General features: G+C 34.8%; 14 protein-coding genes and 1 pseudogene across 26 annotated transcripts; 10 read left to right on the top strand and 5 right to left on the bottom strand.

Moving 5' to 3' along the window:
- Positions 1-3,415: 3,415 nt before the first annotated feature.
- Positions 3,416-6,781, top strand: LOC142611870 (uncharacterized). Its single transcript, XM_075784011.1, has 9 exons — positions 3,416-3,530; positions 3,714-3,777; positions 3,926-4,013; positions 4,472-4,651; positions 4,736-4,918; positions 5,043-5,219; positions 5,313-5,467; positions 5,601-5,724; positions 6,553-6,781. The coding sequence occupies exons 2-9, from the start codon at positions 3,728-3,730 to the stop codon at positions 6,562-6,564; spliced, it is 969 nt and encodes a 322-aa protein (XP_075640126.1). The 5' UTR covers positions 3,416-3,530; positions 3,714-3,727; the 3' UTR covers positions 6,565-6,781.
- Positions 6,782-8,058: 1,277 nt separating this feature from the next.
- Positions 8,059-11,109, bottom strand: LOC142611763 (early nodulin-93-like). Its single transcript, XM_075783891.1, has 4 exons — positions 10,785-11,109; positions 9,942-10,003; positions 8,853-8,928; positions 8,059-8,378 (listed from the first exon to the last, which is right to left on the bottom strand). Exons 1-4 carry the CDS (start codon positions 10,900-10,902, stop codon positions 8,281-8,283), a joined length of 354 nt encoding a protein of 117 aa, XP_075640006.1. The 5' UTR covers positions 10,903-11,109; the 3' UTR covers positions 8,059-8,280.
- A 12,966-nt stretch (positions 11,110-24,075) lies between these two features.
- LOC142612723 (ATP-dependent 6-phosphofructokinase 6-like) lies at positions 24,076-31,952 on the top strand. Its single transcript, XM_075784859.1, has 13 exons — positions 24,076-24,408; positions 24,731-24,777; positions 24,874-24,913; positions 25,009-25,071; positions 25,201-25,338; positions 26,615-26,773; positions 26,930-26,983; positions 28,174-28,242; positions 28,350-28,479; positions 28,604-28,869; positions 30,739-30,787; positions 30,909-31,063; positions 31,560-31,952. The coding sequence occupies exons 1-13, from the start codon at positions 24,289-24,291 to the stop codon at positions 31,722-31,724; spliced, it is 1,455 nt and encodes a 484-aa protein (XP_075640974.1). The 5' UTR covers positions 24,076-24,288; the 3' UTR covers positions 31,725-31,952.
- A 951-nt stretch (positions 31,953-32,903) lies between these two features.
- LOC142612838 (serine/threonine-protein kinase Aurora-1) lies at positions 32,904-36,173 on the bottom strand. The gene is made up of 9 exons (XM_075785004.1): positions 36,021-36,173; positions 35,235-35,351; positions 34,682-34,828; positions 34,487-34,582; positions 34,083-34,178; positions 33,892-33,988; positions 33,576-33,693; positions 33,298-33,370; positions 32,904-33,193 (listed from the first exon to the last, which is right to left on the bottom strand). Exons 1-9 carry the CDS (start codon positions 36,054-36,056, stop codon positions 33,092-33,094), a joined length of 882 nt encoding a protein of 293 aa, XP_075641119.1. The 5' UTR covers positions 36,057-36,173; the 3' UTR covers positions 32,904-33,091.
- Positions 36,174-43,877: 7,704 nt separating this feature from the next.
- LOC142612529 (L10-interacting MYB domain-containing protein-like) lies at positions 43,878-44,930 on the top strand (annotated as a pseudogene).
- Positions 44,931-47,812: 2,882 nt separating this feature from the next.
- Positions 47,813-49,201, top strand: LOC142612999 (uncharacterized). The gene is made up of 3 exons (XM_075785179.1): positions 47,813-48,355; positions 48,439-48,670; positions 48,750-49,201. The coding sequence occupies exons 1-3, from the start codon at positions 47,813-47,815 to the stop codon at positions 49,199-49,201; spliced, it is 1,227 nt and encodes a 408-aa protein (XP_075641294.1).
- A 2,616-nt stretch (positions 49,202-51,817) lies between these two features.
- LOC142611578 (oleosin Ara h 15.0101) lies at positions 51,818-52,680 on the top strand. The gene has a single exon (XM_075783649.1). The coding sequence runs from the start codon at positions 51,984-51,986 to the stop codon at positions 52,428-52,430; it is 447 nt and encodes a 148-aa protein (XP_075639764.1). The 5' UTR covers positions 51,818-51,983; the 3' UTR covers positions 52,431-52,680.
- Positions 52,681-54,134: 1,454 nt separating this feature from the next.
- LOC142612786 (uncharacterized) lies at positions 54,135-58,034 on the bottom strand. The gene is made up of 6 exons (XM_075784941.1): positions 57,882-58,034; positions 56,999-57,232; positions 56,751-56,889; positions 56,543-56,671; positions 56,376-56,466; positions 54,135-54,562 (listed from the first exon to the last, which is right to left on the bottom strand). The coding sequence occupies exons 2-6, from the start codon at positions 57,085-57,087 to the stop codon at positions 54,393-54,395; spliced, it is 618 nt and encodes a 205-aa protein (XP_075641056.1). The 5' UTR covers positions 57,088-57,232; positions 57,882-58,034; the 3' UTR covers positions 54,135-54,392.
- Positions 58,035-59,856: 1,822 nt separating this feature from the next.
- On the top strand, positions 59,857-73,096 carry LOC142613342 (calcineurin-binding protein 1). Its single transcript, XM_075785653.1, has 19 exons — positions 59,857-59,993; positions 60,093-60,167; positions 60,446-60,565; positions 60,666-60,706; positions 61,085-61,296; positions 61,494-63,373; positions 65,613-65,819; positions 65,927-66,595; positions 66,786-67,021; positions 67,108-67,318; positions 67,443-67,598; positions 68,145-68,302; positions 68,400-68,592; positions 68,904-69,295; positions 69,833-70,013; positions 70,714-70,940; positions 71,217-71,880; positions 72,239-72,311; positions 72,528-73,096. Exons 1-19 carry the CDS (start codon positions 59,991-59,993, stop codon positions 72,764-72,766), a joined length of 5,937 nt encoding a protein of 1,978 aa, XP_075641768.1. The 5' UTR covers positions 59,857-59,990; the 3' UTR covers positions 72,767-73,096.
- Positions 73,097-76,507: 3,411 nt separating this feature from the next.
- On the top strand, positions 76,508-87,162 carry LOC142613980 (glutamyl-tRNA(Gln) amidotransferase subunit C, chloroplastic/mitochondrial). 3 transcript variants are annotated; one of them, XR_012840337.1, is made up of 8 exons: positions 76,508-76,757; positions 77,653-77,958; positions 78,047-78,087; positions 78,188-78,243; positions 79,219-79,270; positions 79,357-79,442; positions 86,784-86,856; positions 87,031-87,162. XR_012840337.1 is itself a non-coding variant. In XM_075786506.1 (7 exons), exons 2-6 carry the CDS (start codon positions 77,710-77,712, stop codon positions 79,430-79,432), a joined length of 474 nt encoding a protein of 157 aa, XP_075642621.1. In that variant the 5' UTR covers positions 76,508-76,757; positions 77,653-77,709; the 3' UTR covers positions 79,433-79,442; positions 86,784-87,162. The 3 variants fall into 3 exon arrangements, 2 of the variants coding, with proteins under 2 accessions (XP_075642621.1, XP_075642622.1); XM_075786506.1 differs by having other exon boundaries at positions 86,784-87,162; XM_075786507.1 differs by lacking the exons at positions 86,784-86,856; positions 87,031-87,162 and adding an exon at positions 84,805-86,525 and having other exon boundaries at positions 77,649-77,958.
- LOC142612472 (uncharacterized) lies at positions 82,719-83,585 on the top strand. The gene has a single exon (XM_075784560.1). The coding sequence runs from the start codon at positions 82,719-82,721 to the stop codon at positions 83,583-83,585; it is 867 nt and encodes a 288-aa protein (XP_075640675.1).
- Positions 87,163-88,516: 1,354 nt separating the features above from the next.
- LOC142613134 (uncharacterized) lies at positions 88,517-105,714 on the bottom strand. Of its 6 annotated transcripts, none has more exons than XM_075785343.1 (23): positions 104,712-105,712; positions 103,557-103,746; positions 102,331-102,446; positions 100,528-100,736; positions 99,301-99,420; positions 99,049-99,177; positions 98,835-98,960; positions 97,198-97,253; positions 97,009-97,108; positions 96,803-96,920; positions 96,335-96,541; positions 94,202-94,538; positions 93,856-93,949; positions 93,342-93,450; positions 92,835-93,106; positions 92,559-92,686; positions 92,192-92,426; positions 91,053-91,241; positions 90,544-90,833; positions 89,752-89,968; positions 89,398-89,640; positions 89,042-89,118; positions 88,517-88,936 (listed from the first exon to the last, which is right to left on the bottom strand). In XM_075785343.1, the coding sequence occupies exons 2-23, from the start codon at positions 103,619-103,621 to the stop codon at positions 88,789-88,791; spliced, it is 3,585 nt and encodes a 1,194-aa protein (XP_075641458.1). In that variant the 5' UTR covers positions 103,622-103,746; positions 104,712-105,712; the 3' UTR covers positions 88,517-88,788. The 6 variants fall into 6 exon arrangements, with proteins under 6 accessions (XP_075641458.1, XP_075641459.1, XP_075641457.1 ...); XM_075785344.1 differs by having other exon boundaries at positions 103,557-103,678; positions 104,712-104,842; XM_075785342.1 differs by lacking the exon at positions 103,557-103,746 and having other exon boundaries at positions 104,712-105,714.
- Positions 105,715-109,608: 3,894 nt separating this feature from the next.
- Positions 109,609-115,182, bottom strand: LOC142612542 (RNA polymerase sigma factor sigC-like). Of its 3 annotated transcripts, none has more exons than XM_075784623.1 (7): positions 114,942-115,182; positions 112,977-113,140; positions 112,254-112,859; positions 111,936-112,166; positions 111,194-111,334; positions 110,889-111,089; positions 109,609-110,132 (listed from the first exon to the last, which is right to left on the bottom strand). In XM_075784623.1, the coding sequence occupies exons 1-7, from the start codon at positions 115,033-115,035 to the stop codon at positions 109,851-109,853; spliced, it is 1,719 nt and encodes a 572-aa protein (XP_075640738.1). In that variant the 5' UTR covers positions 115,036-115,182; the 3' UTR covers positions 109,609-109,850. The 3 variants fall into 3 exon arrangements, with proteins under 3 accessions (XP_075640738.1, XP_075640739.1, XP_075640740.1); XM_075784624.1 differs by having other exon boundaries at positions 112,254-112,802; XM_075784625.1 differs by lacking the exon at positions 114,942-115,182 and having other exon boundaries at positions 112,254-112,873; positions 112,977-113,104.
- A 4,007-nt stretch (positions 115,183-119,189) lies between these two features.
- On the top strand, positions 119,190-125,645 carry LOC142611540 (uncharacterized). Of its 4 annotated transcripts, none has more exons than XM_075783601.1 (11): positions 119,192-119,392; positions 119,665-119,965; positions 120,146-120,213; positions 121,026-121,096; positions 121,351-121,620; positions 122,042-122,202; positions 122,284-122,339; positions 122,541-122,593; positions 122,661-122,790; positions 123,281-123,378; positions 125,146-125,645. In XM_075783601.1, exons 2-11 carry the CDS (start codon positions 119,670-119,672, stop codon positions 125,215-125,217), a joined length of 1,275 nt encoding a protein of 424 aa, XP_075639716.1. In that variant the 5' UTR covers positions 119,192-119,392; positions 119,665-119,669; the 3' UTR covers positions 125,218-125,645. The 4 variants fall into 4 exon arrangements, with proteins under 4 accessions (XP_075639717.1, XP_075639716.1, XP_075639715.1 ...); XM_075783600.1 differs by having other exon boundaries at positions 119,192-119,463; XM_075783602.1 differs by lacking the exon at positions 125,146-125,645 and adding an exon at positions 123,726-124,315 and having other exon boundaries at positions 119,190-119,965.
- Positions 125,646-130,439: 4,794 nt separating this feature from the next.
- LOC142611590 (uncharacterized) lies at positions 130,440-136,164 on the top strand. Its single transcript, XM_075783664.1, has 10 exons — positions 130,440-130,933; positions 131,264-131,331; positions 132,121-132,191; positions 132,441-132,710; positions 133,133-133,293; positions 133,375-133,430; positions 133,629-133,681; positions 133,749-133,878; positions 135,217-135,314; positions 135,667-136,164. The coding sequence occupies exons 1-10, from the start codon at positions 130,641-130,643 to the stop codon at positions 135,736-135,738; spliced, it is 1,272 nt and encodes a 423-aa protein (XP_075639779.1). The 5' UTR covers positions 130,440-130,640; the 3' UTR covers positions 135,739-136,164.
- The last annotated feature ends 5,388 nt before the right edge of the window (positions 136,165-141,552 follow it).

The raw sequence follows: 141,552 nt of genomic DNA, 5'->3' as shown, positions 1-141,552 counted from the left end.
ATGAACCGGGAACTCCGTACATTCAAGTCCGTATTTTGGGCGTTTCGTCCATGTATTATTGGGTTCAAGAATCTGTAGGCTTGTGATTAGTATTGATGCAACCCACCTCTATGGAAAATATAAAGGGAAATTGATGATTGCAATGGCGACGATGCTAATAATAAGATTTATCCACTAGCCTTCGCCGTTGTGGAGAGCGAGAAAGCACGAGACTTGGGGTTGGTTCTTGGCTTGTATAAGAAGGTATGTTGCGACCGGGAGACACACATTGTGTCATATCGACGGACACCACTGGGATACAAGCTATCTTCGAGACACTAATCGAGACTATTTGCGGCCTCCCATGACGACATACATCGTTCCTGCCTTCGTCATCTATGCGGTAACGTGAACACTAGATGGAACAATGAAACTTTAAAGAACCTAGTATGGAGGGCGGCAAGTGCAACCCGGGAGCGAAAGTTCAATGCCACCTTCGATTTAATTGAGAATGTGAACCGGGATGCGCACCAATATCGAAGGATGTGCCCAAAGAGAAATGGGCTCTAACTTTTGACGAGGGTTACCGTTATGGGACGATGACTACAAACGTCTCCGAGTGCTTCAATGGTGTTCTAAAGGGTGCTCGTAGCACACCCATTACAGCAATGGTGAAATACACATGGTTCAAATGAATGCTTATTTCGATGATCGTCGCAATAAGAGCATAGAAGCGGATTGAATTCGGGGGAAAAAATGGTGTAAATATGCCTTGGATATCTTCATGAGAAATAAGGAGAAGGCGGAGCATCACATGGTGACAAGATTGAGTGCGCAACAACGGTCATATCAAGTAGATACACCGCATAATCCGGGGGTACAGTGGACAATGGGGATCACACACATGGAGTTAATTTGTTGCAAAGAACTTGCACATGTCAAAAATGGAAATTGTATAAGATACCATGTTCACATGTCATTGCAGATTTGTATTAGGTATCGACATGATGCGAAGCGGTACATTGACCAATGCTATAGCGTGGACGCATTGTTTCGGAGCTATGCTCCCGTTTTCCCCTGTCTTGAAAGATAGATTATCATGGACGGATCCTAAAGAAACTCGAAGGGTCCTCCCTAACCCCCAATTGATTCGAGAGAAAGGTCGCCTGTCTCAACACGAATCGGGAATGAGATGGACGAGGGCGGGAATCGGCCTAGAACCACACCATGGAAGGAGGGGGAGGAAGGTGCAATGCGGGTTGTGTGACCAAGAGGGGCATAACAGAAGAACATGCCCTAAGCGGAACGAGGCCTCGGCGAGTGGTGGTCTCGCAGACTAGGTACGCTAAGTTTGAACTGTGGCATCCTTCTATATTATGTCATTAACTGATAGCATTATAACCATGTTGTGAAGGTTTCAAGGAAGGGAATATTGCATGTTGTGGAATTGGTCCATACAAAGGAATAAATAGTTGTGGAGGGAAGAGATCAGTTAAAGAGTATGAATTATGTGAGAATGCTAGTGAATATTTGTTAGTTGACACTGGTCATCTTTCCGAAAAGGCCTACCAGCAATTCGCAGAGCAAATGTGGAGTGGAACTCTCAATGTCACAGGACCTTACAACCTTAAAGAATTGTTTGAATCTTGTGTAAGAGTGGTTACTTATTATGAGTGTTGTGTAATTATGTTATTGTTTGAATGGGCTCATTCCTTTTGTAATGTAATTGCCGTGAAATTTCTCTCTTTTGTTTGGACATGGCATTCAAATGCCTGCACTTGTTGAGAAGTTTAAATTTTAGTTTTTTCATTTGTGATAGATATCAAATCGGTTGTTCATAGTTACATTCCTTACTGGTGCCAAACGCAGAAAATGCCAGGTGCAAATAATGAGAATATAAAGGAGCAGGAGCTTACTGGGCAAATTTGGGAAAATCCAGATTAGTACTCGAGTTTCAAGGACTCGGGTACTCTTCAAGTTACTCGAGTTTAACAAACTCGAGTACCAGTCTGGATATGCAATTTTGAACCAGTCTGGATTGTGTGGAATCCAGATTAGTACTCGCGTTTAAAAAACTCGGGCACCATTCAAAGTACTCGAGTCTCTTGAGCTCGAGTATTAGTCTGGATTATCCCATCCCATGGCGGTGTACAATCCAGATTGGTACCCGAGTTCCCTAAACTCGGGTAACATATCGTACAATACTCGAGTCTACTGAACTCGAGTACTAGGTGAATTTTTTTTTTTAAAAAAAAAATAGATATTCCACGCTGGCATGCCACGGTGGAGGTGTAACATCCAGTACTCGAGTTTGGAGAACTCGAGTACTTGAAAAAGTGGTACTTTCCCAATTAGTTCCGAAACAGTGTTTTCTGCCTAAATATTTTTAAAAATGGTGGTATTGGGCCGATTTGGCCCAAGTGAATTTACGCTTCTTCCAAAGATAGTTAAAAATCAATATATATGAAATAGAAAAGGAAAAAATGACTGTGATCAAGAGCACTATAAGAGAGAGAAACAAGTAATTTAGAGATGGTATAAATTAGAATATGTATATGTGGGAGGGGCAAGATTTGAATACAGAATAATGTCATGTGGGCCTGACTTAAGAGGATGAAATGACCCATACTCTCATTAGTCCTGACCCAATACATTAATAAGAGCTTAAGTATTGAAATCGAAGAAGTAGATCGCCTAAGGAACCCAAAGAGCAAACATTGCTCAGAAGGCTTTAAGCAAGCCACTTGGACCAAAAAACAAAATATTGAGGAAGGAGATAGAAACGTGCAAGTAAAGAAGAAAGGAAATATCTAGGTAAAGTACCCATCACATATGCATTTAATGCACTGCACTAGCACTAGCTCAGCTGGCCGCATTAATGACAAAATGACCCCTAAATAGTACATTCATAGCTTACAACACATTCTACCACCTCTAGTAAAACCTTAATAGGACAAGTATCCAAAGGAAGATTAATGATTGTACAAATACAAGTGGAGGGTTAGAATGCATTTTAAAAAGCTATGTAAAGAAAGGGAACTCCTCCAAAATGGGGGACGGAGAATCCAATAAAAATACACCATGTGCATCTATACTTTGTAATTGAGACTTAAACATTATATAAATTAGAGATCCTCGAACTAACTTGAGAAAGAATTAATATTGAAATCTTCTTCTTTCTTTTAGATAGCTTGTTGTTTTTTCATTAACTTGAAACTAAACCATTAAAGCATACAAAGGTTGATCACAGAAACTCATTCTCTACAAATTAATTGGTAACAGATTTTAGCCCGCATACAATATAAATTATAAATGTATGATAAAAATTTAGGTTATTATTAAATAAGAAAAACATATAGTGCAGGGCAAGTTGGGGCATTTTTGTCATTTCCCATTGTTTGGCATAGGGATGAGTATGTAGTGCTGGTAGGAAACTTAGAAAACCACGTCGTTTTATACATCAAATTAAAACAAAAACAAAATACACTACTTTCACGCCGCTCCTCGCCGCCTCTCTATGCCTCCCTCATTCATCAGCTCTCTCTCTTAGGGTATGTTCTCTTCAATCTCTCTCTCTCTCTCTCTCTCTCTCTCTCTCTTTTTGGTTTAAACCGACCGATTACTTTGTGTATTTAAAAATTGAATTTTCTTTAAGGGTCATCTCTTGTAATTTTTCTTGATTGTCAAATTAATTGTGTACGGGTCTATTTGTGTTTGATAAAATGATTGCACAGTTTTGAATTCAAGTATGGAATTGGAAGGGACTACCAGCTCAAATTCCAATGACACAGTTAAAAAGTAAGTTTTTTTTTTTACCTAACTATCTGTATATTTGCTGCTGGTACTTGGCACTTGTTTATATTGTAGAAAACTCAATGCTTTACCCACTCAAGTTCATGAATTTTATGATTTTTTTTTTTTTTTGGTAACCCTGTTGTGATTGCAGACAAGCCCCCCAATTAGCTACATTGTTGAAAGAGATGAAGGAAGGGTTAGATACTGTAAGGACCAAAGTACAAGCTTTAACTTCTAAGGTAGGGGTGGTTTTGAGTCCCAATTATGTTACTGCTGCAAAATTGTTTATCGGATATATGCATGCTCCCTCTTGCAAATAGGCGGAACTATAATTTTAAGAGTGAGAGGGGCCAAAGTAATAACAAACATAAAATTTATCCAATTTAAGAGTTCTACATGAGAATTATATGAAAAGTTTAACTAAATTTACGGGTACTTTTTTAATTATTGAAAAGTTTTGGGGGCCATGGCCCCAACAACTCATTGAGTGGTTCCGCCCCTCGTAGAGGATGCAAATATCCAATGCATGGGATTATTATATTACATGCTCTACTGTAAACTCTTCAGCATTAAGCAACTATTGCAAGTATGTTTGAATTATTCATGACTGCTATTTTTCACCTTACAAGTTACCAAATTTATCATATCGGTCATCATTGTTACGATTAGTGATTCACTTTTTTGACTTATACATTAGGTGAAAGCAAGTCAGTTCCTGACAGCAGATGGGATAAGTTATCTTGAAACCAAACATTTGCTTCTCCTAAACTATTGCCAGTCACTGGTCTATTATCTACTTCGCAAAGCAAAGGGATTCTCAATTGAGGGGCATCCTGTTGTTCGGAGCCTAATAGAGACAAGGTTGTTTTTGGAGAAGGTCTGGATTTGTTTCTATTTATCCTTATCTTCTAATAACCCTGTGTTATGCCTATTACAGAATTGTTCTCTCTATTTATGACAGATACGACCAATTGACAAAAAACTCCAATACCAAATCCATAAGCTTACAAGGGTTACCACAGATACAACAGAAGTTGTAGGTCCAAGTAAAAAGGAATCAGATACCTCCAAGAGGATAGAGGATCCATTGATGTATCATCCAAACCCCGACATGCTTGTTCCCCAATATGATATAGTACCTCCGGTGAGTCAAGATATTGAAGTATCAAGTTCAGATATTAAGTTCCTCTCTTTTAAACCATCTTTTACCAAAATTAGAAACAAACTTGTGATATTTTTTTTTCTAAGATTATGTTTATATGTTTTAGGAAGGTGGTGGTGGTGTGTATCGACCCCCCAAACTTGTCCCTGTTGTTATGGATGAAGATAAAATCTCAAAGAAGGAAAGGAATGCCTTGAGAAAGGAGAAACAGATGCTTCGACAATCTAGGCAGAGTGATTTTATGCGTGAGATGATGGATAATATGGAGGGGAAACCTGAAGAGGTTAGTTGTGGACTGCTCTTATGGGGTTACTAGACATGAATGTCTTCCATGTATGATAATCATGATCTATTGTTGTTGATGGTCAAAATGCAGGTCAGAGAAATTATTGGAGCTGAAAGTGTTGAGGTTTCTAGGTATAAGGCAAAAATGGAGAAGCGTGCCCGGCAGGAAGAGGAGCTTTTTACTCGTGCTCCTATGACAAAGATGGAAAAGAAGAAGGAGAAACATTTGAAGAAATCAAGAAATGGGTATGCAGAATAAAAATAATATTGGTTGCAGTGGTTTTCTTATCTCATTTATTGATTTGTATTTGTTAAAATACAAAATGTTTGGTGGTTTATACTGTTTTCAGCCTGACTGTTTTCTCATTTTTTATACCAGGTTGCTAGGTCTGACGGAAAGTTTCTATGATGAAATCAAAGCTTTACCGTTAGAGGATGATAACAGCGAACAAGCAACAGGCTTTGGTTATGGTAGTGGAAAGGGGAAACTTAAGAAACGCAAGGTACGTCCTATCTAATATTTGATTTTTATATTAAGTGTCTTGCATCTATGAATTCACATTTCCCTTGGAAAGTGGTATGTTTGGTAAATGTTATGATGTATGATAAAAAGTAGTTTGTAAACTAATGCCCTTAGGGCGTCCATTAACTTTTCCCAAATATAAATTCAAAATTTATAAACTTTGTCTAATATTAGGGTCACTACTTTTTTGCTTCTATTCTACCTCTTATGTTTTCTGGTCTCATGGTGGCTCTTCATGGGTCCACATGATAGGGCTTGTAGAATGGAAAAAGCAGGTACACTTTTGGGGGGCATGAACAGTGAAATATAAATCCCTGTAGGCAAGGGTTTTAGTAGTGACAATATCATGTTGAGCAAAATATTGGTGTTGAGTCACAAATTCTTCTTGCACTCTTCTTCCCAACACTCATATGGAACTGACTATGCCCTCTTTTTTAGCCTATAGCACAGAGTCTTTAGATTAAAAGTTGTAAAATAATTGGTATTGACTACCATAACTGATTTAGGTCAGTATTAACTTTTTTTTCTTTATTGATAAGTTACACACGTGTTAAGTAGGTCTCAAATCCACAATCTCACCCTTCACCTTGTTCTTACAAAAGGAGTAGATGCCATTGAGCTGGAGCTCATTGGCATTCATATTCACTTGCTAAACATGTATAAAATCTTTTAGGAGCATTGAACTACACTTTTTCATCGGATTTTCCATGTTCATGTAGTATATATGCTTTTTCTTTTCTTTTGCATTTTGTTCAAAAAGTTTCTGGTCTGCATTTGAACTAGGTCCTAACATTTGGCCCATTTGCAGAGGAGGTATTGAGGAACTAGAAGTTGAAATTTTGTTTTGTTGAGCAATTGGGATTTAGAGCTGGATGACAGTTTGCGCTGGTTGAGGTAGTAATTGAGGTATAAATGGCTGTGTATGGAGCAATTTTGTTCACTCCCTGTGAGACGCATTAGTTTGCATAGATTTTTTTTCTTTGCTTGCTTAGATGAAAATCATTCAATATTTAAGTAAGTTTCAAGTTTGATCTCAATTTTCTTGCTCTCTTAATTTACGTGTGCCATGGCTAAGGCATTGTTGCTGGCTGATTAATTGTACACGTTCCCTAATCCTCAAGAGTGTGTGTGGCGTTCTCTTCTTCAATACAGAGCTCACAAACAAACCTCACCCTTATAGGCAAAGCCATGTGAAGGCGAAGGTCTACTCAATAACCAGTTTCCGCCACACAGTTTAGTTGATTGTGCCTTAAATAGTTGCTGAAGGCATGTGATGGTTGCAAATAAACCCTTAAATAAAATGAAATGCATATATTTCAGAGTCAAACCAGCATGGAATGTTCAAATGCACCCATCAGTCATAATAAGTTTTAAAAAAAAAAAAAAAAAAACCGAATTATACCATTGATATACACTGGTGCCAGTGAATTGTGGTAAATCCAATGCTGTACAAGTATATTACAATCTCACCTTAAGGAGCTAGTTTTTAAATGTTATATCACCTCGTTGAAAACTCAGATTTCATCAGCCGACAAGGAAAGTGGTTTATGAGCATGGGTGTGCATGTGCATGGGTCAAGTCGAGGGGATTTTTTGACTCAACCTACCATGATGGGTTAGGTAAAAAAAAAATTCAACCCAACCCATCCCATAACATAAGTCCAACCCATATGGGTTGGGTTGGACCAATTTTTTATTATTATTATTATTAAATTGAGTAGAAAAAAAAATATAAATATAAATATATTATAAAAATCCAAAAATTAGTATTAATGTAACTTCTTAAAGGCAAACAACACTGATGACTAAACAACAATAGTAATTTACTAGGGTTTGTGCGAATTAATTGGCTTTTATATAAGATAGGAAAAGTTAGTTATTTTTAAAAAATTATTAATTATATAATATATTTTAAATATAAATAAATATATATATATTAAATATATAAGTGAGTCGGGTTGAGTTTGCCATGTTTGAAATTTTATTACCTAAACCCAACTCAATCCACTATCAAAAAATTTTTTGTAACCCAACTCAACCCATCAAGGCTTAAAAACCGACTCAACCCAGCGGGTTGGGTTGGGTCAGTTTTGACGGGTTGGCTGCACATCCCTAATAGCATCCTTTGCATCCAAACTGATGGACCCTTTAGCTTGCACTGGCTATTCCATTGAGGCTGAATTGGAACTGGAACTCCTTGAATTTTAAGTGGATGACCAAAGTGATGATGTTGAAGAGAATCAAATCAGGGTGCATCAACCAGTAACAGTACAAGTTGATCAAGGAAAGCTTAGCCAACTGAAATACAATGGATGTTGGAGAATGGTTTTCTTGCATTTTATTTTAGTTGTAATCCCACATTAAACTCAGTTAAAATGAGTCTTAAACCTGATTAGTCATAGACCGCTATTTGATAGGAGTAAACATTAACCATCATGCTTAGCAAAGAGAAACCAGAAAAAAGGTACATCTTAACAAGCCCAAGCTTGACATGCATTTGCAAAGCTTCAAGTTGTACACATTACAGTTCCAATGCATCATCTCTGACGTCTCAAGGCATCTTCAAGCAGGGCATTTCTTCTTGCACACTCTAATGTCGTTTTATCAGCAGTGATGAAGAATGCTGCAATTGATGCTGTTGACCAATCACAAATTTAAACAGTTAAAACTGGTATAGTTAATCAATTTTATATTAGATAAGAAGAAATAGGTTTGGCACATTGAATTACGTGTATATTAGCACAAAGTGTGATATAAACACGGTCTTTACTTCCAAAAATTTGGGTGGGAAGGGGGCAGTACAAATCAACAAATGAAGCTTATTTCAAGATTTCTTTTGTAATATTTGTCTTATAACTTATAAGATGATGCTTTTTCTTTAAACTTGTTTGGAATATTGATAATGGCTGCATATAAACAAGGAAACAAAAACTTGATTTCATCTGTGGAACTTGAATTTTTAAACTGTGGTTGTGGAATATCCTATAACTAGAATGCAATGTTCCAAATCCAGAATAATAACAACAAAGTTCACTCATCAAAAAAAAAAAAAAAAAACAACAACAACAACAACAAAGTTCATAACAAAATTTGAATGTTATGAACGTACCAGCAGATATAATAAGTGCCTGAGCAGTATAATTGAGGTTTGCCTTTGCCCAAGGAATCTTACGAACTGCAACCAACTAAAGACATGAACAAGAAACATTAGAAAAAGATATAAAGATCTACATGTATGGGACAGAACAGAATAGAAATATGTGTGAACTAAACAGGAACCAACAACATAATTCATTAGAATGAGATTTCTCAGCATACACACATCTTTATCATAATCACCACAGATAATGAATTATTATTAAACTAATTTATTCTTGCCTACAATTTTGGTAAATTATTACTCTAAAATGCTCCAAATGTAGGTAAAAGTAACAGTTAACTGGCAGCAGCTTTTTCATGTGCTTCAATTAGTTCCCACACCACATTAACCCATAATCCACAGGTAAAGTAGCCACAAGTCAAAGAGTTTTAATGATTGCAAGATAACTTGTTCACAACAAGAGCTAAAAAAGATATAAAAACTTAAGGCCTTTGTTCAAGAATTACTAGATGAACTATAATCAAAAAACATGTCCCCAATGCAATATTTAAACGCAAAACACTTGTCATTGGTCCTCCTTCATGGAGTTCATAGAAACGTATCAAATGGAACTTCAATCTAACTAAGTCCAACAAATATATGGCCTGTTTACTTTATGAAGCAGCTAGTTTGTGCAATTGAAATGAGGTTAGAACATGCTTTATATTTTGAAATCTATGAAATATCAACACCTCAACCCAGGCCATGTTGGGTCCTCAGATTATAAGTAGAAGTAAATTCCCAACTGATAAGATGAGCGCCTTTGAGAGAGGCTTGCAGGAAATTGTATAATTGTCCAGCTCAATGCATATGAAAGCTTATGAAAACTATAAAATAGCACTTGACCACTGATAAAACATAAAAATCTCAGGTTGTTGTCATTTCCTAAATGCTAAGATGTCTGATTCATTCCACCCAAGTGCTAAAGGAGTCTCTATAACCTCATTTTCCAACCAATATGACCTCCAAAAACAAGATAGATAAGAAATTCGAAACCAATAAAAGGTCCAGCACTTTTTTTTTTTTTTAGTAAAAGATGACCATCACAATTTCACATACTGTTGGCACGGCACTGACAACGGCTGCGATGGTAGCATTCTTGAATCCTTCACGAATACTTTCTGCAAATCACACATACATGCCTGTGTAAGTCAATCTGATGATGATATTCAGTAAACCCTTAGTTGCATAAATAATCAAATGTAAATGAACAAATAATTAAATAAACACTGGCTCTGTACAATTTTAAAATTTTAATAGCATCCAAGAAAAAAGACACTCCACCCAACCAAAATTAGATCATACAGCTGATAGATGATTGACCTTATTTTTTACACGCGCCCGCACACAAACCCTCTAACCGGGTCTCATGAAAGCTAAGGAAAAATATTAAAATTACCATTTTAATTTTTCATATATACCTCAAACTAACCAAGAAATTGTATCAAACTCTTTGATTATACATTTTTCTCCAATTCTCAGTTCCCAATCGACAAAATCCAATATTAATCGAAACCCTTTAATGAATTTTCTGTTTCCTACCTTTTCCCAGGTTAGCAACCAAACAGGTCATAAAGACAACTCAACGCATCTAATTTTAGAATCTCAAAAGAGATAACCCAACAAGCTGATACCGAGTTTTTATACATTTAATTGTACCGTTTCTCAGCAACCAAACAGTGCATCAGGACAGTTAAAAAAAAGACCCAAAGTGAGAATCTTAATCAATAATAAAAACAACTAATCAGCCCATCAGTGGAACAACCACATAGAGCATAAATGATCCAAAAAAAAAAAAAACTGACCCCAAATAATATCTCTAAATTTCAGCCCCAAAAATAGCCAAAAAATGCATTAAATTAATAATTAAAAAAAAAAAAAAAAGTAGAGATTGAAGCTTACCTTGATTGCAGATTTTTCTTCTAGCGTTCAAGGCATTCTGATCATCGAGCGGAGAAGCAATGATGAAGCCGTTTCTTTTGTTCACCCATATGTCTCTCATTTCCGATGGGATTCCCATTTTTCTGCTACTTCCAATTCTCTATTCTCTATTTCTCAGATTTCAGAGGCAAATATAGACGTGTTGGATTTTTATTTTTATTTTTTATGTATATAATTTTTTTACTCGGTTCTGTTTCTTACTCGCCGCCTCCTATTAACGGCTTTTCTTTTTTCTTTTTTTATGTCTTTTTTTTTAATGTAAAATTTTCAAATTTTAAGACCCAACAAAAATTTAAAAATAATAATAATGAGACATTATAATGGGACTAGATGTTCCTAAAACCTCGTGAATCATGACATTGACAAGCAGTTTGATGTATTTAAGGGTCTTTTATATTTTTAAGTGAAAATTGAATTAAAACCTTTTACATATTTAAATATGATTTAAAAAAAATTTATATTGCTTAAAATCTATTATCTTGTTTTAGGTGCAAAAAAACTAATTATCCATGTAGATTTTTATTTTTAGAGAACTTATAGATACAAAAAATATGATAAACTTTTGACACCAGTGTCAGTTTGATAATGATAAGTAAAAAAGTAATATTAGTGGTGAAACAAGATGAGAATTATAAAAGTTTTCCATAGTAAAAGTTTATTGATTTAACTATTATGAAAATTTTTGTGTATTGCTCTTTTGTTGTGAAAAATGTTGTGAACGTAGCATTTCTTTTTCTCTTTTTTCTTGTTTTTCATTTGATAAAAAAAATATTATTTTATATTAGCTAATATATGTGTTTAATTAATATTATTACAATGAAAGAAATAAGTATATTGGTTAAAAATTGAGAGTCTTAGGCAACTACCTCATTCGTCTATAGCATAGAGTCGGCCATAATGATATTCATGAGATCTTAGATTCAAAACTTCTCGCTAACATCTTAAGACCACCTCTATAGGATTCCTCCATATAATAGCTTGGTACATTTGCAACGATAGAACTACATACACCTGAGGCTCACCCCCATGGGATTCCTCCCTATAATAGCTTTGTGCATTTGGGATGTCCGAGAAAATAGTTATATATTAAAATATATATTCCTCATTTGTAAAATAAATATAAAAAAAAGTGGGTAATAATAATGTTAATCATCATTGTCGGATTCGTGTTTGGAATAATTGATTTTTATTGATTTGTTTTATTCAAAGTTACTAGATTCATCACACATGTTTTGCACCTGCAATAAAACTCTTTTTTATTTTTTATTTTAGGTTTAATGAAATAATATTTAAAAGTAAGATAGAGATATTGTCCTATTTTTAGGATTTTGATAAAAGCTTGAAAGCCTTAAAGTTATGAATTCTTTTAAAAATAGTAAATTACTCTTTTAACCAGTTTGTGTTTTTAAATTTAAAATTATTCAACTAAAATATATGGGTACTTCAGAGAGTTTACGAATTTGTATAAGGATATTTTAGTATGTCAAAAAATGAAAATGAAACAGGGAATCTTTTTATTAATAGTATAGATAGATACAACTACAACAAACATGGTTTGCAAAAAGCGTTAAAATATAATGATATTATCTAATTATCTTTATGTGTAGAATCTTTTTTTTTTAAATGATTTAAAATTAAAAGTTAAAAATCCAGATAATACAATCAAAACATCTTGTGCATGGTGGGCTTGTTAGGATGTGTGCCCTTAAATCCTATTGTATGATGCTATGTATGTTATTATGTATGACTTAATGTTGTGTTTAATAAAGTTGTTTTGTTATTATCTAAAATAATGGTAACATGAATATTGGGACATTATCATATAGTCCATGAGATGCATAGTATGTGATTTATGTGAAAAGTCACAGAATATATAAATCACAAGTTCTTTGTAAACTCAGAATTTTAGTTCGTAGTAATTGATAAAATTGGGCATTTCATCTGCGAAGACTATAATATATCAACTAAGATGATTTGTCTTGATCATGGAAATTGAGATTTCTATTTGATATGTTTTAAGAGTTAAAACATATTGAACTGGACCAGTGTGAGATTTATTATTCTCCTAACGACTGTCAAATGAATAATAAACTCACGACTTATATTTGCGTGAACTCTTAATCCTGAGAGAATAATGGACTTGATCATGAGGTGTAGGTTGCTTTCATATATTAGGAGTGAGATCTAGAGTTACGGTCAAAACTTCCGTATGTTGGGCAACCATATTTAATGTTGATGGAACATATATTCTAAAGATGGAATTCATAGTCTTTTAACGGAGATACAAAATATTCCCTTGAGATAAGTTTAATGGATTTGTTATTCAGAATATTAGGCCTAACTACTTTAGTAAATAGTTACTAGAGTATATATTTATGAGATTAGATTTCATAAATATATGATGAATAAGTTAAAGGATTAAACTGGGTACTCAATGATAAGATGTAGTAATTTACAAAGTAGCAGTCTACATTTATGATTCTGTGTTACTACAAATATTTTATGAAGGGGTTGCATGTATAATAAAGTATTGGGATATAATTTATAGATAAGGCCTAGAGTGCAACTATATTTATGTAGTAATATCAAATATAGTTAATGGTAATTTTGGATTTGTCAAGAGTTGACAGAAAAGCCCAAAGCCCATTGGAGTTAGTGTCTTAGTAGTCCTTTTTTGTCCCACTCCAAGCCACACATTTAAGCCCAATTGGAAAGGCCCAAAAGGCCAGCCCAATTAGATAATCGGTTAGACACAAAAGGATAAATATACAGAATTTTCTATAGAGAATTTTGTAAGAACACTATAGCGAAGTGGTGCATGTTAGTGTTAGACACTTTGACATTCTCCCTTTAGAACTGATTGAGAGACCACAAATCTTGGGCATTAGTGGAATTGGAGTGAAGATTGAAAGTGTTTCCAAGCGATTTTGATCTTCAGTTTTGAAATTCACTGCTCCAAGGTACACTCTCTTGTTCTTAAGTTCTGAAACTTATTCAGTACATGTTAATTTTTATGAATGAAGTAGATCCGTTTGTTTTCCGCTGCGCACATGCATTTATTTATTTTTTATTTTTTCCATCGGGGCTAACAAAGTGGACCTTAAATAACCACTACTAGGCTACTAGATATATGAACAAAATGCTAACTACAACATCCTACCAACAAGGACTAGACTTCATCTACCAAATGAGTAAAGGGAGCAATTATGGATGGGACAACTAGAGTAGCTTCTTTATCAAGGTGTGAGTAAGATGGCCATGAACAAAGTTTAGGTCGAGTATACCCAAACCCGACCTGAAACTTGTATCTATGGATACCCTAATCTTAATACCCATTAAGCATTTGTACTCGATTAATATTCAGATTTTCTACCCATAGATACCCAACTTGACCCAAACCCATGTTTGTTTTAATCACTCTTAAGTTAACAACATTATTTTTCAAGTATTATATTCAAATTGGGCCTAAAAGGGTTTGAAATTAACTTGGGTTTAGTGTTGCAAGTGTAAGAGATGAGTTCAGAAATCTGGGCTTGTGTGCAAGAGGAGTGGGCTAGACTTAAGATCCATTTGGTTGGAGGGGTAGAAAAGTGAGAGGATAGAAAATAAAAAAATGATAGAAAATATTTAGTTTTTTCTCATTTGTGTTTGTTTGGGAGGATGGAAAAGTAGAAAGATAGAAAACTCATTTGTTTAGTTGATAAGAAAAATGAGAGGATGAAAAATAAAGTTGGTAAAGATTTACAATTATATCCCTATTGATAAAACAAAAAGTAACATATTATTTTTATTAAAAAGAAAATTGTATGGACACTTCACTTTATAATCATAAAAAATGTCAATAAACTGTGATGACAAAGAGTAAAATACATTGCAAAGAAGATTAAATAGAAGATAAGAATAGTGGTTGACGTTCCTCAACAAAAAAATATTTTAAAAAAATGAGAAGTGATTGGCTCAAATTAAACCACAACCACGTATAATAAAATCAAAACACATCTTCAATTAATATATATCAAAACACATCAAAATCTAGATTCAATGACTAGCACTCTTTTGTTTTGGGCTAGAAACTGAAGGAGAACAAAAGGCAAAGAAAGAAGAACGAAAAAAAAGAAGAAGCAAAGGCGAAGAAAGAAAAAGCTCAGGCACAGAATGAATGAAGAAGAAGAAGATTCTGTTCTGATGAGGGAAAAAATAAGCATACGAAGCAAGTGTTGGTAAGTAAGGACGAAATGGTAACTTTTGGTTCATTCTCAGTTTTCTCTCCTATTTTCTTTTCGATTTGGAGTGATCTTGTTTTGGTGGGCTTGGGTGGAAAATACTTGGGCCCCACCAAATTAATTTCCTCTCCTCATTCAAACCAAATATCCACTAAAATATTTTCTCTTTACTTTTCTCTCATTTCTTTTGCATCCTCCATATTTCACCTCAAATCAAAAACACCCTTAGTGTTGGGTTGGGCATAGATCTATCTTGGATTGGACGTAACAAACTAGGTGGGGTCTAGATCCTTACCTAATTAGGCTGGGTCAATTGACCCACATATCTCACTTAGGCTGTGTTTGGTTCGACGGTAAACCAATTCCGGACGGAAAATCATTTCCGGAAAAAATATTTTCCCGTAAAGAAAATGTACTCATGCTGTTTGGTTGCACCATGGAAAATAAGGGCAGCAAACAAATTCCACTGTTTGGCATTTTCTGAAATTCGTTTTACTGAATTCATTTTCCCATGTTTGGTTTGTTCACACATTTTACGGAAAATTGGGAAGAAAATTTACAAATAAAAACCTGCATTGCCTAGATGAACCTGTAATAGCACAAAAATAATCATCCACTTCAACAGTTACAAAAAGCATCACAAAATTAATCATCGACTTCAACATCAACAAAGAGCATCCGAATATCACGTGGTAATATTTATATCAAAACGCACATAATGTTCTTTCACCATTACAAGTCCATGGTATGCAAAATTGATACCTACACGTGGTATACGAACGATACACATGTGCCCTACATGCTTAAAGTCACCACACATAACTTGGGCAATTGTATCGTCCCAATAATACAAAAGAGTTCACATCCTACAGGTTATAAATACATACATAGGCTGCTTACCGATAATACAATTGTCACATATATCATACAATGTTAGGATCATACTAGTACTACATCACACACAACTTCGCCATCACAATCAGCACTAACCAGACAAGTCAGAGTCGAGTGAACAAATAACTATCCATCCAAAGTTTCCTCAACTTAGCAGTCTTGGCCAGGAATCCCCTAGCTACCTTCTTATTTTCACACAGATGGTCAAAGGCAGTTGCAAGCATATCTTCACTATACCCATCCGCCGCCATAGCCATCACCTCAGAGTAAAGACTATTAAAATCAACAGACCCCCGACTGATTCTTTCAAGGCCACAGCAATTTCCTTAAGCTGATCAGACAAATCAGTCAGAGCGCTATCATCAGAGGGAGGTGCACGGCTTCTTTTGCGGGACTTTAAAAGTGTGGACCCAGTGGTGGACGATTCGACCACATTCTTCCCCTTATCCACCACACCCTCCTCCCCATTATCAGCCACCATCTCAGTGCTCTCTGCATTGTCATGCTCTGTGTCAATATCAACATATGACTTAGCAAAGCTTCCTGTGGCCAAATCCTTACCCACTACAATGGCCAACTCATCATACAACTTTATCTTCTTGTTCAAAAAATCAGCATGCTTCCGATGCGCCTGTAACGGAGACAGGAACATACAATAACAATGCAATGATCACTTCACTCATAAATTCAATATTCAATTCAATATTGATGTCATTAGATGATTTATGTGAATGATAAACAAGTATAAGCTATTATTACCACAAGAGACATAATCCATGATTTATGGGATAAAAACAATAGAAAATATAATGCACAAATATAGTTGAAAGCCATACCATAACTTCCTCTTGGTACGTCTTCGCATCGCACGTGATCATTTTTAAGCTATCATCCCAACCGAACCCACTCTTCTTTTGAAGAGTTTGAATGGTAGTCCACATTGTCCTCAAAGTACGCATTCGATTCTCAACATACCCAGCATGGCACTCGACCCCAAACTTGTTCGGTTATCGCCTTGGCGACGATAGCGAAGGAACCGGGCTTAAAAGTGTTCGAGGGCTTGTTGCCCTTCGTGGCCTCTTCGGCAAGTACAGTTAGCATCGTCGTGTGCATTGGTGGCAACCATCGAAATTGCTTACTACCCACCTTTTCTTTCCCTTTCGACATTACTACATATGATAATTGCATAGTGAGACTAGCATTTAAACAATCCAAGTAACATTCACAAATTACCTGCATATGAACAACAAATCAAACACACATACAACCATGATTATCGATGTGAACAACAGAACGAAACAACTACTGGAAATAATGATCCTTACACCACCAGAAGTCTACAGTAAATAGATTAAACATATATAAAACAAGAATATAGTACATATGACAAGCACATAAATCTAAATAAAGTTCTACTCTCCACTCCTGGTATAATCAGACCACATAGCTTTGCATATCTCATCTCTCTTAGCATTCCACACTCTACTGTCTTCAAGGGACTCCCGACGTGACTGTGTTTCTTGTTGAGAGCCACTACCCTCTACTTGGTTCATTGCAGCTTCCATAATATAGTCAGCAGGATCAACCCCCATAATGTGATTATGAATCACACAACATGCTAACACTACTTTCACTTGTGTTTCAAAAGACCAAAATGGTTCTGCATCCAACACTCGAAAACGTTTCTTCAACACTCCAAATCCTCGCTCAATGGTAGTTCTCAAGGAAGAGTGTCGGAGGTTGAACAATTCTTGTTCATTCTCAGGAGGACGATCACTAAACTCTTTCAAGTGATATCGCACACTCCGATAGGGTGACAGAATTCCAATTTTATTACCATACCCAGCATCACCAAGATAATACTTACCTACATATGTTAAAAAATAAAACCAAATCACTACTATGCTTCGAAAAATGCACAAAATTTATTAAACTAATAAACTCAAAAGGTGAAGTCATCCTATAATACCTGAGGGAATTGAAAATCCCCGTGGCCTAGCAAATGCATCATTTAACACACGTGAATCATGTGCACTGCCTTCCCATCCAGCCAATACATAAGTGAACTTCAAGTCAAAACTAATGGCAGCTAACACATTTTGTGTGGTTCCACCTTTGCGACCACGAAACCTTCCTTTTATCTCAGGTGGCACAGATGCACGAACATGTGTACCATCTATCGCTCCAACACAATCCTAATTTTCGACAAACATAATGATTTAGAATTACACAAACTTTCACAATTTACACATATACACAAGTCTTAATATTTACCTTGAAATAGGGGTAGAACCTTCTGCTATCCCTTATCTCTGGGGGTGTATCTTCGCTAGGCAGTCTTATTAGAGCTTTAAATAATTTCAGGACCCCCCTAAGGACGACGTTGAAGTATCTATGGACAGTTTCAGTTGATCTATGGAACCGACTACCAATTACACGAAACCTCACATTATGACCAATAATGTGTAAAAAAATTAGCACTTGCTCCGTAACGGACATGTGCGTAGTAGGGCGTATGTGCTCCCCCTCAGTGAGGATGTGACATAAGTGGTGAAAAGCTATAGGTTTCATCCTAATTTGACTAACACAAAGTCTCTCACTTCCATGCAGAATACTATTTATGTAATGCTCTCTTTCGGCTGCATGATTAACATAAGGCGCCCTAGGCGATCGTCTACGTCGCAATTTCCTTACCAACGCAACCCCCACAAGGAGGACGGATGCAACCGAGGCAAGAACCGCTGCTTTGATTTTTTTCTTCATCTAAAACATCACAAACATTGTGGTCTAAGAGGTATGCAAACAAGCATGATATTGAGTACACAGTATATAGAAACAACCACAACAGTAAAACAATCCAAATTCAAGCAATCTATAGTATTTTTTTTTTCTTGAACAAGTGAGATCAAAACCATTATGAGCAGCCATAAAATGTTTAATTCCCCTCTAAATAATAATCTAAACATTTTCTACGTAAACAGTAGGGTACCCATCAACAAAAACACCAAGAGCAGAAAATCCCCAACAAATCACATTGCATTTAATTAAATAATTGTAAGAGCAGCAAAATTGATATTTCTGTATAATTGTAAGAGTAGCAAAATTGAATTTCTGATATCAATAATTTAATAAATAACTAGATAATTATAAAAAACAAAAAAGTAAATCAATAATTAAATAGGTATTTAATTAAATAATTATATATATATATATATATATATATAAAAGCCAGAATGATGCCAACCCAGAGCACCATTTGCAGAAGGTGGTCGGAGGTTTGGTCGGGTTTTGTAGAGGGGTGGGTCGGAGGTTTGTGGGTCGGAGGTAGGTGGATTGGGGGTGTGGGTTTGTCCAGTGGGCCGGAGCTTTGTGGGGATCGGAGGAGTGTGGGTTGGGTTCTGTGGGTGTGGGCCGGAGGTGTGGGTCGGAGCTGGGTGGATCGGGATGGGTCAAGTTCGTCGGCGGTGTGGGGCTGTGGGTTTGTCCAGTGGGCCGGAGCTGTGTGGGGATCGGAGGAGTGTGGGTGGGGTTGTGTGGGTGTGGGCCGGAGGTGTGGGTCGGAGGTTGTGGGTCGGAGCTGGGTGGATCGGGATGGGTCAAGTTCGTCGGTGGTGTGGGGCTGTGGGTTTGTCCAGTGGGCCGGAGCTGTGTGGGGTTCGGAGGAGTGGGTGAGGTTGTGTGGGTGTGGGCCGGAGGTGTGGGTCGTTTGGTGTGTGAAGGGGACTGCGAGAACCGGTGGAGAAAACTCACCGTGGGAGTGGCGGTGCTCGTCGGACGGGGGTGAAGATCGGACCGGCTTGAGGCAGGGAGTGGAGCTTGACTGGAGCTATGTTTCTGGAGCTTGACTTGAGGCAGCGAGAAGGCGAGGGGAAAATGAGGGCTGAATTCAATTGAAGGTAAAATACAAGTGGAAAAGGATTTCCGAGTCAGACAAAGGCATTTACGGTCAACTGTTTCCTATTTTCCATTTGACTAAATTTTCAGCCCGTGCCAAACATCCGAAAACGCGGAAAATCATTTCCTGAAACCGTTTACCGTCGAAACAAACGGACCCTTAAACTAGTTCTCTTATTTCAAATTCTAGCCAATTCTATCCACCCACCCTTTCCCTTTATGGTATGTTTGGTTGGGATGATTTTGGGGAGGATGGAAAAATTAGGGGGGGGGGTAGGAGAGAAAATGGTTGGGAGGGGAGGGAGGAGAGAAAATTGGTTGGGTCGAGTGTTTTCTCTCCGGCCCCACCAAAACTCAATCTCCCCAAATTAGGGAGATTTAATAGAAGTGAAAACATGGAAAAAGCTCCTTGGTGCTTTGGGACAAAATTATCCCAGTGGCAACATTTAGCTGAACGTTATGGTGTTTAGAATCATCGTTTCCTTCTCTCTCTCTCTCTCTCTCTCTCTCTCTCTCTCTCTCTCTCTCTCTCTCTCTCTCTCTCTCTCGGTGCTCATATGTTTCTTTTCTCATCAATTTTGGTTGGTTTTTATTTTTTTAGAAACAGTTTTGGGTTAATTTCTTGTGCTTTTTTTTATTTTTATTTTTATTTTAAAATTAAGTGATCGTTCACACGCACTTATTTAAAAGTATATTGCATTACCTTTTGTTTTATTTAAGAGGGACATGATAAAAAATTTATACAAAATCTATTTTCAATCGTCTCATTTTTTTTTCTTAACCAAAAAAAAAAAAAAAATTTCATCCCTCAATGTTTCCACCATCCCAATAAAATACAAATAAGAGAAACTAAAATATTTCATATCCTTCCACTTTTCTATCTCCTCCCACTTTTCTATCCCATAATCAAACGGACCCTTAAACTCAGACTATGTTAATGTGGAGAGATCATATTGTATGTGTGTGTGATTTTGTGGTCGTGTGTAATGTGTATAAGAAAAAATATATGTACAAAAAGTATTAAGTGCATGCTGCCGTGTTTTAGTTTATGAGTATGAAAATGATTTTGTGTGTGTCAATGTAAACTCACATGTACTGAGAAACATCACAGTAAAGATGAGCAAGGGAAATAGATAATAGTTGATGATGCCGAAAAAATCACCAGTAAGCACAAGCACTCCTCAAACCAAAGTAACACCTGCAAAAAGAAAATAGAGAACCTAAAAGAGAGCATCGGTGTGGTGCTGGCCAAAAACCCTCCGAATGTCAAGTTAGAGACTGATTTTTTACAACCCTAGAATGCCAGAGTTGAGTTAATTACGTGTACCTTGCTTTGTGAGGGTTTTGGGGTATTTATAGTAGCGTAGGGCCTAAATTCACGCCTTGGTCAAGAAGTTCTTTCCTTCTAGGAGAGTGACTCGTGGATTTTGCGTATCTCTTAGAATTCTTTTCCATATAGGAGTCTTTTATTACGATCAAACATGTAACGCAAGAACATCCTGTGTTCACGCTTGTGTGGAGATAAAACAAAGCCATATCAAACATATCGTGTGACGTACAATTAATAATTTATGACAACCAATCATACCGGACGGATACCAAATGTTGGAACCGTCCTATATGTATCCTTGCAGTATCAATCCGTCGACCACACTCCGTCGTTCTTCTTAAAGAAAGATCCGTCTCATACTTTTATCCTCTTCAATAGTATAATACCTTTTTTTAATATTCTACTAGAATTTTCTTTTGGTTTGTTATGCTTGTCCTCATTGCTTTGAATCTGTTTGTTTTATTGCTCTGTGGAGAGGTTGATGAAACAAGCTAGAGGGAGAAGGACTAAAATGGTTTGTTTTAGGGTTTCCTTTTTCTCTTTTTTTAATAGTATGGATCAGGTTCAGGTAATATCTAAACGCTTGACCCTAGAATATTGGGTTTAGGCGAAAATCCAACTTGATTATCTTTACCCATGATGAACTGGGTAATACAGGCACTTCCGAGTCAGGTTGGGTACTCGTTTCTTACTGGGTTTGGTCATTCCTAAGTGTTCTATGATAACAACCTTATTAGTTGAGATTGGATGGGCAAGCAAATGAACCAATAAATACCCAATCCCATAAAGGCTTAAAGTTGTGATGGGAATCTCAGAGTGAGAGTATGATTCCTTTGGCTTGATAGTTTAATTCAATATGCTTATTTTGATGGAAAACATTTTTCTTTTCTTTTTTCTTAGGAAAAAAATATATTTCAAAGAAAAATTATTTTTAGTCAACAAAAAATCATTAGAATATAACTTATTTTTAGAGATTTGTTTGCTAAAATTTATATAAAAGCAATTATATTTTATGTCATGGTAAATAAAGGAAGTTAAAGAGATAATATGGAACTATTAAAAACAACCCTGTCTCATCTTTAAGGACGTTATCAACTATAGAAAAATAAGATTTTTTTTTTCAAATTCAACCAAACCTAAACAAAAATGAAATATTTTTTAAAAAAATTAAATAAAAAATACATTTTAAAAATAACTTATTTTTGGAAAACATTAAGGGCACATTTGGTACACTATAATGATTATTGCATGGGAATAAGAATAAGTATTACAAGGAATACATTAAATTGGAATATAATAAGTATTATTATTCATTAGTTTGGTGGCCATTTAGAAATATAATCCTGAATATGCATCTACAATTTAGTAGAATATAAAAAGAATGTGTACTTAAATCATTTTTAAGTCAAATTTCCTAAAATACGCTTATCTTAGGGTGTTCAAAATAGAGTAATTCTTAGGTACTCCCGGAGCACAGAGAATGGTGCTCCCTCCTCTCACATTCATGGTGGGGTCCGCTCATTAAATTTATGGTGGGGTCTACCATGAATGTGAGAGGATGAAGCACCATTTCACTATACTCCGGGACTACCTAAGAATTTTCCGTTCAAAAGAGTAATTCTTAGGTACTCCCGGAGCACGGAGAATTGTGCTCCCTCCTCTCACATTCATGGTGGGGGTCCGCTCATTAAATTTACGGTGGGGTCTACCATGAATGTGAGAGAATGGAGCACCATTTCACTATACTCCGAGACTACCTAAGAATTTTCCGTTCAAAAGAGTAATTCTTAGGTACTCCCGGAGCACGGAGAATGGTGCTCCCTCCTCTAACATTATAGCTAATAATTAACAACAAGAAAATTTTATTTTCTTTCCTTTTGAAGATGTGGTAACTAATGGTTTTTTAGGAGATTTAAAAAAAAAAAGTTATTATATAAGGTGAAGAAATAGATATTCAGTACTTTTGATAATGAATAATTATTACTTATTTTGAAAAATAGCTATTCATAAGAAATAACTATTCATTGTAATAAAAACATTACTAAACAACCAAATAATTATATTATAAAAATATTTAATACAATATCTATTACAGTCTATCAAACATGTTCTAATTTCAAAATAAACCAACGTGACCACTCAAAAATTAAAACCAAACACAAAAAAAAGTCATTGGACCTATTCCAGTCCAAAAAATACACCAAGAGATGCGCTAAAATCCCTATAGAAAAAAAGAGATGCCCTAAAATCTATAAAAATTAAAGTTGACAAAACAAGAGAAGAGATGCCGTAAAATCTCGCCACCTGTTTTGCACACAGAACCTCGGACTATTCAACCAAAACCTCAATACGACATCCTTTCTTCACTCCTTTTTTTAAACAGTAGCCAGAAAAGTAAAAAACTACTGCTTTTAAAAAACCAAACCCAAAGCCGCTACCTGTTTTCCCCAAAACCAGGACACTGGTCATAATGTCACAAAATGTCGAATCTAACAATCATTCATCTCACGCACAATTATTTTTTTATTTTTTTTTTCTTTTTAAAAAGGAAGATTAATGCCACACAATACCAATTATTTTACAAATTTTTTTTATAAATTATTAATATAATGTGTAATTATTATTAAATAAAAAAATGAGATTAACAATAAATTTAAATAAAAACTAATAAAAAATAAGCTATAATTCAAATTTACATAAATTCTATAAAATAATTTATATTTGTATGTGTGAATGATTATTGTTAAATAAAAAAAATGATGTTAACAATAAATATAAATAAAAACTAATAAAAAATTAACTACAATTTGAATTTATATAAATACTGTAAAATAATTTGTATCTTACACTGCTTTAATTGGGTGTAAAATATTTTCCACCGACCATGTTAGCGCTGTCTAATTATATTTTATAGCAACAATTGCCGACGAATTCACAGTCAAAACTCAAACCGACGTCGCTTCTCTCTCCTCACTCACAAATTGCGAGTCACATCCCGTCAACACTAGCATCGCTCTTTATAAATAGTAAACACTTAAAATTCTCTAAAGTCTGAGGTTGATAAAGTAGGAAAGAAAAAAAACAAACACAAAAAAATCTCGGGGTTTTCTTTGGTTTTCTTTGGATGGGGAAGGGAATGGAGTGCTCTGAAAATTCGCAAACGAATATGAAACTGACTTGTGGCGAAGCTGGTTACGTTCTCGAAGATGTTCCTCACCTCACCGATTATCTTCCTGATCTTCCTGTATATTCACTCTCTCTCTCTCTCTCTCTCTCTCGCTCCTTTTTTTTTCTCTGAATTCTACTTTTTATTTATTTATATATATATTAATTCCTTAGGTTTTGATCTGGTCCTACCAAGTAGTAACTAACAGTGATTGTTGTTGGATCAATGTCCTTTTCGCTGATTAATTTAATCTTATAAAAAGAAAAAAAAGAAAAAACTAACAAATTTTACTATTGCACATTGCTCATTGAAACATTGGAGTTTATATGTTTTTTTATAAAAAAAAAAAAAAATTGTGATCAATATATTTTATTCTGATGGATGCTGTGTTGTATGGCAGACTTCTGCAAATCCATTGCAATTCAATCCTGCTTATTCAGTCGTTAGGTAAGTAATAGCTTTTTTTTTTTTTTTTTAATAATTTAATTTAATTTTTTTTTTTTTTATATATATTTTTTACTGGTTTTGATTCATTGATTTCAGGCAGTATTTTGTTAATGTGGATGATTCAGTTGCTCAGAAGGTAATTCTGATCTCTGCTACATTTGATTCGAATGCCCCTTTTTATAGATTGTGATTAGTGCACATTTAAATTTGTGGGTTTTGCTCATAATACAGATTGTTGTTCACAAGGATAGCCCAAGAGGGGTCCACTTTCGGCGTGCTGGACCTCGCCAAAGGGTATTAAACTTCTTGATTCTTGTCATATCTGAATGCTGATGGTTTTTAATTTTAATTTTTTTTTTCAATTATCTTTATGCTTTGTTTGGTTGGATTTTATGTTAGTGACATGTTTATTGTGCTGCGCAGATCTATTTTGAGTCGGATGAAGTTCATGCCTGTGTTGTGACGTGCGGTGGTCTGTGCCCCGGGCTCAATACTGTGATTAGGGAAATTGTGTGTGGCCTTTATCACATGTATGGTGTCAATAAAATCCTTGGGATAGATGTGAGTAATCACATTAACTGACGCTTTGCTAAGTTATGATTTTTTTTATGCTTTACATGTTTATGTTGCTTATTGTTTTCCTAAAAAGAATCACATAGCTGAAAAGCTTTAGTTAATCCAATCCCTCTCCCCATTATTGCCAACAAAGGAAAAACAAGGGTAAATGTGAGACGAGAGTCAATTTCTATGAATTACAATGAGCATATAAATCTTTACATTTCATATTCAAAAATAGACTGTATGTGAATTTAAGATGATCAGTCATATGCATGTCATGTATATAACCTAGCAATAATGCTAGCTGGAAGGCATAACAACATAGGAGCCGGTGGTTCCAATTAATTTAAGACTGAATGCAGCAAAAACTATGTCCATGAGGAGGACCATTTATGAACATGTCTTTATTAGAATTTAGAGCTACTAGTATTGGTTTTAGTGTTGGCATTGGCTTTCGGGTAACACAGGCAGTACATGCTTAAGGCTTGTAGAAATTTAGAAGATTCTACTATTACTGAATAAAGAAAAAATATTATAAGTGTCATATCAATATGTTTTTTCAAAAAAAAAAATTTTCCTGAAATTTTCTATATTCTGTGCAAGTTGGTGTGACCTTGGTTTGTGCTGCGGCTGCCGTTTTTTCAGTTGTCCTATGGCTTTTAAGTTTTAACATGCTGACCTTCAACTAAATGTCATGAGGATGCAGGATAGGGCCATATCAAGAAAATTAATTAGAAAATAATCAATTCTGGATAATCCAAGAACCAAAAGCATAAAATTTATGTCCCTATGTTATCTACCTTCACAGAGGCTTGTCTAGGTTGGGCAACACAATTTTGTAATTAGGTTTTGATTATCATCAGCACCTTGCCATTGAAACCTTTGCTTCACCCTAGAGTACAATGTTGATGGTGCATGATATAATTTTGAGTTATTGGATTTTTGATGCATCTAAATTTATGGAAACTATAAAACATATGGAAAGCAGACAAGTACAGCACCTGGACATATATTTGCGCATAACACCATATCTGAATAAAAGTTACATCGTGGATTAACACACTTGAGGTCAAGGTTTTGAACATGGACGAACCTTGTTATTAGAACATGTCTTAGCAATACAGGATTGGCTGATAAAGTTTTGATATGACTTTTAAAAAGAAGGGGAAAAGGAGAGGAAGTGTTGATATTTCTCATAGCTTAATGTTTCACTCTCATAATTTGGGATTCACTTTGTGGTTCAGTGGCTGACAGAAGATTATGTTTGATGTGTATCTAGGGAGGATACAGGGGTTTCTATGCCAAAAATACCGTTCCTTTAACACCCAAGGTTGTTGATGATATCCACAAACGTGGCGGTACCATCCTTGGGACATCACGAGGAGGCCATGATACCTCAAAGATAGTTGACAGCATTCAGGATCGTGGGATTAATCAGGTGTGGAAAGTGTTTTATTTATTTATTTATTTCAATTAATAATTTTGCAATGATTTTTGTATAGTCAATAAACTTAAAGTACATTTTATATATTTGTTTGAGCCAGGTACACAGTTCTTTAGGTTTAAGTATTTATTATTTCTTACAAATTTCCAGGTTTATATAATTGGAGGAGATGGAACTCAGAAAGGAGCATCTGTCATATTTGAGGTAATTAAAGTTAGCAAATTAGAGGCAGTAAGAGATCGTGGATAGAATGGACCTAATAATGTAATCTTTTCTTCTCAATTTTTGGGGATGTTGAATGTGATACTTCAGGCCACTCGATAGAGGATGTGGCTAGCAACTTAGTATCAGATTTCTGCAAAATGTTAGATCTGTGTCAACCACAATTTATCACCAACTTCACCTGATCTTGATCATTAGCAGCAAAATCTCTCTCTCTCTCTCCCCCATGTCTACATATAAATGGATAGATAAATACACTATTCTTCTTCAATATTAGCTTTTAACCTAACTTTTACTTTGCAAGTCCAGCCGATAAAATACATAGTCAAGAAACAGTTTCCTAAGGCTTTTCGCACACACATGCACAACAATTAAGAGTCACTAACTTGAATGGTCTGCCAGAGTTCTGTGATTATTTCAGGTTTTAGTCATTTGATGTCTACTGATGTTCCTGGGCTGTGCATAGACATCATCAAATGCTCTTAGACTCTTCCTCCGTATTTCTTACATCTTTTATTCTATTTATTTCTGCACCCTTGTCCTTGTGTCTTTCTCAGTTACCAGAAGAAAAAAAAAAGTATGCATCTCTGTTACTGCATAACACTGCTGTTCTCTGTATCTGTATGTGTGTGTGTGTGTGTGTGATTGTTCTACTCTGAATGTAAAACATAGGGCTTTAGATTTTTGACAATCTATGAACCTTCCCTTGTTTTTGAGGGATTGACCTGCACTCTCTTGGCCCATTTATAAGTGTTTGGTTTGGCTGACCATCCCTTCCTTTACCTGACAGGTCACCGTACTCTGCCTAGAAACTGTAATTTATATAATGAATATAAAATATTTTCAATTCATTATTATACTTTACGTAACTTCTTCTGTAGAGTTTATCAAAGCATCAATTATAACATAAACAATGATCAGAAATTGCTATTATCAACCTTTCCTTTCATAGAAATCTTTGATTCTTTAATTAATATGTTATGAAATATAAAATAATAATGAAGATAATGGGTTATATGTGTTGGATCCATATTACTGGTATCTTAAATGGGTTGAGCTTCATTCATGTTATCATAAGTGCTTAACCTACCTGACCTGACATATAGCCAACATTTAGCCCACCATTGTACTTGTGGCTTAGATATTAAAATATATTAGCTCTGATGGTGCAGGAAATTAGACGGCGTGGCCTCAAAGTTGCAGTTGCTGGAATTCCTAAAACCATAGATAACGACATTCCGGTTCTTATTCACTCCACTTAACCATACTAAATCTAATTTTTCACATCTTTTTTTTTTATGTACATTAATTCTGGAAATAACTTAGGTGGGACCTTCCATTAATTCAGGTTATCGACAAGTCCTTTGGTTTTGATACTGCGGTTGAAGAAGCTCAACGTGCCATTAATGCTGCTCATGTTGAAGCTGGAAGCATTGAAAATGGTCTTGGTGTTGTAAAATTAATGGGACGCTACAGTGGTAAGCTCTGTGTTTGTCTTTAATATTCTTGTGAATTTTAAAGCTTTGCATTTATGATTTTAATTTATTTATACAGTATTTACATATTTGTAATCAATATAATTTCTCTCTTTTATTGATGCAGGTTTCATTGCTATGTATGCTACTCTTGCCAGCCGGGATGTGGATTGTTGTCTGATTCCTGAGTCTCCCTTCTATCTTGAAGGAAAAGGTGGACTTTTTGAATATATCGAAAAACGACTTAAAGAAAATGGGCATATGGTAATTGTGGTAGCTGAGGGAGCAGGGCAGGATCTTCTTTCAGAGAGCGTGCAAAATTCGGACTTGAAGGATGCCTCAGGAAACAAGCTACTACCAGATGTTGGGCAATGGCTATCTCAGAAGATCAAGGTATCTCTTGTGAAATGAAAAATATCTTAAAATTTTTATCAATTTTGGATTTAAATCTCTTTTATCTAATTGGTTTATAATTGAAGCATGCACATGTTATCTATGTCCACATTATGGATGTATAAAAATATAACCTTGGGGTTTTCACAATGAAGTTATCATGTCATCATCTACAGAATACATGGCTTATTTATAAGTGTACAGGATTTGAGGTTTTAAGGCCAAAACTTTAATTGGACTTTTAAAAATATTTTAATATTAATGAAATAATATTTATTTAAATTTGTATATTATAAATTTGTATTGAAAATAATACTTTTTGCCTTTGAGATACAAAATACAAAATAACTTTTTGTATTTGGATTTTATTAACATATCTTTTACAATCGATCATAGATACTCTACTGAAGCTTGTGATATAATTGATATTAAGTAATTTTGTCAATTTTAATTTTCAAAAAAAATTTCTCCAAAAACAAAAATAATAAGTATTATGAGAAATTTTGTAGCATGCATGTATTGAAAAGAAAAAAAAAAGCCTAATCTTTTATATAATCAATAATTTTCATATTACATTGGGGCCTTGGAGATGGGGAAAGAATGCAAAACCTACCTGTATTTTCTTTTGAGAAAAAATAATTATTATCCTAAAGTTTTTGGCATATTTTTGTACAATTTGTGGGCCTCTGTGTAACGGGGAACTTGGAACCTTTTTTGTAATTTGGGTTGGGGAGGGGGGGGGGGGGAGGGGTTGTTTCTGGAATCTTCTTGTAAATTTTTGGGGCAAGGGGCTGCCCTTATAGATTCATTAAAGAAAAAGGAGAACACTCGGCTCAACTACAAGTGTTTTCCTTGCTGAAACTGCCTACATTATATTTGAACACACACACACAGAGTTGGGTTCACGTTGCATTGACGAAACTTTTGGCAATGGTATACCATTCAATAATTTTCTATTGGATGCATGTTTTGACAAAGCCACTGTTAGATTACATTTTCTCCTAATACCCTTCATATTGGCAAAATTTCAAGATGATCAAAGAACAATAATTATCTCATCTATAAAAAGTTAAAATTACAATGTTTGTTTGTCTGTTTGTTTTTTATTTTTTTTAAGTTGTAGGCAAAACATGAGTTTGTGGATCAAACAGTAAATAACATCCAGTTAATATGAAATTTGGTGTGCATGTTAAGAAGAATGAAAACTTATAACCTAATGGGTTAATTGTTAATATATTAATTAAATAAGAAGTTATTGAGCGGTGTAACATTAATAAAGAGTTGTACTAGGTGTAACTTGGTCTTGTCACACACACACACACACACATGTATGTATACACAGACATGTGTGTGTGTGTATATATATATATATATATATAATATCATATTTATCTCATATCCAGCTATGTTTGTATTCTACCATTTGAAGAATTATATCATCAGCTTATCCATATTGTAGTTTCTGTATGCCATAACATGCTTCATCTTCTGTACAATATCATGCAATGTTTCATAAAGTTTTGCTTTGGATTAGATCTTAGTAAGATTAGTAACCTTAGCTGCTGTGTAGTATGGTGCTAGATTCATTGAAGAATTCTTAAAGAAGTGGTTAATATTTTACTCATTTTCTTTACTCCTTTGATGTAGCAAGTAATTGGCACAAGTTTCTGCTGCCAGATCTGTTTGTTCAATCATCTGGTTGCAACAAGACTGCTAATTATATTGTTAGTGAAGAGATCCTAATATTATCCTCAGTTTTGAGATATCGTTTTTTTATTGGAGGCAAACAGATGGAGATATTTAAATTTTTCAGAGGTTCAATATAGATTTCTTTTGGTCTATTAACAGTCTTAGCTTTTCTTGTTGTAGGATCATTTTTCAGGACACCAGAAGATGGTCATTAATCTTAAACATATAGGTCGGTGGCCTCAGATTTTGTGTCTTTTTGTGTGTATTTGTGTTTTCTTTATTTTCAAATCAGTCTCTAATTTGATCTCGCTATTTTACAACTATTTTATTCTAACAAGTTAATCTTGCAGATCCTACTTACATGATCCGAGCAATTCCAGGTAATGCTTCCGACAATGTCTACAGCACGCTTCTTTCTCACAGTGCAGTTCATGGTGCAATGGCTGGTTATACAGGCTTCATAGTTGGGCCAGTCAATGGCAGACATGCTATGATTCCTTTCAATGTATGTAATTCTGCCACCCTAGATGAACACTGTATTATTTTGTTTTTTAACATCAACGGTCTCATTTGACTCTAATTCATGTTGTTAGTTACTAATTATCTGTTTGAATCTGAGCATAAAAGGAAGTGGTGTTTGAAACCAAGGAAATGACTTTTAAAAAGAAAATATAAAGAAAAAGGTTAAATGGTGAATGTAATAAACTCTTTTATGTGTTGTATTTCTTATCTTTACAAATTAACTTGATCTCTGGAGGTAACATTCAAGATACCTCTTCATGCACTTTATTTCCTGCATGAGTGGTTATTCCATTTCCATTGAACAAAAATAAATAAAATAAAATATTATATTGTTTTGGATAAATTTTTATTTTTGATTGCTCTTTTTCTTCAGTTACATTTTCTTACTTGCTTTTCACTCTTTTAATGAATATCTTCTGTTTGACCAAAGTCCAAAAGACTTACTAGAGAGATCTTTTGTCTGAATTTTTTATATACAGCGGATCACTGAGAGGCAGAACAAGGTTGTGATTACTGACAGGATGTGGGCAAGAGTCCTTGCATCAACCAACCAGCCAAGCTTTCTGAGTCCTAAAGATGTCGCTGAATTTAAAAACGAAGAACCTCAAACTCAAACCCAGTTGTTGGATGGAGGGAAATTCTAAAGATGACGAGTCATTGACTAAAGATATCCGGAGTTTGACATAAAAGAGCACTTGACACTGTGTTGTTCAACACCTTCGAGCCTATTTAGGTTGAGATTCCTGGCAGTACAATTGTCCTTACCCTTTGTAAAATCATATGGTGCAATATGATATGTGTTTTTGCCATTTTGCAGTTATGGATAAGTATTCCGCTGAAGAAAATAAGATTACTTCATAAGATTTCCGCTCTCTTTTAGCCTGGAATAGGCCAAAAATAGCACAAGGCTCAAAATTTGCCTAATCAACCCTAAAACAAGTACACCAGGCAAAATAGGATTTTGTTGCAATTCTTTAGGGTACATCAGTTTATGCATATCCATCAGACAAAAAAGAATTTTGTTACAATTCTTGTCCAAATTTGGGAGACACTATAGCTTTGCCAAATAATTAGGTTATGTTTAGTATTTAGTAACAGTTTCTGTTTTCTATTTTCAAAATTTTGTTTTTGGGAATATAAATCAAAAACATGTTTAATTAGTTGAAATTAAAATAAAAAAAAAGTTTTTTGAAGAAAAAAAAAATAGAAAATATTATAATATGTTGAGAATAGTTTTGCATGTTTTAAGTTTCCTTCACCAATACCACCGCACACCCTTGGTGTAATAGTCACTTCATAAGTATAAATGCTTATGGGATGTGGGGTTCAAGTCTCCAGGAGGGAACTTCATACACATATATACATAGATTAGGTTAGTGTATAATTTCTATCTTGTATCAAAAAAAAAAAAAAAGTTTCCTTCACAAATTCATAAACAGCATTTTGAAAACAGCAATTTTATTTTCTGTCCATTTTGAGTTGTCAAACAATTTTTTTTTTTTTTGTCTCAAAAGTATAAAATTGTTTTTGAAAACAAAAAATAAGGGGAAAAAACAATTACCAAAACCCTTATTTTCTTATTCCTCTCTCACTGTACCCAGCCCCAAATAAGTATTTTCTTATTTTCTTAGACGGACAGTTATCTCTTAACAAGTCCAGCTTGGGATTCAGATAAATGCTATTATTATCTTGTCACCGTTCATTCTTTCATAAAAAACCAAGCAATTGTTTGGAATATGCACGGGAGTCATATGAAACAGTAGTCATAATAAATTAGTAATGGTTTTTATTTGTTAATGCGAATGATCAAATAATTCAAATTCTTTTCTTTAGCTAATATATAATGGAAATATATATATATGGGCAAATCAAATCATCTTCAAAGAATTGTTTACAGGACAAATTCATAATATATATGAATGACACAAATGCACTGGATAAGACTGAATCACTTGTACAAACATGCTACAGTGACCCTTGAATTGGAAAATACCAACATCTGGCAAGCTGATTAACCCCTATATATACCAGAGGGCTCAGCATTCTGAACAATCCATGGATGTTCAAGAAGCTTGTGCAGTGGCAGGCGCTGAGAAGAATCCTTGACAAGCATCTGGTTATGGAAAAAGGGAGGAAAATCAGGCATAGCATACCTTTTAAAAGAAAATTAAAAAATCTTTAGCTAAGTGGAATAAGCGCAAAGCAAAAATGTGAAACCTGACTAATAAGGTCCTTTGCAACAGAAGAGACAATTGGTTTAGGAGGGAACTTAAGATCCACCTGCACAATCCTGTACAATATAGTATAACAAGCATTATAGGCAACGTGAAAATCCATTTAGGAGAAACTTAGATTTTACAAGGGGAAGGATTTTCTTTAAACATCACCAATTTTTTAGCATTCCACACCTCTCTCAACAAAAAGCATTAATAGTGGGTGAACAAGTGAAGACACTGATTTTGATCATGTTGACGCATTCTACAAGTCATGCTTACCTTCTATATGTGTCTGAGTGTTCCTTAGCCTCAAAAGGAGGGACCCCATAGAGGAACTCATAGCAAAGGACACCAAGACTCCAAATATCCACACTTGCGTCATGCTCAACACTCTCCACTGTTAGGCAAGTATTATATGAGAGAAATTAGTTATCATATAAGCTGCCATGTAAGGTAATTCTCAAACATTTAAAACAAATTAACTTTTTGACAAACAGAATCAATTTGAACCCAGAACTGCATCATAAAGATAAAACCAAACATATAATATAATAGAAGTTGGAACTCAATGAAGAAAAGTCCCTTGTGTACATACCCATCTCAGGAGGGAGGTAATCAAGTGTACCACACATGGTTCGCCTGCGATTAAATGTATGCACTGACCACCCAAAATCTGCAATTTTGAGTTCACCCTGACAAAGAAAACCCACAATGACTTGATTAATACAAGAGTACATCCAATAAGGATGAAGAGGAACAAATAGTGGCTAGGAGGTTGGTCATCACCTGTGCACCGATTAAAAGGTTTTCTGGTTTAATGTCTCTGTGTATCACGTGCTTTCCATGGCAATATATAAGGGCACGGGCTAGTGATGCAACATACTGTCTCATGCGCCATAGGCACACACAATAACTTCAAATTAGCCATGCATAAAAGATGAGCTGAAAACATGAAGCCCCTGCCCCCTACTATACGTTATAGAATAAGATGTGACAAGTAACAATACACCACAACAATTCTTCAACAGTTTTATACCACTATTTAAGGAACTTCGCCTTGGGAATGTAAACAAGGCAGAGGAACCAAAAATTAGGTAGTAGCTAGCAAAAACCTTAAAATATACTTTAAGAATTAATGGGAGGGGAAACTAATAGAAGTAAAATGAGAGCATGGCAAAAAAATAACTTACAGTAGCAGAACGTCTTTCACTGAAGTATTTACACTTCTGTAGTTCCTTATAAAGTTCACCTTTGGCTGCATATTCTAATATCAAATAAACTCTTTTCTGCAAATAACCGCATTGCAATGGTTAATCAGCATCATATTTTTCCACTACAAAATTCATGCTTCACACAGAACAAAGGAGCTTAAGATTACTATTTACCTGATCATAGAAGTATCCATAGAGGCGTAAAATATTGGGATGTCGCAGATGACTTTGTATTTCAACTTCCCGGCGTAGCTGATGCTCAACCTGAGACTGTTGCAGCTGGCTCTTGAAGAGGACTTTTAGTGCCACAATATGATTGCTCTGTTTCAGAAATACATAGAGATCAATTAGGTAACATATTTGCAAAGAAGTAAACCAACAAGTACCAATAAGTGATGTAGATATTAATCAATACAAGATATAGACACACTGACATGACCACACATTCACCAATCTTCTTGATAGAGATTTTAGAAACAAAAACAAAAATCCAACTGACCATCATTCTTGGCACACTTAGAACAACTTAAAAATTGAACAATAAGTTAAATGCATTATTCATTTCCTCAAGTTCCTAAGTAAATTTTCCCTAGCAATGGCACAAAGACAAAAGCAAGAACATAAAGCGTGTTCGGATTTGATAAAACACAGACTACTACTTTAAAAGATTTTAAATTCCACAATAAACAAATCACATAGAGAATTATCAAAGCACATGAAAACTAACCCTCTTTTCTCTTGCCAAATAGACGTGACCGAACTTTCCCCTTCCGAGGGGCTTTCCAATGTCGAAGTCATTGAGTGTCCATCTTCTTTTCTCCACTGGTGAGACATCTGAAGAGGCCTATATAAATGAAGCACAGAATTAAAATTCCTAGTAATCACCCATTACCAAAAGATTTAACAAAAAGTAGCAGATATATTATAACAGACAAATACTAGATTTTAAAAAAAAAAAGTATAAACCAACATCCCAGAACCTCAAATCTGCGAACCCTAACCCTAATAGTTTAAATTTGTGGTGCTCAAATTTTACATATTGAGCCAAATCAACCCACAGCCCCCCAAAAAATCCATAACTCCATGTGCTTAAATCAACCAAAAAAAATAAAAACAGAGAGAATCTGCGCTCTGTTTATTTCTCGGGAAAGAATGAGAGGGTGTGATGAAGGGACCTCGCGATTTTAGGGGTTTTCCTCCATTCATTCCCGAAAACCAAAAAGAGGAAAAAGGACAACAAGAAGAGACCCTCGCGAAGAAACCCTAGCTTCCAAACCCAGAGAGGTTGGGTTTCAAAAGCCCCAAAGATTGAAAAATGGGATTTCTCCCCAATTAGACCATGAAATTTCCTTGCATTTCGCTAAAGAAACAAAGAAAAGCCATTAATTTTGACAAATCGAGCAAATGGGTAAAGGGAATTCAGATCTGAGAAACAAAGAAACCCAACCCAGCGATTGCAAATCAAAACCCTAACAACACAACTTAGAACCATTTTCCTCCCTAATTGAATTACCTTCTCTTGCTGTGGGGATTCTGTAGCGATCGCCATTAGAGAGAGGAAGAGAGAGAGAGAGAGAGAGAGAGAGAGAGATTGAGATGAAGAAGATGGCGAACGAGGAAAGAGAGAGTGGTGGATGGGAGGGTTTTGAATAAGCTGTAATTACAAGTTACAACGGTCGAGTTCTTAGGAGCCGCCACGTGGTCCAATCCCGCTCGCGATGTTTTTTCAAAAACTTTTTGGCATTTTCTGTCTTCCTTCTTTTTTTTTTTTTAATCACATGGGGTAGGAGCGTCCTTGAGGTTGAGCAGCAGTGGATCCTAGAAGGAGAATAGAATAGGGACAAGAATTTGCTCCATAGAGATCAACGGTGCGGGGCATGGGGATTGTGGTGGGTGTCCAAATGGTCAAAGACGGCCATGATTAAATATTTTAGGTGAACCCACCGAGTCTTTTGGGTAAATATTACTAAAAATGAAGTTTTTTGTGGTTATAGTTACTATTTTAAGTTATTTAGGAAAATAAGGAGAGAGAGTGAATTTTGGCAACAATGTTGCCAAAATTCTAAGAAAAGTAGGAGAGAGAAAATGGAAAATGAGGAGAGAGAAATTTTGGAATTTCGGCAACAGTATTGTCGAAATTCCTTCTGCCCGCCCCTGCCCAAATTAGTGAGTGTCTAATGCCCGTGTGCGAGTGCCCAAAAGCAAAAAAAAAAAAAAAAATGGTTTGTGGCAATCCCATTGCCGAAAATGGAGGGAAAAAGGTTTAAAAAAATTATTATTATGGCAATGGGATTGCCGAAATAGGGGGGAAAGAAAGAAAAAAAAAGAAAAAGAATTGTGGCAATGTAGTGCCGACATAGGGAAGGAAAAAAAAAAAAGAATTGTGGCAATGGTATTGTTGAAATAGGGGGAAAGAGAAAAAAAAAAACAAAAAAAAAAGAATTGTGGCCGTGTAGTGCCGAAATAGGGAGAAAAAAAAAATTGTGGCAATGATATTGCCGAAATAGGGGGAAAGAGAAAAAAAAAATTGTGGCCATGTAGTGCCGAAATAGGGAAGAAAAAAAAAATTGTGGCAATGGTATTGCCGAAATAGGGGGAAAGAAAAAAATTTTATGGCAATAGTATTGCCGAAATAGGGGGAAAGATAAAAATAAATAAATAAATAAATAAAATTGTGGCAATGATATTGCCGAAAAAAAAAAAAAAAAAGAAGAGAATTATAGTAATGGTATTGCTGAAATAGGGGGGAAAGAAAGAAAAAAAAAAGAATTGTGGGTATTGTGGCAATGCTATTGCCGAAAATGTGAAAAAAAATTTTAAAAAAAAGGAAAATCAATTGTGGCAATGACATTGCCAAAATAGAATGATTCTTATCTGCCTCAGACAAATTCAAGTAGTACATAGATTCTAACACGTGAAAGTTATAGAAAAAAATATATATATTGATGTGCCTCAAACGGTACTTGAATAAAACTTTGCTAAGATTCTTTACTAATAATCAAACTTTGCTAAGAATCAAACAGTACTTGAATAAAAATCTCTGCAAAAAAAATGATTGATGTAACAAAGAGAACCTATCTCATTTTGCCTCCGTGACAAATGAATTTTTTTAGTCTTTTATTTCACATCTTTGTAATAAAAGGCAAGCCCTTCCTGAAATTTCTCACAAAACACTTCTACTTTTCATCTCTACCTGAAGTTTTCTCACAAAACACTTCTACTTTTCATCTCTCCGATTGTTCAGTTTTTCTTCAGTTTTGCTTCAGCATACACAACTAAAGATTGTAAGTTTTGGGTTAATGTAAATTTTTTTGCTTTTTGCTTCAGCGATTATGATTATTGTTGTTGTTGTTGTTGTTTTTATTCAAATTTTAAATTCATGAATTTTTTATGGTTAGGACTACAAACATTTTTAGTATTGTTGTTATTTTATGTTTATTTATTATTATCTAATTGTGTTTTTCTTTTTCTTTTTTGCAAGTATCACTCTATAATTCTCACTCTTTCAGTTGGTATCACAATTATCGTAAGTATCTCAACTCTCTATCTAATTAAATTTACGTATATGTTTTGTTAATTTTGAAATTATTTAATATTATTTATTGTTATCATTAGTACATGACCACAAAAATTGTAATAAATTGTATTATTGTGATATTTTTATAATCAATTTTATTTTGTTATTATCAGTTATTACATCATTACTTGGAAAAAAATATATTGCATAATATGTTTGTTGATTTATAATAAAGATATGTATGTGTATTTTTTTTTTTTAGTACAATAAATCGTACATTTGTATTTCTTTTTCTTTAAAGTTTAGTTGACATAAAAATTAATTATATGCTTTATGTATGGTTATATTAATGTTATTATATTTTATTGTTGTTCTTTTGTTCTTAGAAGATATTTATGATTATCTGATTATGTTTTTTTTTTTTTTCTTTCTTTTTTTTCTTGCAAGCATCACTCTATAATTCTTACATTCCTTCACTTCGTATCACAATTGTAGTAAGCTTCTCAGCCCCTAATTTAATTGGAAATTATTTGCTTAGTTTGTAATTTTTTATATAGATGATTTGTAAAAAATGTACCTTCAGATATTGTAATTTTTTAATCTCAGTATTTATATATTAAAGATACTGTGAAAACGCATCTTCAGATATGGTTTAACTCATTGTAGCATTTAATATAGGATATATTTGAAATGGAGCCTGGGTCATTCGATCATTCTCTGCCAACCCAACAACAATATCACATCTCTAATGATGCAATGGAAGGCAATGTACCCCTGCTCGCCTAACTGCTGGGGGGTGCAAACCGTTGGGGTCGCACTCGTAACGTGAAAACCTGAATTTTAAAAAAAAATGTACAATGTTATATTGCTAATGTTGAAATTATTTTCATGTAAATTGAATAATTGTAGATATTATTAGGATATTAATAAATTTGGATTTCGCAACATACATTGCCTTCCCTTGCATCATTAGAAATGTGATATTGTTGTTGGGTTGGCAGAGAATGATCGAATGACCCAGGCTCCATTTCAAATATATCCTACATTAAATGCTACAATGAGTTAAACCATATCTGAATATGCGTTTTCACAGTATCTTTAATATATAAATACTGAGATTAAAAAATTACAATATCTGAAGGTACATTTTTTACAAATCATCTATATAAAAAATTACAAACTAAGCAAATAATTTCCAATTAAATTAGGGGCTGAGAAGCTTACTACAATTGTGATACGAAGTGAAGGAATGTAAGAATTATAGAGTGATGCTTGCAAGAAAAGAAAGAAAGAAAAAAAAAAAACATAATCAGATAATCATAAATATCTTCTAAGAACAAAAGAACAACAATAAAATATAATAACATTAGTATAACCATACATAAAGCATATAATTAATTTTTATGTCAACTAAACTTTAAAGAAAAAGAAACACAAATGTACGATTTATTGTACTAAAAAAAAAAATACACATACATATCTTTATTATAAATCAACAAACATATTATGCAATATTTTTTTTCCAAGTAATGATGTAATAATTGATAATAACAGAGTAAAATTGATTATAAAAATATCACAATAATACAATTTATTACAATTTTTGTGGTCATGTATTAATAATAACAATAAATAATATTAAATAATTTCAAAATTAACAAAACATATACGTAAATTTAATTAGATAGAGAGTTGAGATGCTTACGATAATTGTGATACCAACTGAAAGAGTGAGAATTATAGAGTGATACTTGCAAAAAAGAAAAAGAAAAACACAATTAGATAATAATAAATAAACACAAAATAACAACAAAATTAAAAATGTTTGTAGTCCTAACCATAAAAAATTCATTAATCTAAAATTTGAATAAAAACAACAACAACAACAACAACAATCATAATCGCTGAAGCAAGAAGCAAAAAACAAAAAAACTTACATTAACCAAAAACTTACAATCTTTAGTTGTGTACGTTGAAGCAAAACTGAAGAAAAATTGAACAATCGGAGAGATGAAAAGTAGAAGTGTTTTGTGAGAAAGCTTCAGGCAGAGATGAAAAGTAGAAATGTTTTGTGAGAAAATTTCAGGAAGGGCTTGCCTTTTATTACAAAGATGTGAAATAAAAGACTAAATAAATTCATTTGTCACGGAGGCAAACTGAGATAGGTTCTCTTTGTTACATCAATCATTTTTTTTGCAGAGATTCTTATTCAAGTACCGTTTGATTCTTAGCAAAGAATCTTAGCAAAGTTTTATTCAAGTACCGTTTGAGTCACATCAATATATATATATATATATATATTTTTTTTTTCTATAACTTTCACGTGTTAGAATATATGTACTACTTGAATTTGTCTGAGGCAGATAAGAATCCTTCTATTTCGGCAATGTCATTGTCACGATTGATTTTCCTTTTTTTTTTTAATTTTTTTCACATTTTCGGCAATAGCATTGCCACAATACCCACAATTCTTTTTTTTTTCTTTCCCCCCTATTTCGGCAATACCATTACCATAATTCTTTTTTTTCCCCCCTATTTCGACAATACCATTGCCACAAATTTTTTTTTTTAATCTTTCCCCCTATTTCGGCAATACTATTGCCACAATTTTTTTTTTCTTACCCCCTATTTCGGCAATACCATTACCACAATTTTTTTTTCTTCCCTATTTCGGCACTACATGGCCACAATTCTTTTTTTTTTTCTCTTTCCCCCTATTTCGGCAATATTGTTGCCACAATTTTTTTTTTTTCCTTCCTTATTTCGGCACTACATGGCTACAATTCTTTTTTTTTTTTTCTCTTTCCCCCTATTTCGGCAATACCATTGCCACAATTCTTCTTTTTTTTTCCTCCCTATTTCGGCACTACATGGCCACAATTCTCTTTTCTTTTCTTTTTTTCTTTTTTTCTCTTTCCCCCTATTTCGGCAATACCATTGCCTCAATTCTTTTTTTTTTCCCTATTTCGGCACTACATGGCCATAATTCTCTTTTTTTCTTTTCTTTTTTTCTCTTTCCCCTATTTTGACAATACCATTGCCACAAATTTTTTTTTTCTTTCCCCCCTATTTCGGCAATACCATTGCCAGAATTTTTTTTTCCTTCCCTATTTCGGCACTGCCACAATTCTTTTTTTTTTTTTTTCTTTCCCCCCTATTTCGGCAATCCTATTGCCATAATTCTTTTTTTTTTTTTACCTTTTTCCCTCCATTTTCGGCAATGGGATTACCACAAACCAATTTTTTTTTTTTTGTTGCTTTTGGGCATTGGGCACTCACTGATTCGGGTAGGGGCTGGGCAGAAGGAATTTCGACAACACTGTTGCTGAAATTCCAAGATTTCTCTCTCCTCATTTTCCATTTTCTTTCTCCTACTTTTTTAGAATTTCAGCAACACTGTTGCTGAAATTCACTCTCTCTCCTCATTTTCCCAAATAACTTGGAACAGTGACTATAACCACAAAAAACTTCATTTTTAGCAATATTTACCCAAAAGACTCTGAACCCACCTAATAAAAATCCCCATAGTAAGTATTGTATGAAGAGTAATATTACCTTAGCAAAAAATAAAAAATAAAACTAATATATTGTCGCAAATTATTTTATAAAATTTTAACAAAACATTAATTTCACAAATTTTTTTTTTGTTTTCATCCGAACTTATCATCGACATAGTTTTTTTACTTAATAATAAACAACTAAAAACTCACCACATTCGTAGTTTATAAATTTTTCTTGAAAAATAGTTTATGCTTTTGGCATTTTCCTTTTATGTATATCAATCAATTACCTTAAACCTCAATAGGTTTGGATATAAAAAATCTTCAAAGGTTGGATTAGTTGCTCCCAAGATCTCATTAGATCCTAGGTTTAAACTCCCTCATTTTGGGGCCTTCTTGGGTGTGCTAGAAGATCTCAAAACTTGGGTTTGGGGGTAAAAATAAAGATTGACCCAATTCTATCGAGTTTCATGAAGTTGGAACTACTGTTGACCCTTGATATACAAGTCGTTGTCTAATTCGATGAGCATAAATCATTGCTCAGATCGGTTGAAACCGCGAGACAAATCTTGTGAGCAATCTTGCTATGATCGACTAGGATTTTTTGGGCTTGAGCATTGTGATTTAGTGAAGATCTTGAGATCTCTGTCAAAGGATAGGATAGAGGAGTAGACATTTGTTAGACTGAGTGATAGAGAAAGAGAGAAAATTAGGTAGTGAGAAACATCAAGAGAGAGAGGAGGGGTAGACATTTGTCAGACTGAGTGATTGAGAAAGAGATATAATTAGGTAACGAGAAACATCCAAAGAAAGCATATTAGATTTGTCGACCAGTTCACCTTTGATGAGTAGGGAGAAAACCCAAACTGATGTTCGAACCAAGAATGTCAAATTTGCTTGGCACATAACCACCATCAACTACCCCATTGATCGGATTGGTTGGCTTTCAATTCAGATTCATTCAGGTCAAATGGTTCTCTTGGGTATGAGTCAAGTATGGACAGTCCTAGACCATTGTTATAAAAAAAAAAAGGACCTTGGAGCCTAGTATTACTTAGAGCCCGTTTGTTTAGGCGTATTGAGAAAGCTAAACGCCCGTTTAGCAAATCGCAGAAATCACGATATGTTTGGCTGGGCGAAATTGGTGGGATTGCGTTTTTGAAACAGCAGATTTTCACGTTTCAGGAAAGGCAATTTTCCATTGCGATTTCGATACCGCGCGATTTGCAAATCGTGATTCCGCTCATATTTTTTGCTAAAAATCCAAAAATAGCCTCTGGCTTTACCGTTGTGTCTACAGTCCTCTCCCTTCACCATATATAAATCCTTAACCCTCTGCCTTAACGCATCAGTTTCACAAGGATTGGTTCACGATTTGCAGTTTTTGCTCTGCTCCGTGTATCGCCGTTCTTCATCGCAATTCCAGGTAACTATTCTCCATTACCCATCTTTGAATTTATGATATATATTTGGGCTTTTGGCATGTTGGTTTACACCATTTTAACTCAAAATATTAGAAATTATAGATTTGTTGTTTGTTGTTGCTGCCGATAAGAGCTCTCTCTGTTTCACAGATAGCCCTCCATGGTTTTGCTGCTGTACAATGTGATTCTTACAGTTGTAGTTTTTTTTTTTTGTGGTTCTATGTATGTTGCCGTGATCTTGTTTGATTCTTTTATTGAATATGTTTGATTCTTTGTGGTTGTAGAACTTACCTAGGAAACTTAGGGAGCTTTTGTTTAATAAATATGAGAAAGTGCCCAGAAAATGTAGTCAAGGTTGCTGCTTGGTCTTAACCAGGCCTGCGCAGATGTCAGTGTACTCCAAGTAAAGGATATCAAAAGCTGCCCAGAAAATGTAGCATCCTAATGACAACTATGGATTGCATGTAAAGTCCTATGTTGATTGGTTCAATTTCCTTAGTAGACAGAGCACGTGCACTACTTTATTCATCACAATTAATTAGTTTTGGACTAACAATATGTGAAATTACGAATATTGCAGTGAAAGCAACCAACCAATTGCATGATTAATTTGTGAACACAACATAAAACCTTTACGCTGGGTTTGTGACTAAAGGTGCAAAGCTGGGACATCAGCCTACCTAAGGAATTTCAATTCTTCTATTTTCCCAAGAATATCTGTGAAAGAGAGAAAGTACCAAGAAAATATGTGAATTATTCTATCATTCTATGGGAGGGGCCCCCTTTCCAAATTCATTAAATTATGCTTTTGTTTTTTGTGGTAGAAATGTTATGAAATTACTCCTACTATTCAATTTTCTCATGGGTTTGGTTGTAAAACTTGCTGTATTTGGCTGAACATTGATATTAACAAACTTATGATTTTTTAGATGGGTAAGCCATCACAAAATAGCTCAAATGTTAGAGCTCAATGGCCATCAAGAGTAACAACTATCTTTTGTGAAGCTTGTGTGGATGAAGTATTTAAGGGTAATCGACCTAATACCCACTTTAGTAAGAAGGGTTGGACAAATATTATAGCAACTTTTGAAAAGAAAACTGGAAAGGAATATCCTAGGGAGAAGTATAAGCATAAATGGGATAGTTTGAAGAAAGATTGGGTACTTTGGAATAAGTTGAAGGGAAGTGAAACTGGATTGGGATGGGATGCAGCCAAAGGAACAATAGTTGCAACTGATGAGTGGTGGGAGAGGAAACTAATGGTATGTTTTGTATAACTCATTTTACATATTTTGTATTAGTAGATAAACCATGTTATTTGAGTTATTAATGAAATTATTCAAAAGTGTAGGAGGTTCCTGAAGCTGCAAAATTTCGAGAGAAAGGTTTGGAGAATGTTGACTTATTAGACATTATGTTTAAGGACATTGCGGCCACAGGAGATTTAGCATGGGCCCCCACTTCAGGTGTGTTACCTGATGATCTTGAGACACCTAAGGAGGGGTTAAGTGATACTTCTGCTGACTCATCTTCTCCAAATGATGATGATGACGTTCATGAAGATGAAACTCCTAACCTCACACAACCACCTAACCCAACACAAAAGAAAGGAAAGAAGTGAGTTTTACCATCATCCGCACAGAGCAAAGGGAAGAAAGGAGGAACAGCATTACAGTTGACACAACAGCTTAGTCGTATCTGTGATGTTGTGGAGTTAAGGAACTCAGCTTTTTCAGTGGAGCCAAGTAGTACTATTCGTAATGTCATGGAACGCGTGTGCACCTTAGATGGCATTGAGAAGGGTTCCGAACTCTACCTCATGGCAGCACGTATTTTTCAGAAACGAGAGAAGAGAGAGATGTTTGTCGTGATGGAAGAACCATATTTACAACTTAAGTTTCTTCAAGAGGAGGCAAGATTGTTAGGAGGGCACTACTTTGGCACTTAGGGTGTTTTATGTTTTATCCTATGAATAATGTTTTATGGAAGAGAAATGTTTAGTGTTTTATTGTTTTATCCTTTGAATAATGTGGTTGTTAGGGAGGTCACTACTTTGGCACTTAGGGTATTTTATGTTTTATCCTTTGAATAATGTTTTATGGAAGAGAGGGATGTTTTTAATAATTTATTGTTTTATCCTTTGAATAATTTATTGTTTTATTCTAGATGGCATTGTTTTGGGTAAAATCTTTATAGTGGTCCAATTGACCTTTTTTCTTATAATTGTTAACACATAGCAACTTCAGCTTTGCAGGCAGTATTGAAAAAATGATATCGTTGGTTGTTTCTAGTGGAAATCAAGAAAGAAGAAGGTTATGAAAAAAAGGTTAAGTTGGACCCAGTTGTTACTGGTATATCTTGTTTTAGTTGTAGCTAGTAAATTTATTGTACTAAACTTGAACCTCTAGTCTCTAACTGACTGATGCCAATGTTTCTGGAAGTGTGAATTATTGGTGTTGGTTTTAATTTTGAATATAAAGCTAGAAGTTAATTTTTTTGTCTTTTCCTTTTTTCAATTAGTTGTTCTTTACAGGGGTGATTGATTGTGACTAGCACAACATATATTTTGGTCACCTAAAGCTGATCAAATTTTTAATGGAGAGTTGCTTTGCAGTTCTGTAGCTTTGTCCTCTTTGCTTTTTGATTATTACAAATGACTATCTGCTGCAAACTTACTGATGATTTGTTGGTTCTTATTGTGGATCATGGAGGTCTTCTAGTAGTTCTCAAATTTGGGGCTCTTTTGCAGTCCATTGATCTTTATCTCATTACTTTTTCCTTACTTGCTACAAAAATTTTATGCATTGGAACAATTAAGAAAAAAATCTGGTATTGTTGTTGGAATGCCACTTCATAAATCCATATTCATCACAATTGGTGTAACGTGTTTCTTCTGTTTTAGTTGTACCTCTTAAATTTATTGTACTAAACTTGAACCTCTAGTCTCTAACTGACTGATGCCAATGTTTCTGGAAGTGTGAATTATTGGTGTTGATTTTAATTTTGAATATAAAGCTAGAAGTTAATTTTTTTGTCTTTTCCTTTTTTCAATTAGTTGTTCTTAACAGGGGTGATTGATTGTGACTAGCACAACATATTTTTTGGTCACCTAAAGCTGATCAAATTTTTAATGGAGAGTTGCTTTGCAGTTCTGCAGCTTTGTCCTCTTTGCTTTTTGATTATTACAAATGACTATCTGCTGCAAACTTGCTGATGATTTGTTGGTTCTTATTGTGGATCATGGAGGGCTTCTAGTAGTTCTCAAATTTGGGACTCTTTTGCAGTCCACTGATCTTTATCTCATTACTTTTTCCTTACCTGCTACAAAAATTTTATGCATTGGAACAAAGGAGAAAAAAATCTGGTATTGTTGTTGGAATGCCACTTCATAAATCCATTTTCATCACAAGTGGTGTAACGTGTTTCTTCTGTTTGGTCAAAGCAGTACAATCCTGTATTGCAGCAATATAAGCACCACCTGTGCACACCCTCACACCTACCCTGGTATTGTTGTTGCTACATTACTGCTGTAATGCGGTGATGGTGGTTTTTTCTTTGCTTGACATACAAAATGGCTTTGCACTTTAAAAAGTCTGTTAGTGTGTTCTTTTTAATAACAAATACAAACTAACAGTCTTGCCTTAATTTTGTAGAAAGCCTAGTAGCTTTAGCTGCATCTTTTTTTTTTTTTTTCAATTTTATGGTATAATTTTGTTGTTTACAGTGAAAGTACAAAAAGCTAGAGCATATGTCCAATTGATGCTTGGACTCATGCTTAGTAGTACTCTTTGTGTTAACATAATGAAAATTCGGGTTTTCCATGTGACAATCTTTGGCTTGAATTATTTTGCTTTCTATATCAGTGCATGATTAGGTTGCATTCCAAGATAACTGAACAACTTGCTCCCAGCTTTGTCTTGGGCCACGACACTCTTTTTTTTTTTTTTTTTTAAACACTATTCAGAGTTGATTTTAGTGCATAAATTAAGCTACTTTCCAACCGATCAAAATGTTGTGTTTGGTGTCAATGTGCTTAGAAAAATCTGTGCATTTTGTCAAAGTGAACATAAAGATTGCCTTCTTGTTACAAATAATGTTTTTTTTAATGGTATTTTAGTTGATCTTTCTTCAATTTTTTCATGTGTTTGAGGTAGTACTGGTGCAGGTCTCACCTGCTTGAAGGAGAGAATAAAATGAGGATACTAAACTTCTTGTCATACTGGTTACAAATATGCTTTGGCTAGCATCACACTTGCTTTTTAACTCATATTATGTCAAACCTTTGACCTTGGGTCACTTCTTAATTGCAAGTGAATGCTGCAGCAGAGGTTATAGATCAATCACTAAGCGGCCAGGTAAGTTTGGAAGGGTTGGAAATATATATATATATATATATATATATATATATATATATATATATCTCTAGATTGTCACCTCATTGGTTCTGAAATCTGAATGTACTTGTTGGTGGACTTCTAGCAGGTCCATTGAAAAATTAGACATCCTTAGATGAAGTTATATGCTGACATGACTAATATAAAAAAAGAAATCCAATTTTCGTGAATCTTCTAGAACTTGATAAATTTAGTAGGATCCATAGTTGTTGGATTGAGAGGCTCAAACAGAGGCCCATACAATAAATTCCTACTTTCTTGCATTGATGATGATCCTTGCAATTTGTTGTTTGGTTGTGAAATTAGTTGTAATTAGCATGAGTTGACAGGCTGCTTGATGGATGAAAATTAGAGAATGGTCAAGTCACTGGCTATCTGTCACACTACAATACCTATCATTTAAATGTTTACTCATTTTCTTTATTGTGATTTATCTAATTTATTGCTATAATATTTTAGGTGATATTCCTATGGATTATAATGATCATATTGATAATAGTGATGAAGATCTTTCTTATGATGTGGAAAGCGATGAATATGATGATGAGGAATTATATGATCTTGCTGTTGCTGGATGTCATGTTGCAGTGACATATTATATGAAATATATTGATAAACAACCTTGTAGAGATTCTGAACAAACTGGCTATATGTGGTTGATGGATTGTTTGACGGGTAATGAAACGAAATGTTACGAAATATTTAGAATGAAGCCACACGTTTTCCTTCAATTGTGTAATGTTTTACAACATACATATGGGCTTCAGCACACAAGACATATTAGGCTTGAAGAGTCAATAGGTATATGTTTAATGATATTTGGACAAGGAGCTTGTTATAGGATGGTTCAAGAAAGATTCCAGCATTCTGGTGAGACTATACATAGACATTTTCATAGAGTTCTGAAACGCCTTAACATAATGTCAATGGATATCCTCAAGCCTTCTGACCCTACATTTAGTGTAGTTCCAAGACATATACAGAAGAATCCATTGTATATGCCACACTTTCAGGTATTCATTTCATACATTCTAATTTGTTTCTAATATTTGTTAGGATTATTTCCTAAGTATCTAAACTTTATATTCTATTTTAGGACTGCATTGGTGCCATTGACGGTACACATATCCAAGTTGTTGTTGGAGACGACAAGAAAGCTTCATATTATAATAGAAAGGGTGTGACATCTTTTAATGTGATGGCAGCATGCGATTTTGATTTACTTTTCACATTTGTTATGGCTGGATGGGAGGGTGCAGCACATGATACACGTATTTTCTTAGATGCTATCCGTCGACAATCTGTCAACTTCCCAAAACCACCACCAGGTATATAAAATTTTTATATATTAAATATGTATGAAGGATATTATTTATGTACATCTTACATTTTTTTTTCTTTTACTAGGAAAATATTATTTAGTTGATGCTGGATACCCCTTAAGGAAAGGATATTTGCCACCTTATAAGGGACAGAGGTATCATCTTTCAGATTTTCGACGAGCTGGTCGAGGGAATCACATAGAAGAGAGGTTTAATTATGTTCACTCATCACTCAGAAGTGCAATTGAGCGAACTTTTGGAGTGTGGAAGAATAAATGGAAAATTTTGAAGCAAATGCCACCTTATGACATTAAGCACCAAAGAAACATTATAGTTGCTACTTGTGTTTTGCATAATTTTATTAGAAAACATGATAGGGAAGATGAGGGATTCAATTGGGATGAACATGGCTTGGACAGACCAAGAAGCAATAGTAGTGGAGAAGGTAGTAGCAGACAAGCAAACATTGAAAATATACAAGATGAGGAAATGAAATTTGTTCGTAACAAAATAGCTCGATCCATTTGCGGGTTGTAAACAATATTTTTATTATTTCTGTTTTGGTGTTTTGTTATTTAATTTTTCGGATAAGAACTTTTTTATTATTATAATGGATTGTCTAGTATTGATATTGTTGGCAATTAAAATTTTAATATCATTATTTTCTTAATCAGTTTAATATCTTTTCTTTGATGAGTTATTTTTAATATTTTAAATTTGATAAACTTCTCTCCATGAATTTCAACAACGAAACCATCATTATTGTTGTTATTGTTAATGTAATTGTTAAGCTTAATTGCATATTTTCAATAAATAAAAAAACACTGATCACAAGAAAAATGACAATATAACCTTCAAAAAAAAGTTAAGTCCTTTTTGGGAATTTACACTCAAAACAGCTATTTTTAAAACAACTTATCCAAACGCTTAATATGGCTTTAAAAATAGAAAACGCATATTTTCACATTTTTACCAAACACTTATCTGTGGCTTTTAAAATGGAGTTTTCAAAACGCACATTTTAAAAACGCTAGTTTTTAAAACGCACCTCTTGAAACAGCTTATCCAAACAGGCCCTTAGCTTTATTTTAAAGGATTATCATCTAAATTATTGCGGTCAAAAGATAGATATAACATAAAATTGATTAAAAAAAAACTAAAATCAAAGTGGATATAACTTGTTATAATACCCTTGTTGTGAATTTTTCTTTTTTGGACATTTAAAGATAGGCCTTTATTGTTGATTTACTTGGCTTAGATTATACAAGTATGTATTACGTAGACACGTGTTCAATCTTGTATCAAGGTGTTTCCTACATAGATTTTAGAATAGGACAAAATGTAGCAACAAAATTAGTTGTAACCTAAAGTTACAACCTTACTCAATAAAATAAACATTACTAAATGTTTTGAAAATCTAACCGTTGAATTATATGTTATTTACACTCTTAATAAACATGTTAAATTTTGTGTCAATTGGATGTTATTTACTATATAATCTATAAGTTTATATTTTATGCATAATTTTAAACTACAAAAACTTGTAATTTAAATAATTTATTGGTGATATAGCTATTGATCTTTAATTTTCTATAAATTTTGCAAGGATGGAGAATATAAGAAGAATATGTCATCCAATGGTGAATTTGTCAAAATTCAAATTCAATAAAAAGATATTGAGTAAGGTTATAGCCAAAAATTACAACTAATTTTGTAACTACATTTTGTCCTTTAGGATATATAAGCAATTATAACAAGCCATAGTTATAGAGATTAGATGTGATAAAAGACAAATAACGACAAGATAAAAGAGTTTCGTATTTGAAAATATTTGGCATTATAAATAGGCAAATATTCAAAGCATACCCTTTAACTTAACTTTGGGTGTGTTGTCATTATAAAACAAAATTTAGTTACAAAATTAGTTATAGTCTTAAGTTACAATTTTACACAATATCTTTTTATTAGAGGTCAATTTTGACAAATTCACCATTAGATTACATCTTCTTCTTATATTCTCTATGCTTGCAAAATTTCAAGAAAATTAAAGATTAATAGATATGTCATCAATAATTTTTTTTTTTTTAAGTAACAAATTAAACATCAACCCATTTAAATGAACCTGCACTTTTGTGTGTGTTTAATATAGGATTAATTTACGGATATTTATTTGTTACTTTTAAAGCTATACACGGTTTAATCTGTTATAACCCTATGGGTTTAAAGTGTTTTTACTCCCTAAAAATTTGTATATATTGTTAGAAATCCTATTAATAGCATGTTTGAGTTGAAAATTTCTTTTTCTTTTTCTTTTTTTTGAGGGGAGAATTTTGTTACCCTAAACATATTCCTATCAACACTCATAAGAACCAATTGAAATGTTAGATTGGGTTGAGTCAATTTGAGTTTATCGAATGGAGTGTTTATTACACACTCTTGTACATATAGTATGCGTTTGGATTGGCGTTTGCGTCTCCACGTCCAGTGTTTCAAATTTTTTTTTTTGAAGCGCGTTTCTCAGTTTCTGTGGCTTTAGGTCACACCAGTGGGTCTCATACACTGTTCATAGGACCCACAAACCTCTTTTTTTAGCAACTTTTGTATTAAAAATAGTTCACACGGCACTATTCATATATTTAAAAATTATTTTGTTACGTTTTCACTTTTCAGCAAAATAAGCTATATCCAAACACAACTACAGTACACACAAACTGCAAAATAATAAATTCAAAACCGTGATTTGAAGTTACCATTTTTCTTATTTTTGGAAAATGGGTTGAATGCAGGGTTGAATGCAGGGCTGAATGCACACCCTTCATCAATCTGGCAGCATTTTACACAACCGGACCTTTACTTAACTATGCTTTTAACCTATGGTTAGAAAAAAATGTCTTGCGGTGAAAACGGATGGGAGTTATTGTAAGAGGAGAGTAGTGGAAAACTCGAAGACACACGCTCGGATCTGTCAAGTGTGAACACACCATCTTTTGGCCTGGTTAGACACTCGACTCTGCCGCTTGCTATCACATTCAATAGACACCAAAAACAAACCATACCGCTTGTTATTCATTCATCAACTCATATTCATGCAAAGGTGCCACGCCGCTCACCTCACCACACCGCATATCTTCACTTCCACCATCCTAAACTATTCACATGCATCACCAGAAAACATATACATTGCCACGCGTCCCGTCCATCACTCCTTACGTACACAAACTCACAAAGCCTAACTCTTCTCTGAGCTTCAACACTCAACGCTCTTTTTTATCTTCCACTTTGATCATCATCATATCCACACAAAGCTGTGAAACCAAAAATGTCTGATCAATCAAAAGATTCAAAACCAATGAGCCAAAGGTTCCAAGAGTCTGCCCCGACTTCATGCCAGGCCGTGAAGTTCTTGACCGCAGTGACAATTGGTGCTACACTGTTATTCTTGTCCGGGTTAACCTTAACCGGGACTGTGATAGCACTGATCACGGCAACCCCAGTTATAGTCCTATTTAGTCCTATTCTAGTTCCAGCTGGGATAGTCATATTCCTGGTTGCAACAGGTTTCCTATTCTCTGGTGGGTGTGGCGTGGCGGCGATAACAGCACTGTCGTGGCTATATAGTTATCTAACCGGACAGCACCCTGTAGGGGCAGATAAACTGGATTATGCGAGGATGAGGATCGCGGATAAGGCTAGAGATGTGAAGGAGAGGGCTAGAGATTATGGGCAGCATGCGCAGCAAAGGGGTCAAGAGGTTACTCAGGGTTAAATGAAATATATGGTGGTGGGTTCTGGTTTTATGGAGGTGTAATTTTGTGTTTTATGTGCGTGCTTTTTGTTTTTTGTTTTTTTGTTTGTACTGGACCTTGGTGCCTCACTTTCAGCTGAGGGTTTGGTTGGTTAATAAGTTCATATGTGGCTGGGGATCGATTTTCTTGTTCAACACTTTTGACAGATTGCGTCCCACTGTATATGGATTCTGTATTTGGTAGTTTGTAGTAGTGTGATTGGTTTTTATTTTTTTCGGTACTTCACTTGAATCGGTTTGTTAGGATGCGTTATGTTACTATTAGCATTAGGCTTGTGAATCCATATGTGTTCTCGAACTTTTGGGGGCCGAGAATCCCATATATTTTTGTCCTATGCCCACCTTTGCTCAGAATCCAGCAGGATTTTCTTCTCTTCCTAATAGGAGGCTTTGTTTGGGAACTCAAGGGATGCAAAAAGTTGATTAATATAAAAAGATAGAGGAAAGTCCCTTTTGGGAACCTAATAAGACAATGAAGGAAAAAAGGCCATCCTTGTTTACTTTGTTTTTGACAAAGGACTACTGGACTAAGCTTCACTTGTATTAAAACGGTAACATTACAGCCAGCAGGATCACAAGCAGAAACTGATCAGGTAATTAAGGACAGCACATCAACAAAACCATTCCAATTATTGACCAAACCCCTACTCTGCTAAAACATGAGCTGCTTCATTAACCTCTCTTCTAGGCTTCTTGCCCATTTGAAAATATTACTTGGTCCATCTCTTTCACGATTTTCAGCCCATCTTCTAGCACAGTGCTTAGTACCCTGGTTCATGTTCCCTGTCTGTGGCTTTGCTGAGTGCACCAATGCAGATTCCACTGCTAGCTTTCTTAACTTCAGGCTTCAACAATTGAGCCATTGACATGCCCATCTTATACCCCCTTGCCTCTGCTAGTAAACATTGACACCTACATGTGCCTACCAATCTCTTATCACCATAGCAGCACAGAAGTGTTTATCTAGATGTGCAGCATCACAGTTAATAAGAGCCAAGAGAGGTGCTTGCCAGTGAATTATCTGCCTATCACTGCTGGTTGTGTTCTGAGTTCTGTTGATCTGAAACTGCTTCATGCTACTGGAATTTCTTGTCTAAAACAGCTAGCATGCTCAAACATTAGTTTGTTTACTTTGCTTACTAATTTCTTTCGGATCCATTGTTTTTATAACCTCGCACGAATTTCAGATGTCATGATTGGAAGGCTAGTAGCATTCCCCACTCTTCCTGAGCCTAGGACAATTCTTTTTGGGCTAGTTGCCTTTAAGAGTGGATTTTAAAGTGATTCATTGTCATTTGGTGGGAGTGCATACATAACCATGCAATGACATTAAGAGGACAATTCATTTTGGGGCAGCTGTCTTTTTTGTATTTTAGAAACTTTGGGGCAGCTGTCTTTAACAGTGGATTTGAGTGATTCATTGCTAATTTGTTATTTGCGGGAAAACATAAATGAACAAACAATGACATTAGCATCCGTTTGGATTAATGTACAGCTTTTCAAAGTCTTTTTTTTTTTTTTCTAATTATAGTTTATACTTTTGTCAACTTATGTAAATAAAATTTGCATCCAAAATACACATTAATATAATAAGCCAAAAGCACCGTAACATTTTCAAAAAAAAAAAAAACATTAAATAGGCAAAGAACAATTTGCTGCATAATATTGTTAAGCACCGTATATTTTATACTCTAGCATTCTCTCAGGAAAAGTAAAAAAAATGGGACAAGGCATGACTCAGACAATCCAACTACATGTGGCTGATGAATATGACAATTGACATCATTCCCTGAAGTAGCTTTCACAAAACTTCTTGGGTACTAGACTAGTATCCAATTACACACTATCAGGGCTAATAGAAAATTTTGCATAAACAACAATAAGGACAAGAATCCTAGCCTAACATTTTTCTTGAGCGAATTTTCAAGAAACCTTGGAAACATTATGATTAACTGAACGTGGACTTTGGCTCTTCTGTAGCAGATATGGGGGAAGAAAAGATGGAATAATAAATGCCAATCCAAGGCAAAGCAACACCAAGACCACAACCCACCAAGCTCTGTGCGGGATGCCCAAGAATAGTTCATCACAAACTGTCAAGAAGATGGAATTTGTTAGAACAGAAAAGATGATGCTGTGACTTGAATTGAATACAACATAAGTATATAACATAGTGACCTGGAAACACAAATAACATGAGAGGAAAGGAAAATGTCCTAGGAACATTCATCTGAGAGCATGTAAATTGAACAAAAAACTCTAGTGTTATACCGAGTGCAGTAAGATCACACATATGCCTAGGTGATGAGAGAAATAGAAGATTATAGGCACACATGTAAAGAGAACACACAGGAATAAGATCGTGGTATATATGTTCCTCGCTCAACGCTTTGGTAGCATAAAATTTCTTAATGGATTCAGGTGCTTATGTATAAAAGTTCAATAGGTAATTTGCTTATTCTACTTTGTATCAGTTTACATTCATGATAGGGGCCTCCTAGTGGAAAGAAGGCAGCATCACCGCATAGGGACAGAAAATCAAAATGACAACAGAGTAATATAAATACCTAAAATACAGCATGCCTTATTATTATTTAGGGTAAATGAAAAAAATGCCCTCCTGTGGTTGGGGACATGGGGTCATTATCAGTTTACCACCACGACTTTTTCAAATGTTACACTTTATCTCATGTATTTGGGCTACATTGCAATGTCTTCTAAATTCAGGGGAAATGAAAAAAATATTCATTTCCCGTCCATTTGCTCTCTCTCCTGCAAACCATGCGAACTGCCAACCAGAGCAATCCTCTAACCCCAACAAACCCACATTGCCACTGGCCAACAACAATTCAAACATAATCCCCAAATCCACTGAACCCCAACCTACTAAAACACCCACAGTCCCATGGCTAACAGCCTTCAACCAAAATCTCCAAATACATTCATTCAACATCCTCCTCTTAAAACATTTAGCAGTCACACCACTATCAAACCTCCACAAATCCATGCCATATAAAGATGCTAATCAAACCACTACATTGACAAATAACTCCACCTAAACCCAAAAAGCTGGCACACATGGCCAAGCCTATCCCAAATTCTCATACTCGTCAACCAAGATCCACCTATAATCCAAACTACCAACTTCTAGCTGCCAGTCATGCCAACCCTTAGCCTTCACACCAAATCCCCAACACATAGCTCAAATCAGCCACACCAACATCTAGAGCTGCAAACCTTCAACTGCAAATCTATGCATTCATCTCTAGTCCATAATCCCAGTCATGACTACCCCAAGCCGACCACTATCCTTAGTTAATAGCTACTAAGGCCTCATTGTCACCACCCCATGGGGGCACATCGATGAGGGATGAAAGAAAAGGGGGCTTGGTGGTAAAGCACAAGGTTGATGGAGGAAGTGTGGCAACATAAAGTGAGAGAAAGTGTATAGAAGAGGAAGGGGTGTTTTTTCTCATTTTTGTTGTTTTCCATCAATTTGGATGGAAAGTGTAACATTGGAACTTAGTCTAAAGTAGAAGGAAGAAAAGTATATCTTCAAAAAGGCAGAAGTAAACTAATAATGACCCTACCACAAGGAGGTATTTTGTCATTTACCCTGATATTAAAATCATAATATGAAGCAATAACTAAAACAATTTTGCAAATGAGAGCAAAATCCTAGAATGAGAATGCACGTAAGGCAAAAAAATATGGAAGTCATGAGAACTAGCTCAAGTAGTTATTAACTAAAAAAGGATTACAGACATAATATCAAGATGGTAAAGTTATTAAAAAAAAAAAGAATACTGACATAATATCAAGATATAGTAAACAATGACATGTATACTTAATGTTGATATTTAATGACAGTGGGGATGTGTGGTTTTGAATGTGAAACTAAGTTACCTATATTAAAAATGATGGACTGCCTCTCCTGAACATGTGGTATGGCAACAATCCCCTCAGGTTCCACAGTCACCAACACAGAGATACGACCCTGAGCAAAAGTCCAAACATTTAACAATCTTATAACACAGAAAAAAGCATGCAAAAGTAGAGTATAATAATAAAACCTGATTGCTAAGTGAGTCAAGACTTTCAGTCTTGAAAATAAGCTTTTCAGTATTGAGTAATCTTCTGTTGTGATTCAGAGTCAAGTCTGAATCGTCCCTCTTCAGTTGTATGGAAAAACTAGCTGGTATCTGTAATTGAACAAGAATGAGTAAGTTTCTATAAAGAGAATGTCGAGAAAGCGACGACTAAAAGATATAAAATACATACAGAAGCTGGATATGATATCTTCACTTCATACCACGTATAAGGTTTGAGTCCTTGAAGTTGGTAAAGGCGCAAACCCGTTTGTAGTGGTAGAGTTTCTTTCCACAGCTCCTCCCCAACATTCAAAACCTTGCTGTCAACCCTGCAATGTTAGAGAGCATTTAACTAGTTTCGCTCCCAAAACTAGAAATTACTGAAGTAAAGAGATTAAGCTCTCGGATGTGTAATTTGGTGTTTCAGGATATACTTACATATGACTGTAACCGGAAGTTGGGCAATTAACAATAATACTAAGAAGGTAGAGCAATATGAACATATTATGGACGTATATGCAACGCATGGTTAATTAATGAAATGACTGTTCTGCTTCAACTTCTTCACACTACCAAACCGGAATTGTTCATTTCAGCAAATCAAGTCTGTTTGGTCAAATTGGCTTAGCATTTCCCTTCCACCATAATTATGTCAATTTAATCCTGTTTTTCCTGTAAAACAGAGGGGAGCATTATTATTTATTATATCATATAAAGTATAAACTAAACCATTAATTAAAAAAAAAAAGGGGGAATTTAGAGAAAGACAAGGAAAAGGAAACCAAAATTTATAAATCCTTATAAGAATTTTAGTATCATGCTTTTAAAATTGATCCTAATTTAGCTAATCTCAACCCAACAATATAAACAACTGCAGCTTTCATAACGAAAAAATTAGACATTGGGGGTAAGCACAGATAATTCAGGTGCTTACATTACAAGAACAGACAGTTCCGAGTTCTGACAGCAAAAAAAACAAATTCTCCTACTGACATGTTATCATCATGCAGAAAATACTCCTCTCAATTCACCGCAAATGACAACATTACTACGTGTGCGTTTGGCATAGATGAAATTTGCCAGTTTATTTTACTATTCAGCATATTTTTGCTATTATTCATGCCCGTTCCACTTTTTTATACTATTTATAGGTCTCGGTACTAATGAATGAATTCATTCTAACAAGTTATTCAATTCCAGTGAGCTCTAACAATAGCCAGAAAATGGCGTATACGTGGAAAATCAAGTTTTTTTTTTTTATTTTATAATTTTGATAGATCAAAAACTTTAAATGAAGTGGACGGGGGATAGATAGAGTTACCAGGTAGCACAAACTACGACCACCGGTGCGCTGCTGTGAACCACCGACCCGAGGTCAACCCAAATCTCCGCCACTTTGACCCACGCCGCTGCCAAGTCTGCAACCCAAGACCGATGCTTTTGCACTAACAGTGCTGTGATTCATGGAGATTTCAGATCAGTGAAGGGAAGAGGCGATATAGCACATTAGCTGGATTTGAAAGAGGGTTTGTTTTGTGGTTCAAGAGGTGAAGTTGTTTGGCCAAGAAGTCTTAAATCTATTTGTTTTGGAGTTCTTAAAATCTGTTTGTTTTGGCAAAAATTTCTTCAATTTGGCTAAAGAGACAGTGAAGAGGAGAGAGGTAGAGAGATGACAAAATAAGAGAAATTTTTGGCTTTTTTTTTGCTAACCGTTGGATAATATCAATCATCTATACACAACATTTTTACAACAAATCATAGGTGGTTAGTTGTTATTGGTTCAAATTTGAACCTAATACTAAGATTACTTTTTTGCCTCAACAATAACAACCAGTAACATCCTGCCACTTAAGATTTGTTGTAAAAATATTGTAAAAATATTGTAAACATATCATTTCTCATTTAAAAATAGAGGAAACAGGAGATAAATGAAATGGAGGTGAGCCACTCCTCTAGAATTTGCGTATGAACAAATTTGAATATTAAAATAAATAAATAAATAGAGGCAGAGAAAGTTCTGTTAGGTTTGGGCGTTTACTGTTTAGTATTTTTCACCTTTTTTTTTGTTTTTTCTAAAATGCAAATTGCATTTTTGAGATGAAATTCATTCCAATTTTTAAATTTATTTTTGAATTGAGTTATCTGAATTTAAAATTTATTTATATTTATAAATCTTATTAAAAAGAAAAATGATAAAACCATAACTTGTTCACATGGTAAGTCGTGAGTGGTGTTGTAAAAGTGATAGATCTACAACTCCACCACTCATGACTTACTACGTGAGTAAATTATGACAAAAATGGTGATGATACTTGAAAATCAGTAGGTTGGATATTTCAAGTTTCAGCGGCAATTGGATGACCTGAAAATGAAGAAAGAGATTATCGAAGGCGATTAGGGTAAATCAACCAAGAACTTTTCAATAATTAAGTCAGTTTTCACTCTATGAATAGTCAAACGTACCTTGATTAGATGAAGCTTGGTCCATTTTATAGAGAGTTCAGAGTTGGTCTATTTGTTAGGTGCCACTAACATCGTGAGAGATGTATGAACTTATTAAGGTGAGTAGAGCAAATTTTGAAGAATTCGCCTCACGTTTCAATATGAGAGTTAGTGGTTTAACCATTTAAAATTGTGGAAAACACTCACTAAGTGTTTATTGGTCATCCATACGTTCTCGTGGCATGGATGACTCGGTTATCTTTCGACGGCAAGATTCTCTTTGGACGACTGGTGATATGCTTGGACGCCCATATTTTATGTTTGTGATGCATATTTCTCATTTCTCATTTTTTAAGGTTGTTTTGGACGTTATTGGTCTTGGAAGACTATTATGGACGAAGACTACTTGTTGTTAATTACCATCAAGTTGGGATCCTAGTATTACTCTATTAAAAAAATATCATTTTCACATGATAAAAATTTATAAAATTAATAAAAATATTTTATAAAATTTTTAAGTAATAATTTTTTTTATAAAAATGATTAGTCAATTGAAACTTGCTTTTCCTATCCAAAAAAGAAAAAAGAAAAAAGATTGTTTTTAGGTTATTTATTTAACCTACTCTTTCCGCGAGGACGACGCCGTTTGGTTCGTATAACTGTTTACTCTTCTCCCAACTCTCAACAAGTCACCGCCCCCACACAAGTGACACAACAGGCAGAAGGAATAACTTAAACTTAAACGACATCGTTTACGCAAACAGAGCTGGTTTACATTGACATCGATAGCTCCTAACTCCGAAAGTCCCAACGACAAACTCTCAATCTCAATCTCAATCTCCCTCGCTTTTAAAAAAAAACAAACTTTTATTTTGCTTAAAAGCCCTAATCAGTACTCAGTAGTATTAACCAAAAATAAAACTCGCATTAAATTTTTCTCTCTGCAGAACAAGAAGAAGAAGAAGAGGTTCATAAACCACATTCGAATATGGTACATCAATTTTAGCTCTCTCTCTCTCTCTCTCTCTCTAATTTCTATTATTAGTAACTTTGGCCAAAATTGATTTTGTTTTGGTTTTGGTTTTCTCAGTTCGCAATTGCTGCTATCAATGATACTGACTCTAAAGGCCAGTGGGAACCTTTAGCTCCTACCAAAGAAGCCCAGGCATGTCCCTTTCTTTTTTCTCAAAATTTGCTCTATAATCTTATAATTCAGTTGCTTTATTTATGGTTCTGGAATTCTTTTATTTACAACAACTTTAGGGCATTATATGAATTATAAATAAATAAAAAGGAAAAAAGAAAAAAAGAAAAGAAAAGAAAAGAAAGTACTACAATTAGCAATATCTAGGTTTGCTGAAGTGGAAAAATTCCCAATGTGTTTTATGATAATTCTTGTTAAGGCGATATAATCTGGTTTCTTTGTTTGTTTTTTTCATTCAGGAATTTCATCTAACACAAACCTATCATGAAGGACTTCAAAAATTACAAGCAAAAGAATATGAAAAGGCGCGCGAGCTCTTAGAATGCGTCTTAAGAGATCCTCTTATAGCAAGCGCGCAGGTATTATACTTTCTTCGCGAATTTAATGTTTGTTTTTTTAATGTGTGTTCATAGTGGGTATAATTAAGTAGGAAGTGATGTTTTTACATTGTTTTTCCAGGTGGATAGCAGCGCCAGCGATGGTCATCTATTGCAGCTCAGGTTTACATATATCTTTATTTTCTATGTTAGATTTTGTTCAATTAATGTTGTGTTTTTTTGTTTATCTTGTGCCCTAGAGGCTCTTTTGGACCTTTCAGATGTTTAATTTTTCAGTCTAGAATTTACCATCATTATTAATATTTACATACTGACCGTTGTAAATTATCAATTTCTTTGTGCAATGCTTTTAGAAGATTTCATTTTTCTAAAGCTTGTGGAGTAAATTATCAGTTTTGTGATTTTTATGATTAATAATTATGTTGCGTTCTGGCCTAAACTTACTTATTAGAAAAGAAAAAAGAAAAAGTGCGTGCTCCATTCTGATATAGGTATATTCTCAGATATCTTCGACAAAGTTACTTACCTAGTCTTCTGCAGGTTTTTGGCACTGAAGAACCTTGCCACTGTTTTTCTTCAACAAGGTTCTGCACATTATGAGAGTGCTTTACGCTGTTATCTTCAAGCCGTAGAGATTGATACTAAAGATTCTGTTATCTGGAACCAGCTGGGAACATTATCATGCTCAATGGGCTCACTCAGTATATCACGTTGGGCTTTTGAGCAAGGGCTTCTGTGCAGCCCTAATAATTGTAAGCATTTGTTTAGTTCTATCAAATATGTTATGTGTATTATACTGTATATAGCCTTTTATACACCAGTCTTTCCATTATTGCTATTTATTAGACTGTTATTCTCTACATCCACCTCCCTTGTAGTCTTTGTCCTGAGATATATTCTTTCACAAACATTCAACATATTATGTCTTCGTTCTGGACAATTTGTATAGGGAATTGCATGGAGAAGCTATTGGAAGTTCTTATTGCTATTGGTGATGAGGTGGCATGTCTTTCTGTAGCAGAGTTGATTTTGAGACATTGGCCATCACATTCTCGTGCCTTGCATGTCAAAAACACCATTGAAGAGTCAGAGCCAGTTCCATTTGCACCAAGAGGTATAGATAAACTGGAACCTAAACATGTGCGGCTCAAATTCCGTGACAAGAGAAAATTGACCGATGAGAATTTAGATGAAAGTGTTGGATTGAAAAAGTTGAAACAGAACATAGAACTGGACTTGGCAGAGGTTTCCTGGGCCGCTCTTGCTGATGCACTCTTGGAAATCTTACGTCCATTGCATGAATGTGGTTCTGAGATGGGGGTGGGAAAAGTTTATAGATCCGGGGATGTCAGATTAAGAATACGCTTACCTTCTAGTTCTGAGAATGTTATGGGGACTGTGGAAAGGAAAGGGATTGACTTAAATTTAGTATGTGAAAATATGCCTCTTAGTGACTGTGATACTGAAAGAGCAAGTGTAGTTAAAGAAAAAGAAGCAAATACTCTAGAAGAACAACCACATGAGAGGCGGAGTAGTCGTCTTAGGAGTCGTAAACCGGGCAAAGAAGAATTAGATTCTGGTACTGGTAAGGATCTGCCAAAGGTTGTAATTCAATATCTAGAACCTTTTATCACTGGTGGACCAGGAACAAAAGGTGCCGTTCATGCTTCCAGTTGTTCAAATCCATTGGATACTGAATTTAGTGATGTTTCTAAATTTGTGACAGAAACTTCAAAAAATTATGGTGCTTACCATATGGGCCACTTACTTTTAGAAGATATGGCAAGAAAAGGCCTTGTTTATCAGGATGCATTTATCAAATTGATGGAGTTAGAGAAGTTGACAAGACATTGGGGTAAGGATAGAACCCCGGAATGTAGTATTTTTCTTGCCGAGCTTTATTACGACCTTGGCTCATCCTTTTCCGATGCTTCCAAACTGTCTGAATCTATGTCAGAGGCATCTTATCATCTTTGTAAGATCATTGAATTAAACGCTTTGGACTATCCTTTTCACTTGAGTTGTGTCTCAGGGAATGAAAATTGTTCTTCAAGTCAGAAGTTTCAATGTACTGTTGGAATATCAACGCATGGTCCCAAAAATAGGGATTCAAATTTAGATAGTTCATTCTTAACCAATGACAGTTCTTTCTGGGTTCGATTTTTCTGGTTAAGTGGGCGATTGTCTATTTTGGATGGTAACAAGGCAAAAGCTCATGAAGAATTCTGTATTTCCTTGTCACTTTTTGAAAATAAGGAAAACATGAATGATTCTCCATGTGTAGTCCAGCTCCCACACTGCAAGGTTATTAAAGAGTTAACCATTGATAGACTTCTCCATGAAATTAATATTTTAAAGGTTGATTTCATGATGGAAAAGACTTTGGGTGAGATGATTGAGAGAGAGATGTATATGGAGTGCGTTAACTTACTTGCTCCACTTCTATTCTCTACAAAAAATGTTCACCTTGATGCATTGCCTTCAGCCATTGCGGATACAAACAGTGAAGGGATTACGTCTCTTGAACTGTCAGCGCTAGACATTTTAATCAAAGCTTGTGAGAAGATAAAGCCAGTGGATGCTGAGTTATGTTTGAATTGCCACAGACGAAAGCTACAGATACTCATGGTAGCAACTGGAATGGATGATTACCTTGCTTCATGTAAACCCTTTCATCAGAAGTTGGGGTCAAAAACACCTTCTGGTTCTGATATAGAATCAAAAGAAAGTTCAAGCAAGCACTGGAATTGCTTGGTTACAGAGGAAGTGAAGGCAATCTCTGACTGTGTTTCACAAGTGAAGAGCTTCATTGATCAGTCTGGGGATCCTGTGAGTCAACATTGTTCTTTTAGCAATACTTTCTTCTATGGTCATAGTTGTTTTTATCATGATTTGTCATTTTAGAATCCAGACAATGCACTGATAAAATTATTAATCTTTGACCTTATTTCTTGTTTTTCTCTCCTCGATCTTATCGATCGTTGTAATTTGGGTTCTTGAGTTGTGCCACTATAGTGCACTTCCAGCGTACTTGGTTGGTTTTTTTAATAAAATTTCTTATGCTACTTATTTACAAAAAAAAGAAGAAAAAAAAAATCTTTGACCTTATAAATTGATTGTTAGAAAACAAAATCTAGATGAGTAAAAAGGCAAAACTTAGGTACAGTTCCTTAGGTGTAGTTCTAAAGCCAATTAAATTCAATGTAGCTATGTGTTTGAATTCAATTGGGGAGCCTAATGTATTGCATCTAAGGAACTCTATCTAAGTTTTATCCTAAGTACAAATACCTATTACAGTAGAAGGACAATGATTGGAGCAAATAAGTCTCAAGGTCTAGGATTCTCAACCAAAAAAAAAAATCAAAAGAAGTCTCAAGGTTTAGATTTAACAGAATAAGAATTTGGAGCAGAAAAAGCTTGTATCAGTTGGATGTTTATAAAACATTGGATCTCTCACTGCATTTTGAAAACCAAGAGAAAAAAATTAGGGAGGAAAAAAGAAATTAAAATGAATGTTTTTAATAAGTCTATGCGTATGAGTTGTATGCTTCCTTTTTTTTTTCTTTGAATATTTTCTTTCATGGAGGCATCAGTGTAGATAATCAGTTTCAGAGGTAACTGAAACTTCACCAATGCTTTACATATCAAGTTGTTTTCATTTTAAAAATAAAAAGGGTTGGCTGTCTCCATATGGTGAACTTTGATTATTTTGAACACTTTTCATGACATGGTCGCCATGCCTTCTTTTTCTTTTCTTTTTTTGTTGGGGGATTGGGGGGGGGGGGGGGGGCTTGCTGCATTAGGGGTTGGTAGGATCTTTTGCATTCAAATGGTGTTAGATCAACTGATATTTGAATCTCAGAACAGTTTTGTGGGAGGTAGGTAGATCCTTGATTCAGTTCTCATTGCAAATGAATGTGTTGATAGCAAAATGAAGAGTAAGATTCTGGGGGTGATTTGTAAGTTAGATATTGAGAAAGCTTATGACAATGTGAATTGGGAGGCACTTCTGAGGTTATTGAAGAAAATGGGCTTTGGGGAGAAATGGTGTAGCTGGATTCGAACCTGTATCTCTACAGTGTAGTTCTCTATGTTGGTAAATGGGACCTCAACTAACTTCTTTGGTAGTTCTAGAGGTTTGAGACAAGGGGATCCGTTGTCTCCCTTATCATTTTTAGTTATAATGGAGGTGTTTAGTAGGATGGTGAAGAGAATGGAGGGGGCAGGTTTACTTAGTGGTTTTAGGGCGGATGTAGGAGGGGTAGAGGGGAATGTGTTTCACATTTGCTATTTGCGAATTATATTATTTTGTTTTGTGATGCAGAGGAGGAGCAAGTACTACATGTTTGATTGCTGCTACTATGCTTTCAGGCTGTGACTGGTTTGAAGGTTAACTTAGTTAAAAGTGAAACGGTTTCTATAGGGGAGGTAAATAATGTGCATGCTTTGGCAGAGATATTGGGTTGTAGGGTGGTGCTCTGTCTTTCGGATTTTTGGGATTTCATGGGTTCCCTCATGTATGGTGTCAAATTTTCTATTTAATTAGTGGAATTAGTTGGGAAAGCATTCATCTTACTTTTGGATCTTAGTTCCGTTGTGTTTGATGTTGTGTATTTGGAAGAAGTGCAATCGGCAGACATTTAAGGATTTGGATAGATCCGAGGACCAAATGTTGGCTCTCTTTTCTGGTTCCCTATTTGATTGGACTAGGGCTTGGGGACTCACATCTAGTGACTCTCTTCCTCTATTCCTTATCTCTCTTTCTTTGTAATTAATGTCTTTTTATGTTTTTGCTTTTCCATCCTTTTTGTATTTTTGTTATGCTGGTGCTAATTTGCATCTAGCATTTTTTTGAATATACTTTTTTTTACCTATCAAAAAAAAAAAAAAATGGTTTGATGGTTTTTGATTAACGGTTGACAAATATTCAACTTCAAAGCAAACTAGTGAGTTCATTATCTTCGGGAAAATGGAGTGATTAATGGTGAATGCATTTTTTTGTCCTTTCACATGCTTTCTGTAATTTGGAAAGGTCATTTATTAGTACAATTTATAATCATGCTTGCAGAATGGCATTCTTGTCCCAATGAGCTGCATTGGTGATATTCAATCTTTGCTGTTGTCAGTCATGTGCAATGTTGCAAGCATATTGCTATGTAAGAAATCTTCGGGGCTGTTAGTTGCTGATGAAGCTGAAAGATGCTGCTTTGTTGATGCAGCCATTGGATTCTGCAAACTTCAACACCTCAACCCTAATTGGCCTGTTAAAACTCAAGTGAGTCATATCTCCTCTTTCTCTAAAATGAACTTATATGAGTTGTTAAAATCTGTGATACAGTTATGATTGTTTATGTTTCCTGCTTCTTTGAATTCTTATTTTAGGTTGAGTTAATTGTTGCAATGCATGACTTGCTTGCTGAGTACGGGCTCTGCTGTGCGGGTGTAGGAAGTGATGGGGAGGAAGGAACGTTTCTTAAATTTGCAATAAAGCATCTCTTGGCCTTAGATATGAAGCTTAAATCCAACTTCAATACTTTAAATAGGGAAAAGACTCAATGTCATGAGCAGGTCTGCAATAATAGTCCTGCCAAAACTTCTCTAAATGAATCAAGAACAGATACGCTGGAGGTGGGGATGGGTCCGACTCAAATTGATGGGAACTGTATCATGGAGAAGGATATTTCTGATAAGATAACTTCCAAGGACATTTCATCTCATAAATCCCTGGATAAGGGGAGTGCTGGGGTAGAATGTGGAAATCGAGGCAGTGATGGGTCTGATGGAGAGTTCAACAAAGGTGAAAAAGCAAGCAATCAATTGATTGAATGTGGAAATGAATTTACTGAAGATGAAAGGGAGGAACTTGAGTTAAAAATTGATAATGCATTAGATCAGTGCTTTTTCTGCCTATATGGCCTAAATCTTAGATCTGATTCTTCCTATGAAGATGATCCAGTTACCCACAAAAATACTAGTCGTGGGGATTACCAGACCAAAGAACAGTGTGCTGATGTTTTCCAGTATATTCTCCCTTATGCAAAAGCTTCTTCTGTGAGTACCCATACTCTCTCTTTCTCTCTCTGTGGGTCACCTTCTGTATAAGTTTTGTTTCCTATAATATATGTCCATGTCTTCTCAGTGATTTTAATTCTCCTTACTATTATTTGTGCTTTTACTATATGTGAATTTTTAGCGTTGGGGAAAACTTATTAAAAATTAAATATGTATATGTATGTTTTAGAGAACTGGATTGGTCAAACTTCGAAGAGTATTAAGAGCTATACGGAAACACTTTCCACATCCACCAGAAGATGTTTTGGCTGGAAGTGCAATAGAGAAATTCTTGAATGATCCAGATTTATGTGAAGATAAACTCTCAGAGGATGCTGGTTCTGAAGGATTTCTTGAAACTATGAAGAAGATAATATTTCCTGATGAGGGTAGCCTCCATCAGCACAAGGCCTCGTCAGTTGGGAGGTATGGATGCATATATTTTCTATTTCCATGAAAATTTAGTTGATTTTTTGTTGAGCTATCTGTGTGAAATAATTAATTGATTGCAGCTCTGAGCCATATTTGGAGGTCTATTCCAATTTGTATTATCTTATGGCTCAGTCTGAGGAAATCAGTGCAACTGATAAATGGCCTGGCTTTGTACTAACAAGGGAAGGGGAGGAATTTGTACAGCAAAATGCAAACCTCTTCAAATATGATTTATTATATAACCCTCTACGATTTGAAAGTTGGCAACGGCTTGCAAATATTTATGATGAGGTAAAATGTCAATTTTCAACTGTGAATGCTGTAAAAATGTAAAGAACTATTTGGCCTGGTTTTCAAATCTTTCTGGCCACAGTTTGATTTCTTTAGGATATTCTTTTTGGTTAAATTCATACAGGAGGTAGACTTGTTGCTAAATGATGGCAGCAAGCACATTAATGTAATAGCATGGAGGAAGAATGCTACTTTACCTCAGAGAGTAGAGACAAGCCGAAGGAGGAGCAGGCGGTGTTTTTTAATGAGTTTGGCATTGGCAAAGACATCAGCTCAGCAGGTTCACCTTCATCCATTCTTTTTTTTTTTTTGGTTTTTTTGGGGGGGGGGGGGAAGGGGATTTTGGGGATTGTAGGTATATCCTTTAGTCATGTTGGTTGGTTCTGAAAAAAGGGATGTGACAAGATTCAGTCCCACCAAAGGTTTCTGCATGGCATAATCTTAGTAGAATGAGTCCTGTGTACTAGGGTTGCACTCCCTTTTGTGATTTTTTGATGAAATTCATTTACTTATTAAAAAATATCTTAGGATAATGAAATGATAGGAACTTACTAGATCGCTTCAGATATTGTCTTATCTTCCTATGCTAGATGCGTTCTTCATTCATTTTTTAAAAAAAGAAGAAGAAGATGAGGATGATGATGATTTAATGCTGAAATCTTCTAATTTGGGCGGATGTTATGCCATTTAATATTTATCATGCGTCTTTTGAGTTGCTTGAACACATAATATTTGAGTCTGAGTCATGTCTGCTAGTCAGTCTGCTTTGATTAAAATGTTTTCAGGGATTTTGGTTGATCATTCTGATAGATATTTATGGCTCCAGTGTGAGATACATGAATTATTGGCATTGGTATACTATGATGGCCTTCAGAATGTGGTGCCATTTTATGATCAGCGTTCTGTTGTACCCTCAAAGGATGCAGCATGGATGATATTCTGTGAGAACTCATTGAAACATTTTAAGAAAGCTTCTGTGCACAAGTATATTTTTCTCTTCTCAAGGAGTATTCTTGGTTTTTTTCTGTAGTTATGATGTATAGACTTGACCAAGTTCCTTTGTTTCTTCCTTTTGTCTTAGGCAAGATTGGTCCCATGCATTCTATATGGGAAAACTCTGTGAAAAGCTTGGATACTCACATGAAACATCATTGTCATATTATGATAAGGCTATTGCTTTGAATCCATTAGCTGTGGACCCTGTCTACAGGATGCATGCTTCACGCTTGAAGTTACTTTATACGTGTGGAAAACAGAATCCGGAGGTTTTAAAGGTTTTTGTTTTATTTCTTCTCATTAAATTTTTATCTTAATATTTAAATCCCCCTCTTGCTTTTCACTAACCTTATTGTGTTTTCCTTTTCCATAATCAATAATACTTTGCATTGTGATTCTGACTTCATTAATGGGCTGTAGTGAATATTTTGAATTATTTAGCAACACATGTCTGTGCATGCTGGCTTGTATTTGTTATTCATTGCCAATCATTTTATTTCAATGATTAACTATCTTCCAGTTTTGGATTTGCATAAGATCTCTATTTATAGACATCAACGTATTCATGTTGTTTGTTGACCCATTCCAGGTTCTTTCAGAATATTCTTTTAGTCAGTCAGTCAGGGACGCGGTCGTGATTATCTTTGGTAAAATGAGTTCTGAAATTTTGCACTCACCAGTACATACCAAGGATGGCACTGAAGCAAATGCTGATGAGATTAAGCATGAAAAATCACTTAAATTGGAGGAGGTATGGCGCATGCTTTACAGTGACTGTATTTCTGCCCTTGAAACATGTGTTGAAGGGGATCTTAAGCATTTTCATAAGGCCAGATATATGCTAGCTCAAGGGCTGTATAAAAGGGGTGAGACCGGCGATTTGGAGAGGGCAAAGGATGAACTTTCTTTCTGCTTCAAATCATCTCGCTCATCCTTTACAATAAATATGTGGGAGATTGATAGCATGGTTAAAAAAGGAAGGTAAAACCGTAATTCTATATTTCTAGTTTGTATTCTTTGTTCGAATATGTAGGTATCTAAAAACAAGAAAATGAAATCATAATAAATTATTTCACAATTATTTTGATGGCTCATGATTAAATATATCATACCAGTTAAAGCTGAAAGAGAGAGTTTGTAGCCATCCCTTACAGTTCTTGTTTATAACTTTATATGGCTTTCAAATTTGAGTTGCAGTGGTATGAAATAACTATATGGTAAAATTATAAATTTTTTATTCCATATAAATAAGTCTCATTACTAAATGAATTTGAAAACTTGAAAGACAAGCTGTTGAAATACTTATGGTATTTCATTTTAAATTTGATGGTTGAAGCAAAGGATAATAAAGCACAAATGTTTTGTAAAACAAAGTTGAATTATTCCATTTCTATGTTGCATTCAGTAGTTTTTCCCCCCAACATTTTCCAGTTTGTTTAGATTTTATACTGTCAAATAGCTTTGAATTCCTTGTGGAGTAAATAGCAATTAATTAAATATGTCTTTCTTGTATATCAGGCGAAAAACTCCAGGTGTTGCTGGGAGCAAAAAGGTCCTTGAAGTCAACTTACCAGAGAGCTCTCGAAAATTTATTACTTGCATTCGGAAGTACATGGTGTTCTATTTGAAATTGTTGGAGGAGACTGGAGACATATGTACCCTTGATCGAGCTTATTTATCTCTTCGGGCAGATAAGAGGGTAACAATTTGACCTAGAGTATTTACTTCTTCTTTTATATATATATATATAAATACCTAGAGCATTTACTTAGGTCATAACATTTCAAGAAGAGCCTTACTGGCTGCATCAGCTGAGGAAAAATATCTGTGATTGGTAAAATATGTATTTGAATTCCTTTATGCTGCAGTTGTTTTCATGGAAGTCAAAAGAAAGTCAATTCTTCAATTGACTGCCAGATATTTAAGTTGATAATGGCTGCTTTCCCAATCATACAATAACTCTAGGGACACAAAAATTGTTAACAAAATATTTCACAACTGCCAAGGTGGCAAGTTGTTAATGGTAGATGATAAATCGATGCCAATAGTGGGCTAGATGAGATAACACCTACCAACTCAACTGTTGTGAAACTTGTTGTGACTGTTGCTCTCATTAAGTACTTATTTCTTTTTCATGTGTGTGGGAGGGGGGAGGGGTGAGGTGCACATGGGCAGGAGGGATTCTTTTATTCAATTTTGATACTTTTTTGTCATTATGTTTTAAAAAATAAAATAAAACAAGATATGTGCCTCTATGTTACCATCTTATGCTTCAATTTATTAATGGTGACCAGACCTCATCTATGTCAATGTTGCACGTCTCATCGAACTGAACTGATACTATTTGTAACTTGATTTTGTTTTCTAGTTCCAGTACCTAACTTTCATTGTAAACCCAGTTTTCACTGTGCATTGAAGATCTTGTACCTTTGGCACTTGGGAGGTATATTAAAGCCCTAATTTCATCAATGCATACTGAGACTATTGGCTCTAGTTCTGCAAGCAGTTCAGAGCATGTCCTGGAGAAATTGTTTGCTTTGTTCATGGAACAGGGGAACTTATGGCCAGAAATCTGTGGTTTGCCCGAGATTAAGAGCCCAGAAACATCGGAGAGCAGCTTATATGGGTAATTTGCATTGAACAAGTTTTCTGATTTTCTTTATGAGGAATTGCTTTTGACTATTGAAAATTTGTAAGCTTTTCTGTATATATCTTTACAACTTGTTCGTTGTTACCTTGATCATATCCTCTATTTCTGGAGCTAACTGATCCTTTTTTTTAAATAGATGGGGTTGTTATTGTTGAATGCAATGCGTTCTTTCAATAATATCATGTGTTCTGACATATTAAATTGATAGTGGTGATTTTCACAAGCGTAATGCAAGTGCTCCCATTACTGCAGATATCTTCATGAACATATCACATCTTTAGAGAGGAATGGAAAGCTGGAAACTCTTGAAGCAATAAATGAGAAGATTCGAAAGCGTTTTAAGAATCCAAAGTTGTCAAACAGTAACTGTGCTAAAGTTTGTCGGCATGCTTCTGTGGCTTGGTGTCGATCCCTCATAATAAGCTTGGCATCAATCACTCCATTACCTTATGAATTTTCAAGTGAGACTCCAGTCCTTGTTCCATCAGATGGATGGTTGGAAAATAGTCATCTGCTTTGTGTTGATCTTCAAATAAATGAATTGTGGAACTCAGCATTTGAAAACTCAACTCAATTAAAAAATCTTGAAACAAAATGGTACCCAGTTTTGTCTAAAATCAAGAATATAATGATCAAGAAAGCATCTGAAGAAAATTTGGAGACTGCAAATGCTTTGCTTAAGTCTTCTTACAATTATTATCGGGAGAGCTCCTGTGTGGTGCTTCAATCTGGTGTCATTCTTAATCTGGTTCCATCTCGGTTAGCAACAGGAACACAGTTTCAGCCAAGCATGGATGGGGTTGAAATACTTGATCTGAGCATTCCAAGGAAGCTTCTCTTGTGGGCCTATACATTATTGCATGGACGTTGTGCCAACATAACAGCTGTTGTAAAGTATTGTGAAGAAAATGCAAAGGTATGGATACTAAAACATTCTAAACTGGTTTTGGTTGGCATACGGAGTAAGTAAATAGCAGTTTTATAGTAGACATGGGTTGAGAGGAGCATGAGTTGAGAGTAGACGTTTGTTTTCCTCGTAAAGCTAAAAGCTGAGAGGAGCACAAATCCTTTTACAATTGAAGCTGGGTTAATTGATAATATTAAACATGCTTTTCTACCTAATGTTTTAGAATATACATTACGTGTGAAAACATGCAAGGTTACATCTTCTTATCACATCCATAGAAAAACGAAAGGGATAGTTGAGCAAATATGGGGTAATTGAGGAATTCAAGTTGACTAATATATTTTGGGACTCTGGTTATGTTTTGCAGTCAAAGATGAAAAAAGGAACTGGAACCTCACCTGCAACTGTAAATGTATCTGGTACTACCACTACTCTTGCAGGTTGTTATTCTTCTCCATTTCTGCTTTTTTAGATTTCTTTCTGCAGCTGGATGTGTGACCCAGGGCTGTTGCTTATCCAAAGAAAAACAGCAATGCTGCTAAACTCATATTTCTGCCTTTTCTTTTTCTTGGAGATGTTCTTGTTCATTCTTTCTCCAAACTTTCTTTGTCGGTTTTTACAAATCAAAATAGGTGAAAAATCATTGCTTGTTGCAGGTGCTGGGAAAGATGGAGCAAGCCACGTTGGAAGCAGTGATGTGGAGGCTTCTCCACTGACAACAATGACATCTACTCTGTTGTCTGAGGGTGATACCAGACATAGTGTGAATCAAATACCATCTCCAGGCGAGAGTCTAAAGGGGTTATTTGTTACACCGCAATTGCATCAGTGTAAAAATACTGTTGCAGAACGCAGCAACTTGGCAGGTCACGAAGGAGATTCTGACAAAAGTTGACTTCATCTCACTGACTGAACTGCATCTAACTGATTGTTGTAGAAACCATCCTTGTGCATTATACCTAATTTGTTAGCATAGAAAATATGACATCATACATATAAAAAAGAATCTTGGGATTTAGGGCTTTTTAAGAGTTGGTATAGTCTAAAATCCCTGTTGTATGATAGCCAAAGGCTGATTTAAGAGTAAATGAAATGTTACTAGTATTTTCTGTACAGAATTGTTAAGGATATGCTTCTGTATTATGATCTGAAATATCAGTGGCATGCATTTTTGCGCTCGGACTCCATGGATCAATGAATTCAAGAAGGAAATTGTCTTTGATTTCATTTGATTTCTTGCTAAACTATATGTATATATCATCTTTATCCTATTGGAAGTTTCACAACAATTCATTAAAGGTACATCACTAGAGCATGAATGACCCATATAGTTTATGGATCTTTGGATTTGATCTAAAATTAATAAAAAGTGTCGCATAGTAGCAGAATTTCATTTGCTTTGAAATAGACTAGTTTTTTTCATTGAGAAAAATATAGACAAAGGTTAATTGATGGTAGATATATTAATTTTGTGAGGTATACAAAGTAACATCATTTAATATCTCATAACATCATATATAAATTAATGATGGCTGATTTTAAATAATAGGCCAAATTTCAGAACTCATCTTCAAAGTTACACTATTTTTTATTTCAGTTTTTTAAGTTTGCATTCTTTTATTTCAATCATTTTGTTTCAAAAATCCTAATTCAGACTTCTATTATCTTGCCATCCACCATTACCGTTAAATCATCAAAACTACAGTTTTGCCCTAAATTTAAATTTAAAATTTTGTTTAATTATTTATTTTGTTAAAAAAACGTTAATTAAAAAAAGTCCAAACCCCCCCCCCCCTTACACGGTAACATCCCTCCCTGTAAAATCAAAAAAAAAAAAAAAAAAAGAGAGAAACCCACCCCAAAATCCCACCCTAACCCAGAGGGGGTTTTATATGCAATAAAATTTAAACTTAAATTAAGGACAAAACGACGTAATTTTGATGATTTAACGGCAACAGTGGATGGCAAAATAACGGAAGTCTGAATTTAGATATTTTAAAACTTAAAGAACTGATATAAAAGAAGGCAATATTAAAAGTTAGAATTAAAAAATAGTGGAACTTATAAGGTGAGTTTTGAAATTACGCATAAAATTTAATTATTATGTTTTTAAAAAGTAAAATGTGGCATATAATAAAAAAATTGTAATTATTATTAAAAAAATATGTAAAACATAGCATTTCTCGATATGGATGGACGTTACAAGCATTTTATTCATGAAAAGGTTTTCCTCCTATTGACACAAAGTGGATTTATAAGATTATAAAAGAATATTATTGGCGAAACTACACTATTGGTCCTTAAAGTTTACTTTGTGAGCGCAATTAGTCTCTCAAGTTATAAGTGAACAGATAGTCCCTTAAGTTTAAAAAATGAGCAGTATTAGTCCTTTATTAACTGAAATTAGTGGTATTGCTTATGTGACTAACAGAATATTCTATTTAATGATGTGGAATTTTTGAACAAATAAATTTCAAAAACCAATATCAAAATACTTGATCTAAGTCATCTGTCAGTTTCTGAAACGCACTAGAGAGAAAAGTGTCTGCAAGACTATTGTTGGTTTCCATGGCTGTCTCAAGAGTCGCACCAATCTACCGGAATGGCACCATCTACAATACATCGATCTATCCATCGATCTAGAATTGTATTCCCACCATAACCTTCTTTTATTTGAAATTGTGCAAGACCCTTTGCTAATGACCCATAATTTAATCAATCATTTAGTTTTAAACTCAAAGAGTTGACAAATACTAATGCAAAGGTCCACAAATGAGATATACTGAATCATTAAACCACTACAATATATAAGGTCAACAATTTCTATGCTTCACATTTGTTTTATTTTAGATCCAAAAAAACCCACACATCCCCCAACTCTGATGCATATCTATATATCCCAAAAACAAATGCAAGCAATGCAAACAACTGTTGCAATCCACTCTTCGCTCCACGATAGGGATGGCAATGGGGCGGGACGGGGCCAAAGGATGGGATCTTCACTCCTGCCCCGTATAGATTTTTCTTGCCCTATCCCTGCCTCACCCCGCATGACGGGGGAAAATTTCTTGCCCCATCCCCGCCCCTTAAGGCCCCGCGAAGACCCGCCCTACACCGTAAAACTTTATGTCTTGTTAATTTTCCCTATAACTATTACCATTTTTTCAAATAAAATGACATGTTTCAATATTAAAAAAATGCTTGAAATTATAAATAAATTTATCCTATCAAATCAAACTAATTTTTAGCAAAAACTAAATAATATTATCTAAATGTTTAACAAGACAATGTCACAACAAAAATCTCATAGTATGACACAAAAATCTCATATTATGACACAAAAATCTCATATTATGTTAATGATGAAAAGTAAGTTGAGACAGACATATGAATCATAAATGAAAAGACAAAAAAAAAGAGTTAAAATTGATACCTTATTTCCAACTTTGCTTGAGAGAAAAGAGAGGTAGAACCACGTTAGGTAGAATAAAATAAGCTGATGATGTTTTTGTTTAAATAGTAGGACTTTAGAGTATGAAAAAAGTACAACTTAATCCTTATTAATGCATGTGGGGCGGGGCGGGGTGGGTCTAAAATCTCGTCCCATCCCCACCCCATCACCTTTGCGGGGCAGGGAAAACTCGTACGAGGCGAAGAGAGGAGGGGCGGGTCAAGCAGGGCGGGGAAAAATTGCCATCCCTACTCCACGTTATACAATATATGCTTGCCATGGTTGAATCTCAACACCCATAAGGTTTTGTCCACAATTTTAAAACCATGGATTGATTGCAACGTCATTGCGGCTAGTGCCATACGGTGGATTGGTGCGACACTCGAGACAGCCATGGAAAAACAATGATCTCCCCTCCAAGCAACCTTGCTTTCTCAAGCGTTACAAACTTTCAATATCAAATGGGGGAATGGCCAGGTCAATTATTTTGGGATTAACGATTTTGACGTGTAAAATAGTTTATAAAATTTTTCATTAAAATATGCCACAACATTTTAAAAATTGCCAAATCATTATTCCGTTAACCACGTAAGCAATACTACTAATGGTAGTTAATAAAATGACTAATATAGCTCATTTTAAAAACTTAAAGGATCAGTATCGCTCATTTGAAACTTAAGGGACCAATTGCACTTACATGATAAACTTTAGGAACTAATAGTGTGGTTTCACCAATATTATTTAAGCAAATTATATGATTCACTCAAAATGTCATGTAATTAAAAATATATGTGAATGGTCTTCTTTGACGTTGTTAGCCTTTTTTTTCTTTTAGCTTTTATGTATATTTTTTTAAAACTTTTTTTTTTCTCACATTTTCAAAATACAAATATATTGTAGTACTAATTCAGAAAAAAAAAATTCAATAAAAAACTAAATAAACTATTACAAAAAAAAAAAAAAACACTTAACTGCCACATACTCATATTGCACTTTTTTATTTTCAATAAAAGTAGTGTTAGAGACACATAATTTGACACAACTTTATCAAATATTTACTCATCACATTCTTCATGTGCCAAGTTATACAAAATTGTGCCAAATTATGTTTTCTATTATTACTCTTTTAATACAGCTCATTCCATTGCCTCAAATATATCCCAATTTTGGAGGGACTAGGAATTTTGGTTTTAGAGATTTCCCTCTTAATCATTCAAATAACTTCCATTTCCTCCTATTTAAACACACCCAAATCCCTTTCTATTCCATTTATTTTCTCTCAAACAAACAGATGGCAAAGTTGTTTTTGGCCCAATCCAAACATCTCTGACTAACCTATTTTTAACCCCAATCCCTTCCCTACAGAGTACAGACCATACCTTTTACTTTATCTCGCTCTCTCACACACACACAGCCACTCGTCCTGGAAATCTGGGTACGTTTCCCTCTCTGAATTCTTCTATTACCAGGGATTTTGTTTTCCCTTTTTTTTTTTTTTTTTTATTTCCCCCCATGCTTGTTTTCTCTAATCGGAAAAACCTTTGCTTGTGGATCTCCATTGAAAACCTTTTCACCATCGCCACTAAACTGCACTACATTCTCCGTTTTGTTTTGCTCGTTATGTGCTTTAGTAGTTGGTATACACTTTTTGGATGTTTTTATATTATCTTATAGATCATTGCATTTTAGGTTTAAAAGTAAACTAAAATTTTCAACTGCCATATGATGTTTGGGAAATTGCGCAAGGGCTTTGAGTTCCCATTTATGTATCACTGGGGATGAATGAGAATACTTTTATTTCTTTATCCCATCTGATGGCAAAAAAAAAAAAAAAAATCATAACCCTAGTCGTGTCTTGTCAAATTGAAAATTATAAGCCGAGGGATTCATTATTTTTTAGTAGAAAAATTTTGGGAATGGTTATTCTTGTTTGTATTAGCTATAATATCTTAAACTCTTGTGTATTGAAAACCAAATATAAGTTTGTTGTGATTGATTATATCTTTATATATGGTTTTTTTTGGCTAATTCGGATAGTTTGGATGCAGCTTAGTTTAGTGATGTGGAGATTGGTTATGCCTTTTGGTTGCTCAAGTTTGTGATTTATATATGTTGAATGATATTAATAAAGAATTCTTGTTTGCGCCACGGGCCTTGTAGCTCAACTGGCATCTCTTTATTTTTTTTTCTTTTTTTTATAACGAAGACATTTTAACTATTGAATTGTCAATATATATAAATTCTTGCTTGCACAACAGAAAATCTGAGTGCTCTTTAACCTCTTGGTAAGAAGTATAATTTGCAAGCAACTTTGCATTGTCTGTAGGCAGCAAAACTCTCTTTCGGTTACCACTGGTCATTACAATTGCACCAAAATTTCCAAAAAGATGGGAAGCAGAGCATTGCTTATGCTAAAAGGGGTGTCGAGTATAGCACCAAAGAACCAAATCTTCAACTTCAACTGCAAAAGCAGCAGAAGCAGCAACTCCAGCTTCAGCTTCTCACAAGTAGTTATTAATCACAACAAGAACAATAAGGTCCAAAGATGCTCAACAACTACAACCCAGTCCTCTCTTGAACCTCCCGATGTGTCCCGTTTGGCTGAAACTGCTCGAATCTCTCTCACCCCAAGTGAGGTATACACTATTGATTGATGACTATAAGACTATTTTTTATAATATATGTAAATATATATATTTTTTCCCCTTGTTCATTTTGTTGCAGGTTGAAGAATCTGCTCCAAAAATACAACAGGTCATAGATTGGTATGCTTGGTTTGCTCTCTCATTCTCATTCTCTATTTTTGGTTTTATTGTTCTTTTGGTTTACCTCATTTTTCTGATGACTAGTAGTTTGACTTGACAGGTTTGGACAACTTCAAGATGTTGATTTTCATAGTATTGAGCCTTCCATTAGAGCAGGTGCATGAAAACCCTTGTTATAACTCATATATCTTGATAATGGGATTGAAACATATGCATATTTCGATTGTTTTCTAAGAGAATGCGTTCCCCTTTTAGCTGACTTATTAATTGCTGGAGTGTTTTGAGAACAGTTCTTTCTTCAAGGATTTTGACGGTAGGATAGATGCTTGCAGTTTGTCATTGAATCTGTATAAAAAATACCTGAATTTTCTGCCATTTCTTATTCAATGTGCTTTTCAAGCAATAGAAAACTGCTGTTGATAAGGTAGTCCAACAAAAAGAATCTACATTGCATATTTGAGTAAACAACGACCTACCATAGTGTACCTATTCTAGAAAGTACAAAAGCTCAAGCAGTTATGTTAACTCATTCATGTGGTTTGCATTAAAAAGGTTGTGCCCAGTGCTTAAAGCTTTCACTTTTGTGGGATCTGGTTGAGGTAACTGGTAAACAGCCTTAACACCCCCCCCCCCCCTCTTTTTTTGGAATCACATGGTTTTTATTACTTTATAACATGGTATGCAACTCTATCCCATTTTTTACCTAAAGGGTTGACCCAATTTGATAAGATTACAACACAATCATATGTGGTCACAATTCACCCAACACAATCATCTGGGGTGACTGGTAAGATGTGAAGAAGATCAGGATGTCTGGCCTGCAGTGATGGCAACTGCAGCATCCTAGAATATAGCTCCTGCTTTTCTCTTTTTGATAAGTCGAGAACTCTCCTCTTTACTGTTTAATAACAAAAAAGTCCCAATCCTACTTTCTTTTACGGTGGATCCTGCTCATGCATCTTCTCAGTGAAGTTGTACATGTTGCTTCAAAGAATCACTATGGTGATTCCTTGATGATTTATCCTGCTGTCAAATTTTTATACATAATTCTCGGGGGTGGGGAAGTAGGGTGAGATATACTGGCAAGTGTTTATCATAGAATGTGATTTGATTTATTTTCACCATCTGCAGATACTGAAGACAGCAATTTGCGTGATGATATTCCTGAAACATTTGAGAATAGGTGAGATGGTTTGTTCTCTTTCCTGTAGTGGAGAGGTGGGTGGGCGAATTTCCAATGCAATTAATATTTAGATTTTTCCTCTACAGGGAGTCCATGATTGCTGCTGTTCCTAGCTATGAAGAACCATATATTAAAGTTCCCAAAGTCTTGAACAAGGAGTAACATTATTCAGGTAACTTGTTTTGTCAATGTTGAGATTCATGAGTTATGTGGCTTAGGAAAGCACATTAAGCACTTGTTCTATTTCTATATTAGATGTTCTCTAATTTTAAAGGTGACCTCATTCAATCTTTGTTTGTAATCTGTGCCATTTTGGTTTTTGACTTCACATATGAACTTATGCTTGAAGACGTAGGGAAATGTGTTTCTGTTTGGTCCGCTTTCTCCATCTGCCTCTATCAACAAATCAAAAAGGCTTTTGTACTTTTTTATTCTATTGTAATTTCAAATGGTTTAATTCATACTGTTGGGCATTTCATGTGATTCTTAGAATCCTATGAATTTAAATTGCCCAAAGTTGCCAATGAGCTTTAGCTCAAATGGCATCTCCTCTCCTAAGAGCAAGGTGGAGGGTGATGTGGGGGGTCAGAAAAACTAGGTGTGTGTAAGTTGCCTTCAAAAAAAAAAAAAATGCAGAGTTGGAGTTGAGTCATGTTCTGTTTTCTGTAGGTGGTTATCATGGGAACTCAAGCTAATGGTTGCTTGAGAACATGGGGAGTTTCTGCTAGTTGCTTTTTCTTTCAAATTTTTTTTTCTTTGGAGTACTTCAGTAAGGTAGATTTATGGGGGGTTTTCACAATTTCGTCATCGAATCCAAGTTTTTTCAATTAGTTGTAGAGGAAGGGGGGTGTTATTTCTTGTTACAGATTTATGAGAGGGGCAAATATTCTATGAGATCAGTCTTCATGGGTAAGAATGCAGCACTATGGCTAATGAAGAATATTGAACACACTGTTGTTGGGACAAGCTCTCAACAGTTCTTTACATTCAGGGATGGTGACACTGCTTATACTCTCCAGCGTAGCACCAACTCCTTTGGTTAGTTTTTACTTCTGATTGAACTAAAAGTTGGCGGGTGTAGGAGGTCGATCATTATCCCTAAAGGCAAAGAGAGATATGGTTGGAGGGCTTTTGGCCTTGAACTAAGAAAGGTGTTGTACCCCTCCCAATATGCAGTGGGTAGAACGGGTCTTCCAGCTCTTATTCCTCAGGTGCATAGGCAATATCTGGAGAATCAACACCCTAGAACTTTTGCTGAAGCTGTGCAAGGCATTCATGGAAGAGTAGAGGATAGAAAGCAGCCAAAGCAAGTAGGTTCCATTGCCAAGGGGATGAAGATGCATTTAGGAGGGGAGAAGATGGAGGGAAACCGGAGTTTCACAGGTGCTAAGGTGGGAGTTTTTCCGGTAGGTAAGTCTGATAAGATGGTGGTGGGAGGAGGTGATAGGAGGGAGAAGTGCATTAATGAGAAGTCAGTGGCAGAAAGTAGGATACACTTCCCAAGTTTCAGTTTGAATGCAAAAGCCTATGACAATAGGAAAAGGAGTGATGTAAGGAGACCATGCTGGACAGGGAGAGGTCTTATCGTGGAGGTTGATGTGATGGGGAGCATTGTTATTAATACCGTTTCGGACCCCGTTTCGGTTTGTCCAGTGGAATGGAATATTTCGGTACCGGCCGATTTCGGCGTACCGTTTTAAAGTGTTTCGGGTTCCTAAAAATTAAATTATATATATTCTTGTAAAACATAAAATTGTCAATTCTAATAAATAAATAACTAAATTTCAAATAATACAAATCATTTAGTCTTAACTCTTAAGTCTTAAACATCAATATAACATCTATTTAACATCACACAATAAGAAGATTTACAAGACAATAACTAAACATCAAATAATACAAAACATTTAGTCTTAACTTTTATGTCTTAAACCTCAATACAACATCAAACAATAAGAAGATTTATAACAAGTCATTACTCATTACATAAGCACATAATAATTAATAACTAATAAGCCAACAAAATTTATAACATAATATTAGCCATCAAATTTTTTTTTTTTTTTTTTTTTTTTTTTTTTCCATAGGCCAAATCATGTACCGGCCGGAATTCACATCTCGGCCGGAATTGGCCGGAATGGACCGGAATGGCCGGAATGGACCGGAATGGCCCGAAATCTGGCCCGAGGTGGAACGTTGGGTATTCCGGTACCGGTTTGCATACCGGAACGAAAAATTCCGGCCGTTCCGGCCGGAACAGAACGGAATCAATAACAATGATGGGGAGGAGGCGGGTTTCTTGGGATAGGAAGAAAGGGAGAGATCAAAAGCACAAATGGGTTTCACGGGCTGGTAAGGAGTTGCCTCAGGGTAAGTTGGGTCTGGGTTTGGGCCCAAACAAGATGGTAGCCCAAATGACAGTTAGTGAGAATTGTTTAGGCCCACAGCTCACAAGCCCATTATCCTTTGAGCTTGGGGAGTGTTCCGATAAGTGGGTTGAGCCTTTACCCTCAGCTGATAATCACGAGAAGACTGGGGAATGTCTAGGGGTGAGGCTGACGTGTTTTGAGACGTCGTCGCAAGTGGCCGAAGGTCGTGTGTGGTCTTTGAAGGTACGAGCTCAGGCCGATAAGGGTGGCTTGTGCCTCTCGGTGTCTCAAGAGTCTCCGACAAGCCCTGCTTTGCCGTTATCGGCGACGCGGCGCACCGGGGATCTGGTGGGTTTGCCTCATCGGCATCGCGTGCCACCGGTAGGGGTGGCGGAGTGTGCCGAGTCCCCTCTGGCGATGGTTTTCAGGCTGAGCTGTGGCCGGAATTACTTTTTCGGTTCCACTTCGCACTCGAGGGGGTTGTTTTCTGAAGGTAAGAGGTCAATGAATCTCAATTTTGTGCCACGGTCGTTAGGACCTTTTCTCCCTGACCTTTTTCTGGAGTTGGTGCGAGTTGGACCAAGGGGCTTGGGGGTAGTGGGTCAAGAGGTTAATTCTTTTTATGGTAAGGAAATTTGCCTTCCTGGGGAGGTTATGATTGTGGAGGAAGCAGCTGTTGTGGGTGAGGTTGCCTTTCCTCTGCAAATCTTTGATCCGAGTGGTTCAACAACCTTGGCAGAGTTGGAGGAGGTTGATGAGGTTTTTAGTATTGAAACTAACATAGATATCTTTGGGTGGGTGAAACACAGAATTCCTGGCTTTAGTAAATTGGTTGGGTTATCTATGACTTGACATGAGAAATTGTGCATTGCTCTCTTACAGAGGCTTGAATCAGAGATGGAGGCAGCCAATGTGTTACACAGGAAAGTAATGGGCAGCAATAAGGTGGCTAAGTCCAAAAATAAGGGTTGCAGAGAGCTGCAAAACTTGTTTTCTTCGGTGAATTATGACAGAAGATAGAGGGTGGTCTCGTGATGGTGTTTGTAGTTGGGGATATTTTAGTTTTTATGAAGATAAAAATGATTTCATGGAATGTTGGTTTAAATGACCCTCGGAAACGTCTTGTGGTGAAGAACTTGTTGTGGGATTGGAAGTGTGATGTTGTCTGTTTACAAGAGACAAAGATAGCTAGTATGAATAAACAGCTGGTTTGTAGTTTGTGGGGCTGCCCATATGTGGACTGGGCTGTCTTGGAGGCTAATCGGACTGCTGGTGGTATTTTGCTTATGTGGGACAAAAGGGTTTTGGATAAGGTGGAGATTATGGTTGGTTTATTCTCAGTGTCGGTAAAGTGGAAAGGGGTGGGGGATGGGTTTATTTGGGCTTGCTCTGGCGTTTATGGCCCAAATGAGAATGTTGAGAGGGGTCTCATGTGGGATGAGCTAGTGGGAGTTCAGCAGTGTTGGAGGATTTCGTGGTGCTGCTTTGGGGACTTTAATATAGTTCGCTTTCCTAGCGAGCGTAGGGGAGAGACTCGTTTGTCCATGGCTATGGAAAAATTTTCTGAATTTGTTGAGGATCTCAACTTGGTTGATTTGCCTTTGGAAGGAGGTAGCTTTACTTGGTCCAATGGTTCTGATCAACCAATGATGTCTAGGATTGATAGAGCTTTGGTCACTCCTGATTGGGAGGATCATTTTCCAGATGTTACTCAAAGGATCTTACCCCGTACGGTCTCAGATCACAATCCAATTCTCTTGGAGGCAGGAGGAATGGCAAGGGGGAAGAGTCCATTCAGATTTGAAAATATGTGGTTGAAGTCGGAGGGATTTGTGGATAGAGTTCAAACCTGGTGGAATCGACATTCCTTTGTAGGTACTCCTAGTTTTGTGCTTGCGAAAAAATTAAAGGCTCTGAAAGAAGACATTGTGCAATGGAATCGCTGAGAGTTTGGTAATGTAGCGCATCAAAAGAAGCAATTACTGGAGGAGTTGATAACCCTAGACGCTAAGGAGGGGGATTTAGGTCTCTCTGATGGGGAGATAGTTCATAGGGCTGGTTTGAGATCCCAGGTGGAGCATCTTCTTTCCTTAGAAGAAATTTCTTAGAGACAAAAGTCTAGGATGTTATGTATCAAGGAAGGGGATAATAACACCAAGTTTTTTCACAAAATGGCTAACTCCCATAGACGTTCTAATCATCTAAGGACCTTGGAGGTGGATGGGGTGGTCTTTGAAGAGGCCTCCGAGGTAACTTTTCAAGTTGTACAATTTTATAAAAATTTGTACAAGGAGACTGAGGAGTGGAGGCTTTTGTGGAGGGTTTGGAGTTTGATCGCATTGAGAACAGGGAAAGGGTTTGGCTTGAAAGGAAGTTTGAGAGAGAAGAGATTCTTCAAGTTGTTAGGGATCTGGAAGGGGACAAAACTCCAGGTCCGGATGGGTTCACTATGGCGTTCTATCATCATTGTTGGAAGGTAGTGGAGAAAGATGTCCTAGCAGTCTTTGAAGAGTTTTTCCATCATTGCAAGTTTGAAAAATCCCTTAATGCGACTTTTATTGCTTTAATTCCTAAAAGGAATGATGCTTTCAATATTAGAGATTTTCGTCCTATTAGTTTGGTGGGGAGTGTGTATAAAATCCTGGCTAAGGTCTTGGCTAATCGCTTGAGAGTGGTTTTAGATCAATTGATTTCTGAGAATCAGAATAGCTTTGTGGGTGGGAGACAAATCCTTAACTCGGTTCTCATTGCGAATGAGTGTGTGGATAGTCGTGGGAAGAGTCGGGTTCCTGGAGTCATTTGTAAGCTCGATATGGAGAAAGCCTACGATCATGTGAATTGAGAGGCTTTGTTGTATCTACTGAATAGGATGGGTTTTGGAGTGATGGTGTAAGTGGATCCGTTCTTGTATATCCACAATTCAGTTCTCTGTTTTGATTAATGGGTCCCTAGTTGATTTCTTTTGTAGCTCAAGGGGTTTAAGACAAGGAGATCCGCTATCTCCTATGCTGTTTTTGATCTTGATGGAGGTACTTAGTAGGATGTTGAGAAGAATGGAGGGAGCTGGCTTGATTCGTGGTTTTAATTTTGAGGGTAGGAGGGATGGTGGGGAACGTGTTTCACATCTATTATTTGCAGATGATACTATCTTCTTTTGTGATGCAGATGTGGAGCAAATTCTTCATATTCGGTTGTTGCTCTTTAGTTTTCAGGCGGTAACAAGTTTGAAGGTCAATGTGCATAAGAGCGAAATGGTTCCTATAGGGGAGGTTGGTGATGTGCATGCTCTGGCGGATATATTGGGCTGCAGAGTTGGATTTTTACCTATGTTGTATCTTGGTATGCCGCTGGGGGCTCCTCACAACTCCCCTTCAATATGGAATACAATTTTGGAAAATATTAATTGGAAATTATCTGGATGGAAGAAGTTGTACTTGTCTAAGGGGGGTCGTTTGATGTTACTCAAGAGTATGCTTTCTAGTCTTCCGACTTATTTTCTATTGTTGTTCTCAATTCCTACTCATGTGGCTAATGATATTGAAAACATGCAAAGGGATTTCCTGTGGGGAGATAGCAAGATTCATTTGGTAGGATGGGACAAAGTTTGTGCGCCTATAGCCAACGGTGGCTTAGGGATAAGGAAACTCACTACCTTTAATAAGGCTTTATTGGGGAAATGGTTGTGGCAGTTTGGTAAGGAAGAGGGTCGTTTATGGAGGCGGGTAGTAGCTTCAAAATATGGGGAAGATTGGGGGGGATGGACCTCAAAGCTGGGTAGGGGAGCTCATGGATGTGGTTTGTGGAGAAGCATCCGCATGGGTTGGGAGGATTTTAGCAAAAATTGTCAGTTTGTGGTTGGGTTGGGGAATAGGGTGAGGTTTTGGCAGGATGGGTGGTATGGGGATCAACCTTTTCAATTGGCTTTTCCTAGGCCGTATGACATTGTCATTGATAAGGAGGCTTCTGTTGAAGCTTCTTTGCATAGGCAGGGGGCGGAGGATAGAAGATTTTGGAATGTTCGATTTAGTAGATTTTTTAATGATTGGGAGATGGATGAAGGGCTGCGGTTTCTTCGTATGTTGGGTGCTATAATCCCTCCTATGGATGTTGGAGACCGGATGAGTTGGAAATTGAAGCCTAATGGGGCTTTTGACATCCAGTCGTACTATAACAAATTAAGAAATTCTCCTTCAACTATCTTTCCTTGGAAAGCTATTTGGAGAATAAAGGCCCCTAGGCGAGTTTCTTTTTTTGTTTGGTGTGTAGCTTGGAATAAGATCCTAACGGGAGATAATCTAAGATTGAGGAGATTGGTTTTTGTGGATTGGTGCATTATGTGCCGTCATTGTGGAGAGACGGTAGATCACCTTCTTCTTCATTGTGAGGTGGCCTATCGGTTATGGAGTTTTGTTTTTATAACTTTTGGCTTGGCTTGGGTTATGCCTAGTTCGATTCCAGACTTGCTTTTTGGATGGTGGAATTGGCTGGGGAAGCATTCGTTTCAGATCTGGAATTTAGTCCCGTTGTGCATCCTTTGGTGTATTTGGAAGGAGCGGAACCGGAGGACTTTTGAGGACTTGGATAGCTCTAGTGATCAGTTGCTTGCTTCTTTTTGTGGAACTCTATTTGATTGGTCTCGGGCGTGGGGACTCATGTCTAGTGATTCCCTCCCCTCTTTTCTTTGTTCCCTTCTCCTATTGTAATCTCTTTGTTGTTTGGTTTTCTCTCTTATTTCTTTTTGTTTTCTTTTTCTTGTATCTCTGGGTTGCTATGTGTTTTTCAGGCATAGAGTAACCTTCGTATATATATCATTCTTACTTATATAAAAAAAAAAGAACATGTAAGACATAAGACTTACCAGGTTAAGATAAACATAATTATATTTATTTTTTTCTTTGAACCTTCCTTAATCTAACAATCTATGATGAATTTAATATTTTTATTGATTCCATTTTAAGGCATGCATTTGTCCTTCCCCTGGCATGGAACAAAGTTTTGAATTTTGTTTTGTGTCAGCCAAATGGCTGGTATGTACCATATTGGTACCAAAACTAGTACGGGGATCCCTTTGTTCTGTACCATTTCAAATTCTGATGACTGGATCCCTTGGGTGGTTGACACATTGAAGGCTGCTGCTATCTCAGGTTCAATGTGCGTTGGATTTGTTAGCAAACAAGTCGTGTATGCTGCTATTAATAGTCAATCAAATGCAAACAGGTGATCACCATCCAGATGTTTTTTGAAGACTTTTGAGTCACCAAAAATATCAATTTATTTGCTCAATTCTTGAAAGAGTTATGTCAGAGGCAACTAGGCTACTTCTGTATGGGGCCAAAAAAATCTGCATCTCTAATGATGAAAATACTAGTCTAAGACATTTCAACTTTGCAGGTATCAGATGGTGTACTTTGAGAAAGGAGGAAACCCAATAGAACGCATCTTGTAGGCCAAGAAAGTGCTATAGAAAAATTATATATTAGGTCTTCAATAACCGAACTTTCATTTTAATTGGGTTTTTGCATATAGTCATGTTTCGCTGCTCCTCCCACCCGTCCTTTCCCTTCTATATTACTTTTCCTTGGAAATTTTGGAGATATAAACAATGATCGTAGAATAATGGATCAAGATCCTCTAGAATTTTTAGAAAATTCTACCTATAAGAATGAATGAAAGTAAAGAAATAACAGTAAAAAAAAAAAATTCAAGGCAAGTACAATTTTGTTGTATTATAAATTTGAATTAAATTTTAGTTATTTAAAATATATTATTTTCTACATTAATTAATACTTATAAGATAATACATTATTTTCCTAATTTATTGTCATTATTAAGTGTCTATTAATTTGCTGGAATTTATGTGATGAATCATGAAACTATTCTGAAACATTCAAAGGTGGACAACAAAGAATCCAACTGTAGTATTAACGATGCCCAATGTCCTCGATCTACAAAAAAAAGAAATCATTAACATGAATAATTTCTTATGTTTATCTTCATTTCTTTTATTTGGTAAAAAGGATTGCATTAGAGGATAGTAGCAGTACAATATCGTCTTGAAATGTCACAAGAAAAGCAAAGGAACCAGGGTATCTAGAGGTTCCAAATTAACAAATTCAGGGCTATACACACGTCACACCCATTCTGGCCAACGCATCAGCAGTACAGCACGTGATACGCCAAAAAAAAAAGGAAAAAGCATCGCTTTCAACCTGGATAAATAAGCACTCTAGTGGCCTGCTTAGACAATATAAATAATGATAATAGCCATATTAATTATAGTATAAATTACTAATTTGGCCCTAACTACAGTGTGATGTCCAATTTCTTCCCTCATCCATTAGTTCTCTCAATTTGATCCCTTGATTATTAATTGTGTTAATTAAATCCCTCTGTTTTTAAAATCAAGTCAAGAAAAGGTCAATCTCAACCTTAAATTTCTTCTTTTAAATTTTAACAAAATTTTTAGTTAATATGATAAAAGTATCGTACAAGCTGAAAGGTTATCATAGAAAATGTGAATTTCAAAATTAATTCAATTTTAACCACTAATTTCAATAAAATTTAAAAGTAGAGGCGTGCAAGGATGAAATTGATTTTTATTTTGTGAAGGATGACATTGACTTAATTTTAAAAGTTAAGATCAAATTCACACAATTAATAATTGAGAGACCAAGTTAAACCTTGAGGGACCCAATTAGTAATTTACCAAAGTACATATAAGCATTATCAAACTTTTACCAGGTTTTGAATTCCATGCACTGTACGTTAGATTAATCATTCGATAAGTAGATTATATGAGAAAACGGAGGGAATGGTATACGATCACTGAATGAATAAAGGATATGTGAACTGGTACTGCAATTAACACTTTCACAAGTTGTGACAAATGGTGAGGTAGTAAAATAACTGTTTACATTGTATAAAAACTGTATACATTATGGGGGGAAAAAGGACTGCATATTGCTCACACTGTTTACAGGTGATTACAATAACAATAACAAATCTATCTTTCTCCTATCATTTTCTTTCTTTTTCCTTTTTCTACTTTCTCTAATCTCTATGTCAATCACTCACCTACTCAAACATACAAAATACCTATGACAACAAAAATACATGTTAATGTGGAAATGCCATCTTGTGAAACCCAAGTTATAAGTGCCAGAACATGTCAAAATTATTACTATACAATGATCGGTCTTGAATCTCCAGATTTGCCACATGCCAATTGATTAGTCGGGACTGGAAGAATTTACACAAAACCAGTGCAGCAGGAAAAATCCACCATTCACTTTCATCCCTGCGCACAACCACCATTAATAATCACAGTTAGTTCAGTGTTTTGTCAATGGCACTACTTCCTAACAATAAAATGAATATTTTTTCAAAGCTAAAATTCCCTCACATGCCAACATTCCAAGGTTGAAAGTTTGGTGGTGATGGAGCATTATGGTGAAAATATCCACATAGAAATGCAATCACCTGAAAGAAAATAAGGTAATTATATTTTAATTCATTAAAAGAAGAATGACAGTCAATTTCAAACTGAAAAATAATGTCTATTTCAAATACTTATATCAACCAAAACTCCACTAAAGATTTCAAGATTTATGTTCTTCACACACTTTTTTCAGCTAGCAAAATACGTATAATGTAAGCTCCTCAGCCTATATGTTCATTGGGTGAAAGCAGACTAATCAGGGCTCAAGAATAAGTAGAACCACTCAACCTGAATCTTAATGAGCAGATATTGCAACTTACTACATTAATCAAGGATGTAATGTTCCACAAGGCGTAAACACGTGCAAGGCCTGCAGAACGTCTAGGTCCATGACTGAACAGAGCATTGATTCCGGCAGGAAATGGGAGAAGAATGCCGAGGGGTAAAATAAACAAAACTAGGAAGACGTCTAACAGTGTAAATGAATACAACTGGAGCAAAGTAAGCAACACTAAGCTAAAATCTCCTAAAAGTAGCATAGAGATTACTAAACCGACAAGATCCTGCAATCAGACCAAAAAGGAAAAAGAAATTTGTTGAGAGAGAGGAGTGAGAAGTAATCAAACTTTCAAGTGAAATTTAACCAATAAAATGCCATAATCAACTCATTATACCTGGTGTCCAACAGGTTTAGTATTATGAAGTACAAAAGAGAGGAGATAAAATATTTCTCTCTTTTCTTCAATTTCTAGTACACTGTTAGCATCTAAAATGCTGCCAAATATCCTTCTTCGCCTCATTAAACTTTCATTGTTTCCATGTGCTTGGTTTAAGGGTGTTTCTTCTCTCAGATGACCGGATGGAGGATTTTCTCTGTAAGTGTTTTTCGCACTGTAGACCAAGGGAGAAAGAAAAACAAGTCAAACTCAATTCAATTACTATCATATATATGCGTGCATATGTTGGTCAGCATGTACAAGAGAGTGATGTACACCAATTCACCTCCCTCATCTATCCTAAATATGCTCAAAAACACAGCATAAGACTTCAGATTTCTATATTTGACGTTGTGTGTGTTTCTGCTGATAAGCCTGGTGAGCCTGTGTATGTTCATAGCACGTAAGTAATAAGGTGCATGTGTCTATTCTTTCACCTACACCTCTTCTGATCCTAATACTTGCATTCATGTTTCTTTTTATTATGTATGTTTCATGTTTCTTTTTATTATGTATGTTTGATATTATGGTCTCTAAACCTTCAACTTCAATGACGCTTGTAAATTTGATACATTTCGTGTCATCTCATCCACGGAAGCACAACATAACATTAACACCCACTCAATTTTGGCAAGATTTCACCACACAACTAACAGTACTAAGTATAATGAAAATGAAATAGAAAGAATCTAATGTGACCACATATTGGTTAACATAGGTTATCAATCACAAAACACTACAGAGCATTACCGTGATTGTTGCTCAGTTCGTACTGCTCCACCAATATATCCAATGGATACAGGATCATTTTCTTCTTCTATAGCATACACCAAAAGTCCATACTGAAAATAACCACAAGCTGTAGCCTGAAACCAAGCAAGATCAACATGTATACCATGGACCCTCAAAGCAGGATTGGCATGAGTTTCAAGCCATCTGAGAACAGGTTGAAATGTTACTCTTAGTCGACTACGACGAACTAAGCGCAGTTGTGCATTTAATCCAGCCACTAATCGATACCATGTGGTAGGTGGGACTGACTGCAGGCCAGAAGCATAACAATTAGCAAATTCTATAAGAGCTACATCTTAGAAGAGATCGATTTAGAACCCCTCCCCCCACAGATCTCATCTCTCTCTCCCTCTAATGTGTAGGTGTATGTGCATGTGTTTGTTTGTGTGTGTCTTTCTCTAAACTTGCTTGTGTTTCGTGTGCATTGATCATTTTTTTACTATGAGTCCCTGTATGAATTAACAAACCTGACTCATAAGGCTTGTGAGAATATTATCGCTGTGAAGTGAGAAAGGGGCCATGTAACTTCCATCTCCTCCAAAAGGTAATAACATAGGAAATCTTTGGTGTAGGCGAGGAGGAAGATCAGTTCTCTTTTCATCCCCACCCAGGAAGAAGTCCACATATGCTAGCATTAAATCAGAAGTTGCAGCTACCTACAGAAATACATGAAAACATACCCAAGCTTAAAAACCAATTAAATTTCACTGGGACCACATTGCATATTCCATATTGCGAGAGATTAGATTTCGCAGAGGATTACACACTGAAAACCAATTTGTGCTGAATGGTAAGTCCAAATCCCATCTATAGTGAATGAATATGCACTCAAGTATCACTAAAAGAGAAAGTTAGATGTGATTTATATTTCTTAACATATGTAACTACTGGCATAAAAAAAGTGGGGATTGTAATTGGATAAAAGGATAAGAACATTAGACATTGTTAAGAATAAATAGTCAATTATAAAATCAAAGGCAAACATACAATCTAATGTCAATAAATTAGACCTGGATTTGGATCCAAGTACGAAATGCCTAAGATAACACTCCATTATTAGTTCTCATAAGCATTAATTTCCTTTCAGTAGGAAAAATTAAATGCCACAAAACCCTTGACATGCTTATTCATGCCACTTTATACAGCAAAATAGCTTCTTTTTTTAAATCATAGTTGCATCAGGGTTATAACTGAGCTGGTAAATAAATCAGATATTGTACAACCACCCCCCCCCCACCCCCCCCGGGAAGCCAGGTCATTCTCCAGGTCTCAAATAACACTTCGAACCCCAATGTCTACCCCTCTTTTTCTTTTTCTTTTTCTATACATTTCAGTGAGTTCATCCCACCAATTTCACCCCCAGAGTATACCAAAAAATAACGTTCACAGCCACTTTGGTAGAGTAGTATCTACAGCATTGAATGCTCAGCCAGAGCACAAATGGTAGAATCTTGGATAATTTATGCAAGCATATCATAGATGTATGGATGCATCGCCTAAAAAAACTTAATAACTCATTAATCATTTAAAATGCATCACATGCAACATAAAGTATCATAGTCTAATGAAGCCACGACAAAAAACCAGAACTTGTGCAAAAGCAAACCTTGATCCCTTCATAGAGAGCACGTGAACGGCAAGAACGTAAGCAAGCATGATCATACTCTGATCTAACAAATTCACGCAATCGTTGCAATTTCAATCTCCGGCGCCACTGTTGCCATGACCATGCAAGAGGATATGCTAGAACAGAAAGAATGCTGTATACTGCTCCCTCCCACCATTGATAGGAAGCTATAGCATTGATCTCATCTACAAATGTATTAAATGCACCCTCATATCTGCCAAATTAGATAGATTGAGAGGAAAGACTTCTAATCAAATATAATTAAATTAACAAAGAGATAATAACAATGAAATCCATAAAGTGGCAACTGAAGTAATCAGGAAAAAAATGATCCAATTTAACTTACACAATCTCTTTTATTTGTTCTGGAGGAGTATGAGGTAGATGCCAAGGTTCACTGAAAGTATTAGGACCCATGAAATACATTCTATGCACATGACTCTGGGACTCTTCAGCTCTGTTTGTTTCCAATACCTAGTATATCGATAGCACCTTGTTAACATCCGATATCATGGGTAGAGACAGAGCAAAACTTACAAAAGCTGTATGTGAAGACTTCTTTTCTCGTACAAAAATCAGTACAAAAAAGACAATTTTATAATGCAAGATTGTTCAAAGGAACCTCATTCAATGACTCCAGAAAAGGGAAGGAGTGATCTATTTGAGAGCCATGTTGAGTAGGAGCTGGTCCTGGGAATTCATCTACCCCAACAAATTTCATTCTCGCGGCACTGAGCACCAGAGCTAACAGAACGAGGAGAACAATAAGAAGAAGACCAAATAACCAAGGCCCACCAAATGTATAAATCAACTCTTCAAGAGCTGTATAACAATTTGGCATGTGATATCTGTCTGAAACGCATCTGTAAGGACAAGGAGTTTCAGCTATACCTCCTGTTAAAGAGGACAAGTTGACAATCCATACATTAATTCCAGAACTTCCAATTATTTTTTGGAATAAGAAACAACAAGGATATAAAGCAAATGAAACTACAGATAAGAAATAATTCCCCCTCCAAGACAAAAAAAAAAAATTGCAAATCAATAAGAATTGACAATATTTCAAGGGCATATGTTCCTTTATCTCTTATGATAGAAGACAAATTAGCCACCAATAACATAGAAGTACCTCGGACAGCAATGTATTCAGCACGATGGGGAAGCTCTTGAGCAGGACAATGATGACAAAGTGCTCTATCAGATCCCGTAACATTCTTATAAGTGCCAGCTGGACATTCCTGAAGATAAAAAAACAATACAAATACAAGTTTCATAATTGAAAAGTTATATGATGGAATAAATAGTGATGCATACTAAACTACAAATTTAGAGAGAGAGAGAGAGGTCCATAAGTAGCACACTATGATGCTCTGCATTTTCTACTATCATTTCTAGTTGTAGTTTTTTTAGTTCATGATTGTAATTGTATCCCACATAATAAAAACTCATGCAAAGATAATAATAAAAAAATGAAAAATTCCATTTATTCATGGTAGCTTGAAGTTGACGAATATACATTTTTTATGTTATGAAATCTGTGTGCAGATATACAAACTCAAATTAAGAAATGCTGAACAAATGAAACAGTGTGCAAACACAAAGGAAATTAATGATATCTTAATGTTATCAAATTGCAGACCTACCTCACAAAATATACCATATAGTCCTTTTGGGCAAGCTTTCCCAGTCACTGTCCCATTTTCTCCAGCACCACCTTGGTGTTTACCTTTCCCTCCCCTAACCATTACAGAAAACATCAATATGCTACCAGAAGACTAGCTAAATTCAGTGATGATATAATTAAATGAAGTAAATAAAATGAAAAACGTGACAGCATTGAATCTGCCATATCAAATAATCTTTCATTGAATGAACAAGCTCATTATGAACCAATAAGTTCTTTATTTTCACAAAATAGAAAAACCCATAGAATTCACAAGAACATATAGGAATATGTAGCATTCACATAAAAATTGACTATGTCTGAACCTTGCATGGATAATTCCTTTCACTGTAGCTATGGGCTGGTACACATCTCCAGTGGGGATGTCAGACCAATGAAAGTGAATCCTTCCACCACCTCCTCCACCAGCCCCAATGGGACTACTGAATCCCCCAACACTTGAAAGGATAGCAGCCTCACCAAGTGCCATTGTTTGCAAAAACAGAAGAATAGTTCCACCAGACCCACCTCCAGGACCTCCATTTGAACTATTTGCGACAGCATAATTTGCCTTTCCACTAGTTTCTTCAGAATCCTCTCCATCTGCACTCACTGAGCCTTCAATTGACAAACTTGACAAGGGATGCTCAAATGAACCCATTACTGCACAGGAAAAAAAAATTATGGAGGATATGAAACTAAAGGAATAGCAACTGTCAACTCAAATAAGGTTTGCATATGATAAACTACCACTAATACCTGACAGAAAAATGTGAATTTAATCACTTAACGAATATTTTCTTATACCCCCCTCACGTATGGGCCTAGATTCCCCCTCAAAAGTGGAGCTCAAATTGAATTTTTAATTTTTAAATGGAAAGTAGGTGGAGCAGGGTTCGAACTCATGATGACATGCTTTAATACGATGATAAACTACCACTAATCTTAAAAACCTAAGATGATAGGAAATTGTGAATTTAATCACTTACAATTGTTTTCTAACAGCATATAACAGAAACAGAGCCAGCTTCCATTTATACAAGAAGGAAATTATTATATCTTTTTTTTATAAGTAATAAAACACATTTTAAAAAATGTTGAAAAAATAACACAACCTTGGTACATATGAAAGTGTACAAGAGAAACGCCTAAAAACAACTAGCATTCTTAAATTCTAGATAATAGAAGTCCAACATTGCAATTATTAAATCATAATGAAACAACAAAAATAAAAGAATGATAAGTTAATTAAAAAAACTGATATATATATATATTTATAAAATTAAAAAAATAAAAAAAACCTTAGTAATAAATAGCCAGATAAATTATAATTAAAAAATAGGTATTACACCATAAAAGTTACAAATTTTATATTAAAAATAGGCATTCTTAAATTCTAAGAGATAATAAAACAGCAACAAGGCAATTATTAAATCATAATAAAAATTAAAGAATAATAAGTGATGGAAAAAATATCTTAGTAATACACAGCCAGATAAATTATAATTAAAAGCAGGTATTGCACTATTATGTGACGTTTGGTACAAGGGAATCCACATTACTCTTGGCATCCAAATTCTTAAGAATGCGATTCCTAGGAATCACATTCCTAGGAATGTAGCTATTCCTATATTTGGTTTCATTGGAAATCTCTTAAGATTCCTAAGAATGTGAGATGATAATATTTAGTTTATTCCTAGGAATCTTAAATGAATTATTTATTTTTCCCATTCTATCCTTTGAATGTGAATTACCAAGTCATTTTTTCTTTAAAAAATCTTACTTTAAATAAATAATGAAAAACCAAATATAAACTATTAATTATGACAAATTCATTAAAATTATAGTCTAACATTTCAAAATGACAGGTACAATACAAAAATAACTACTTAAATTCTCAAATGCTTTTATTCTTAATAATAATTTTTAAAAGAGTTTAATCCATAATAATTTATTTTATATTTTATCTTAATTGCGTAAATGATAAGGAAAATGATTAAAATTGTCAATTTATAAAAAATATAATTTCCTTTAAGCTTGGGAATCTGGATTCCCACCTGTTTTAAAGGGAATCCACATCCCTACTGAGAGGGATTTAAGGGGGGAATCCAGATTTCCCTGGCATCTAATTCCCTAGAGTAACTTGCAACCAAACATGAGAATCTTTAAACATTCCTAAGAATCCTAAAATATTACCTCGTACCAAACGTCACATAAAGGTTACAAATATAAAGTACATGACTTCAAAAGATATTTAAACACAGGGAAAAAGATATTTAAAAAAGAGGCAAAGAGAAAAAAAGGTGCCCATGAATGGCACCATCCACCTTCACTCAAATTTGACTAAAATGATTGCAGATACATATAACAAGTAAATTTAATTTTCCTCAGAGATCCTTGTCAACATCTTCCGCCATTTTATGGCAAAATAGTGACAAGATGATGTACTATTGACCCACCTATGATACCACCACCTGCAGTTGAATCAGCTAAGCTTTCATCTCCACTTCCACTACCAAGTTCACAAGGCAAATTTGCATTCCCATATGAAATACCACCCTCAACACAACTACCATTGTAACATCCAAGCCCGCCTTTACCACCATGCCCACCACCACTGCCAACATTGCTCAGAACACGTCCTCCACCCACACCACCTGTGCAGCCTGTACATACACAAACATGAACTCCACTTAAGTATATGATTTCTTCCAAAGAAATCAAAATGTGTTGTTTTGTTTTCTACAGAACATTTAAACTGTGATGTAATTGTGTGTATCAACCTGGGTGTTTGTGTGGCAGAAAGAAAGAAAGAATAAAAGGGGGGGGGGGGGGAGCGAGTGAGAAAGACTAAAGCGGAGGAAGCATAACTACTGAATCAATCACTCATGGGCATAATAAAATCACTAGTAAAGGGGAAAAAATACCCATCCCAGATGCACTTATTATTCCAGAAGACTGTACAGATATAGTTCTTGCTCTATGGAAATGAACCACAGAACCTTTTATAAGGCCTTCAACAGTTATATCCTCAACTCGGCATATCTGGAAAAGCAAATTGATAAAGCTTCTAAATAGATCCAGATTAATAATTTCAAATCCTACTACTGCACCAACTCAACTAAATAAACACCTGAAGAGTGAAGGACAGTGATGAGTTCACATTGCAATCTTCAGGCGGATGGTGTAGTTCAATAGGACAATCTTGGTTTTCACAATGGAGCTTTGGAGTCCTAACAGAGATTAAAATAAAAAATTTACGCTGTAAATAGAGCATTAGAAAATTTCAAGCTAGTGATGATACAGCTAGATCCAAACTTACACAACAGCTGTTGTTGCATTCTCCAAGGGACCACGCAAAACAGATTCCAGTCCAATCTGTCAAGCAAAAAGGAGAAATCAATTGGTAATCATATACGCTAAAAAACACAATAATCTCCTAACATGCATAGCATGTACAATCCTATAGCTCAGAGAAATCTGCAAATAATTATCATGAAACCAGCCATTCATGGACTTTTTTTATAGCCAACTACTAAATGATGAAGTTAAGGAACATAATATAATTATTATGTTGTAGAAGAAAGACTATATAAATAGATAAAGACAGTTGGGCTTAATAGTACTAAGAGAACCAACCACGAACCATCCAATGGGCCCCCCCCCCCCTCCCCTGATTACTAAAACTCACTGATAAGTATGATCTTCCCCAAGAATTTTAAGCAATCCGGGAGGCAATGAACTTACAGCTTGTTTGGGAGAGGGGAATTAAAGGGGATGAAATGGAAAGAAAAGAATTTTTAAAGAATATTCTGTTCATTCCCGTGTTTGGCAGTTTATTCGGAAGGAAGGGAATGAATCAGGGGTTCCATTTTTTAATCCCTCTTAAGCCTTAATCCCAAAAATTAGGAGGAATCATAGGAAATGAAGAAAGATACATATTAAGCTAATGGAAGTTGATAATTCACCACTAATCCTCTACAGAAATTTTTTATGTTGAGTACATCACAACAAAACTTTTTTTTCTTATAAGCATCAAGCAAAACAGGTCAGTAAAATAAGCCTGTTTTTTACTTTCTATAGCATTTACTGAGCACAATATGTATAGTTGTAACCTATTCTTCATAATAATATGTTTTTTTGTAAATCTTAATTCAGGTAAAGTATGAGAAACAAAATGTGGACAAGACTTGACTGTGCTGATTTAATATTACAGTGTTATATTTCTCATAAAATAAACCAATAAGAGCTTCACAAAAAATAAATCTTTATTAGATCTTTCCATGCATAAAATAGAGTTGAAGGGGCCTCCACCCTCAGTCAGACTCAATGTAAGAGAATACATCATACAAATCACAATGTATGCATTTTAGAAAAAAAAAAAGGTTTGGCACTTGACTGATATGAGCATTTAAAAGGCATATGCATTACCTGCACAGTGAGGCAATATATCCAATCTCCCCATGCCCCAACTTCAAATTATTGATAAAGAAACATAAATATAAATTTAGAAGCATTTTACAGCCTAAGGGTTGTGACCAGAAGGGATGTCTGAAATTTTGGATTAACTACCAGATGCCACAACTAGATTTCTTAACTTGCAAGTTTTTTTTATTGGTCTAGCAAATAGTTATTGTTAGATTAAATTCACAATTTCCTAACAACTTAAACTTTTGGAACAATAGGTAATTTATAATGATATTATAACAAGAGGTCCCAGCTTCAAAACCTGTCTCCACTTTACCTACCATTAAAAAATTCCCATGTGTGTGTTAGGCCCACTTAATAAGGGCAATTTAGGCCCCACACATGAAGGGGAATGTCAGATTAAATTATTAGATTCACCAATTCTTAATTGCTTAACATTTTGGGACAATCAATAATTTATCAGTTAAAAGCAAATATGAAAAATAATCAAAGAAAAAATAACAAAACATTTATAATGGAACAGTTGCTTACATGAATACTATAAAATAGTGATAGAACCAGACGTTGTGCTTCAATTAAATTCCCTGGTCCTGATAAATTCAGTAGACCTTGTCCATGAACTCCCAGATTTGCATTAGAATGTATGACAGATGATTTCTGAAATGGAAAAGGTAGAAACATCATATATGAATACATTATAAGCAATATGTGCTTTAGAAAATGCCAAAAATGGACAGTGACACACCTTGAGAACAATTAAATTACTAGCCTCAAGTGTGGATGTAGCCAGTATCACGTCTCCACCACCATCTATAAGCATTGTGGAATTCCACATCAAGAATATTTTCACAGACATGCGTAGAGCCCCATACACCTTAAGGAAACAAACCCATGTTATCATACAACACAAGCACATAACAAAGTTCAAACATTAAACCTCAAATTGCATTAAACAATGTGGGAAAGCCTAAATAGAACGTACTGAACGGCTAGTTACCTTGATCTCAGAGTCACTCATCAACAGTTCTTCTGCCAATAACTCAAATTCTGATGAAGCATAATGTGCAAGCCCAAAGCTCAACTTTCCACCACACAGCAGACTTATCTGTCCTTCTACCTGATATGGTGCATCATCAGGAGATAATGGAATTAGATAGCCCATGTGAATCTTGATTGCATTTTCAAAAGGATACAAAATAAACCAAACTTCAGTTCTTTTAAGATGAAATAAACACTCAAAATCTCTTCTATATAGAAATTTGTGGTCAATGAAAATTTATTGTTCAGAATATTCTCGAGAGCTCCATACATGGAAAAGAATTCACAATTTTAATTATAATGAATTCTATAAATACATCTCAATACATCCACATTCACACTGACTGACTTAGATAGGCTCAATAAAATGTGGTTAGGAGTTCAAATGAATATACCAATCTCATAAAATCTAGATAAGGATTAATATATATATATATATATATATAGGCTCAATATATATATCCATACCGTAAGCACCAAAATTATGATCATGCTTAAGGTAAATATGCATAAACCAGCGGTTTCATAGTCACAATGGGCTAAGGTCAAGTTTGATGTCGGAGGATAGATCAAAATGTAGATGGTCAAGGGAGAAAGAATAGGAATTTAGAGAAGACAATTGAGCTGAATATAAAAATAGGCCCTAAGAATCAGCACTTAGGGTTTGCTTGGAATTAGCACCAAACAGAAAAACTTAGGAATCAACACCCAGCAATTGAAAATTTCCAATTCAAAAGTGCATTCCTCAATATCTGTCAAAAGAGCATTTGTCAACAATAAGTAAAAATCATTTGTAAAAAAAATCCATATAATCCTCAACAACATAAAATTCAAGAGTGAAATCTAAAATAAATCTGAAATTCAAAAATGAAATCCAAGATTTCAGATAAGAAAAAAAAACATATTGAAATAATTTTAGCTGTACTCCCTGCATTTAAGTTCCATTAAACAAGCACCCACCCCCCTAGTAAACAATTAAGGAGTATATTTTAAACAAGCCTTTTTTTAATTTCACACAATTATATCCAACTTCTCTTTAGATAGAGAGGGAGGTAACACAAAAGGTCTTTAAGTTTAAACTCCCAAAAAAATATGAGTACATAGGGGTTGGCCAGAAAGTAAGAGCAAACCATGCATAGGAACAAGAGCTCTGCCAGTATAAATTATGCATCTGAATTTCACTAACCTGGACGCGACTCCAAAGTAATGGCACAGAAGCCCTGGCATTATTTTGAATATAAACATTTGTCCAGAGAGGCTGATTAGGAAACTCCAAAAGAAGTGTCTCCGTGTCTGTTGACATGTTGTGATTGCTAACAATAAGGCTCCGGAGGACAGCATCATATAAAGTCCCAGCAGCACCTGCATTCTTTGGACAGCCAAAACTACTTCCTCCTGCAAATGATGCTTGCAGTTGCTAAATAATTCCACATATTGACATAAGATTTAATCAGAGGATATGCAAGTTGCTTTTCCTAAGAATAAAAAAATATTTGATAACCATCTGATATCAAGATAGTAACTTAGTACCCATCAATCCTGATCAACATAGACACCTGACCAGACAGCTAATAAATGAAGAGTGTCCCAGAAATGGAAAACATTAAGGAAAAAATAATAATAATGTGAAGAAGACAAGCAAATTCATGGTAAAAAGCAATTAGAACCTAGTAAATGAGATTTCAAAATGAAATAGGCTCATGGGTTTCTCTGTTTTCTTTTTCTTTTCTTTTTTTTATTGATAGGCAACTACAACTCATCCTCCACCACTTGATTACAGAGAAAATTTCATAAGATCCAAACTATAAGCAAATAAAATTGAGAACCAATATCTCCCCCCCACTTCCCCCCTAAAAACACAGCTGTACATATACAAAAAGAAATTAAGGTTTAAAGATGGAATAGAATTGGAAAGAGCGATGTATCATTGCATTAACTTACAGAAAATGTTAAAAACATAGATTTAAACAACAACAACAAAAAAGCGAAAAGGGCCAGAGCACTTTCAATCTAGTTTGTTGTCACTTGTCAGTGACCTTATTGATAAACTCAGTGAGAAGGAATCAAAACAACCAAATGAACCTCCACTAACTGTTACAAACACAATTCCACGTGCATACGGGTGGTGATGCATGTGCAAGAGAAGAAGGGAGTCCATAGTTTGAAGGAATTGTTAGGTATATTCAACTTTTAGATGATATATTTTAGTTTCCCATGTAACTTCCTTTGTACATGGGGAGCACTTTTTTTTTTCCTTTCTCTCTTCAATAAATGTCTTCAATTACTTATAATATAAAAATAATTTTTTTTTAAAAGACTGCTTTCCATCAAGACTACAGCTTCTTCTACTTTTGTTTAGATTTTAAGCTCTTTACCAATTTTGTTAACAGCTCAATAAGCACACTTAAAGCTCAAAGGCCAAGGTGTAAGCACTTTGCTTTGTCAAAACGAAACTCATTTATTGAAATGAGGCCCATGCATGCTTTTCCAGCAATTTTCTAAGAAGCAGAAAGCACGCTTTTTAAAAAAATTGTAAATCATTATCATTAATGGAAATGAGATGGAACGTTAATTTATTATAAAAACACCATAGGTGTTGTCTTCCACACAAAAAAAAATGCCAACATATCAAAAGACACAAACAAGGACGATTTTCTATTCTGTTGCTTTTTGGTCTTTGCCTTTTAGATTCATTTGATCATATTCAACGATATTTTCTAAATTCAGTCTTATTTCTATCTTTGCTACAATATTTGGTTGTATTGCTGGATTTTCTTCTTAAACCTCTATAAGTTTCAATTTGCTTGAATCTCTTTAGCTGGATCATATCAGATCTAAGTTTTTCTTGCTGCATCATTCTTTTTCCTTTTTGTTGTAATGTACTCATCCAGTGTACTGTGTACATAAGGTTTCCCTTCAATTCTAATAATTACTTATCAAGAAAATATAAAGGGAGCTAACCATAGCCAAAGAACATAGTGAGTCTCACCATGCACAAAAATTTCTGGGTCATAATGCCTGCTGAAAACATTAACTGAAACTCTTCCACCACCGCCACCGCCATATCCATTACCTCCACAAGCACTTATCCTGCCACTGCCAGTCCTGCTCTTATGAAAGGAAAACACTTCAATTAAATAAGTATAAAAATCTATATTTCCATTACTGAAATTTTTACAGATCTATGTTGAGGTAGATGCAAATACAATCACACCCACATCTACACAGACAGAATGGGTAAGACTTAAATGGAATAATATGCTGTTGAATGTCTCCCCTAAAAAATAAAAATAAAATCTGAATTAATTTTATCCAGCGTGTGCGCACGAATACATGCATAGTAAGGCACACACACATGCACCAATGCATGCACATAAAAATGGAATAAAATGGATGCATCTCGTGCTAAAAATAAAAATCTACATTACATGTTATCTAAAATGCATGGTGCATGCCCACACAGGAACGCATGTGTATATAGATACAAACCAGTGTATTGCTAAAGTTGTGCTATTATAAAATCATTTTTAAAAAAATAAAAAAGACATTATACACATCTTCCCCCTAGAGCAAAGCTACAAAGAAAATGCCCACTCCACTTTGAGATAACACTCATTTCAAGGAAGAAAGATTAAGTGTTTCTGCACCACCTACTTATCATATATTAATAGTTAAATCGTTTGTATGCTTTAACAATAAAAACTGGAGAAAAATATAAATTTTAATTAACATTGAATGTAATCAATGTGATGATAGGCTATCATGGGACAGCGATCAAGAAAAGTCTTTAAATTTTGATGATGCACAAACATTTTAGAACTTCTAAAAAGGAAACTTATAAAATAATAATTGGATAGAAAAAGAATTTAATCATTCTAGCAGCAATTTTAAAACAATCGAAGTTCATGAATGTGAACAGAGCAGTAAAAGTCAAATTATATTAGGGATTAGCTTAATCTTCAATGTAATTTACATTAGGAACACATGTCACATCAATGGAATTACAAGATTATGAAACCACAATATGAAGGGAAGGTGATAAGGAGAGAAGAAAAAGGCAAGGCAATAGGAGTAAATAGATGCTAATGAAGTTATTGGACGAAGAATATATATAGGAAATTTCAAATGTCATTTAGAAAATAGACCCACACTCCCTACAACTCAAGCTCTGGTTGTGGAAAATAACAGTGAAACCATAATATAAAGGGAACTCACTTTTCCCTGGTAAAAAGTTGTCTCCTGCTCCTCTTCATAAATGAATTCTTATTCCCCACCAACATAGTTACAATACTAATTCTGCTTCAATATTGCCATTCATTTTCCTCTTCAAGGTAATTCTGGTTAGAAAATTACACAAAAGATGATTTCCAATCTTGTTTCTCAAATTCAATCTAGCATGCATAACCTGACCGGAAAAGAAGAATGATGTTTTAAAACGCATAAATAGTTAGAAACAGAAAGTTTAAACATTGGCCTCCTTCACCATTTAACTTCAAACTTCGCCAGAAGAAAATACTAGAAGAATGCATGTCAAGTCCACACAAAAGATAAGGCTTAACGATACCCAAATCATTAAAAAATATTAAAAATTAAAAAATCTCCCACTGTATGGTTACGCTAGTATTGTCAATATATCACAAAAAGTTCAAAATTGCGAGGATAGCAGCACAGGTGAAAATTTTGGGGCTCAAACCATGACCCTCTGCAGAAAGCAGTGATAGGTACCATCCATTTAAAATGCAAATTTTAAGTTTGGGCTAACATTGAAACTTCAGGAATTACAACAATCTATGATATTTGAAGGGACTTTAAAACCAAAGCATCAAATCAAGCAATGCAAAATTTGCACCTCAACTTTACTCTTTACACTCCGGAAGAAGAAAAAAAATACATCTTTTTATGCTAGATTACAGAATTTCACACCAGAACGAACGCACAGACACACAAAAGGAAATAGCATATCAGAGTACCAGAATTAAATCCCAAATTTTTTTTTTTTTTTTTTTAAGTCACGGACTCACAGCAATTAATCTACAAAGTAAAACGCAGATTCAGATATTTTATTTCTATATATTATCCTTTATTTTTTGTACTACTTATTTCAACTATTGTAGGCCGCATCTAGGTTTCTGTTTTTCTATTATAAATTTCCGTATAGCTCTTCTAAGATTTTTACCTGCCTTCTCTCACCAACCCACTGGAGACAAAAACGCAATTTCTATGAATAACCTAAAATTTTCTCGGCCAATTAAATGATACCAAACAAAACTCAATCAAATATCTAGTTGCCCTATATTTCATCAACTACGAAAATAGAAGAAAAAAGCTAAAGACAGAAAGATGAATCATCAGAGAGTTATAAAAGTTTACATTTTAGAAGCGATGATGTGAATACTGCCACCAGAGCCACCTCCACCTTTAGTCCCTCCATCGCCGCCGTCAGCTAAAATGCTTCCCTCCACAACAACAGTTCCCACAACATCCATACTCACCCTTCCGCCGCCCAATCCGCCGTAATCCGCCTCCTTGCTCGTGGTCCCGCCGCGGCTTCCGTAGCTGCACGGCTTCTGCAGCGACGACCACGAGTAAGCGTCTCCGCCCCACACGTCTTCCGGCAGCTTCGTGTCGTCCAGTAAGCAACACGCGCCTCTCCCGCCGTGTCCTCCGCCCGCACCGGCCACTCCTTGCGGCGTACCGCTCGTCTCCGACGGGGGATTCCCCGCCAGTCCCGTCGTGTTCACCACCGAACCATTGAGGAAGCTCGCGTTGTGCGACGCCAACTCGAACGCTCCGGTCACGATCGAAGAATTTGTGCCTAAACTAAAATTCCCGGTAATGTTCACCGTAATCGAACAGCCGGGAATCGGACAGTGAAACCTCACCCCGGGGAGGACGTAAAAATTTCCCTTCCCTGATATATACACGTCGCGAGTGAGGTTCAAATCGTTAACTATCTGACACGTGGCGTCGAGGTCGCCGACGCCGTCTAGGTCATCGGTGCACGAAACCGACGGCGGGTGAGGTGGCGGAGGTGGCGGCGCCGGCGGCGAGTAGTCCTGATGGAAGAGATTGAAATCGGAAGCGAAATCGGTAATCGAGAAATCGCCGCCGTCGGTTGCGGATGCTTGGACCAGGGGTAAAAAAGTAAAGAAGAGAATGGTGAAATGGAAAATAGGAGAGTTAAATCGAGCCATTCACTTGTGGAAAAAGTCATTAAAATGAAGGGCTGAGATTGTATCTTTGAGTTAGTAGCATTTCAAACCCTAGAAATTGCTCTGAGAGAAAAAAAAAGCAGTTGAGGGAGCTAACAGCTAAAGAGAGAATGAGAAGGAAGACAAAGTGGATGAACAGAGAGGGAAAGAGAGAGAGAGAGAGAGAGAGAGCTTTATTTTAATTTATGGGAGGAGAAAGAAATTATCAGATAAGGTAAGAACATTGTGAACTTGGGGTTTTTGTAGTTTGATTGGTTCTTCGTTGCCGGTAGAGTACTGGATAGCCTACTTGATTATTCAATCATTAAATAGTAACTGAACCTGTTATAAAGAGCGTTGAATACACTCTCCTAATTAGGAAAGCTCATTATTAACTGTTACCAGCTTAGAATTATAATTAGAAACTGATTTTATGAATCTGATTAGTGATTACTTGTTTGTGTTTATCTTCACGCGCCATTTGGAGCGTGAGTGAGAGAGTCGGGGCGCGGCGATAAACCGACCTGCTTAAATCGTTTGGACATGTAATCACCCGCGGGGAAATACAATGTGTCACAGGCGGAGTGGTATTTCGCCAGCAATGACAGTTGACGGGTAGCTTGAGCTTCATGTGTCTGTGAGATATGTGTGAGTCTTACGGGTGATGGCGTCTTTTTCTTAACGGAATTACTGATGCTGACTGAACATTGAAAGGCGAAGACGTGACACGTGTATCGTTGTGGGTTGAAAAAGTGAAAACAGTTCAAGCTCACCTAAGCGATATGGGGTGACTGCTTGGCTGTGAAGTAGTAGTAGTAGTTTGGTTGGTTGGCTTCTTTCAATCCTTTGACTATTTTTAAATTTTAATTAAAAGATTCGCTTTCCCATTTTAAGGAAGAAAAAATCTTGTATGACGCACCTGCCGCATGAGACATTTTTTCGGTGTAGCTCACATCAAGTGAGAAAGATGTCTCATGAGTCGGGTGCATGAGATGCTTTCTATATACTCACTCTTTAAGGAAGTTTTTATTCTATTTTTATAAAAAAAATTATAAAATGTTTTTAAATATATATATATATAAATGTGTTCAAGTTACATATGATGTAACCTTTTAGAGTTACACTTTTTTTAAACTATTGGATTTAATAAGTACATCCAACGATAAAAAAAAAAAAGACCATTATTAATATTTATATGCTAATTGATCTCATTAATTATTCCTTATTTAATACATTCTAAATTAATTCTAAACCCAAAAAAATTTATATGCATTTCTCTATCTCATCCATGGCAAAAAAAAAAAAAAAACCCACAGACTGACTTTGATTAATAACAAAACTGTTGATATGCCGTTTTATTGCTTGGTCCTTTGACAAGTAGATGATAATTATAGTTGGAAAGCATTACAATTGACTCCCTTACTGGTGTAATGCATTCGAGAAGCAGGGTCCACAACCTAACCTTGCTGTAGGACATCTACATATGCCAATGAAAAGCCCTTTAGCAATGGAATATCAAGGATTTGACAATATATCTAACATGCATTACTTCTAGATGACAATCAATTCTATCTTGTCAACAAGCCCATGGAACTGCAAGCAATGTGCCTACATCGGCAATTCTAGCCAACAACAATTTAACAATAGTTGCAAGGGAACAACTGAAATTAAGCATTGCACAAGCTATGATATTATATCTAGGTCACTTACTATTTTTCTAATACAAGATTTTAAATTAAAAACTTTTCTTCTGCAGAATCATAATAAATGTCCATAGATGATGCCAATAGTGTCGGAAACAACACAATTAGTGGGCCACAATGGGATTTATACATCAACTATTACTATCTTTGAACAGTCATGGAATTTCATTTTTCTCAAAGGGCTTCGTTAGTTTCTTTACCTGAATCATCCAGCATGAGTTCTCAGGAATTAGAATTGACTAATTAGGCATTGCTGACAGTTTTTTTTTTTTTTTTTTTTTATATATATTGAGCAGCAAAGATAGGACCTAAACTATAACCAACAAAACATATGTCCACAAATCATACCAATAGTGTCGAAAACAACATAATTAGCAGGCCACAATAGGATTTATACATCAACTATTACTATCTTTGAATAGTCATGAAACTTCATTTTTCTCAAAGGGCTTCCTTAGTTCCTTTACCTAAATCATCCAGCATGAGTTCTCAGGAATTAGAATGGGCTAATTAGGCATTGCTGACAGTTTTTTTTTTTTTCTACTGAGCAACAAAGATAGGACCTAAACTATAACCAACAAAACATACACATTATCAGCCAACATGCTATGAGGCTCAGAAAGACAATGTGAGACCTTTCACAAAAGGCTTTATAAAGCTTTCACGTGGACTGAAGCAACACAGGAACCTAATAAAATTTGTAGAGGGGGACCATCCATTACTAGTTTATGAAGTCATCTATAAATTTAAGGTTCTAGTTGTATACCCCTTTAGATAGTTATTTATCTTTGTATTTTCTACTTGTGCAACACAATAATAAGATCACTATCAGGAAGATAGACAGGACCAAGCAATAAATCAGCATAGCAAAGCCATGTGTATTTGTGCACAATTGGTTCTCATTCGTAATAGCAAAACAGCATAACAATAGTTTTGTTATTAATCAAAGTTAGGTAGGGTGTGGCTTTTTCTTTTCTTTTCTTTTCTGTCGGCAACCTAGCCATGAAGGTGGAAGAGCCGTGCAGGAGATAGAGAGAGAAACGTGCAAAGAGAAAGAATAGAGGTATACATTTTTTTGGGTTTAGAAATAAGTATGGAATGTATTAGATAAAGAATAATAAATGAGATTAATTAGAATATTAATATTAATGAGGTTTTTTTTTTTTTTTTTTACCATTGGATCTACTTAAATCCAATGGTTTAAAAAAAATGTAACTCTAATATATATATATATATATATATATTAAAGGGTAAATTGTATTTGATCTCTATCCTTTACAGTATATTTCAATTTAGTCTTTAACCTTTCAATTATCTTTTAGTGTCGTATCAATTTAGTTCTTACTATTATCTCTTTAATGAAAATTACTAATGTAGCTAAAGGACAATATAAAAAAATAGTTTCCATTTATTTGGCAATAAACTAATATTTTATTTTGGCCGTCTGCCACGTCAAAAATTTTCATCCAAGAAACAATGACATGGACTAAATTGACACAACACTAAAAGAATTGGGATCAAATTGACACAATTGAAAAGTTAGAGACCAAATTGAAATATTATGTAAAGAATAGAGATCAAATTCGTAGTTTACTTTATATTAAAATATCATTTAATGAAGATTTTTTTTGGGGGTTAAGATAGATAGTTTTGAATTAGATTCCTACTATTTTAGAATTTTAAATTAACATTTACATTTTTAAAAAAGTTAAACCATAAACTCATTACATGTCATATTAAATAAAAGATGGTTGCAAGTTGCAACCAGATTGGGCGAGGAAAATGAAATATTCCATGTTTGAAGGATCAATGAAAATGAATAAAATAGTTCAGGGAAAATATTAAATATCCATTCAAATTCATTTGATTCTAAGCATCCCTAATTTCGTCAAGAAAAGAAAAAGCCACACCCTACCTATTATCTCTGTCATAATAAATCACGAATAGAATTTGAATAATGTAAACCTAATATTATTCCAATGATTTCTAAAATATATACATATAAAAACCTCCAAAACAAAATATACCCATAAACTTTTTCTATCCACCAATTGTTTTATGATTCATTTATTCCATTCCATTTCATTCTCTAATAAACTTTTAAGAAAACAATGTTTATTTTGCTTAACTAGCACTTCCTTTCGTGAAGGGAATTTGTGAATCCAAGGAAACAAAAACGAAAGAATTGGTATGTTCTTTACAATATATAAATATAAAAGATAGAACGATGTCAATGAGTCTAACTCATCTCAAATAATTGATTAAAAACACTCAAATCAAATCCTTTTTCTTTATATTCTTTTTAAAAGGGCTGGAACTGAGATTATCCAAAACTTAACTGGTGAAAGTATGGAACATGTGCACCTTCAAATATGATACAATAAAAAGGTTGATGGAAAAATGCATTCATGGATCATCATGGAATGATGATGTGCACATTCGTGGGTTAAGAACTTACAGAGGTCACTCATAATTTGTGTGCAGTTTTAGATCTCGTCAGGACCCTAGCTCTGTTGGGTTTGTATAAAAATTCATCTAGCCTAAGAAAGTTGAAATTAACTCCAGACTCAACTTAAAAGGCAGACAATATTGGAGCTTTTGAAATCAAGCTGAAACTACAAATTCAAATAATGGCTTAAATTTCTGTAGATATCTTCATCCCTTAGCTTTGTTAGAGCCTTCTTTTCAATTTTCCGCATCCACTCCTTGGTCATACAAAGAAGCCTCCTAAATTCCTCAAGTGATTTAGGCTGACTGTCCTTGAGACCATACCGTAGGAACAATGCTTGCCTCTCTCTTGAATCCAAGCCTCTCAAAAGATCATGAATGTCTTTTATCATGTGTTGCTTCATGACAGTTTCTTCCGGGCTCTTTACTGACATATCAAGTGTAAATTCCTGCATCAGATTTTTCAAAACACACTTTTAGTTAACAAAATAATCTCGACAAGATTTGAAATGTTACTGTGAGTCTGAATTTCAAATGAAAATGGCCACCTCATATAGCGTTTTTAGTCAATGATGCTATCATAAAAGTAGGCTCACCCTTCTCCTAAACCTGCTTCACTGGAGGAGGAAATTTTTATTTTACTACATTATGAAGCAAAATCTCCCTTCCCCCTTTAAAAAAATGCTAGTTTCTTTATGGAAAACAATCCCACAAACACTTATTTCAGATTGTGTAAGAAATTTGACTATGCAAGTGCAGAAAAACAACACCAATGGCCTTGTGATCCAATCGGCACTATTTTAGAACACATACACAGACACCCCAAAAAATAAAAAATTACCCTCACAAGAGGGTTTATGATCAGGATCCTTTAGGTGACTCTATTGGCTGGTAGAGTTTCACAAGAAAACTAGGCTTGTTCTATTGCATATGTTGTGCCCACTGAGTGACTTGAAAATGTGCTTCTCTACAATTATAAAAATGGTTTCCACTGTAACATTATTATACAATGTAGATTTACTGGGCAACGATAACGACAAGAAGCATGACTAATTTTTGCTGCCATCTACCAGAAGTACTAGGTGACCATAGCCAAAAACAAAATGTGTTACACAGATCTTAATTTATCAACAAGACTTTGACTTGCCAGTATGGATGAGATGAATGCATATAATAAAGGGAGCAAGTACAGGTTTTAGTCATACCATATATTTTATATTGATGCAATGTCCCATCTTCTGATCAATTGAACCCACAACTCTTAAGCATTTGCTAGCTGATCTAATTTTAGCCAAAGAAAGACCTGTGTGCTTTGCAATTTCATCATCATCTGGGTATTTCTTGTGGCCACTGTTAAGGGCTGTCTTAGCTTTCTGTATCTGATTTATTGCGCTGCACAATGTGTACTATAAACCAAAATAAAAAAGGAAAACATTTGGATCAACCTCTGGATGTCACAAACTTGACATTTTTACATTTAAACAACATCTTAAAGAATATAGAAACATACAGGAATTTGAATTCCCCTAGCATGTTGTGATACCATTCTTGACATTGATTTCCTTATCCAATACTGGACATAGGTTGAAAATCGGTAACCCCTAGTATGATCAAACCTTTCAGCACCTTGGAGCACTCCCAGATTTCCAGCCTGTAAAATAAAACAAAAGTGAACTTGTAAATCTTCGCAAGCAAGAAGTTAGGAAAATGAGAGTTATATGCGGATACATATTATATAATAATATACATACATGCATGCACATATATAAACTTATATTCTTCTTCTCCTCCTTTTGGCAGTTTCATGCATTTATCAATCTCAGCATGAAAGAAAGCTGCACCTAGGAATTTTATGATTTAACAATGCGGGCACAAACATGAGGGTCATGTTTTGATGCAGGCATGAGATGTGAGACTTGTGAACTACCAAAAATCAAGACTCAAGGACACAGGCTGCATATTTATCTAATTTGAACTTATTATACTGACTTGTTTTTCATTCTCTTATCTAATGCATGAGTGTCTTTGATATTAAAACAGCAATGGGAAGAAGTAGTAGCCATAAGCTTCTTGACAAAAAAGTATAACACCCTCTAACTCTTCACACTTGTAAAGGTAAATATAGATGAATTCTTACCAATGACCAGACAGGTATAGTGTCTCACACAACCTATATACCAGTGTTTTCATTGCGAACCTTCAAATCATAAACAAAAAAAGTAGTATATAAATGAAAAATTTGTCTGACAAACCTGAATTAAATCTTCCAAGGCTATTCCCAGGCCTCTATAGTTTCTTGCAAGGTATAGAACTAAGGAGCGAGTACTCCTTATAATCTCATCCCTGCAATACCAACCAAAAAGCAAATTCTGCTGCAGCACCTTTTCATCGAGTCCAGCTGCTTCTGCCCAGCAATGTAAGGTGGCTACTCGCCCAGTTTCCTCTTCCAAAGTTCTTCTGATTCTCTCCAAGTTTGCAACCACCTGTAAGGATGTGGACATAGCTGTTAAGGAAGTTTTTGAAACATGAACAGAAAAATTTCATTCCAAGGCCTAGAAGATTAATGCTACCTTAACCCCTGTTGACATTTCAGCCTCATTCCTAGAAATCTTAAGCCTTCTACTTCTAGAACTTGATGCCCTTTTTACAGATGAAACATTAGGCTGTCCAAAACGTTGCTGAATGGTTTTTGAAGGCAATAACAGAAGAGAACTTTCACAGGCATTTTCCAATATTTTTTCGCTTCTTGATTTTCTTTCCCTCTTTTTCCCAGAGCGAACAATAACTTTACCTATGCAATCATCTGTTTTGCCTTTCATCTCATCTTCTGCGTGCTCATCTATTTTGCTTTTCTTCTCGTGCTCTGTATAATCAGTAGGTATGTCAGACAAATCCAATAGATTTGAGATTTGAACTGTTCTTGATAGACAGGTATTGAATAAGTTTATAGCTCCAAGCCTTCCTAGTTGTTGCAGAATATCTCTTTCCAACCTTAGCACGTCCGAATCAACGAAAGTTTCCTCTAAAACGTGAAGATTTTCAATTAACAAATTAAAATTTGCTTCCTTGCTCCCTTGTAAGCTTGTGCAGGAAGTAAATTTATCCTCTTCAACAGGTACCTGGGTATCATCGATCATGTTACGTAGACTACTGTATGACCTTTTCCTAATGTTTTTCTGAAAGATAAGACCTACAATAAGATTTCAAATGGAGAAAAATATCGCAATATAATAAGCGTCCTTGAGATATTATTCCATGCAGCTTGCCCATGAAAACTTAATGCAATGACAAACCTTCATGTCTTCCATTTCTGAGAAATTATTCTCCGTGAAGAGTGGAGCTGGAGCTGAACAAGTGTCTGCTTTCCGAGGATCTTTATAAAATGTCTCACTCTCCTCAGAAATAACAGATACAAAAGACTGCCTCATCAAGTTGAGAGAAGCCTCCTTGCCTCTAACTGTATCATTTTGTATACATGAGTAAAAAGTATGATATAACTAAAACTATATAAACATAATACAAGCAAATGAACACTGTAAATGCAGAATTAATAGCCATGGATACCATGTTTGGAGTGGTGGAAAGTGAATGGATAAGCAGAGAAGTAGATTAAAATGAGTAAAACTTCTCATTTGGATATTTAGTGAGAGAGAAGCAGATAAAAGTGACAGGACTAAACTTCACCTGGGTCCACTTTCTACTCTCTCTCCAAAAAAGTGGCGAGAAGTGCTGGGAGCTAGGAAGTGAGTGAACATTTTACTATTGTTTTCTTCAGTAACATGAATAACCCTAACTAATTAAAAATAATAATAATAAAGACAACCAAAATGGGTAAAGAATACATTTTACTCCCATTCTGTCTAGGGAATATCCAAACAGGTAAAGAAAAGTTATACTTCAGTTCTCACTTCTGACGACCTCTCTTCTTATCTCTTCTATTCCCACCTTGTCACTTCTTATCATTTTTTATCTAGCTAAATTGCCAAGCATAGTTATAAACTTAAATCCTCCCCAATGTATTCTTATTGAACTGGAAGAAAAAGAGTTCGAGAATGCAGCTCAATTAGAAAGTAAACCGGATAAACTTATCCCAGCAACTCAAGCTTAGTATCATATTATGTAGACAAGAGAATTGTAGCTCAACTAGTTGGACTTCCTGGTGTTTCCAATGGAGACATCCAGGGTTCAAATCCCCCCTCCCCCGTTTTAGCTATCAAATTATCCAAAAAAAAAAGTATCATATTATGTAGTATTTATATCAAATTGTTACATCACAAGTTAGGAAGGGGTAAAGAAAATAATAGATATAATTAATCTAAAATCAGTTGGTTTAGGAAGCTAATTGAAGCATGTCTAGATTCAATAGGGTCACTAGCTGATTCAATTGAGCATGACAAAGATCCACAAAGAGAGTTTAAGTTCTTCACTGATTTGAACCAACTTGACAAGCTTAAACTTCTAGCCCGAGAACATCTTATCTTCCAAAAAATTAATTAGTGCAATTGTTCTAGTAAGTAACTGTGAGATGGAATCATAATAAATGTGCTGAAATTATAAAGCAATATTGAACTTACACCATTTTTGGAAAATTTCAATGACAAAAAAATCCTAATATGATTGCATGCTAACTTTCGAGGATTTAGTGGCAACCTCCCAACTCAAAAGAAATTGTCAAGTCAAAGGAAACATCTTGGTAATAAATCATAGGACAATTAAACAAATCGTTGAAAATACTTATAAAATTAAAAAGATTTAAAAAAAAAAATAACAACAACATTGAAATTCTCATACCAGAAATGACAACTTATAGCACATAAATTTTTGAAAATAAAAAACAGCTTTTCTGAATGGAAACTAATTCAAATCGCATAGTATCTCATATTAAACTGTATCCTGGTCAACTATATTTCACTCTAACAAGTCCTTATTCCTTAATATATTTTCTTCTGAGACAATTGCTTAGCCTTCTACATTTCCGTAAAGTGCTGACTACAAACTTCAAAAGTCTTGTCTAATATCTATAAAAACAAGCGATTAGAACCAGTTCCCAGAGCAAACTCTAAAATTCAATCCCTCTTTTAAGTTGGTAAGCTTGCACAGTCAATTTCTGCACTCTACTATTGATACTTTGTTGGGCTCAAATATGGATTTGAAAATTATGAAGTGGCAGATATATAACTAAATTTAAGCACTAAAATTGCGCATTATTCAAAAACTAAAACTTTTTTTTTTTTTTTTTTGAGCCACTAAAAACTCACCATAAGAAGAAGAAAGCCTGGAGGGTGAATTGGTGAGGGAATGAGACTGAATAGGAAAACCCCACTTGAGATTTAGCCTGAAACCGAAACCCATTGTGTTTGTTGGAACCAAAATGGAAGAGAAACAGTGTCCATTAACTCTTGATGGAGTTCATCATCAAATTCAAGACACACAACCCGAACTAAAAAGTGGATATGTTGGTGTGCTTTGGTTTCACTCTCTACCACCAAAGAAAACCTCACGTGCCACCACCAAAAAAAAAAACTCACGTGCCATCACACAAAAATATCTATGTTAAACAAAGACTTCTGTTTTTGTTTTCCGTTGGCCGCCATAGACAGAAAATATCTATCTAGATTCTAGAGTTCTAAAACGATGTATCTTTCAATAGGGTATTAGGGTCACGTTTAGGCTAAAAAGGGTCGTCGGCAAACCTTGACCCAAGCTAAGCCTAAACTAAATTTGGACTTTTCGTTAGCCCAATTTGAGTTCACAATTCAGATAAAGCTCAGTCTATATACTCTATAATGCATATTGAAGCCCACGATACACAATGACTGGGTGACTCGATCCCTTGGTAGGCCTTATTTTCAGCCCATTTGAAGCCTTTCTTTTAGGGGGTACAGAACAATTTTTGTCAGCCCTTCCTTTAAATAAGCATCTAAGAGTACTTGTATATCGGTAAAAGTAACACATTTCATCCCATCAAACCCAAAATTTACCTACATCAGTCCAAGTAAAGTTATGTAAAAATATATAGTTTTTATATAATTATTTAAATTTATACTTGTGGGATCATGGATTTTGGGATTTGGCCGAGAGCATGTGGTTTTAGCCGAGAAGCATGGGTGGTCCGGGTCCGAGTCCGAGTCCGAGGAGTACTATCTCCTCGGATAAAGCTAAACGCAAATCTGGTATAGATCCTAATGATCAAGAATGACCTTTCAGAAAGTTCTAATGATAGCAACGAGCATCATGAACGTACAAGAAGGATAATGACTCAAAAATATCTAAGGGAAAGCTGCTACCACCGCATTAATAAGAAAGTGACCTTTGAACAGTATTATGACAGCCTAACAACCACCCCAGAAGACTTTTAGAGGGGGTTGATGGGACAAGTATCAGCATAAACCATCAACTGTCCACATGTAGTCCATGTGTAGGGTAAGGATGAAGGGAGATGTAATATAAATAAGGGTAGAGATCTCAGAGAACGAGGAGGATGAAGAAAGGAGAAGAGAAAGCACTATAGCGATCTCAACAACTTCTGTAACCATTGTCATCCAATATATACTAGAACAGAGCTCCTTGGACTGTGCCGAGGACAAACTTTCTCGAACAGGGTTCAATTCTTGTTGGCTCATCATCCAAAACCATATTAACTGTTATCCATGCACTAAAGCCTAGCTCTTTGACCCACTCTCTACAAATTTATTGTACTGGGTTCACTAGGACAAGATCCCTTATATTTTGAGCTTGGTCTGAAAATCGTGTCCCTACAATACTAATACTATTCATTTTGCATTTAATTTTTTATTCTTTTTTTACATATTCTGATGATGAAGGAAGATAACGAATAAAGATTGTTGTATATGAAGAAACAAAAATTTAATAAATTTTTTTTTGATATTTTAACGAAATGTAGGTAGAATAAATGATCTAATATGACATGTTTTAAATAGTGAGTATGTAGAATAGAAGAAGTAACTTCTTATGTTAAAATAGATAAAAAGAAAATTGCAGGAGCATCACAAATGCTCTAACCTTGCAATCAAGGATAACTCATAGATTTGAGTAAAGGCAAGACCCAAAAATCATTAACAATTAAACCCTTTCTTTTTTAAGAACACTTGATCTTAGCTAAAAGGCAGAGAAATGTTTTTTTTTTTTTTATAAATTTTTTTATTTAGAACACATTAACCATCAAACTTGAAAATTATGCATTCAAATAAATTCTTTAAGTCAAAGTCTCAAAGAGTAATATTAATAACAATGAATAAAGAAGTTAATGCCAACAATCCTTGATAGGTCGGTTGACCGTTCAACTAACGGCTAATAAAATATGTTAAGAAGATGTGTACCTTGAAAGCAACCCCGAATAATTTGCATACTTCTCCAAGAAATAAATAAAAGTTAGGAGGAATAACTTTCTAGAAACTTTGAAATTTCTGATTGGCCTAGAAATTTTATTTTTAGAATGGCGTTGTAGATGATAACATGTTATACCCACCTCATGTGCCAAAGTCAAACGGTTGTTCTTCCTTACTTGTTCCCTCCTTTTCAATGGAACTTGATGAAAGTTGTAGAACAATATTAATGTTTTTTAATTTTATATCTTATAAAAGATTGTTCATATTATAACTATTAAAGATTCATACCAAACATTTGTTTTCTTTAAAAAGGAGAATTCAGTTTTATAAACTTTCATTTTAACCTTAAAGTATTGGAATATATTATATCTTAAACTTTCAAGATGCTACATTCAAATTTACTTGAAGATAAAGTTTTTTTTTTTATTTTTATTTTAAGATAAAGTTGCTATCTAGTCAATTTGCAATTGTAATTTTTTCCATGTTTGTAAACCATCTAATTTATTATGCAGTGTCTTATTGTTCAGCATCTTTTGTTGAGACTTGAGACAAAACAAAATGTCTCAGTATAGTGGAGGATCTTCCTTCAACTTTTGGCGATAATAATTGATATAATATCTTGAATTATTTGAATAAAATTTATAATATTTCACTACAAAACAGTTATGTATAAATATCAAATTTCAAAATAAATTTAATCTAAGCTAGTTGGTCACATACTCACATGATGTTTAATGAGAGTTAACAAAATTTGTGACATGAGACTTAAATGAACTGTTTTTTTTTAAAAAACAGAGGTTTAAATGAAGCATTTACGAAGTTTAGGGCTCAAATGAAAGTGGTATGCAATCTCAACCCAACAATAAGTAATTTTAGCATTTTGAGAATTAATTTTGATAATTTAAAATTTTTTGAAATATACAAGTGTGTATTTGGCATGGAATTATTTTTGCCAACTTATTTTACTATTAAACTTATTTTTGTTACTATTTATGGGTATCACTGTATTTTTTGGTACTATTTATTGGTCTTAATGCACTTTTTGGTACTATTCATGGTTTCACTGTACTATTTTAACAATTTTTTACTTTTATTTACCGTATTTTTAGCAAAAAATTTTCAGTTTCAGCAAAATAAGCGGATCTCAAATGAATACTAAATATAGTATGTGAATAATAATAATTTACTAGAAAAATTTAAATAGTTGAAACTCAAAAGTTTTACAAGTACAAAACATGTAAGCGCCAACCTTTGGTTAAGTCAGTTTTCAAACATATAGGATTGGGGTAGTTTCTCTAGGAATTTTTTTTTCCTAAAATAAATGGATTAAATTGAGTTGAAAATTTCTAAACCTCATATCTGATTGGATTAACAAACCTTCCAATCAAACCCAACAAATACATATTCCTACCAATACTATTTTGGTAAAAAATACCAATGAATGCAAAGATGATTAAAAAAAGCAAACGTTGAACAATAAAAAGACTTGAAGATGTCTGGTTGAGATGATTTTGGGGGATAGAAAAAGAAAGAGAGAAAAATAAGAGAAAAAATGATTGGGAGGAGAGGAGAGAGAGAAAATTGGTGGGCCCAAGATTTTTCTTCTAGAGCCCACCAAAACTCAATCTTTTCAAATTAGGGAGAAAATAAAGGAAAACAAATAGTTACATTCAAATGGTTGAACTACCTCTTCTCTTACCGTTGGACCTGATGGTTTTTTTTATTTTTAACTAGACGTGATTTTTTTTTTTAAATTACTTTTTTTTTTCTAGATGTGATTTTTCTTTTTTAATAAGTTTTAGTAGTTGTTTGTCAATTTTTTAAATTAAACATTGTTTTTTTAATAATTCACTTTTTTATTTTCAACCAAATACAAAAGAAAGGAAACTCAACAAAACAAAACAAAACAAAAAAATCCCTTGTTTCTATTATCTCACTTTTTTACCTTTTTCCAACCAAACAAAAAATCTAAGCCGTTAGGAAAGGAAAGTTCATAAAACGAATCCCAGGAATTGCGTTTGCGTGTCAACATTAGTCCCTTTCCAGAAACCCCTGAAAAAGAAAGATCAAACCAAGATGTTTTTTTCCTTTTTTTAAAAGAAAAATCAAACAAAGATGTGTTACACATGTGTATATAAACGAAAATTCCAAAACACATTTTGAATCTTTCATTTCCTTCCCATTTAAACCAATCCCAAAAATTCCAGTTCTGACCCTCCACCTCCAAAGTCATCCAACGACGGTATGGTCTATAGACTAACGTGAAGCCGTAAATAACTTCAAAATCAGGGGGCGGTTGTGACCTAAACTGAAATCCGAATATCTGATCCAATCGAAGTTGCTTCAAAACAAAGGAGTTGGTACAGCTTCATCGTCTTCTTCTTCTTCTTCTTCTTCTTCTTCTTCAAAGTGGGGACCGGTCCCATTCAAAGTACATGTTTGTTTTTCAAACCAAACAGAACCTATAAAAATACAGCACCTGCTCTTAATACTACTGCTACACCACGAGTCTACTACTTCTCTTTTATAAAATAATATATATATATATATATATATATATATATATATATATATATATATATATATATATATACATATAAAAGTTCTAAGCAGCTCTGTATTATTGTTTTAGCTCCAATGGCTTCGGTAGAGTTGGAAGAGACTCCATCGGAGACTGTACGGAAAGTGGAAGTAAACGGAGGAGGAGGAGGAGGATCGAAGACGAGCGAGAAGAGTAAGAGGAAGAAGAAGAAGAAGGAGAAGGACAAAAACGGTGCGTATCGTTATTATATGTCGAAGCTAGGATTTGGATGTGTGAGACTGAGAACAGAGTATGATAAGGAAGGCAATTTTGACATGGAAGTTGTTGATGGAGATGGACAGCGTCGCAATCCTACTCACCTTGTTATAATGGTTAACGGTCTCATTGGCAGGTAAAAAAACTCTCAAGCCATTTATTTGCATCTGCATTTGCATTTGGCTCTTATTTTTGAGTCAATAGTATGATTTATTTGAGACATGCTTGAGAGCAAGTTTGAATGATTCATATTGTGGTGGTTTAGCTAATGAATTTAGTTAATTGTATTTGTATATCTTCTTTTATATCTATGCAGTGCTGAAAATTGGAGATATGCTGCAAAGCAGTTTTTGAAGAGGTATCCTGAAGATGTTATTGCTCACTGTGAGTTTCATAATCCTTTCATCTCGTTTGTCTTAGATGATCGATGAATGTGTGATGAAAATTATTTTCATTATTGAATAGTGTGATGTTCATGGTTACGAGTTCATTGGCTTAAAGTGATGTTCATACGAAATTCAAGATGACCATAGTAGTTGGAACCATCATTTGGCTGATTTAATCCATCACCTGTGTTTTAGTGACTTACACCATTGTGTGTGTGTGTGTGTGTGTTCCTTTATTTGAAGATTATATGTTTTTATGCCCGCTTTAATTCTACATTATACACATAACTTAGTCCATCTAATCTGGTGTTTCATTTCCAGGTTTATGACCTTAAGCCAAACAAAATTGTGTTTAAAAAAACGACAAATGAAAAAAGTGTTTCAAGTTATAATGAGAATGAAAGGCAAGAACTTTGAGGGAATTAACTATCTAATCATAACTGTGTGGTACATGGAGGACCATCCATATTAAGACGCTTATGCTGGAATTATCTTATTTACTAGACATGTCTGGATATTTTATCTTTAGTCTGTTGGTGATGGTCACTTGTCTGTCTTCTCTCATTGGAAGTAGTTTCTCCTCCGTTTCGGGTTGACTTTCATAACAACATGTTAATGGAATTTAAACTGGAGATAGCTCATTACACTTATCAATTACAATTTTAAGGACTTAGTAATTTTGCGTCTTTGGTGGGTTTCAATAAATATGAAGGCGCTTGTATATGTCGATTGGCTATTGTCTGACTGCCTAGTTTGATGTTCTTTGCTTCCATTATAAAATGAATTGATTATGCTTAATATTGAATGCAGGCAGTGAATGTAATACTTCAAAGTTGACATTCGATGGTGTTGATGTTATGGGAGATAGATTAGCAGAAGAGGTGCGTTATGGTTTGGCTATTCAGACAACCAACTTTCTCTGTTCCCTTATTGTAGCTGAGATTGTTCTTTACTAATTTTCTGTCAGAACCAAATCTTGGTGTGTAATGCGGTTTCCTCTGTTTCTTTGTAGTTCAAATGTGTATTTCCAACATCTTTCATGTTTGAAAGTACTACCTTGAATATGAAGTTGCTGCACCAATCTAAGGATTTAAATTGAACACTGTTTATTTATTTTTGTTTTTGATTTTTCCAGGTTATATCAGTTATAAAACGTCACCCAGGAGTTCAGAAGATTTCATTTGTAGGTCATTCATTGGGTGGCCTGGTAACAAGGTATGTGATTGCCAAGCTTTATGGAAGAGATGTCAGGAGGGAATTTGCACAAGAAAATGGAGAGTGTGGGAGTGATGGATCTGGAGATCCATGCCCAGAGGAGAAATTCAAAGGCAAAATTGCTGGACTGGAGCCAATGAATTTTATAACCTTTGCAACACCTCACCTTGGTTCAAGAGGGCATAAACAGGTGATTCATTACCCCTTTCTGCTCATTCTCAGTTGTATTATTACTATGACGATTTCATTTTCGATATCAGATGTTTTCTCTTTGGTTCCATGATATCTAAACTATGCTAATTCTTATGAGATGCTCTTTTTTTTTTTTTTTTAATACTTGGCTCTTGAGAGGGGTTTCCTTTCAGCAACATATATTGAACTTCAAACGAACTAATTGGAACAGTTTTTGTTGTTTCTTACTTTGGAATTTATTTTCAATTGTGAGGCAGGCTATCATCTTGATTTTTAGAGATAGGTATCGTCATATTGATGATGAAAAAGGCATTTGATAATGCAACAAACTAATAATTGTTACATGTCTACTGTGCTTACACTATATGTATGGCTCCATGTCAATAAAGTTTCTGGATCTTGGTGGATTTTATTTTCAGGTTCCCGTGTTTTGTGGCTTTTATACCATGGAAAAAGTAGCATCTCGGGCATCTTGGTTGCTTGGTAGAACTGGAAAACATCTATTTTTAACTGACAGAGATAATGGAAAACCTCCCCTTCTTCTTCAGATGGCTAATGATTGTGAAGATCTTAAATTTATGTGAGTTCTTGTGCAACATGAGTGTCTACTATCAGCACAAATGATTTCAACAAGTCATCAAATGTCATCTTGTCTCTGCAGATCTGCTTTGCAGTCCTTCAAGCGTCGTGTCACCTATGCAAATGTACGATATGACCGTATCCTTCTATTTTTTATTAATCCTTTCTACTTTGTTGTACACCTTATTGTTCAAGTAAAATCATTGGAAGTCAGATCTCTAGATGCTCAAATCTGAAATTCAAGGAGTTAGTGGATGGGTCTGACCATTGGCCTCTCTTAATTGTTATTCTTATCACACTCTCGTGGTGTTTCTGTTAATTACTTGACACTTTCCATAGAACTTGTGGGATGGAGTACATCATCTCTACGGCTGCGAGATGAGCTCCCAAAGGTAATTTTGAAAGTTTTTATGGAAGATTAAATCATTTTGAGTTACTCTAACTATTTTTCTCTATCAGCATTGCCATCGTTCTAAAGATGACAAATACCGGCATGTTGTAAATGTGGAGACAGCAGAAACTTCCAGTCGACAACAAGAAGTCCTCTTGGAGGCCAAAGTCAATGGATTCAAGAACATTGACTTAGAAGGTGTGTTGATGTTTGTCCTTTTTAACTGGTTACCAAACTACTCTCACTATTGAAAACTAGATGAATACTGGTCCTCTACATTTACTTAAATTACCCACCTGACTATTATAAAATCTGAACTAATTAATTACTGGTAGATAATAAATATTATCCAAGAAGATCATGAAGATTGTGATAGATCTTTCTTGGTAGTGGGGCCAGATGACTCAAAAATAAGTTGTTAAACAGTGATTTGTAAGACTTGCTGATTGCAATTTTGGCCTTTTTGGGAAAGGTCGATGAAGATTGGTACAGCTTTTTACTAGCTTTTGATTCCAATTTGTGATGCACTTGAAACTTGGATAATTGAATTTTATCTAGAGCAAACTATCTTGATAAGTAATGAGCCGTGTGAAAAAGGAACATTGTACAATGCGTACCTTATATATTGATTGATTCTAAAACTTTTAACTTATTTTCACACAATTGTATCATTTTACAACATTTGTAGAGCAAATGTTAAGAGGTTTGACTAAAGTGACCTGGGAACGGATTGACGTCAACTTCAGTGGAACTAAACAAAGATATCTTGCGCACAGTACCATTCAGGTGGGTTTTTACTTTCTCTTGAATGTCATCATGTAGGACATAAATTCCATTTTTGTGTTATCAGGGTTATGATCCAATTGGTTCCACTATCAGACAACAATTATCATTATTTTTTCATATTTTTAACTGATTACCAATGACGTCTAGCTCAAATAAAATTTCCTCCCTCTGTAAAAACATGATATAGGGTGAGTTCATGGTTCCATGTCCTATTAGGTGCATACATTATGAATTGAGGAGGGGTGTGGGGGGGGGGGGGGGAATCGATTCCATCCTGATGATTTCCTTTAATGAGCTGGTTCAATGATCCTTTTTTTACAAAATTCTCTATCTTTCCTTCTGTTCAGGTGAATAGATACTGTATCAATTCTGCTGGGGCTGATGTGGTCCATCACATGATTGACAATTTTCTCTTATAATAGCTGCCACCTTGTTATTATATGTATGTCTGGTTTGAGTTTCCGATTGCCTATTGGCTTAATATTGTTCCTGACTGGGGTTATGGACTTAAAGGGAAGGGAGAAAGGATTTAGATGTTCCAGGTGATCTTGCCATGACTTGGAAGTTCAAAAATCCGGAAGGGTTTAAAAGGGGTTAGACAGGCCATGTGAGGGAAATTTTAGGTATGATGTAAGTTCTACTTACCACCACAGAGAGAGGATGTTATCCCAAAAGAGAAGCTAGTAAATATACACACGAATGTAACAGTTTAAGTTAATACTGTGGCAGGGAAAAGGGAGAGGATGTAATCCCAAAAAAGAAGCTAGTGGCTACACACGTATGTAAACAGTTTAATAAGTTAATTCTGTTGTAGAAATATGTTTCTGAAACAGAATAACAGATGAAGAGAAAGGATCAGTTCTCCCAAAATGTAGGTTGTTATGCGCTCGCAGTTACATTCCATTTTACAATAAAGTTTTAGATTTTTTCTAAACAATTCAGTATTCTATATTTCTTTTTCTCTTTTTTTTTTTTTTGTTGACAATCCAGATACTCTGCATTTCTACGTTTCTGCTTTCCCTCTTGTAGGTGTGGGTATGGATGAGGGGGAATGAATTCCAGTTAGCATGTGTAAATGTGAAAAACGCATTAATTAAGCACTTAAAACGTTAAAAATAATTTTTTTGTGGTATGTTGTGATTTCTGTGTCTGTGTTGGGCTCCTATGTTCGTTTCGTGACATAATAACAACACAAGCCATGGCTTTTTGTTTGACAACACAGCAGAGCCATGCATGGTGCAGAAATTGTTCTTTTTCTGCTTCTCTTTTCAAGCCTAAGCTAACCTGTCCACATTCCTCTATCACTACAGTGAAGGAACAGGATATATACAGATTTTGATATACCTTCATAGGACCTTTAGAGCTTTGCCATATTCCAGCATAACTTTCTGAATGAATAATCTGATTGCTTAGAGCATTCTCATTGGGTAACGTATAACCCATTAAAAAACAAAATAAATAACACCATCCACCAAAAATGCACAAAAAACACCCACATCCAATAAGCTAAAATGCAAAAAATAATTTTCATGTTGCTAGAGTGCTTAGCAAATATGCATAAGCACTCTGGCAACATGCAAAAAACTTTTATGCCTCTTTTATTCTGTCTCTCTTCTCTTTTCTCACTCTTTCCTCTCTCCTACTTTTAACACTAGTTGCATAAATTACAAATTGAGGGGAGGGGGGAAAAATTGATTCCATCCTGATGATTACCTTTAATAAGCTGGTTCAATGACCCTTTTTCTTTTTAATTCTCTTTCTGTTCAGGTGAAAAACTACTGTATCAATTCTGCTGGGGCTGATGTGGTCCATCACATGATTGACAATTTTCTCTTATAATAGCTGCTGACTTGTTATTATATGTATGTCTGGTTTGAGTTGCCAATTGCCTATTGGCTTAATGATGTTCCCCGTCTGGGGTTATAGAGAAGGGAGAAAGGATTTAGATGTTCCAGGTGATCTTGGCGTGACTTGTAAGTTCAAATCTCTGGAAGGGTTAGAAGGAATTAAAGGAGAGGCTATGTGAGGGAAATTTTAGGCATGATGTTTTGAGTTCTATTTACCCTTATAGAGAGAGGATATCATCCCAAAAGAGAAGCTAGTAGCTACACAGTACACAGTGTAATAAGTTAAGTCTGTTGTAGAAATAAGTTTCTGTAACAGAATAACAGATGAGGGAGAAAGGATTTTGTTCTCCCAAAATGTAGGTAGTTATGCACACGAAGTTACATCAATTTTACAATAAAGTTTTAAAAAATTCTTAAACAGTTCAGTATTCTACATTTCTTTCTTATTTTTTCTTTGATAATCCAGATACTCTACATTTCTGGTTTCCCTCTTGAAGGCGTGGGTATGGATGTGTGGGAATTAATTCCAGTTAGTATACTATGTGTACATGTGAAAACCGCATTAATTAAGCACTCGATACATTCAAATTGATTTTTAGCAGTAAGACGTGATTGTTGCGTCTGTGTGTCAAGCTCCTATATTCGTTTCATGACATAACAGCAACCCTGGCCGTGGCTTTTTGTTATGCAACACAGTAGAGTCATGCGTGGTGCAGAAATTGTTATTTTTCTGCTTCTGTTGTCAAGCCTAAGCTAACCTGTCCACATTCCTCTATCACTGTAGTGAAGGCACGGGATGTATACAGATTTTGATATACCTTTATAGGACCTTGAGGGCTTTGCCATATTCTGGCATAACTTTCCGAGACCATAATCTGATTGCTTACTAGTTACTACCCAACTATCGTCAAGCCCATCCCACTGTATTGCAGACAGCAGAGCCTAGTCCAAACTCCAAAGTTGTGGTGAGAACGTTCTCTCATGGGGTATTGACAAAAACAAAAATTGGCTAGACATGACATTAAAAATCATAGGCTATGGAAATTGGAATAACATGCCTGAAAGTTCACTTCCTTGGTATTAATTCTTAGATGACATATAAATCATTTGGAAGGGAATGATGATTTCGCCAACTTGGATCAAGGTTAGGAAGTTTTGAGCGATTGAATTTGGTACTTGGTGAATGTAATGCTAGTGGTTTTTTTTTTAATTTATCTATTTATTTATTTTTTTTAATTTAAAGGATTCATTTCTTTTTATAGATTGGCTGTGATATATATGTTTCCCGCCCCTAAAATAAAAGGGGATGTCAAAGGAAATCAACCTAAAATTCCATTTCACTCAAGGAGCTCCTCTCCTCCTCATTTTATACTCTGTTTTTTGTTGAGAGGATGAAAAGGCAAGAGAATGGAAGTGAAATGATAGAGATTAAAATGTTATTATTATGCCATTATTAAAAGTAGAAATATAGAAAAGTGGGCCAATTGTGCACTTTTTTTTTTCTTAATAACATTTTCTTTCACATATTTTCTTCTTAATTTGGAAGGGAAAAAAATGGTGGGCTCATACAAAAAACTCCATCCACCAAATAATGAAAAACCACGTTTTACTAGTTGGGTAGGGCTTTCGTATCTTCTAGTGGGTTGCTCGGAGTGGCCACTGTGAGTCATTCAGTGTTGGGGTTGTGGGTCACTGGGCTATAGAGATAGTGTATATATAGGGTGTATTGTAAAAGTGGTAAAGTATGGAAAAATAAAGTGCGTTTTTTAATAAGTAAAAGTTTTTTTTTTTTATTTTATAGGATAAGTAAAAGTAATTAACACAAAAGATAGAAAAGCGGATGTGATTGTTATAGAATATAGAGTCGTTGAAGGATTGGTATTATGGTCCCACTCGTAAAAGAAATTCCATCTCTATTATTGTTTTAGAATGATGTTGGCACGATACGGCCCTTGGAGTTTTAATGGTGTGTGGGACCAAAGCGACAAAGATCTACGAAGACATATAAACTTGTCAATTTGCCCAAAAAGTTATTCTCCATCCATGAATTAATATGTCAATTTTCGTAATTGTGCTTTCTTTTCTCTCAATAAATATTGGTCAAAATTTTCTATTTCTCTTTGGAATGATTAGTGGGGCTTGTTGTGATTGATTAGAAAATTATGTCACTTCTTTAATTATAACCTATCACCTTAATAAATTGTGAAAAATATTATAAAAATTGGGTGTTAGTAATTACAATAGTTTTTCCCCCTCTCCTTCCAAGTATGCTTGACTTTTACTCTCTTTTTTTATAGTTTATTTGTATATTGTTTTTAAAATATATGATTGTTTTTATAATTATTATGTCAAATGTGTTATGAAAAGCTAAAAATTAGTTTATTTAAAAAAAATTAGAATTTGGATTATTTAAAAAAAATTAATTAAATTGAGACAAAAAACAAAAGGAAAAAATTTGTTAAGAAATTCCCAAACACACACCAGATTTGGTAATCTTTTTCTATGCCAGTATATAGTTATAAATTTGATTTTGTTCCGCCTGAAATAGCCGAAATTTTCTATTCTAATTAGTTGACCGATATGAATCATCCATCTATTCAATCTCATTCTAAATTCAAGCCCATTCTGCCCCATTTTACATGTTTTGGTTCATTCCATCTAGTATGGTGACTTTGGTTGGAATGTAAATGAATCATTATTTTTTTCTTAAACCCATTTTTTTTATCACTTCATTTATATATGACATTTTATTATTATTTTCCTTTAACAATGTGTTTTTCTTGTTTACTTTACTCACATATGACATCGATTTTTTTTTTAATACTTATATATGACATGTTATATATTTATATTGTGTAATGATGATATTAAGAATGTGCATTATTTGATTTTGAATTAATGATTTGATATAGTATAATATCATCATCATGTTATACAAACTTAGGTATATAAATTTTTTTTTTATGACATAAATTTTGTAATATATATCATGTAATACATATTTAATGGTACGCCAAAATTGGCTGATACCAAGATGTTCTCTTCCCGTGGACAAACCACAAAACAATTGAGTCTAAAATGGTCTTCAGAAAATACTTAATAAGGTAGGGGCCTAGGGCTAAGCTTAATGCGGAGCTAAACAGTTTTTAAAGTTTTAAAAATCCCATGCGATAGAAAACAAATTTCATGAGTTTCATACTTCCCAGAAACAAACAAAAAGGGGCAATGAGTTGGCAGGTAGAATTTACTATTTACACTAAAATTATATATTTATAGTAGTAACCAGTAACCAGGTAGTACATCATGATGATTAATGCAGCAATTATAATGTACCTCATTGGTATTTTTTTTTTTTTTGTTGAATTACGTCATTGGTAATTACTGCCAAAAGATTTTGCAAAACGTATATAAAATGCACGCGCGGTGCTCGACCTCTGACTCCATTCCCCGAGATCGACGACTGTGCGTGAATTTGCATGCAGCTGTCGAAATGGCTCACACCGACCTACTCGAAATACATTACTTCTCAAGCAACTTAAACACTCCCTCTATCTTCCATGAGTCTATTCTCTAGATATGTACCCTCAAATATGGTATCTTCCTTGGGAAATATATAAGTTCCGTTTGAATACAATTGAAAATTAAAAACTGAAAACTGAAAACTGAAAACTGAAAGCTAAAAACACTGTAAATTTTTTTTTTTTAAATGTGTAAATAGTACCATGGGATCCACTTTTAATTAAAAAATTCTGTAAAGTGAAGTTTGTGGGTCCCGTGAACAGTACACGGGACCCACAAATGTGATGAAAAGTCAGCAAAATGTGGTTACTGTTTATGCACAGTAGCATGAACAGTAGCCTTTGTTCCCCCTAACCCGTGCAGCAGCAAAAGGAGAAAAAAAAAAATAGAAAACGCAGAAAACTCAAGACATGGACACTATAAGCTGTATCCAAACCAAGCTATAGTCCCTTAAATAAAGAATATGATATTTCCTATTGAATTGCGTTTGCGTGTCAACAATAATTCTTGTGGGAGGAAGGAACCCTAGAGGCAAAGGCACTTGGCATGAGAACATTCCAAGGAAGCAATTGGGCTTCATTGTTCATTAGATTGGGTCTAGCCCAGACGAGACAACTAACTACCGAAAATCGAGGGAAGTGTTTGATCCTAGGAGTCCGAGGAGCAAGCTTCCCTTAGGGAACCGGGGTCCCATCTTAGAACCAACAAGATGGGAGGCAGAGGAAGAAAGTAGAGACGTGCAAACAGAGGAAGGAGAAAACTTCTGATAAAGCACCCATTATCTCTGCATTAAATGCATTGTACCAACTTAGCTTGCCACATTTAATGGCAGAATGACCCCTAAACAATGTCTTTACAGCTTGCAAACTACTCTACCACCACCAGTAAGACAATAATGAGACAAGTATCCAAGTGAGGATCCATAACAGGCCAAGTGGAAGGCTAGGATGCAACCCCAACAACTATAAAAAGGGGGGAAGCTCCTCAAAGAAAGGGGATGAGAAGAAAGAAGAAAAAAAAAGGAAAAAAAGAGAGAAGAACTAGGAGTTATATCACTGAGAAGCGTGTAATCCAAAGAATCATTTCTCATCGGCTAAATTGAGGAAGATCTTTAATAAAAATCCTTACCTTTCACTCTGTCTTTGGAAGTTGTTATTTTCTTTGAAAATCACTAAGTAGAGCTACTAAGATTTTAAGGATTGGCCTTGATAATCCATCTCTTCAAATTAATTGCATCGAGCTTACTTTTTAGCCCAATTATGTTTAGTTTGGGCTGGATTCTTATTTCATCCAAAGAAAGATCAAACAAAGATATGTTACATGTGTATATAAACGAAAAGTCTAAAACAAAAAAAATACACCATGCATCGAATGCATGATTCCTTCCTCTCACATGAAAGTAAACCCCAAAAGTGAGAGGGAGAAAACATACATCTTTTATATGATATGGAGTCTGCCTCCATATAAAGGTGAAGAAACATGCCTCCGATGCATGGTATATCATCTCCTAAAACACATGCCAAATCTTTCATTTCCTTCCCATTTAACCCAATTCCTAAAATTCCAATTCTGCCCCTTCATTCAACGACGGTGTAGACTAACGCGAAGCCGTAAATAACTTCAAAATCGAAGGGCGGTTTGTTAAACTGAAATCTGATTATTTGATCCAATCCGAGTTGCTTCCTATAAACGCAGGCCTATTAGAAATAGTATACGCTATCAAAAGGTTCAAAACAAAGAGTCGATACGTCTTCGTCTTCGTCTTCAAAGTGGGGGACCTGTCCCATTCAAAGTACATGTTTATTTTTCAAACCTAACAGAAGCTATAAAAATACCTGCTCTTAGTACTACACCACGAGTCTACTACCTACTATTTTTTTAAAAAAAAAAGTTTTAATGGCTTCGGTAGAGTTGGATGAGACTCCATCGGAGACTGTACGGAAAGTGGAAGTAAATGGAGGAGGAGAAGGAGGATCGAAGATGAGCGAGAAGAGTAACAGTAAGAAGAAGAAGAAAAAGGACAAAAACGGTGCGTATCGTTATTATATGTCGAAGCTAGGAATTGGATGCGTGAGACTGAGAACAGAGTACGATAAGGAAGGCAATTTTGACATGGAAGTTGTTGGTGGAGATGGACAGCTTCGCAATCCTACTCACCTTGTTATAATGGTTAACGGTCTCAATGGCAGGTAAAAACTCTCAAACCATTTATATGCATTTGACTCTTATTTTTAAGTCAATATAATAATAATAATAATAATAATAATAATAATAATAATATGATTCTTCACTGAGAAATACTTGAGAGCAAGTTTGAATGATTCATATTGTGGTGGTTTAGCTAATGAATTTTTGTTAATTGTATTTTTACATCTTCTTTTATTTGGTACGAAAGAGTCAAAAGTTGATTGACCAAAAATAACAATTAAAAAGTAGAATGATTAAATTATTGGAACTGTAATGTGCTTTGGTTATAATTTTATTTTTATTGTTTTTTCAAATTTTATATATATATGCAGTGCTCAAGATTGGAGATATGCTGCAAAGCAGTTTTTGAAGAAGTATACTGAAGATGTTATTGCTCACTGTGAGTTTCATAATATCCTTTCATCTCGTTTGTCTTGGATGATCGATGAATGTGTGATAAAATTATTTTCATTAGTGAATAGTGATGTTCATGGTTACGAGTTCATTAGCTTAAAGTCATGTTCATACAAAATTTAAGATGACCACATAGTTGGAACCATCGCTTGGCTGATTTAATCCCTCACCTGTGTTTTAGTGGCTTACACCATTATGTGTGTGTGTGTGTGTTCCTTGAGTAGATTTCCAGATACAGTATTTTGTGGCTTTTAATTCTATGTTACACACATGACTTAGTCCATCTAATCTGGTGTTTCATTTCCAGGTTGATGACCTTAATCCAAACAAATTTGTGTTTAGAAAATGACAAATGTAAAAAGTGTTTCAAGTTATAATGAGGATGAAGGCAAGAATCTCGAGGGAATTAACTATCTAATCATAACTGTATGGTACATGGAGGACCATCCATATTAAGACGCTTATGCTGGAATTATCTTATTTACTAGGCATGTCTGGATATTTTATCTTTAGTCTGTCGGTGATGGTCACTTGTCTGTCTTCTCTCATTGGAAGTAGTTTCTCCTCCATTTTGGGTTGACATTCATAACAACATATTAATAGAATTTAAACTGGGGATAGCTCATTACACTTCTCAATTACATTTTTGAGGACTTAGTAATTTCCGTCTTTGGTGGGCTTCAATATATGTCAATTGGCTATTGTCTGACTGCCTAGTTTGATGTTCTTTGCTTCCATTATAAAATGAAATGAGTATGCTTAATATTGAATGCAGGCAGTGAATGTAATACTTCAAAGTCGACATTCGATGGTGTTGATAATATGGGAGATAGATTAGCAGAAGAGGTGCGTTATGGGTTGGCTATTCAGACAACCAACTATCTTTGTTCCCTTATTGTAAATTGTTCTTTACTAATTTTCTGTCAGAACCAAATCTTGGTGTGTAATGCGGTTTCCTCTGTTTTTTTGTAGTTCAGATGTGTATGTCCGACATCTTTTATGTTTGAAAGCACTACCTTGAATATGAAGTTGCTGCACCAATCTAAGGATTTAAATTGAACACTGTTTGTTTATTTTTGTTTTTGTTTTTTCCAGGTTATATCAGTTATAAAACGTCACCCAGGAGTTCAGAAGATTTCATTTGTGGGTCATTCATTGGGTGGCCTGGTAACAAGGTATGTGATTGCCAAGCTTTATGGACGAGATGTCAGGAGGGAATTTGCAAAGGAAAATGGAGAGTGTAGCAGTGATGGATCTGGAGATCCATGCCCAGAGGAGAAATTCAAATGCAAAATTGCTGGACTGGTGCCGATGAATTTTATAACCTTTGCAACACCTCACCTTGGTTCAAGAGGGCATAACCAGGTGATTCATTGCCCCTTTTTGCTTATTCTCAGTTGTATTATTACTATGAAGATTTCATTTTAGATATCAGATATTTTCTCTTTGGTTCCATGGTATCCAAACTATGCTAATTCTTAGGAGATTTTTTTATTTTTTTTATTTTTAATACCTGGCTCTTGAGAGGGTTTTCCTTTCAGCAACATATATTGAACTTCAAATGAACTAATTGGAACAGTTTTTGTTGTTTCTTACTTTGGAATCTATTTCAATAGTGAGGGGGGACTATCATCTTGATTTTTAAAGATAGGTATTGTCATATTGACGATGAAAAAGGCATTTGATAATGCAACAAACTAATAGTTGTTACATGTCTACTGTGCTTACATTATATGTATGGCTCCATGTCAATAAATTTCTGGATCTTGGTGGATTTTTATTTTCAGGTTCCCATGCTTTGTGGCTTTTATACCATGGAAAAAGTAGCATCCCGGGCATCTTGGTTGCTTGGTAGAACTGGAAAACATCTATTTTTAACTGACAAAGATAATGGAAAACCTCCCCTTCTTCTTCAGATGGCTAATGATTGTGAAGATCTTAAATTTGTGTGAGTTCTTGTGCAACTTGAGTGTCTACTAACAGCACAAATGATTTCAACAAGTCATCAAATGTCATCTTGTCTCTGCAGATCTGCTTTGCAGTCCTTCAAGCGTCGTGTCACCTATGCAAATGTACTATATGACCGTATCCTTCTATTTTTTATTAATCCTTTCTACTTTGTTGTGCCTTATTGTTCAAGTAAAATCATTGGAAGTCAGGTCTCTAAATGTTCAAATCTAAAATTCAAGGAGTTATTGATGGGTCTGACCATTGGCCTCTCTTAATTGTTATTGTTATCACACTCTCGTGGTGTTTCTATTAATTACTTGACACTTTCCATAGAACTTGTGGGATGGAGTACATCATCTCTACGGCGACGGGATGAGCTCCCAAAGGTAATTTTGAAAGTTTTTATGGAAGTTTAAATCATATTGAGTTACTCTGACTGTTTTTCTCTATCAGCATCGCCATCGTTCTAGAGATGACAAATACCAGTATATTGTAAACGTGGAGACAGCAGAAACTTCCAGTCGACAAGAAGTAGTCCTCTTGGAGGCCAAAGTCAATGGATTCAAGAACATTGACTTAGAAGGTGTGTTGATGTTTGTCCTTTTAACTGGTTACCAAACTACTATCACTATTGAAAACAAGATGAGTGTGTGTGTGTTTTAAAATTGGAGAATACTGGGCCTCTACAGTTACTTAAATTACCCACCTAACTATTATAAAATCTCAACTAATTAATTACTGATAGATGATAAATATTATCCAAGAAGACCATGAAAATTTTGATAGATCTTTCTTGGTAGTGGGGCCAGGTGACTCAAAAATAAGTTGTTAAACAGTGATTTGTGAGACTTGCTAATTGAAATTCTGGCCTTTCTGGAAAAGGTCGATGAAGATTGGTACAGCTTTATACTAGCTTTTGATTCCAATTTTTCCTGTTGTGTTGGGAAACTTAAAAGAAAGTTAAGTGGCGTAACCAAGTAACAAATCTTCCAGTTGAAATAGGGTATGCTGCAATGGTCTCCCTTGGTCCTTTTTTTTTTGCACATCAAAGATATTTTTAATGCTGAGTACTTGGGAAGGTGGGTACATTTTGCTAGTATTGTGCGAATGACCTTTTTTATTAAAATTATTTGAAACATTTGGTAATAGAATTTCTCTGGAGTAGTATTTTAAGTTTCTTGAAATTTTGGTAATAGAGTTTTACCTAGAGTAAGCTACTTTAATAATTTGTGAGGCACTTGAAACTTTGATAATTGAATTTTATCTAGAGCAAACTATCTTAATAAGTAATGAGCCATATTGAAAAATCACATTGTACAATGCGTAAGCTATATATTAAGTCACTTGGTGCATCAACTTTTATTGTGTGGTACATGATTTCAAATATCATCAAGTTTTTGTGTCAAAAAAATTTGAAGGAAGAAGTGTGGTTCTCAATTTGCTATCAGCAGTATGCTTCAGTATTTTATAGGAGAAAATTATATACTTCTTGGATAAAGTATAATTTTTTTGGCTTTTCCTGAATTTAAATTGTGATAGTATGACTTTGGTAACAATAGTAGAACATACTTTATCTGGATGATATAAGTAATTGAAACTATGGTTATTATGGTCACAAAACTATTTACTGTTATTATGATGAATTTTTTTAGGAGCATCAAATATGTAGATGTTCTTCCAGATGTCATAACTGATGAAAGGTGGATGGAGGTTAAGTTTTAGGGCATGAGATATGAGCTGATGAATATTGGAAAATATTTTGTTGTTGGAAAGTGCTACTTTTATCCATTTTGCTTCCGAAAATACATGTGTGATTTCACTCTCATGATTTTTTTACATATTCTGAGCTTTAGTATATTGATTGATTCTAAAACTTCCAACTTATTTTCACTCAATTGTATCATTTTACAAACATTTGTAGAGGAAATGTTAAGAGGTTTGACTAAAACAAGCTGGGAACGGATTGACGTTAACTTCAGTGGAACTAAACAAAGATATCTTGCGCACAATACCATTCAGGTGGGTTTTACCTTCTCTTGAAAGTCATCATGTAGAACATAAATTCCATTTTTGTGCTATCAGGGTTATGAACCAATTGGTTCCACTATCAGACAACAATTATCATTATTTTTTCACATTTTTAACTGATTACCAATGAAGTCTAACTCAAATGCAATTTCTTCCCTCTGTAAGAACATGATATAGGGTGAATTCATTGTTCCATGACCTATTAGGTGCATAAATTATGAATTGAGGAGAGGTGGGGGGGGGGGGGGGGGAGATTCCATCCTGATGATTTCCTTTAATGAGCTGGTTCAATGATTTTTTTTAAAAAAAAAAAATTAAATTCTCTCTCTTTCTTTCTGTTCAGGTGAATAGATACCTTATCAATTCTGCTGGGGCTGATGTGGTCCATCACATGATTGACAATTTTCTCTTATAATAGCTGCCAACTTGTTATTATATGTACGTCTGGTCTGAGTTGCCAATTGCCTATTGGCTTAATATCGTTCCTGTTCGGGGTTATAGAGTTATAGGGAAAGGAGAAAGGATTTAGATGTTCTAGGTGATCTTGGCATGACTTGGAAAGTTCAAAAATCCCGAAGGGTTTGAAAGGGGTTAGACAGGCTGTGCGAGTGAAATTTTAGGTATGATGTTGTAAGTTCTATTTGCCATCACAGAGAGAGGATGTTTTCCCAAAAGACAAGCTAGTAGCTACACAAGTATGTAAACAGTTTAATAAGTTAATTCTGTTGTAGAAGGGTAATTCTACCAGCCTGCTATACTAGTTTACCAAAATATTATATTTGATGATACCATATTCACATTGTGTAATACGAATATCACATGTGATTGTACTTTTGTCACATTCAGTAGTTCCCTTATTTTTTCTCACATTTGATGATATCATTCTCACATTTGATGATATCATTCTTACATTGTACAGTACCAACATTACATATGACTGTACTTTTGTTACATTCGGTGGTTCTCTTATTTTTTCTCACATTTGATGGTACCATCCTCACATTGTGCAATACCAACATCATATGTGACTGTACTTTTGTTACATTATGTGGTTTTTTTTTTTTTTTTCTCACATTTGATGGTACCATCCTCATATTGTGCAGTACCAATATCACATGTGACTGTACTTTTGTCACATTCTGTGGTTCTCTTATTTTTTCTCACATTTGATGGTTCTATTATCACATTATGCATTACTAACATCACATTTGATCATACTTTTCTCATATTTAGTGGTATTTTAATTTTTTTTCCTCACATTTGACAGTTCCATTGTCATATTGGGCAGTACCAACATCACATGTAACTGTACTTTTGTCACATTCGATGGTTCCTTATTTTTCTCACATTCGATGGTTCCATTGTCAGATTGAATAGTAATAACATCACATTTGACCGTACTTTTGCTACATTCAGTTGTATTCGTATTTTTTTCTCATATTTGACAGCACTATCCTCAAATTATTGAGTATTAACATCACATGTGACTATACTTTTATTACATTCGGTAGTTTTTTTTTTTTTTTCTTACATTTGATAGTTCCATTGTCAAATTGGGCAATAATAACCTCTTATTTGACCGCATTTTTTTCACATTCAGTGGTACTTTAATTTTTACTCACATTTGACAATTCCATCGTCACATTGAGATTTGGACAATACCAACATCACATGTAACTGTATTTTTGTCACATTCGATAGTTCTCTTATATTTTTTCACATTTGATGGTTTCATTATCACACTAAGTAGAACTAACATCACATATGACAATACCTTTGCCACATTCGGTTGTACTCGTTTTTTTTTTTTTTTTTTCTAATATTTGATGGTACCATCTTTAAATTGTGCAGTACCAAAATCACATATAACTACATTTGTCAGGTTTGGTAGTTTTAATTTTTTTTTCTCGCAAATGGTGGTTTTATTGTTATATTAGACAGTACCAACATCACATTTGACCATAATTTTCTCACATTTGGTTGTACTTTAATTTTTTTCTCACATTTGACAGCGTCGTCCTCACATTGTTTAGTACCAACATCACATGTGACTGTACTTCTGTCACATTTGGTGCTCCCCTTATTTCTTTATCACATTTGATGGTTCCATTGTCATATTAAGTAGTACTAACATCACATTAGACCGTATATTTCTCACACTCGGTGATACTTATGTCACAATCGATGTTTCCCTTTTTTCCTCATCAATTACCATAATACCCTTGAAACTTAAAAAATGACCGAAATACCCTTAGAATTTAAAAAATGACAAAATCACCCTAAAACTCAACCAAAAAAAAAACCAAAATTACTATAAAACCCAAAAAATGACAGGAATAACCATGAACTTGTATATTACCAAAATATCCTTAGGGAAAAAAAATATCAAATGACCCTGAAACTAAAAAAATAAAGACCAAAATTACCATAAAACCTAAAAAATGAATGAAATAACAATGAAACCTAAAAAACGACTGAAATAACTATAAAACGAAAGAAAATAACCAAAATTCCCCTAGAAAAAAAATGACCACATGACCTTGAAACTTAGAAATTGACCGAAATGACCTCCAAAACAAAAAAAATGACTAAAGTGACCTCGTAACCCAAAAAGTGACTAAAATTCCCTTAGGACCTAAAAAATAACTTAAATATTTATAATCCACTTAAGAATATAAAGTTTACAAGAGAAAAAATTATCCAGTACTTGATTTCTTGAAAATAAAGTAACATACAAAACGAAAAAAAATAATAATAAATAAATGACTTCGTAGTCCATGGTCTAAATACTAATTACTATCTTAAATATTTATAATCCACTTAATAATAAAAAATTTAGAAAAAAAAAATAGTGAAATATAAAATTTACCCAGTACTTGATTTCTTAAAAGTAAAGTACCATACAAAAAGAAAGAAAAAAGATAAATTACTCCATAGTCCACAATCTAAATACTAATTACTATTTTAAATATTTATTATCCAATTAATAATATAAAATTTACAAATGAAAAAAAAATAGTGAAATATAAAATTTACCCAGTACTTGATTTCTTAAAAGTAAAGTACCATACAAAAAGAAAGAAAAAAGATAAATTACTCCATAGTCCACAATCTAAATACTAATTACTATTTTAAATATTTATTATCCAATTAATAATATAAAATTTACAAATGAAAAAAAAAAGTGAAAAAAAAATTACCTAGTACTTAATTTCTTGAAAGTAAAGTACCATAAAAGAAAAAAGATAAAAATAAATTACTCCATAGTCCACAACCTAAAAAACTAATTACTATCTTAAATATTTATAATCTACTTAATAATATAAAATTTACAAAAAAAAAAGTGAAAAAAAAATTTACCTAATATTTGATTTTTGGAAAATAAAGTACCACACAAAAAGAAAAAAAAAAGGATAGAGATAAATCACTTTACATTCTACACCCTAAATACCAATTACTATCTTAAATATTTATAATCCACTTAATAATATAATATTTACAATAGAAAAAAAAAAGTTAAAAAAGAAATTTACCCAGTATTTGATTTCTTAAAAAGTAAAGTACAATACCAAAAAAAAAAGATAAAGATAAATCACTCCACAATCTAAATACTAATTACTATCTCAAATATTTATTATCCAATTAATAATATAAAATTTACAAATGAAAAAAAAAAGTGAAAAAAATAATTTACCTGGTACTTGATTTATTGAAAGTAAAGTACCATAAAAGAAAAAAAGAAAAAAAAGATAAAGATAAATTACTCCACAGTCCACAACCTAAATACTAATTAGTATATTAAATATTTATAATCCACTTAATAATATACAATTTACAAAAAAAAAAAAAAGTGAAATTTTTTTTTTTACTTAGTACTTGATTTCTGGAAAATAAATTACCACACAAAAAGGAAAAAAAAAGGATAGAGATAAATCACTTCACATTTCACACCCTAAATACTAATTACTATTTTAAATATTTATAATCCACTTAATAATATAAAATTTACAAAGGAAACTTTTTTTTTTTACATAATATTTGATTTCTTCAAAAGTAAAGTACAATATGTAGAGATAAAGGGCCCAAAAGTACATATGGGCTGTGGGTCTTATCCGAGGAAGCTTAGTGGTCCGAGGACAGATAGACCATAGGGAAGACGTAAGAGTTAGAGCTCCACGAGCAAACTATGACTACGAAGGTTTGGGAAGGTAGTCCGAGGAGGAATGCCTCTACGACTAAGCAAAGCAGAAGTCAGAAGGATTGGTATGCCCTCGAGAGCAACGCTATGAAAGGTTCTATTGATAAGGATAAACATCAAGGAAACATAGGATAAAAGGAAGTTAAGAAATATCCAAGAGAAAACTGTTACCACCGCATTGAATGCTCTGCAACTAACCTTCTAACCGCATTAATGTGGAAGTGATACCTGAACAGTGGTTAACAGCCTTACAGCTACTTCCAAAGATTTCAGGAATGAGCTAATGGGATAAGAATCAAAGGCAACATCTTAAGCTACATGTAGCAACAAAAACTGGACTTGTAACAAATTTAAAATATATATATATGTATGTATGTATATATATATATATATATATATATATATATATATATATATATATATATATATATATATATAAGAATGGGTAAAACTTAGGTACAGTTTCTTAGGTGCAGTACCTTAGGTTTCCTACTCAAAATTTTGACATTTGTTCGATTTAACCTCCCTAAACAAACGACATTGGAACTAAATTTTTTTTTCCTCCTCCCTTTTTTTCCTGTACTGCAAATGACTTCTCTTCCAAACTCAAATCCCAAAAAAAGAAAAAAGAAAAAGAAAGAATATCTCATATCTCTCTCTCTCGGTGTGTGTGTATGTATGTTTATCTCTTTCCTTTCTTCTTTTCTGATTTATTACTCTTTCTTCTTTTTTGATCTATGACTCTCTCTCTCTCTCTCTTTCTCGGTGTGTGTAAGTATGTGTATCTGTTTCCTTTTCTTCTTTTCTGATCTATTACTCTTTCTTCTTTTATGATCTATGATTCTCTCTCTCTCTCGGTGTGTGTAGGTATGTGTATCTGTTTCCTTTTCTTCTTTTCTGATCTATAATTCTTTCTTCCTCTCTCTCTTTCGGTGTGTGTATGTATGTGCATCTGCTTCATTTCTTCTTTTCTGATCTATGATTCTTTCTCTCTCTCTCTCTCTCTCTCGGTGTGTGTATGTATGTGCATCTGCTTCCTTTCTTCTTTTTTGATCTATGATCCTTTCTTCTTTTCTGATCTATGATCCTTTCTTCTTTTCTAATCTATGATTCTTTCTTTCTCTCTCTCTCTTTGGACAAATTAATGAAAAAGGCTGTGACAATAGCTTTGTTGACATTAAGAGTGTGGAAGTTTTGGGTATAGCGGAAAATGGTCCTTTTTTGGTTTAAAATCCAATAGATCTGGCTTTTATTTTTTTATCTTTCATGTTTGGTTACTGAGAAAATGAGGGAGAAGGGTTCATTTTTTAGATTGAAACCCAGTAGATTTGACTTTTATTTTTTGATCTTTTCTGTTTGGTTATTGAGAAAATGAGGGAGAAAGTTCCGTTTTTTGGTTTGAAACCCAGTAGATCTGGCTTTTATTTCTTGATTTTTTGATCTTTCCTGTTTGGTTCTGCATTTTTTGGTTTGATGTTCTCTTGCTGTTGCAGTACAGGAAAAAAAGGAAGAAGGAAAAAACAATTTAGTTTTAACGCTGTTTGTTTAGGTTGTTAAATTGGACAAATGTCAAAATTTTAAGTAGGGAACCTAAGGTACTGCACCTAAGGAACTGTACCTAAGTTTTGCCCTATAAGAATTAGTCTCCTCGGACTGTGTCAAGGACGATTTTCTTTGGGCAAAACCAGTTTATTCTGGTTTTCTTGTCATTTGGGCTCACTATAATTATTATCTAGCTCATTAAAGCCTAGTTTTCTAACTCACTCTCTATAAATTTATTGTATTTGGGCTCTTTGGGCCAAGATCTTTTTACTTTTTGGGTCACGCAGCCAAATTGTGCCCTTACATAATTAAAAAAAAAAAAGATAAAGAAAAATCAGTCCACAGTCCACAGTCCACAATCTAAATACTAATTACTATATTAAATATTTATAATCCACTAAATAATATAAAATTTACAAAAGAAAAAAAAAGTGAAAAAAAAAAATTTACCCAGTACTTTATTTCTTAAAAGTAAAGTCCCAAACAAAA

Source organism: Castanea sativa, chromosome 10 (genome assembly GCF_040712315.1).
Source record: "Castanea sativa cultivar Marrone di Chiusa Pesio chromosome 10, ASM4071231v1".
Taxonomy (NCBI): Eukaryota; Viridiplantae; Streptophyta; class Magnoliopsida; order Fagales; family Fagaceae; genus Castanea; species Castanea sativa.
The sequence above is the reverse complement of the archived record's forward strand: the minus strand, read 5'-3'. Positions and strand labels throughout refer to the sequence as shown.

Bases quoted from the DNA above. Each gene is read 5' to 3' on its own strand.
- LOC142611870 (XM_075784011.1), top strand. From the start codon at position 3,728: ATGGAATTGGAAGGGACTACCAGCTCAAATTCCAATGACACAGTTAAA. The intron at 4,919-5,042 runs GTGAGTCAAGAT...TATATGTTTTAG, and splicing joins AATATGATATAGTACCTCCG to GAAGGTGGTGGTGGTGTGTA. The intron at 5,468-5,600 runs GTATGCAGAATA...TTTTTATACCAG, and splicing joins TTGAAGAAATCAAGAAATGG to GTTGCTAGGTCTGACGGAAA.
- LOC142611763 (XM_075783891.1), bottom strand. From the start codon at position 10,902: ATGGGAATCCCATCGGAAATGAGAGACATATGGGTGAACAAAAGAAAC. The intron at 10,004-10,784 runs GTAAGCTTCAAT...TGTGATTTGCAG, and splicing joins AAGAAAAATCTGCAATCAAG to AAAGTATTCGTGAAGGATTC. The intron at 8,379-8,852 runs GTACGTTCATAA...ATTGGTCAACAG, and splicing joins GGCACTTATTATATCTGCTG to CATCAATTGCAGCATTCTTC.
- LOC142612723 (XM_075784859.1), top strand. From the start codon at position 24,289: ATGGGGAAGGGAATGGAGTGCTCTGAAAATTCGCAAACGAATATGAAA. The intron at 26,984-28,173 runs GTAATTAAAGTT...CTGATGGTGCAG, and splicing joins GAGCATCTGTCATATTTGAG to GAAATTAGACGGCGTGGCCT. The intron at 28,480-28,603 runs GTAAGCTCTGTG...TTATTGATGCAG, and splicing joins ATTAATGGGACGCTACAGTG to GTTTCATTGCTATGTATGCT.
- LOC142612838 (XM_075785004.1), bottom strand. From the start codon at position 36,056: ATGGCGATCGCTACAGAATCCCCACAGCAAGAGAAG. The intron at 35,352-36,020 runs GTAATTCAATTA...TCATTTATATAG, and splicing joins AATCCCCACAGCAAGAGAAG to GCCTCTTCAGATGTCTCACC. The intron at 34,179-34,486 runs GTAAGTTATTTT...CGCATGAGACAG, and splicing joins GTGAAAGACGTTCTGCTACT to TATGTTGCATCACTAGCCCG.
- LOC142612999 (XM_075785179.1), top strand. From the start codon at position 47,813: ATGGATTATAATGATCATATTGATAATAGTGATGAAGATCTTTCTTAT. The intron at 48,356-48,438 runs GTATTCATTTCA...ATTCTATTTTAG, and splicing joins TGTATATGCCACACTTTCAG to GACTGCATTGGTGCCATTGA. The intron at 48,671-48,749 runs GTATATAAAATT...TTCTTTTACTAG, and splicing joins CTTCCCAAAACCACCACCAG to GAAAATATTATTTAGTTGAT.
- LOC142611578 (XM_075783649.1), top strand. From the start codon at position 51,984: ATGTCTGATCAATCAAAAGATTCAAAACCAATGAGCCAAAGGTTCCAA.
- LOC142612786 (XM_075784941.1), bottom strand. From the start codon at position 57,087: ATGCGTTGCATATACGTCCATAATATGTTCATATTGCTCTACCTTCTT. The intron at 56,672-56,750 runs GTATGTATTTTA...GTTCAATTACAG, and splicing joins AGATATCATATCCAGCTTCT to ATACCAGCTAGTTTTTCCAT. The intron at 54,563-56,375 runs GTAACTTAGTTT...TCTTCTTGACAG, and splicing joins GTCCATCATTTTTAATATAG to TTTGTGATGAACTATTCTTG.
- LOC142613342 (XM_075785653.1), top strand. The intron at 67,319-67,442 runs GTAAAATGTCAA...AAATTCATACAG, and splicing joins TTGCAAATATTTATGATGAG to GAGGTAGACTTGTTGCTAAA. The intron at 68,593-68,903 runs GTTTTTGTTTTA...GACCCATTCCAG, and splicing joins AGAATCCGGAGGTTTTAAAG to GTTCTTTCAGAATATTCTTT.
- LOC142613980 (XM_075786506.1), top strand. From the start codon at position 77,710: ATGGGAAGCAGAGCATTGCTTATGCTAAAAGGGGTGTCGAGTATAGCA. The intron at 78,088-78,187 runs GTATGCTTGGTT...TTGACTTGACAG, and splicing joins ATACAACAGGTCATAGATTG to GTTTGGACAACTTCAAGATG. The intron at 79,271-79,356 runs GTGAGATGGTTT...TTTCCTCTACAG, and splicing joins CCTGAAACATTTGAGAATAG to GGAGTCCATGATTGCTGCTG.
- LOC142612472 (XM_075784560.1), top strand. From the start codon at position 82,719: ATGATTTCATGGAATGTTGGTTTAAATGACCCTCGGAAACGTCTTGTG.
- LOC142613134 (XM_075785342.1), bottom strand. From the start codon at position 105,535: ATGGCTCGATTTAACTCTCCTATTTTCCATTTCACCATTCTCTTCTTT. The intron at 90,834-91,052 runs GTTTGTTAATTC...TCTGGCCTGCAG, and splicing joins TCACAAGCCTTATGAGTCAG to TCAGTCCCACCTACCACATG. The intron at 89,641-89,751 runs GTATAATGAGTT...GTCTGATTGCAG, and splicing joins CTAAACCTGTTGGACACCAG to GATCTTGTCGGTTTAGTAAT.
- LOC142612542 (XM_075784623.1), bottom strand. From the start codon at position 115,035: ATGGGTTTCGGTTTCAGGCTAAATCTCAAGTGGGGTTTTCCTATTCAG. The intron at 112,860-112,976 runs GTTTGTCATTGC...CTTATCTTTCAG, and splicing joins CAGAAATGGAAGACATGAAG to AAAAACATTAGGAAAAGGTC. The intron at 110,133-110,888 runs GTATGACTAAAA...AATCTGATGCAG, and splicing joins GCATCAATATAAAATATATG to GAATTTACACTTGATATGTC.
- LOC142611540 (XM_075783601.1), top strand. From the start codon at position 119,670: ATGGCTTCGGTAGAGTTGGAAGAGACTCCATCGGAGACTGTACGGAAA. The intron at 121,621-122,041 runs GTGATTCATTAC...TTTTATTTTCAG, and splicing joins GTTCAAGAGGGCATAAACAG to GTTCCCGTGTTTTGTGGCTT. The intron at 122,340-122,540 runs GTATCCTTCTAT...CACTTTCCATAG, and splicing joins TGCAAATGTACGATATGACC to AACTTGTGGGATGGAGTACA.
- LOC142611590 (XM_075783664.1), top strand. From the start codon at position 130,641: ATGGCTTCGGTAGAGTTGGATGAGACTCCATCGGAGACTGTACGGAAA. The intron at 130,934-131,263 runs GTAAAAACTCTC...ATATATATGCAG, and splicing joins GTTAACGGTCTCAATGGCAG to TGCTCAAGATTGGAGATATG. The intron at 132,192-132,440 runs GTGCGTTATGGG...TGTTTTTTCCAG, and splicing joins GAGATAGATTAGCAGAAGAG to GTTATATCAGTTATAAAACG.